Source organism: Podarcis erhardii (assembly GCF_964252035.2).
Source record: "Podarcis erhardii genome assembly, chromosome: 1".
Taxonomy (NCBI): domain Eukaryota; kingdom Metazoa; phylum Chordata; class Lepidosauria; order Squamata; family Lacertidae; genus Podarcis; species Podarcis erhardii.
Genome location: NC_138497.1, coordinates 21,017,237 through 21,127,380, shown reverse-complemented (window position 1 = coordinate 21,127,380; position 110,144 = coordinate 21,017,237). Strand labels below are relative to the sequence as shown.

The window sequence follows — 110,144 nt, the reverse complement described above, 5'->3', positions numbered from 1 at the left end:
TGACTTGCATGGATGTCCCATGAGTTCTAGTCAGCGTTCGAAACTGCCATTGTTCCAAGGTGCATTTTGCGCCTATGATTTTGGATTTGAAACTGTAGTGTTGAAGAAAAGGGGGAGCTTTTTCTGCCTCCCCACCTACAGCTACTCTCTGAAGACTGGAGAAGAGACCCTCTTAAAAATATTAGGGGGGTGGGCAGGGAAAGGACCAGACCATGTGGAAAATGAACATAACATTTATCTGCAGTTCATGCATTTTCAGCTTTGTATTCTAGTTATATAAAAAAGCACGCCTCGACATTACGTTGTTGCGCCTATAACCTAGGCTCACAGCATAAAAATTTAAAAAGCAGCAAAAAACCATAAAAAAAATACAAACCCATAACCCCACCCCAGCCCATTTTTAAAAGGACACCCTTGCCTTTTCTCTAAACTGAAAATTACTGTTGTTGAAGCCTGTGGGAACAAAAGAGCCAGTTCCATTTTGGCGACATCCTTTTGGGGCCCTAAATGAAAACACTTCTCCCCCATCCCCACAAGGTAATTTTAAATATTTCTTCCAGCCTTTGAGATTGGATGGAGATAGAAACTCTCCTTCTATCTGGGATGTCCTCTCCCACTTACTTTGGGAAGCTTGAAAGCCAGATCTTAGTGCAACAGTGCTTTCCATATATGTGATTCCCACCAAGCGGCATTCAGGTATACTACCACGGAGATAGAAAATTGTTATTGTGGCTAATAACTATGAATTTTGGTTGATCTTAATAAAGGGGTCATAACATTTACTCTGGCTTTCTGTTTTTTCCTAATGAAGCAGCATAGCTACCTACAATGTGTGTGTGCATTCCATTCTTACAAACGCCCTTCATTATATGAAGGTACGTTGACATGCTTAATAATAAATTTTATTTGTACCCCGCCCTCCCCGGCCGGGGCCGGGCTCAGAGCGGCTAACATCATATAAATATCATAGTACCGTATACATAAAAACAGGCATCAATTAAAATACATCTTGAAATAAATTCAGACAAATTAAAATCTGGACAAACGGCAGTTATCAGGTTAAGATTCAGAGCAGTTCATACTTGCCAGGACCAACCGTTTTCACTGATCATATAAGGACCTGTGAACAGGCTGTGAGGCCTCCTTCATGCTTGTTCTTATACAAAGGGAAAAGGTCAGACTGCACCCTGGCCAAAGGGCTGTCGGAACAGCTCCGTCTTGCAGGCCCCCCAGAAAGATATCAAATCCTGCTGGGCCCTAGTCTCTCGTGGGAGAGTGTTCCACCAGGCTGGGGCCACGGCCGAAAAGGTCCTGGCTCTGGTTAAGGCCAGTCTAATTTCCCTGGGGCCCGGGATCTTCAGTGTGTTATTGTTTGCAAATCTTAAGCATGCTTATTCAAATACAGGTTATTACTGCATACCAGGGGGTTGGACTAGCTGACACTTGGGAGTCACTTCCAATTCTACAATTCTAAGAATCTGGATCCCATTATAGTCAATGGGGCAGACTCCCAAGCAAATGCACACAGGACAGTACCCATAATTTTACCTACTCAGCCCCTAAGGGACCAGTACCCTGATTCTAATTATATTTACTTGCAAAGCAGAGTCTCTTCTCTTCAAAGCCTTATGGTGCAAGCCCCTCTCTGTACAAATTTTAAACTGCAGCCAAACCCACTTAAAAGTGACAGGTCAAGGCAGGAGCTTAATCACTCCTTTCTTTTTTGTCTGAAATTCTACTGTAAAATGGAGTGCCCCTATCTTATGAGCATCAATAATTTCCTAGTATCCTGAATTCCACCTATGCCTAATCAATTGTTAAGTGGGTCAAAGTGATTTTGTTTCAGATTGCGAGCTGTATATGTGGCATGTGGCATCTATCCTTGTAGATTTGTTTTGTTTTTGAAGCTTAAAGCAGAAAAGGAATTTACATAATGAAACAGACCAGAACAGACTCCAGCAAATACTCAGCATTGGGGAAACAAAACATAATGACGGAAGCAAGAACTTAATAAAAAGACACTTGGGACACACTTGGGAGTGTGTTTTATTTGTGTAGGTCCCCTCCACAATTTAGAACCCCAGCAGAAGTCTGCAGAAAAAATGTTTAGATTTGGGGAAGGGGCTCTGTCAGTGGCAACTTAGAAGATACGTGGACTAAAGATCATTTGAGGGGCTTGAAAAGGATTTGACAGCTGCTTCCAACTACCATACGATATACTGTGTAGTTAGCGTTCCCTTCCTTCGGTTCATGAGATGAGTGTCAAGTCTCATCTTCAGCTGTCCTGAGGCCTCTAAAATTCCAGTGTCTCATCCAAGGGAACATAAATGCCTTAGAACTCCAGAGTGGAAAAAAAAAATCTTAGATTCCATACGCCCATATTTCTGTTAAAAGAGCCACATGTAAACATTAAAATCTCAATTACTCAGTGGCAAGATTTGCTTCCTAGTAAAGGCAAGAATGATACTGTTAAATTGTGCATTTATATGTTTCTCATTATTTGATATCAACCAATGGCTTACATAGGAAATGGTAAGGGGCTAGCAATGTGCTTGTTGCAGTGGAAAGCTTCTAAGATAACTTTATTTTCTATTAAAGAGCCATTTGAAGTACATCGTCCAATCTCCTTTTTAAAAACCCATGCAGTTTTAAAGGATTATAGTACCATTTAGCATTTATATGATGTTTACAATGTTCAGAGCACTTCATATATGTTATTGCAGTAATCTTGTTTGGGTAAAGGAGAGGTTATAAAAGAGCCAGCTTTGTATATACCGGTAGACAGACGGAAGAACAAGAATAATCACTTGGGGAAGGGCCATCATAGCTTCATGGCAGATCACATACCTTGCCCACAAAGGGTCTTTGTTTTACTCCCCAGCACCTTCAGGTAGGGCTGAGGAAGACTCCTGCCTGACACCTGAGCCACTGCCAGCCAGTATAGCAAGCCAGAGGTGGGGAACCTTTGGACCAGGGGATGCTGCATCACTTCCATCAGCTCCAGCCAGCATGGCCAATGGTCAGGGATGGTGGGAGTTGTAGCCTAGCAGGATCTGGAGGGTCAAAGGTTCCCCATGCCTGAGATCAGGGAGATCTGTGGCCCTCCACTTGTTTTACCTACAACTGTCATCATCCCTGACCACTGGCCATGCTGGCTGGGACTAGGGGGCTTTGAAACTAAACCAGGGACTCAGCTATACAGCTGCAAGTGTGTTGTAAAACGCAATATACAAATGTGACACTAGATGGCAACAGTGAGCTATGTCAAATTCAATAAAGTTTTCAAAACTTTTTTTTAAAGCATTTTCACAGCTTTTTTAATATGTGTGTAGTTTCCACCCAGATCTGGAGACCCCCAGTTCCTCACCCTTGGTGTAGACAATGGTGAGCTGGATGAACAAGTGGTCTCACTCGGTATAGGGCAGTTTCCTGCAGTCCTAAGAACAAGGATTAGGTAAAGGCTATGAATAACCACTGTTTTCATGTTGCTAAACAGTTTTGGTTTCATTACCTCTCCTTCCCTATCTGAGCAGAATGCTGGTTATTTAAGAATGTGTGTTCTGCAAATCAAAAAGAAGGGACATATTCTAGGAAAGGGTATATTGTATTGTATTGTATATTGATTGTATTGTATTGTATTGTATTACTGGTATTTATTTATTTATTTTATTTATTCAATTTATATACCACCCTTCATCATAAGATCTCAGGACAGTTCACAGAATAAAATACAGCATAAAACAAGTAAATAATTAAAAACAAAACAGCCACTATTGAGATGGCCCATTCGCGTCTTGCCACCCTCTGAACCTCACATGGAGGTGCACACAAATAAGGGCCTCAGCTGATGTACAGGATGGTTTATACGGGGAAAGGCCTGCACATTGTTCAACCTACCAAGTAGAATTCAGCCCACCATGAGGTCAAACTCCTGTTGCTAATGGTTGGGGCTGCAAAAATGGAGGTGTGCCGAAGGGACAGGTAGGTCTCAAATTATGGCTGGTGGATTGTGCTAGCCTTGGTGGGTCACGTGTAAGGTAAAGGTAAAGGGACCCATGACCATTAGGTCCAGTCATGGCCGACTCTGGGGTTGTGGCGCTCATCTCGCTTTATTGGCCGAGGGAGCCGGTGTACAGCTTCCAGGTCATGTGGCCAGCATGACTAAGCCGCTTGTGGCAAACCAGAGCAGCGCACGGAAACGCCATTTACCTTCCCGCCGAAGCGGTACCTCTTTATCCACTTGCACTTTGACATGCTTTCGAACTGCTAGGTTGGCAGGAGCAGGGACCGAGCAACGGGAGCTCACCCCGTCGCGGGGATTTGAACCGCCAACCTTCTGATCGGCAAGTCCTAGGCTCTGTGGTTTAACCCACAGCGCCACCCGTGTCCCTCTGGGTCACGTGTAACTCACACTTAATGAGGGAAGATGGGGAAAAGTAACCAGGCTCATGGACCTCAGAGGAAGCTCCTGCTGTCCCACAAGAATCGTGCAGCCTGCCTGAAAGCTGATGCCCTCCACATGCTGTGGGAGTACAACTCCCACCATCCATTGACCATGTTGGACGGGGCTGATGGATGTTCTTCCAATACGGGAACATTGGAAGACTCCAAAGTCCCCATGCAAATTTGCTGTAATCAGTGCTGCACCAGAAAGGAGCCTCTTGTGTTCCCTGCATCTGAGTCACAGATGTATCAACCGTTCTGTTTGCAGATAAGATGCTGGAAGACTTTATTTTATTTTTGCATTCATCTAGCATTTTGAGCTGTACCAGGTGGGACTGCCAAAGCCATACTTCGTCCGTTTCCGAAATTACACCCGCTTCTTCAGCGCAGCTCGGGTACTAATCGCTAAAGCTGTAAAGTATCTGTGGTTCATTCCAGGGGCATCGTTCTGCTTTCCGTGGCTGGAAGAAGAATTATGTCCTGTGAGGAGACCGAAGGAAGGGGAGCAGCTGTTCTGCTGTACGCCGTGGGAGCTGGTCAGAACATGTGAGGCCGTGCGTCTGCTTAGGTCAGGCAAATTTTGAATTCTTCAGTGTATTTTTAAAGTAAAATATAGCAGCAAGGTGGGAAGAGTGGGGGAACTCACACAAACCCCAAGACTAACCCAGGCAAGTGCTTTGCAGGCTACCATCAAAGGAGGTGGTTTATCATGATGTGCAGGAAGTTCAGATAAAGGCCAACCTGGAGGATTTATAGACCCATGATAAAAGACGTGATAGGGAGATAAGGATTCTTTAAGGGTGCTCCTCTATTCCTCCTGCCTCATTGCAGAAGGAAGCGGGTTTGAAGAGGCCCTGGACAGAGACTACCTCCTCCATCCCGGTGCTTTAACCAAGTGAGAGTGGGTGACATCAGCATCACCTGGTTGCTGACTCTAAACTGCCATTTTAATTTTCCGCTATACAGTGGTACCTTGGTTCTCGAACTTAATCCGTTCTGGGAGGTTGTTTGACTCCCGAAACCGTTCGAAAACCAAGGCGTGGCTTCCGATTGGCTGCAGGAGCTTCCTGCACTCAAGCAGAAGCAGCAGGCTTCCAAAAAACGTTCGAAAACCAGAACACTTACTTCCGTGTTTTCGGTGTTTCGGAGCCGATTTGTTTGACAACTAAGCTGTTCGAGAACCAAGGTACCACTGTACCGGTTTTTTGCCTTAGGAAGGTTTGATGTGGTAGGCTTTGCCAGAACACAGGGCACGTTTCTCAGCCTGAAAAACAATTTAGTTCAGAACAGGTAAATTCACTATTACAGCAGGGATCGTGTTAGAAAACTACAGGGATGGAAAACTTCTGTGTTTCTTACGGAATCTAATATAATACTTTAGGCGCCAAGCAAAAATGTTCCTCTTCAACCAGTCCTTTGGCTAATTAACATCCTATACCCTTTTAAATGTGTTGTGGGAGGGAGGGGGTTATTGGTTTGGTTCTTTCTTGTTTTTGTTATGTATTTTGTTTTTATCTTGTGAGCTACCCTGAGATCTATGGATCTACTACTACTACTAAGTGTGGCCTCATTATTTCCCCAATGGAGGCTTATCACTAGGCTGTGATTTTTCTGGGGATACTCAAGAGTATGCAGACCCCCACCTCCCCCCCCATGTTAAAAGTATGGCACTTATTGTAGAAACTTCATGTCAATCAATCAAACTTCAAGCAAGCAAGCAAGCAAGCACTGAGTAGGCGTGACTAGAATCAGGGGTGGTTGGGGCCTAGACTATTCTCTGTCTCTCTTTCTTTCTCTCTCTCCACATACACTTATGGGGAGTGGATTGTTCATTTTTACAGACATGATTCTTCACCCCATCATCACAATACATACATAAATTTATTTGTATGCCACCTTTCCATAGTTAAATCCATGCTCAAGGCAACTTACAACATGAACGGGGGGGGGGAGGGGGGGAATCACATAATTACAAACATAGTAAAAGTAGTCATAAACAATAAATAAAATGCCAAAAGTAGACAACGAAATTGTACCATTACCACATAAATCATAATAAGATCTAAAATAAAAATACAAAAAAATTAATGTCAATAACTGCAACAACAACCCCCTCCCTTAAACATTGCCCCCAGCCCAAGAGTGTGTTCAGCAGCCTCAGCTTTTGTAGCTGGAGTCAGTCCTCTCAGATCAGGTGGGAAAGGCCAGCAAGGCAGGGAGCAGGTCTTCCAGGACACAGCCAAGATCTCAACCACACTCCCTCCCAGCTCACCTAACAGTTGGGGGAAAATTGGAGGTAGGACACCCCCATTGGCCACACTAAAGGCCTCTGAAGACCATGTGATTACCATCTGTAAACTGGGAATTTTTAATTATGTAAAATGATTGGAGGTGTGTGCACTTATATCTCAAACGTGGAAGAGAGAAGGCTCTCTCTAAGGTACAGGCTCTTTGGTTCATTAATTTTAAGTGGGCTTGTTCTGGCTTGCAGGCTCAATTTGGCAGTGACGCTGAATTCTGAGTGTAACGCAGCAACTAGGTGCAGGTTGCTTTTTGTATATCTTGTTCTTGTCCTTCTCTCATTCTCTTGTAGCTTTTGCAAAAGGTCAGTGCCTCCCACTTTGTAACGTTGGTTTTTACAATGCCAGCCTGAATTTACGGGCCCTAGATGTCCGCTTCAGGAACCCCTTCCCGAAAAAGAAGAGTAAAATCAATTCTAGCATTGAGCTGCATCGAAAAGTCTGTAAAAGATTAAAAGGTCGCAGAACATTAACCAAATACAGCGGGAGCCTTATCCCCTGAAAGAACGTGCCGTGCCTCTTGTTAGCGTGGGCTGATTAGAGAGGGAAATAAAATCAAAGAAAAGGGCATCTAATGTCTACGAGGAATCAATGACAGGACAACTTTGTGTGCAGAAGGTAAGGAACGTAGCAAGCGGCCTTAAAAGCAGGTGAGAAAATCTAGCCCAGTATACCCTGCTCTGACTCACACAGCAATGCTGCTGACTCCAAACCCTTCATATTGCGTGATCAATCAATCCTTCCTTCGCCCAATGTCTGCACATTGAGCATGGACAGGTATGCAGCACAGATGGGACTCCACGTGACAGAGGTGCCTGCAGAATTAGGAGCGCTGGATGCTGTCTTAGGTTGAGTCAAACCATTGTTCCATCTAGTTGAGTATCATCTACATTGGGGCACCCAATGGGGTGCCTGCCCTCCAGGTGTCACTAGACTGCTGGTCAAGAGTGATGGAGGTTGAGTGTCCAACAAGATCTTGATGCCCTTATGTTGGCTACCCCTAGTCTACACTGACTGCCAAAGGCTCTGTAGTGTTTCAGGCAAGGTTTTCCCCCAACCCAACTTGAAGATGTTAGGAACTGAACCCAGGATCTTTACAATGCACTTTACAATGCACTGAACTAAGGCCCTTCTCCAAGGAACCACTAGGCATCATCAACTGCTCATTTGGAAGGTTCCAAATGTCTACCTGTTAGGGGAAGGACTGAGCCAGCCATCTGACAGTAGGGCAGGGGCAGGCTTTGGTCATTTTTCATAATATGGTGCCCTGTGTGAGCCCAAAATTTGGTGCCCCCATATTTTCAAGTATGGATCTTCTCAATTTTGTGCCCTCTCGGCTCAGTGCCCTGTGCAGGAGCACAGCTTGCACCTCCCTAAATCCAGGGCTGTATATGGGGTAGAGCAGTGATAATAATAATAATAATTTATTATTTATACCCCACCCATCTGGCTGAGTTTCCCCAGCCACTCTGGGCAGCTTCCAATCAAGTGTTAAAAACAATACAGCATTAAATATTAAAAACTTCCCTAAACAGGGCTGCCTTCAGATGTATTTTAAAGAGAAGATAGCTGCTTATTTCCTTCACATCTGAAGGGAGGGTGTTCCACAGGGCAGGCGCCACTACCGAGAAGGCCCTCTGTCTGGTTCCCTGTAACCTCACTTCTCGCAATGAGGGAACCGCCAGAAGGCCCTCGGTGCTGGATCTCAGTGTCTGGGCTGAACGATGGGGGTGGAGACGCTCCTTCAGGTATACAGGACCGAGGCCGTTTAGGGCTTTAAAGGTCAGCACCAACACTTTGAATTGTGCTGGGAAACATACTGGGAGCCAATGCAGATCTCTCAGGACCAGTGTTATGTGGTCCCAGCAGCCACTCCCAGTCACCAGTCTAGCTGCCGCAGTGATTCCTAAACTTGGGTCTCCACTTTTGGACTACAATTCCCATCATTCCTGACCACTCGTCTTCCTAGCTAGGGATGATGGGAGTTTTAGTCCAAAAACAGCTGGAGACTCAAATTTGGGAAACACCGGTAGAGCCAGTTGCACATTTTCCTCCTCGCTCTAAGCGTGAATCCCACTGTACAGTCTGTATTGTTATAAATTTGTGGGGAGGATCCCCCTCTCCCCAAAAACCCCTAATAAATGAATGAATGTCGGGATCTAGCTAATATTTGGAATATTTAAGAGAAGGTTCCAGGCCATTGCAGAATACAGGCTAAGCTTCCTTTTCAAGCCAGGGCCTCACCTGGGATAGAGACATTATCATGACAAAAGGTGTTAATGACCAACACCACAGAGAAATCCTTGGACCCTGGCAGACTGTGCTGCAGGAAAAATGTGGCTCTAAAAAACAAGGCTTGGGATAGCAGGGGAGGAGTTGCTTGCCAGAAGGGTATGCTGAGAACAAGAAAGAACAACAAAGGTCAGAACCATCCTGGCAGGTAGTGAGAGAGGGAAGGGGTGCCTGTCTGCCAGTAACTTCTGCACTCCCCCCACCTACACTCAGTTTGCATATATGTGAATAAACCACATATCTTAAAAGTCACTAACTTTTCTGCCGCACCTTCATTTCCCCAAAGGAACACAGACCTTTGGGCATTGCTTGGCAAAACTTGGCGTTGCTTGTAACATTGTAAAGGGAGGGAGTTTCTCTTGCACAGCTCCCAAGATGTTTGTCCATTTGGGTATTTCAGTTTGGTAACTCTATAAGCCACAGATGTCACAAGACAGCATAATGAAACAGTAACCTTACTACTCGATTGTGGGGATAGAATAGAATTTTGCTCCACATGGACAGGATAAGTTTTCAAGATTAGAATGTGAGGGAGAAGGCAGGTGCTAGCCTGACACGTTTTCTACGTAAGGGATTTATTTTTGCTGAAGTAGTACAGTACACACAGACTGCTTTCACCTGCTGCTTATGAGAACAAGACCTAGCAGGAAATAAGCACTCTGAGGGGCCAATTTTATCACACTGTTAATTAGAAGGATGTGAAGAGGACATGATGATAAAGCTAGCTTGTAAAGGAACCTAATGGCTGGTATAATAGTTGGATTTTTAAAAATAAACTGTTCTGCATTGGTGATCTGAATCTTAATGCCATTAGCCTTTACCATGAAAATAAATTCTGAGCACCTTTGGCTATTTGCTGAGCTGCTGTGATGTCATGGAGGGTTAATGAACACTAGCTGGTTCTATGGAATAGAATGCTGAAAATGGTGAGGCTGTTGAGTGGGAAATGGGAGGCTAGATTGGGGTGGGATGGAGGGAAAGAAAGTCTATTGTTGTTGAGAGAAGATGCACGGACATGGGGAGGGTGTCTGAAACGGACATATTAAATTTGGTGTCGCTGGACTGATTTTTGGCGGCAAGTCTGCAATGTATCAAATGTCAGGATGGAAATTAATAGACCAGCTGCTATGAGCCAGATTTGGCCTGTGGGGTCTTCCAGTCCTATCAATCAGACCGGAACTGAAGCATGCCGATGAAGAGCTTGTGGGGTACGGAGATCATAGAGATGACCAAAGCTGGGAATTCCTCTAAGAAGCAACTTTCCCCCTATGAGAAGGAGAAATTGCAGGAACCCTTTCCTTCATGATTGACCCAATAAGTGTGACTTCCATACAAGGAAAAGTCGAATCAAAAGACCAGAGCCTAGGGCTTGCCGATCAGAAGGTCAGCGGTTCGAATCCCCACGACGGGGTGAGCTCCCGTTGCTCGGTCCCTGCTCCTGCCAACCTAGCAGTTCGAAAGCATGTCAAAGTGCAAGTAGATAAATAGGTACCACTCCGGAGGGAAGGTAAACAGCATTTCCGTGTGCTGCTCTGGTTCGCCAGAAGCGGCTTAGTCATGCTGGCCACATGACCCGGAAGCTGTACGCCAGCTCTCTCAGCCAATCAAGCGAGATGAGAGCCGCAACCCCAGAGTCGGCCACGACTGGGCCTAATGGTCAGGGGTCCCTTTACCTTTACCTTTTACCAGCCCTCTTCAGGAACATTTATGGAAACATAGGAAGTGGGGACACATGTACAGTGGGGCTGTGCCTTTGGCCCAGTTTCACGTCACACCTCTTTCACTGTCCCCTTGGTGTATTTGCAGCAAACTTCTTCCCGGCACAAAGTGAGAATGCTGAGTTTCCAGGTTGTCACTCATTCAGGCAGCCTCCATGCAGGGGAAGGTGGCCCAATAGGGCAAACAGGGCACTGCCCTGCCATGATCAGTCTGTCCTCAGGCAGCCCCAACCTCCTTACTGAAAACCTGTCCTAGGGCTGGCACTGGCTGTCAGCTTTTGACACCTTCTTCGGGTTGCCTTTACAGAATTCAGCAGGGAGGGATGGGGACCAAAGAAGAATTTGGTGGCTCCACCTATCATTGGCTTTGGCTCCGCCTACTTTTATCCTTCCTGCCTTCCTCCCCACAGACTTCCAGACACCTGAGGCGCCCATGCCACAGATGTTCACCATAAACATGCATAAGTGCCGGAGGAATTGCACAACTGCACAGTCCTGCTCCACCCATGTTCCACTGATCATCCCTGGAGAGGCTGGCGAGTGCTTCTTAAGGACGCTGTGGCTTAAAATATGCAATTCTTCCCAATATTGTTATTTGTATAGTGCCAGTACCAGCATGCATGGCACTTTACAAAGTGTAAGAGGACAAGCCCTCTGCCTCAAGGAACTTACAATCTACAATTCAACCCATGGGAGACAACAGAAGACAGGTGAGGGAAAGGTGTAGCCTGTGTTTATTTTTGTTAAACGTATTATTCTTAGTTGCAGAAGGGCAGTGGTTCCCAAACATCTCCCTGCCCCAAGACCATTTCATAATTGCGGAGGGTCTTGGTGGACCACTCAACGATTTCTCTGCCTGTTTAGGAATCGTGATATGCTGTGTATGCTTTTTGAGTTTCCCTCTGCTCCTTGTCAAGTGTCTTGTCAGCCTCTTTCCCCAACTTGGGATCTATCTCTATCCTGTACAAGCCAAAGTTTATTCATCTGGGGAAGAAAAAAGCCTCCTCCTTCTTTCACTTCCACAAACCACATGAATGAAACTCCTGGACCACACACTGTGGAAAGCCCTGTGGTTGCATGCAGGGACTAAGAAAGGGTTAGGGGTCCTGATATTTGTAGGACTCCAGCTCCCAGCAGCCCCAATCATCCTGAAAAATGGTCAAGAAATATGGGAATTGTAGTCCAGCAAATATCTGAAGGAAAATTGGCTCCCCAACCATGGATTAAGATGTTGCTTGGAAGCCATAGTACCTGTCTGCCTCTTCTCAAATCTTTTCTAGTGCCCTGAGACCTCTGGGTATAGGGCAGTATATAAACTCTAATAATAATAATAATAATAATAATAACAACAACAACAACCAAATTATTTCAGCTTGTGACAAAAACGGTACAAAAAGCTGTTCTGACTTCCTAAATACGCAGAGGTTAACATAGATTTTGAAGAGGAAAGTAGGCAAACAAACCAATTTAGTACAGAAAATCCATCTATTTATTTGAAAATCAGAGGCATTAGAAAATAAAGTTTCAAGCTGTTCACTATTGCACTCTCCTTTTAAGATAACTACAGATCAGTGGTTGGGGCGGGGGCAACCCACGTCCCCTTTGCTGTTTGTTCCAACTATACATAAAACATTTTATTTATTTATTCTTAAAAAAATACTTTTGGAGACTAAGTGCAAACATTCAGTGTATAGAAGTGACCGGGAAAACATACCAGGAGTACATAATGTGCTTGCTTATTTCTGTGCTTTTAAAAACAAATCCTTCTGTCTTAGTAACACCATGTTCAGATTGTCCCCGCTCAAAAAATATGCCAACGCACCACAGAACAAAACCTGAATAAGCCAAAGGTTGCCAGTAGTTTGTAAAGAGTTCAAATCGCAGCACAATCCTTTGCATATTTACTCAGAAGATCTGTCAAGGATTTCTACCACAAAAAAATGTGTAGAGGACTGCAGCCTAAATAAATGAACTACACTATGCACCCCAGAAAAAAAATATTGGTGCGCAGTAGTGTAAGTTCATAAAGGAAGTTTTGTTGCTTTGTGTGTTTATTACATTTATATCCCATCTTTCCTCCAAGGAGCTCAAGGCAACATACACGATTGCTGCCCCACTTTATCCTCACAACAACCCTGCGAAGTAGGTTTGGCCGACTTAAGGTCATCCTGTGAGCTTCGCGTCTGAGTGGGGATTTGAACCTGCAACTCCCCGGTCCTAGGTATGAGTGCTGAGCCACTACATCACATTGGTTTGCTCCAATTCATTTACAAACTCTGGTTAAGCGCCTTCAGGATCTTCTTTTCCTTTTTTAAAAAATAAGGCTCTCTATTTTTCTCTACAACCCTGAGGACTAGAATATTGGAATACAGTATATATTTAAACGAAAGTTCTGGGTTTCAGGATTTCACCTCTGGAAATGCGAGCTTCTTCCTTTGGTGCTTTAAGTGAAGAATTTTAGTTATTTAAATACTTGGCTGAATGTGGCCCATTTCTTAAACAGTTCAGCAGTGGAACAGACTGCCAAGGGAGAGTGTGGCACAGAAAGGTTGGTAGGCATGTGTTGAAGATCCCTCGGGTGCAGGAGATGCTGCCTTTGGAAGGGTCTTGTGTGTCTTCACGTTAACGCAGGTGTGGGGAGCTGGATCTGGATTGGCAAGCTACATCCTTACCTCCCCTGCCCCCTGCAGGATAACTCAGCAAGTACCGTATTTTTTGCTCCATAAGACACACTTTTTTCCTCCTAAAAAGTAAGGGGGGAAGTCTGTGCGTCTTATGGAGCGAATGTGTGGTCCCTGGAGGCAAATTGCCCAGGGGCGAAAAGCAGATTGTGTTTTTGTTGTTTTTTTAGAAAGAGGAAAGGGGGTGTTGAAATGAAGCCGCTGAGCAGCTCATTAGCAAGCAGTTGGGAGGGAGATAAGGCCACCAGAGATAAAGGAGGCTGCCTGGGAGTGGGGAGGTAAAGACAGCAAACTTGCAAGGAGAGGAGACAGGAATACTAAAACAAGCAATGAGGAGAGAAACTAGAAGAAAAGGAGGAGCAAAAAACTGCTCCTGCTAAGGAAAAGACGCTCAGGCAAACAAGAGGGAAGGGGGTGTTGAAAGGAAACGACTGAGCAGCTGAATGGCAAGAGATCAGGAGGGAGATAAGGGAGGGGGGAGGTAAAAGCACATGGATCCTCAGGATTTTTGCATTGGGTCACCCCAAATTCATCATCAGATCACATAGCATGTCCATGGCTACAGCCTGCACACAAAAAACCCGCACCCACTGTTTTGTGGGGCCGCAATGGCGTAAAAACGTTGGTTACAAAAAAGGATCCACATGGATCCTCAGGATTTTTGCATTGGGCTACCCCAAACTCACTGTCAAATCACATATCATGTCTGTGGCTACAGCATGAACCACAAAAATCATACATCCACTGTTTGATTCAGAATATTTTTTTTCTTGTTTTCCTCCTCTAAAAACTAGGTGCGTCTTATGTCATGAAAAATACGGTAAGTGTGGCCGCCCAAGTGTCCATCACTCAACATCAGAATGACATCAAGTGACCCCTTTTCCTTTGCCTGTATGGTCTGAAATCAAGCTGCGCCAGAAAAGGCACAGAGCTTTGCAGATGCTAAGGACCACCTGATTGCCAGTGCTTGCAAACTCCTGTGCCTTTGCTGGGATCACTGGCTGTGCCTCTGCAAGCCCAACAATCAGCTGTTCGGTGGCGGAGAGCCATCAGGTCTCTCATGCCGCTTAGGGGACGGAATTTGACTAGACGGCACTAGATGGTTTTAGCTGCCCTTGTTGCACGATTGGGCCTGCAGTCCTAATCAGAGTTACTTGGGAGCAAGCCCCACCGAGTGAAAATGATAAGGATTGCGCTGTTAATGGGCAGGAGGGCTGCAGCTGCAACAGGGCAGTTATGTGCTACAAAAGCTAAGAAATGGGATTTCTTAGCCTCCTACAACAGCACCCTCCAAATTACACTGAGCTACAGGAAAACTGAGTAGGCAGACAACACACCACTGTTTGCTTCTCTCGCAGCATTCTCCCCTTCCCGTAAATTCAGCTGGGTTTCTCGGCACTGTTCAAGAGACAAATTCTGTTTTGCTAACCCGCATGATCTATCAACTGCAGCAGCTGCAGACTGTGTCTGGTTTAATCTGAGCGCTCTGCCGCTTGAATGGCTAGTTGGTAAGCACTAGGGTGGAAAGGAAGAAATAATAATACAGTCATCCTTGCAGCCCTTTTGTTTTCCTGGCAGAGGAATTATTTTGGAAGAATATCAGTAGCATCAAGCAGCAAGAGAAACACTTTTCTGAGGTATCGTGCTGCTCGTCACAGATGAATTGACTTTTTTAGAAAACAAAAATGCAGCTATGACACATTTGGGGAAATTCAGCAGGATTGCCTCCAAATGATTTCTCCCAGTGATCGGGATGCTTGCCAAAATGGCCGTGCACAATTCAAAACAGCCAAAATCGTGTCACACGGAGAAGGTCCTCTTCCTGCCACGTTAATCTGACACAGAAATAAGACCCCAGAGGTTTGGCCGCTGTTACATGCAGACGGCAGCAGAGGCAATAGTAGTGGAGTTAATGCGGCTGAGCAAAGCCCAGCAGAACCGCCATTTGGGTCAATTCAGGGACATCAAAGAGGCTTGAATAATTTGAAATTGCGACAAGGTGAGCTTGGGATGTCAACAGGCTGGATGGCCTTTTAAAACCTTCCCCAGGGCAAGCTGAATTGACAGTATTATTTCTAACTGCAGACAGGAGACATCATTTCTACGTGCTCCTTGTCTCTAGCAACAGACAGGACGCCACAAAGAAAGGCTGTTGATTCTTTGGAACTTTTATATCTATCTATCAATTTATCTATACAGGAGAGCTTTTAAAAATGGTATTTTCCCCACCTGCAGTCTGAGGTGGTACAGGCCATTCTACTCCCGCATTCTGCTAATCCAGGGAGTGTGGTAACAATCTTCTCATTGCATGAACTGAGCCTACATTCAATCGGCTTCCCAAAGAGGTGCAACAGACTCTACCCTCTGTATTCAGAACATGTCAAGCCTGCTGGATCAGGCCAATGGCCCACCCAGCCCAGCATCCTGATCTCACAGTGGTCAACCGGATGCCTCAATGGGAAGCCTGCAAACTGGACATGAGCACACTGCCCAGCTGTGATTCCCAGTAGCAGGGATTCAGGGGAGGTAGAGGAGCATTATCAACATGGAAGCACCTAGTCATTGATAGGCTTGTCCTCCATGAATTTGCCAAATCCTCTTTTAAAGCCATCCATGCTGGTAGCCATCACTGCCTCCTGTGGCAGCAGGTTCCTTCATGCTCCGTTTCTGAGCTCTCCAAAAGGATCTGCTTAGCTGCTTTTGGAAACCAAATGGTGGACAAAATGGATATAGGTCTGATCCAGCTTCTTATGTCCTTATTCCCACCCACTGGGACATTATGAGTTTTATCTGGGAAACCTAACCATTATTGAAACCCCATTGTTCATGCTTGTTGACATCCCAACTCTGGTTCACATTCGTTGACATCTCAACACACGGAGCAAATTCTGGTTGTGCGAAGGTAGAGGAAGAAGCATGTACAAGACACACACTGGAATCCACTATATAATAATGCCAGCCATTGACACTGCAGCTCTGGTGCTACGTGATTATGCTGAGAGAACCATGGACTGAGCATTTTACAGATTCTACTATGGCAACCAGAGGCTAACAACTTTCCTACCTTGGTAAATAAAACACAGTCTCTCACCTCATTTCTGTATATGGCTCATCTTCTCTCCTGCCCACCCTCATGACACTGATACAGTTCTAAATAAAAACATTTCTTCTGTACATTTCCACTAAAAATTATAAACAGGGTCCCTCCTTCATTTTTATCTAGAGCAAGGCTGAGGGGAGCCTGTGGCCCTCTAGGAGTTGCTGGACTACAACTCCCATCATGCCTTGCCACTGTCTGATGGGAACTGGAGTTTTTGCAATGTAAGCAGGCATACATTTATATTCCACTCCATGTCCATAGCATGCCGCGCCGGTTCCGTACCACTGCAGTTCAACTTCCATCAAAAGTCACATTGTTCATCTTGTTCTTCACTGTGGTAAAATTTTACATAATTATGTAATTAATCCCTGGTGCACCTGAAGCAGCAAAACCAGAAGCCTTCATCTGCCCCGCCTGCAATAAAACATGTCTCTCCTGTATCCATCTCTACAGCCACAGCAAGCGCTGTAACTCTCCAATGGTTTGACTTCACCTCCAAAGGCGCACTCCTCCATTGTCTCCCAAACAGACAGATGCCAACGACTGTGATACTATACCACATCATTCATTTAAATACAAAGGACACTGGATAAAAAGGAAACAATGCAAAGGTTGTGTGTGACATCAATTAAGTATTGTTTGAGGACTAAAAAAACAACAGTGAAGACCTGAAGAGCCACAGGTTCCCCGTTCCTGACCTAAATCACTGTCTGACATTCCTTCACAATCCCATATACATTAACCTAAAAATTGGTTAAATTCTGGTCTTGAGTCATATCACATACTTCTTAAAAAAGTTCTCTGGAGCTATTCCAGATTCTTCTAGCATAGACTATATAGTGCAATCCGATACATGTCTACTCAGAAGTAAGTCCAATGAATTCAGTAGTGGGTACCGGACTGCAGCCTTAGATTGGCTCTAGCTGCACGTGTTAGATAATAAAATAATTACATCTTGCTTCAGTTTATGGAGGAAGGACAACTTTCTTCAATCAAAAATTTCTACTGAAAAGGCAACACAAAAAATACACACATATATATTTTTGGCAGATTTCATGGCTGTAGATAAAATCCGAAGTATAAGAATGATTCTTTTTGAAGACTAGAACTCTCTAAATCTAGGATCTTTTCCCTAAGAGATTATTCATTTTATTTAACATCCTATAAAGCAAGGCACAGACATACAAAAATTGCAAGTATTAATTAATTATCCCAATGACTTCATTCTCTCTCTCGATATATATAATCTCTACCTACCTATCTATATAAATATATACCATATGTACACAAAGTCAGGTGAGCTGAATCTTCATAATGTAACAAGCCACCTGAGTAAAAGAACGAGCTCTGAATTCAGGGGAGGGGTGTGTGGAGTCCTGTACTTTGGCTAACATTTCTACCTCCTGAAGAAACGCATTTAGGGGCACATCAAACAAAGAACATCAAGCCGCTATCTTTTATTATTCTGGCTCACTCACAGGGATCAAAGGGGGCTGCTAACCAGCTGTGGAAGGAGCAATAAGCAGTAGACCAGCACCCAGAGGAAAACAATGAAGTAAAACAGCTCAGGCTGGTCTGTCCGCGGAGAGGGTGTAGGCCCGCTGGCCTGGTCAGAAGAGTCTTTCTTTTCAAGGTCTTTTCTCTTCCTGCAAAGGAATAAGAAGAAAGATAGTCACTGGAGGCCTGTCTCAGAGTATCTTGTCTGCAGGTGGGCAGCTACTGCAGAGAGGGAGCCTTGTGGAATTCCAACGATGATCCACCAGGCCAGAAGCAGCTCACTGGGATGGGGACATTATGCTAGCTTCCTAGCAGGTGGGTCACTGTTGCCTACCAGGAGAGAGAGAGGCAAGGCAGCAGGGAGACAGGCGTGGTGCAAACACATCATCAGAGTCAATCCAGTCTTCCTGCCAATGGAAGGACCTCCTTACCACTTTCCCTCCCACTAAGCAGCAGCGACTCACATGCCAGGCTCCACCCCATCCACTAAGCCACTTCTACTCCGGACACCTTCAATACTATCCTTCCTGGTCCAAGGAAAAGAAAATCCTGATTATTGGAGCTTTCAGTAGCTAGTTTCATTGGTTTAATGCATCACAGCATTTGGTTTGCTTCACTTCATTTGGCCTGTGGATAGTTTAGAGCCTGCTGAATTAGTTAGTTGCTGTTATCTATTTTTTAGCCCACAATGGCAGATTTTTTAATTAATTCGGCTGGCTATTCTCTATTAGGATAATCATTTTTAAAAATAATGGAAATTTCGTTACGTCACGTTGAAATGCCATTTGGCAGGAAAAGGTGGCCCACAGATCTTTCAAAAAATGCAACATTGATGGTATCTAACACCATGGAAACTTTCAAAAATGTATAAAAATGTGTCAAGTAATTGTTCTCCAATGCGGAGACTCAGGAACATTCTACCATATGTGGTGGATACGTAGAAAAATACAGGTATTCTGGGAGAGTATACATGCAGAGCTGCAAAAAATGCTAAAGATCTCTTTCAATAAAAAAACCAGAGGCCTACCTCCTGGGAATAACAGATTTGGATATTCCACAAAAGAGGAAGTGTATCTTTTTATATGCGACGGCGGCAGCAAGAGTTTTGATAGCAGCAAAATGGAAGAGTAATGAAATCCCCTCTATACAAGATTGGATCCAAAAGCTGACAGAATATGCCGAATTAGATGGTTTATCAGAAAAAATAAAGAATAAATCAAAACAGGAATTTGTTTCTAAATGGGAGGTTTTTAAAGAATATCTGAAAAATAAATATAGTAGTTTAAATTCTGTTGCAGCATTCAAGGAACTTCAGTAATAGTTGCTAGGTAGATAGAAGAAATTAGATTTATTGAGAATAAGTTTAATTATCAAAAAAATGCGTATTGGCAATAAGTAATATGAATTTGAAATTTGGAATAGACGGGAAGTTGGGTCTTTAGTGTTAAGACCAATAGATGTTTTATTGTTTGCCAAGAAAATTATGTGTCTATGGTTATTTTTGTAATTTGTGTGTAATTTGGTATTTGTGTTTTTTTGTGTGTTTTTTCTTTCTTGTTGTATAAATAATTTTTTTTTAAAAAAAAGAGACAGTTTTTTTAATGCTTGGGCCATAGGCCATTCGCATAGAAGATAAATACAGTGGTACCTCTGGTTACATACTTAATTCGTTCCGGAGGTCCGTTCTTAACCTGAAACTGTTCTTAACCTGAAGCACCACTTTAGCTAATGGGGCCTCCCGCTGCTGCCGCACTATTTCTGTTCTCATCCTGAAGCAAAGTTCTTAACCTGAAGTACTAGTTCTAGGTTAGCGGAGTCTGTAACCTGAAGCATATGTAACCTGAAGCGTATGTAACCTGAGGTACCACTGTAAATGCAATATAAAACAATACAAAATACTGCGTAAAATCACGTTACTGCCTGGAATCATACATAAAACCTATATCTTTGAAATACTGCATAAGTCACATCTAACATATTAAGAACTTACATATTTAATACAGACAAAATCATTAATCATTATCCCCAAAGCAATCGAATGCAATCTCCTTAATAACACTTGCCCGGATTTTCAACGCTGCTAGGGCAAAAAGATTGTAGGGGTTACCCTACAATCGGTGTTTGACAGGAAGTAGAAAATCTTTTCTGGAATGGGTCTTTCAAGTGTAAAATAAATAAACATGCAGGTGCAGCAGTGGGTAGTAAAAATGCAAAGTCAGAATTACCAATCATTACATAGCACTGGAACACGTGGTAATTTATGGAGGAAGAAGCAAAAAGACAGACTGCTGCTCTGATTGGCATTAATCTAAATTAAGTCTTGGTGTCTGTGTGCATGTGCAGGGAGGCAACATGGAGTTGGGAAAAGAAAGCTTAACAAGGAATAAATAACAACCAGGACATACCGTATTTTTCGCTCTATAAGACGCACCTTTTCCCTCCTAAAAAGTAAGGGGAAATGTGTGTGCGTCTTATGTAGTGAATGCAGGCTGCACAGCTATCCCAGAAGCCAGAACAGCGAGAGGGATCTCTGCGCAGCGCTCCCTCTCGCTGTTCTAGCTTCTGGCTTAGCCGCGCGCAGCCTCTTCAGGGCAGCGGGGAGTTGCGCTTCCTTTAAAGAGCTGCACGGAGCGTGACGGGCTGCTCTTCTCCCTCCTCAGGGAAAAGCCTGCAAGCGCCGCACACACACTCCACACGGTTCTGCTCAGCACTCCCTTTAAAGAATTTTTTTTTCTTGCATTCCCCCTCTAAAAACTAGGTGTGTCTTATGGTCAGGTGCATCTTATGGAGCGAAAAATACGGTAGTCCTCAGGCTCCACTGCAGGTGTGGGGAACCTCCAGCCCATAGGCCAAATCAGGCCAAGCAGGGTCCTAATTTGGCTCATGAGGCCACGCCCACCTGCCCCATACCTAATGGCAATTAACATAAGGTGTATGGCAGGTAAAGACACACAGTTCCACTTGCAGCTCTTGACTGTAGCTTATCCTTTGCAAAACCGAGGCTTGCAGTCAAAGCTGGTGTCTGTCTTCACCCTGAGGCTCAACTTATGAAAGAAGGCTAAGTGCCCACCTGGAAGAGGAGCTAGCAATTTCACTTGTAGCCATGCTCTTTGGAACATCAGTGCTGCCAAGTTCCTGGAAAATAATCAAATCCAAATTGTCACAACAATCTAATTAAATAGCCTGGACTGTAAAAGATATAACAGGTGTATTTACAGTATTTATATCCCACACTGTAATAAAAGTCTTCTGGACAACTTACAATCAAGGGGAAATGGTAAAATTAAAAAAAAATGAAAACCATGAAATCTAAACACAGCAATAAGCCAGCAGCAGAGAACAAAACAAGAAATGAAACACACCGCAGTACCCAAACTTTCACAGATCTTAAGACCCTAAATGGGTTAAGTATTTGGGATTGTTGTAAGCTGTTACGGAGCTCAAATCTTTTGCCATTAAATCAGTAACTGATCATTTGAACAGGTAGGTAGCCATGTTGGTCTGCCATAGTCGAAACAAAATAAAAAAATTCCTTCCAGTAGCACCTTAGAGACCAACTTAGTTTGTTCTTGGTATGAGCTTTCGTGTGCATGCAGTTCCTCAGATACACTGAAACAGAAGTCACCAGACCCTTCTATATAGTGAGAGGATGGGGAGGGGTATTACTAAAAATAGCTTTATCATGTTTTATCATCTCACCCCTTGCTTTTTCCTGTAAGACCAATTGCAGTCATTAACAGTCATCAACAGGCTCATCACAGCTATCTGCCAATCACCCAATCCCACCACCCTTCTGAGTAATACCCCTCCCCACCCTCTCCCTATATAGAAGGGTCTGGTGACTTCTGTTTCAGTGTATCTGAGGAACTGCATGCACACGAAAGCTCATACCAAGAACAAACTAAGTTGGTCTCTAAGGTGCTACTGGAAGGAATTTTTTTATTTTGTTTTGATCATTTGAATGTGGTGACTTGTAGTAGTTTTCAGGACTGTAAAAAGGCTTTATTTTTTCAGATAAGAAGATTTGGCAAAACGAAATGGAATGATATCGTACTCCTGGATAAAAGGATTAAACCGGAAGATTAAACATTTTCAAAAATGCAAGACGCTTTGTTTTTTTTTTTTTTTTTAAATATTTTTATTAATTTCACAGAATAAAAAAGAACAAAAAATAAAATACAAAAGTTTCATAAAACATATTTCTTTTACAGGATCTTTTGGACTTCCCCACATCTTCCCGAATCTGCATTATTTATAATACCAATTTCAGCATTTTGTTATCTTATTTCATCACTTATTGTATCTTTCATTTTGTCATATTACCCATTTCAATATATTTGTAACCCAATATTCATAATATGAAGTCTTCAACTATATTGTTATCTTATTTCATTACTTATTGTATCTTTCAATTCATTTTTATATCTTTCAATTCATTACTTATTGTACCTTTCAATTTCATGTTACCAAAATCAAAGTTATTGTAACCATAGTCTTATATGTTATAGTTAAAACATAATGCAATAAAATTTTTTCCTTAATTTCACCTCTCTTTTCTTGTACCTTAGTTTTCATTTCACCTAATTACCATTGCTGGGGCTAGTATTTCCTAAAAAGTGCATTTTCTTAACATTCATAGAGCTTATAGTATTTTTGCAAGTAATCCTTAAATTTTTTCCAGTCCTCTTCCATTTTTTCTTCTCCCAAGTCTCGGATTCTGCCAGTCATTTCCGCCAGTTCCATATATTCCATCAACTGCGTCTGCCATTCCTCCAGTGTGGGTAAATCTTGTGTCTTCCAACACTTTGCGATGAGAATTCTTGCTGCTGTTGTAGCATACATAAAAAAAATTCTGTCCTTCTTTACCACATTCTGGTCTACAATGCCCAGAAGGAAGGCCTCCGGTTTCTTAGGCAAGGTATATCTAAATACCTTTTTTAATTCATTATAGATCATTTCCCAAAAGGCCTTCACTTTCGGACATGTCCACCAGAGATGAAAGAACGTCCCTTCCGCCTCTTTACACTTCCAACATTTATTATCAGACAGGTGATATATCTTAGCAAGCTTGACTGGGGTCATGTACCACCGGTATATCATTTTCATAATATTTTCTTTCAGGGCACTACATGCCGTGAATTTCAATCCGGTGGTCCATAACTTTTCCCAGTCCTCAAACATTATATTATGTCCAATATCCTGTGCCCACTTTATCATGGCGGATTTGACTGTCTCATCCTGTGTATTCCATTTAAGCAGCAAGTTATACATTCTTGAAAGTAATTTGTCTTTAGGTTCTAACAATTCTGTCTCTAATTTCGATTTTTCCACCTGGAACCCAACCTTTTTGTCTGTTTTAAAAATTTCCCAAATTTGGGCATAATGCAACCAGTCTCGCACCTTGCTTTTTACATTTTCAAAACTCTGCAGCTTCCAATTGTCACCATCTTTTTCTATTAATTCCCAATATTTTGGCCAATAGGCCTCCATGTTAAGTCTCTTACGTGCCTTGGCCTCTACCGGTGAAAGCCACCTTGGTGTTTTGCTCTCCAATAAGTCTTTATATTTTGTCCAGACCATAAAGATTGCTCTTCTAACAATATGGTTTTTGAACATTTTATGAACTTTAACCTTGTCATACCACAAATACGCATGCCACCCAAAAGCGTTATCGAACCCTTCCAGATCTAGGACATCGGTGTTCTCTAACAAAAACCAGTCTTTCAACCAGCAGAAGGCTGCAGATTCATAATATAACCTCAAGTCTGGCAGGGCAAATCCCCCCCTTTCTTTCGCATCTGTTAGTATTTTAAACTTAATTCCAAAAATGCAAGACGCTTTGGAGAGGAGACCCCAGTAGTCACCACCACACCTCATTTGAGAGGAAGACTTGGGGAATGTGCTTCAATGATCATCTTAGTGTACAGGCAGCCAGCCTGCTGTTTTAACGGCACTGACAAGGGGAAGGCATATTGAAAAGCAAGAGTGTAACGCCACAAATCCCATGGCAGAACATGCTGAAAGAACCTAAAACATGGGGAAGGGTCATAGCTCTGTGGTAGAGCATCTGCTTTGCATGAGAAGGTCCCTGGTTCATCTCTAGGTAGGGCTGGGAGGTGGGCAATTGGCTTGATCCAGCAGATCTCCTCCTGCGATCTTATCTTAACAACAACAGGTCTGCTAAATGCATGGTGAGAGCAGACACATATCAATACTGGAGCACAGTAAGCAGTTCAGTTCAAGACAGATCTCAACTCAGGGTGACAGAAAATAGATCCCCCACATACAGAAAGATTAAAAGCCACTGACTGTCTAACTGCTGGCTAACCAGAATTATTTAAAGCCATGTTGTACTAGTTTGCTTTTGAATGCTTATGCAAAAGAGAGAGACGTGCATATATTTACCTTACTGGTCGACTCTTCTAAATATCTTTGGGAAACGACATTGGGATCGCTGTGGCTGACCCTGAAAAGGTTAAATGAAGAGAAGCTTGATTGGAAAGACAGCCCAGCTCTAAAACTTTTGCAAGGTGTGCACTGGCTAGACATTCTTCTCCACCCCAGTTTCAAGATATGCATAACACCGTATCGTCCAAAGAAATTTATCTCCTGCGAGGTCCAAGTTCTCAAACTCCTCTGCAACCAGCATTCCCATTTACTACAATACCAGCCTAAATTCATATGCAACACTGTAGAGAAACCATAGTTCTGGGAGAGAAAGTGACCAGACTCCCAAGTTTGCATCTAGGGATGAAGCATGAACTTGCTGTTGTCCACACCCTTTCTCTCCAGAATGAGCAGAGCTTATGGAGAAGAGGACAAGGCAGTGAGGGTTAAGGGATGAAAGGAGGAACGTCCAAAATAGTTTCCTGGGGGTTATAGAGCAGGATAAGGAAATGGTGTTGAGGTGGCCCAGTGAACTTGCTAGGTAGGACAAACATTCTTGGAAGCAAATAAATGGGGAGAATAGGTGGGGAGAATACCATATTGGCTTGAATAGAACCCACATTCCTCCCCCCCCCCCAATTCTGACCGTGAAAAGTGCTGCTTATATTCGCAACATTATGGTATGTAGCCAGGAGTGTGGGGCAAACAGCACCAGGAGCGTGGTGAAGTGGCGCCTGCCCTGCGCATACTTCCCCATCTGCATCCAAGGCCAGGAAGGGAGAGAGCAAGGAAGGGAGCAGCTTATATTTGGGTACTTTTTTCTTTCCCTCCTCCTATTTTAAAGGTGCAGCTTATATTTGGGTGAATACAGTAGACATAATTTCATCATCATCATCATCATCATCATCATCATTATTTATTACTTCTACCCCACCCATCTGGCTAGGTTTCCCCAGCCACTTTGGGCGGCTTCCAACAGATTAAAAATACATATAAAACAATATCACTTGAATGCATAAAGCTTGCTCGAGACTCCCCATTGTGCTAACAAGGTTTAACCAGTTTGGTTCATTGTACTGAATGATGATTCTGGAAGAACAGGATCAGAATCCTATATTCAGCTGTGAGTCCCCCACAAAGTCTCTTCTCTCTCTCTCCCTCCCTCTCCACATGCACAACTCATCTAAAAGTAAAGGTAAATGTCCATGAGGTCCTGTTGTGGCCGACTCTGGGGATGTGGCGCTCATCTCGCTTTATTGGCCGAGGGAGCCGGCGTACAGCTTCTGGGTCATGTGGCCAGCATGACTAAGCCGCTTCTGGTGAACCAGAGCAGCACACGGAAACGTCGTTTACCTTCCTGCCGGAGCGGTACCTATTTATTTACTGCTAGGTTGGCAGGAGCAGGGACCGAGCAACGGGAGCTCACCCCGTCGTGGGGATGCCGACCTTCTGATCGGCAAGTCCTAGGCTCTGTGGTTTAACCCACAGTGCCACCCGCGTCCCACAACTCATCTAGACAACATTTAGTAGCCTCCCACTGAGTGCTACTGCAGAGATGGGTCAAGGCCCATAGCTCAGTATCTGCTTTGCACACAGAAAAGTCCTAGGTTCAAACCTCACATGTCCAGATAGGGTTGGGAATGGCCCTTGTCTGAAACCCTGGAGAGCTGCTGCCAGTCAGTGCTCATCCAACTGTTCCATCTGCGCAAGTATTTCAGTTTGCCAGATGAAACGAGACCCCCTTTTCTCCACCTGTGTGCTGATCTGGGGGTTCCCCTGACCCTCCAGAGCCAATTTTAGGGGCGGGCAGGTGGGTGGGGGAACCGACTTGCTCCTTCTGCTTGGAGATCAGTCATCTTTAAGAACCGAAGCATGTTTGTGCTAAATTCTTCCACTGAAGCCAATGGGGCTTAAACACACTTTGGCACTTATGGGAGCTGATCACCCAGCAGGTCGCAGAAGTGCTTAGATTTTGGCTGCACCTCGCCCTTCCCAAATGCATCCGGCTGCCTGGACTTTTCCTCCCCTGCCTGTGCTATGGCTGTCCAGGACTGCAGCCAAGAAGGCCAGCAAAATATGAGACGTGGCAGGCAAATAAGCTTTGCCTGGAAACCAGACAAGAAAAAGTGGCAAGACGGGTTTTGTGTTTAGGAACCAAAGAAGCAAACGGAAAGCACCTCGAAAGCCCCTGATGGTCCGTGGATTCTTCCTCTAGCTTATCTAGTAGCCGGGTGGAGCCAGCTTTCGGACTTGGGTTGTTTTCTCCTTGAAAAATTGACTTGTTCTTCCTTTTCTCTTTCTTTTTGCTCCTTTCTTCTGGCAGTTTTCTTTCTTCAGCCGCAGTATCAAACTGGTTTACCACTATCTGTTAAAAATTAAAATGATGATAATTCAGGTTTTTAAAAAGCAAGAGTTTTGTACAAGTTTATCAAGATCTGCCTATTTAATCTTTGAAGCTCCTTTTTTCTTCTTTATATTGGCAAACTACATTCACTTGCTTGTTTAGCTAGCAAGCTAACTAGACACAGACATGCTTAGACAGAGGGATTTCTATTTTGCCCACTAAAATAGAGGTGCCCAAAGTGGCAGGAAGCTGGCAAACATCATCAAAATAAAATAGCTACAGAGGTGGGTAGCTGGGTGGAGGGAAGGATTTCTGCCCGTCTCCCGAGCACTACAAAATAAGGTGGCTAATAAGCAACAATCAAACGAAAAGTCACTGAAAATACAAAAGGCAGCGATCTTAACACTGAGATACCCATGTAGAAGCCTAGACCAACTAGAAGAACTCTGTACAACAAACAACTTAAAATCTCATTGGAAAAAGAAATCTTCAGGTGGCAATGGAAAAATTGTGAAGTACAAAGCCATTTATTCTTCTGGGGCAGATAATTTCACATACTGGGTTCCACAACTCATATGGTGCCAGATGTTGCTGTACTCCAACTCTCAATATTGCTATGCATTGGCTAGGCTAGCTGAGGCTGCTGGGAATTGGAGTCTGACAGCATCTGAGGGCTGCCATGTTGACGACCTCTGTCTCAGAGGGTGTTTTAGTGTGCCAGAATGCAAGTAGGGCTCGACCGATACCAAAACAACAAGCTGAACGAAGTGGGGTTATGTGTGGACAGAACATGTTGTCCATCCTTAAGTTGATCTTCTCATTTTGACAACTGTTTCCTAAACAAGTAAATGTATACAGTGTCACTGCCTAATGATGCCTGGGGCACTTTCAAGAAAAGCGAAGGAGAAATGTAACCAACCAAGTATCCAGGTTCGGGGCTGCTTCACACATCATGGTTTGCATCGAGGCTAATTTAGTTGAACTTTAGCCTCCTTGAAATCAACAGGGCAAATTAATTCTGACTGATGTTCCACTGATGTCAAAGCGAATGAAGTGCAACTAAGTTAGTCTGGATCCAACCTTATGTTTGGTGTTTAGGTGTACACCTCAAAATGTAAAGTGCAACTGTGAAAGATAGGTGTTTGAAACCAAGGGCACCGTAGAGGCAAACCCACAAGAAAAGGCAGGATTGGCTACAGCTCCCTGTTGAGAGTACACTTGCATGGTAAATCTGGGCTTGTGTTATTTGTGAAATGACCCTTGGGATTTTCTAACGCCCAACAAAACGCAAGCACATCTATGAACACAGCTGCAGGATCAGTACGTACAGTGGGAGACTTGCCACTTGAAGAAGATCTCACTTCCCCAAACAGAGCTAACCTCTTAGGACAATACATCAAGCCAAACAGAAGCGAGTCCAAATTAAACTCTCATTTTAGGCTGATATTACACCTTATTCTAATGGCTACCAAATTGGGTCATAGGGCTGTATCCAACTAAGTCCTACCCGGAGTGGAGTCATTGAAATCAATGGACCTAAGTTAGTCACGACCACTGATTTTAATGGGTCTACTTTGAGTAGGATTTAGTTGGACACAACCCATAGTATACCACATGAAAATACTGCATTGCTCCAGACGCTCACAATCTAAACTGAAGTACCATCCTGCAGTACCATCTACTACTCCTGCCAAGAAGTCACATTGGTAGAAGACAAGTTCCCTGACTCTCATGGGAGCAGCAACCACCCAATATGGTTAGTGTGTGTTTGACCAGTCAATGGGCCTGATCCCAGATATTTAAATATAAGCATTTAAGTCAGGGGTGGGGAGCCTGGGGCTCTCCAGATGTTGCCAGACTACAACTCCCATCAGCCCCAACCAATGGCAATAATTGGGACTGATGGGAGTCCCAACACCACCTGGAAGGTCACAGGTTCTCCATCTCTGCATTTAAAGACTACTTCCAGGTGCAACACCAGGGGGATAAACCCAAGCAGTTACTAGTCACCAGAGCCCTCAGGAAAGGAACTATGGTGTAAGCTTCTCTATAGTAATTTAGATGGCATCCAGTGCAAGGGAAGAATTCGGGACAAGAAAACAAGTAAATGAAAAAACCAACCGTACCACAGGGACATCTGAGTGAGCAGAATCCACGCTGTTTGCTTTGAGTATCATATTCTTCCCTTCTGCAGCAGCCTTGTTAAGGGAAGCCTTGGTGTGACCACGGGCATCTTTTTTCTGCTTCTCCGGGCTTTTATCATCCAAGGGTGTTGGTGCTGCATTACTCGTGTGTAGGCCTGCCTTTGAAATATCCTTCTCCGCGTTTTGGTCAAGCAACTCTTTCTCCGCCAAACAGTTTACTAAAAGCTCGGCGCAGATCTTGTTGTTTTCCGAGAGGGTGGGGTCTGCGCCGGGTGTAGCAAAAGCATCCAAGACGTCCGATATGGGAACGTCATAATGGGGGTAATAGAAGAGGTCATGGGGGATTATGGAGATTTTGGAAGGGTTTGCCATCATTTCACCCACCGAGCTGTCTTCATGAGTAATATCTAGGCTCTTGGGAGTGTTTCTAACTGGAGAAAAACGTTCCAATGGGTAACATTCTTCTGAATTATCGTTGAAATCAGGTCCACCAGTTTCCTGGTGAGTAGCATGTCCTTCCCTTGTGGAAGAAGACTGCATTGCATGGTCATATTTTTCTGGGAGCTTAGATATTTCCTTGTTCAACAATTCTAATATATATTTCTTTGTGCTATCTTGCTCATCAGCAGCTGGAATTGGATGTTCAAGTTCCGTTGTCAGATGTTCCGGTACGTTTTCGGGTAGAGGGGATGAGCAAGCCTTTCCATCAGGTGAGTCTTTAGTTTCAATGGCTGGCTTGTTCTTGCTGAATTCTTCGGAGTCGACTCCCGAAGAGTCAGCAGGTTCAACAGAATGTTTGTGATACGGAGGTGAACTTGGCGGAAGAAGGTCATCGCTCTGGGTTGGTAAATCGGACATACTCAGCTGATCCCCTTCAGACCCGTTTACATTATTGGCAAGAATGTCGGCAGCAGAATTGGACTGATAATCAACAGGCTCTGTTATTGGCAGTGAGCTCGGCCTCTGAGGTTCTTCTGTGGAAGTCTCTGAATGATCTGATAGTTGCTGCTGCAGATTGTCATTAATCTCCTCATTTGCCATATGAAAACTTGGGTTCTCTGGATTAAGGGGCGAACCAGGAATATAGATTTTGGGAGGTGAAGACTGGCTTCTGTCCAGGTGACCGGTATAGGTGTGCTTCCCACTCTCATTCAAAATCAAAACCTTCCCTTGATTTTCTTCCCCTGGTGTCTCTTTGATGTGGAAAGGAGATTCAGCTGCAAAGTCCTTGTCTGGATCTGAAAAATCTTCCTATACAACATTAAATAAATCATCATCACCATCATCATCATTTGATAAATACAGTGGTACCTTGGGTTAAGTACTTAATTTGTTCCAGAGGTCCGTTCTTAACCTGAATCTGTTCTTAACCTGAAGCACCACTTTAGCTAATGGGGACTCCCACTGCTGCTGTGCTGCCGGAGCACGATTTCTGTTCTCATCCTGAAGCAAAGTTCTTAACCTGAAGCACTATTACTGGGTTAGCGGAGTCTGTAAGCTGAAGCGAATGTAACCTGAAGCCTATGTAACCTGAGGTACCACTGTAATATTTATTTTTGCAAGGTAGTTGTCGAAACAATTAAGCCACGCTTCCACCAGCCCACCAAAGACTTGCTATCATCATAGGAAACAGTAAGACATCTCTGCCTGAATTGCTGTGTGCTTCCCAACTGTAAGGAGGCAAACCAAGAGCAGTGACTCACATGCAGAGATGCAATGGCTGGTCTCCTTTGAGGGCAGAGGGCGTTTCTGCTGTGTCTCTGCAATAGTCAGAAGTGACCAAGCCACCTTATGCAGAGATGCATTGGGCGGCCTACCTTGAGTTATGGGAGTGTTTAGTTGATGAACATCTAATGATATACCTGCAGCCCTCTCAACTTCCAGGTTTCTCAGGTGCAGTTCAGGAACTGCTCATGCAGAGTCAAGATCCCAACAGTGTCTCTTTGATTCTTGCCATTTCCAATCTAGGGGGTGGGGAGACAAGAGGAAAGCCACCCACATTTGCTGCCCACTGTCCATATTGTTGGGAATTGGGTTGACCTAGTGAAGTAAATGCAACTGAATTGAAGTAAAGTAAAGTAAAGGAGACCAGGTGAGGGAAACAATCACCCAACTTCCTCCTAACTGTGGAGGAGGTGCTTATCGATGAGAGTGACCTAACTACACTTACAGGAAAGAAGCATTCAAAGAGCGAAGTGAAGGAACATACGTACCCCTTCCAGCTCTGGGAAATGTTCCAAAAACTGTGCCACATAGGTCACAATGGACTGATCGTCGGGCGACTCAACCATGATGTCTGGGGAGACACACATATTGTCTCGTGATGAATCTAAATTTATTTCCTTTTACTTATTGATTTCATTAAAAAAATATATGACACTGGAAAAAATTCAGAGTGATTTACAAACAAAGATAAAACAATGTAATGATCACAAGGCCCCACTGATCAGCCTGTAAATCCCAAAAGCCTGCAGAAGACATTTAGGTATGAACAAATTACCTTCTGGCTCCAGAAGTCTTGGAATACCTAGGTGGTTATGTGCTGTAGTGAATGCATCCTCTAAATTCTCCCGGGGTGATTTCTCCAAAGCTTGCTTCATATCTACCAAGCTCGAATCTATGGCTTTGATTACCGCCAAGAAAGCCAGGCCACTTCGCCAACTGCTGGTAAAGTCCTGAACGGCAACCCCATACCTGGAGGTGAGAGTACCAAGGAGAGAGGTGGTATGAAAATCCATACAGGGAGATTGGCATGTTCAAGACTCTCGTAACAACAGAAAATTATTCCAGTGCAAAGGCTTCCTAGCTTTAGGGGAATGCATCATACTCTAAGCATTCACAAGAGGGAGTTTTTGTAGACAAGGTGCCTTTTCCTCCATCATGGGGTGAGAGAGATCCAGCTGCTTAGCCCTGCTGCCTGCCCTCAGAGGACTACAGTGGGAGCTTTTGCCTGGCAAATGGTAACTGTCAGCAAAGGAATGTAGGAAGCTGACCAAAGCAGACCATTGGTCTATCTAGCTCAATACAGTCTACACCAGGAGTAGGGAACCTCCAGCCAAATTTGGCTTGGCATGCATCCCAGTTTGGCCGTGAGGTTGTCCCTGCCACCCACCCAAAACCACACTCGCGTGCCCCACACGTGACGTCACCTATACATGTGGAGCAGATAAAAGATGCATCTGGAGCAGGTGAGCTGAACCACAGAATCGATCCCTATAGAAAGCAGGGCTGAAGTCACCTCGCATCAACAGCTTTCACAAGCAAATTCCCTGCGGGGAGCTTGATCATGCAGCCAAGCCCTATACTTAGTACTGCCAAAGCCCCATGCGCATCACTTTCCAAGCATCCAACAACCCGTTTACCACTGCGCATTTGGGAAGCGCAGCATGAGAAACTTTGACAGGTGGACAGGACAGCGCACCTGTCGGTCACCTGATGCCATTGATGATTTCACAGGTGGGTTGTCCCACCTGTGGTGGGGACGGGGGGGATCTGACCCACCAGGCCGAATAGGTTCCCTACCCCTGGTCTATTGATATCTATTGATATTGATGCTGCATTTTAAGTTTTTATTTTATGCTGTTTTATGCTGTTTTTAAGTCGTATTTTAATCAATGTTTTATATTTCCTGTTAGCCACCCTGAGCCCGGTTTTTAAACCAAGAAGGGTGGGGTATAAATAAAACTTTATCATCATCATCATCATCATCATCATTATTACATTAGCTGGGAGATGGCCTTGTGCCTCATGTCAGCTAATGAAAGGGCCAGCCATGAGCACATCTTTATACTTGGGATCGCCCCAAGGCAACGTACGCTGCAAAGAAGAGTCGGAATAGGGTCTTATTACTGACACAAAACACAGAACTGTGAAACAGGAAGGACAGGAAAAACCCAGCTGCATAGCCCAAGCTCTTCCTTGGCTGATACAGGCAAAATTACAGAGCCTGTTTTATTGCTTGCCCTCAAATCCACTTTGAATGCATCCAATCCATTTTATCACACAGATAACTAATGGAAATCTTCTTCCATCTGATTGGCAGTGGGATTTGCGGCGACTTTTAAGGGGGGGGGGGAGAGAAGTTGGCTTACTTTCTTGTTTTCCTTTGGACCCAGTTCAAAAGGGTCTTGATTGCTTTTCGCTGATCCTTCACCGAGACAGACATACTTCTCTCGACATTAGGCGTGTTGGGATGAGAGGTGTCTGAATCAGGGCCACTGGGTCCCGACGACAGGCTGGAAGACGAGGAGTTCCTATTGAGGTTGCCTGTGAGTTCTTTAATCTGTTGCAGGGGGTGGGGGGAAGGCAGCAGCCAGGGTCAGAAAAACAGAGCAGAGAATCCATCATTCTGTCATGCTGCCTCGAGGACAAGCAAGCCTATTCATTTCTTCAGGCAAGCAGCCGCTTCCAAACTTCACAAACAGCCCTGTCATGCCGGCTAGCCCTGCGCGAAAGGCAGCGTTGACTTGGGGCCCGGTTTCATGCTATCTGAAAGAGCACTTGCCCCTCGGCGAGACACATGGCAAGACTCGAGCCAGCAGCCTCGGCCGCTGCATTCCAGACACAGGGAGTAAAAATGCATAGCAACTTCTAAATCAGGGATGTGGCTGGACTTTAGCTCCCATCAGCTTTGCCCATTGGCCATACTGGCTGGGGGGAGTTGGGAGTCCCACAGTATCAGGTGTGCCACAGGTCCCCCACCCCCCAATTCCTGCTCTAAAGGCAAGGATCCTGTAATGGAATGAATATGGCCCACATGTCTTAAGGTCGTATATCGTGTCATTGTCCTGCTTGCAAGATTCCCCTAAGCTCCTCTGGGTTGGTTACTGCAGTTAACAGGAGTGCTAAGATGGGCCTTTGATTTGATCCTGCAGGGCTCTTCTTATGTTCTGGTATAGCAACAAGAACCACAAGAAGAAAGGTCACATCCGTACCGCACATTTTAAGCACTCTTATGCTATTTCAACAGTCAGGGGTTCCCTCAAAGAGTCCTGGGAACCGCAGTTTGCTAAAGCTGCAGAGAGTTGCTAGGAGACCGCTCACACAGCTAACATTCACCAAAGTGACTGCTTTGAAAGGTGCTTGGAAGTCCTGACTTTGGGACTTCAAAGCACCTTGCTCATGGCATCACTGTGATGTCATGGGTGCAGCCTTGCTCACCAGTCAAATGCGGCCCATGAGGCTGACCCTGAGAGGATCTCGCCCATGGAGCCAAAAATGTCCCTTGCTCCTTGTATAGACAAAATGGATTTCCCCATAAACTATGGAAGACACAGAATGCTAGAATGCAAAGGGGCAATTCTCTCAGTGGAGAGAGATCAAATGGCGAGAAGAAAAGTACAACAGAGTTTTCAGGAACATATAGGCAGCTGGGGGATGCGGCACAGACTGGGGCAAATGAACCATATAGTGCTGGAGAGAAGAGCGAATTCTTGCTTCTCAGTCATTTGATCTTGTGGTGCCAGAAGACCCCCATCAGCAAAACCAGTATTAGGAATTCCTTTGCATGAGATAACAGAAAAATCCAGAGTCATTTTGGGTGAGTGCAGACATCACATCCTGATCTCTTAAGGACAGTTAAAGAGTTCAGTCATAGACATGACTTATGCTGTCTTAATAGCTCAGTTGGTAAAGCTTAATCTCAGGGTTGTGGTTTCAAGCCCCATGTCAGGCAAAAGATTCCTGCATTTCAGGGGGTTGGACTAGATGATCCTAGTGGTCCCTTCGAACTCTACAATTCTATTACTTAGGTTATATATGAGCACATAGGGCAGGAGTGGAGACCCTGTGGTTCTCCAGAGGTAGTTGGACTCCTCAGCCAGCATGGCCAGTGGTCAAGGATGATGGGAGATATGAGTCCAGCAACATCTCGAGCTTCTCCGATTTAAGGGGCAGAGTTGGGGGTAGGAGAGCTGTTCTGCTGGGTTTGCTGACTTGGGAGGATCTGCTTTCCTGTTTTTGAAAACTTGGCTCACTTTTAAAGAAACAGGCTGGATCAATCTAGAGGCGGCTACAATGACACAACTGGCAGTAAGCATGATTGTCCTTTGTTTAGTAAATAGTAGCTGCCAGGGGGGTCAATTGAATTTGGATTGGGACCCTGGTGGCAGCAAAGGGTAAATTCCCTTCTCTCCACCTATCACCAGCTGCAGTCCTAATCTGGACACACACACACATACACACACACTGGCCCATGAGTGTGGTTGCTATTTAACTGAACAAAGAACAATCACAAAAGCTACCAGCTGTGCGATTATCATCATGTCTACTTTGGCCCTTTGTTAAGCAGTGTCGGAAATTTTTGGATGGGAATTGTGTGGCTAAGAGGGTGACATAAGAGACGCTCATGATGCCAGTTGGATTTGGCCTTCTTGTGGGGGAAGGGGAAATAAAAGATTTTAAGTGTTCAAGCTGGATTTTGTTTAGTTGACTGACTGCATCCTCTAGTATATTTGGGGATGATGAATTCCAGGTGCCCAAGAAAATATATCAATACGACCACCACCACCATGTTTTCATCAGTTCCATTTGGGAGGATACTGGAATCTAGAGTGTAAGAAGTGCCCTGCTGGATCAGACCAGAGGCCCATCTTGTTCAGCATCCTGTCTTCTCAGTGGCCAACCAGATGCCTGTGGGAAGTCCACAAACACGACATGAGCACAACAGCACTCTCTCCACTTGTGATTCCTCTTCCTCTAACCTGAATCTGAAATTTGGATTCTTCACCTGAAACTCTCTATGAGCTTCCAGATTCCCTAGAAGGGGATGGTGGGCTTTACACGGAGGAGAGGGCATTGCTAGGCCCTCAAAAGGCTTGAGGCACAGGGCCATGATGCAAATTTGAATAACAATGACATACGTTAATTTATAAGTATAGGTGCAAAGGGAGACAGACTTTCAGAGGGAAGGGGAAGGTTGGCCATCAAAGGTAACCCTGAGAAGTGGAATGCCAACAAGATTTTCTAGGCCAAGTACTGCATGTGGATTGTGCCCTCCACCTTGCCTGATATTAAAACTGAAACAAGTGTCTCTGGGCAAATGAGGTTGGCAGATGAATAGGGCTTCACTAGTACTGTGCTTTTATATTGTACCTGTTTGCACCAACAATGCTGTATGGAGACGTCATAGTTTTTGAAGGAAGCTCAGGACCATGTCAATGCTTTTCATAGAACCATAGACTCTTATGAGTTGGAAGGGACCCCAAGGATCATCTAGTTCAACTCTCTGCAATTCAGGAATCTCAGCTAAAGCATCCATGACAGATGGATATCTGTTTAAAAACCTCCAATGTGTCTATTTTAAATGGTTTGGGCACTCGTCGTTTGATCTCTGGCCTTTTAAGCAGAGAAACTATTCCAGGAGTTTTCAGAAATCAATGCGACACTTTAAAAGTTTTAAAAATACTAGGAGGAACTTGGCACACTTTGATGGGCTCTCCCATAGGCCATCAAGGTCTAGTTTAGGAATTAACCAGTCTCCTGAAATGGCCCATAGATGTCAGTGTCCTTCCTTAAATTCTGAAGGCTCTCAAAAGGTGATATCCAGATCCCAAGGCACATGAAACAAGGTGCTTGCTTGTGGTCGTTCTATAGAGCATCATAATCCAACAGTCCACACCTTCTCTGAGTAACAGGGAAGTGGTTCAACTTAATGGTGTAACGTTGGAAAATGTCGACCACTTTTCCTACCCGAGCAGTTATCTTTCCACAAGGGTCAACACTGATGCCAAAATCCAGCATCGCCTGAGCTCTGCAAGCTCAACTGAAGCAACAAGTGTTTGAGGACAAGGACGTTCACAGAGAAACCAAAATGGTCATTTACAAAGCCATTGTACTACCAACTTTACTGTACGTTTGCAAACCATGGACCACTTATAAACATTATCTCCAACTCCTTGAAAGATTCCATCAACAATGTCTCTGGAAAAAATTACACATCTCTTGGGAAGACAGGCGAACAAATGTCAGTGTACGGGAAGAAGCAAAGATCACCAGTGTCGAAGCAATGATTCTTCAACCTCAACTTTGTTGGACTGGTCATGTTGTTTGGATGCCTGATTACCATCTTCTAAAACAACTACTCTATTCCCAACTCAAGAATCGAAAGTGAAATACTGGTGAACTACAAAAGAGGTTTAAAGATGTTCTCAGGGCAAATCTCTTAAAATGTAGCATAAGCACTGATAACTGGGAAACACTGGCCTGCAAGCGCTCCAATTGGAGAACAGCCTTTACAAAAGGTGTCATGGACTTTGAAGAAGCACAAACTCAGGACACAAGGGACAAACAAGCGAAGAGGAAGGCACGCTTGGCAAACCCTCACCGTGATCAACTCCCACCTGGAAACCTATGTCCCCACTGTGGAAGGACGTGTGGATCCAGAATTGGCCTCCACAGTCACTTACAGACTCACTGTTAAGACTGTTTTCATGGAAGACAATCTTACTTGGCTATGAGTGATCGCCAAAGAAGCAGCAGCAATACAATAAAAGAACAAGAAGTGGAATGATTTTGTGAAAGGGTATATAGGATTGTATCCAATGATGGTTTTGAAAGTTCTGTTTCACTGCACAAATTAGACTGCCCAGGTTTTTCAGATTATCCTTGCGTACTACCCTCAAGAGTAGCGTTAGAGGAGGACAGTGGGAATCAAATGGCTTGGTAAAAATGGGGTGCCATGCCTTGCACAACGAGGGCATTTTCTAATAAAGAGCCACCTGCAACCCAATCTAAAAACATCTCCTGGAGATAATAACAACAAGGAATTCAGCATGGTGCTAAAAGCCAGAGATCAGGGTTACCACCTAATAATTTTTTGTAATATTATTATACAATGACAAATATTATTGTAGCCTAATAATCAGCCTCCTTTGGGGATTAAAATGATTTAATCCTGAAATCAGGGTTGTTATCGTTATTAGGGCGACACAGGATTTCATTTTTTGCAACTTCCCAACAAAGCAGTCATAAAGACAGCTGTCTGCTATGAATCACTCCATGCATTTTCCTTTCCCTTTTTTATTATTTGCTTCTGGAATTGAATCTCATTATTAGTCAGGTGCTCCTTGAATTTGACAGCTACCATGTAAGTGACTTTGAAAAATCCCAGAATTGTTCATAATCTACAGGGGTTCTCGCTTTAACCAATTTTACTGTCTGCCCCCAGCTCACTCCCTACACTAATCAGTAGTAAAAGAAAATATCGACATGTTTGGATATGAGCCTACAGCACCATCCTAACCTCCCAGGTAGTAGTGCTGGGGAGGGTGGCTAGAATTCGGTGGAAGTAGCCCTCTGCCTAGGGACGCAGGTGGCGCTGTGGGTTAAACCACAGAGCCTAGGACATGCCGATCAGAAGGTTGGCGGTTCGAATCCCCGCAACGGGGTGAGCTCCTGTTGCTCGGTCCCAGCTCCTGCCAACCTAGCAGTTCGAAGGCACGTCAAAGTGCAAGTAGATAAATAGGTACCGCTCCGGCAGGAAGGTAAACAGCATTTCCGTATGCTGCTCTGGTTCGCCAGAAGCGGCTTAGTCATGCTGGCCACATGACCCGGAAGCTGTACGCCGGCTCCCTCAGCCAATGAGCGCCACAACCCCAGAGTCGGTCACGACTGGACCTAATGGTCAGGGGTCCCTTTACCTTTTACTAGCCCTCTGCCTGGCTCTGCCAACAGGGGGCAGCATCACAGAGTAGGGCTAGGCAATATATCGATTTATTGTCCCAAATTGATTTGAAGTCCACATTGTCGTATTGGATTCATAACTATTGACCTGGAAATATATCGCCAATCGTGTGTGTGTGTGTGTGTGTGTGTGTGTGTGTGAGAGAGAGAGAGAGAGAGAGAGAGAGAGAGAGAGAGATGCAAAAATCACAATGTGGGGAAAACCGTAAAGCCAGCCGGTGCTTCTATTAATCCTGGCAGTGCCTGTTAACTCTGCCAACAAAGCTCTCCCCTGCCTCAGGCAGGGGGCAGCGAATCACAAGATCAGGCGATGGCAGAAACCATGGTGAGGGGGAAACCATGCCCCTAGATAGCTCCATCCTTACTTCAGACATCGTGATATATCAGTATATCGCAATGTTTAGCTGGTGATATATCACAACGCTGAAAACCTGATTATCGCCCAACCCTACCGCAAAGGATCTTGCAAAGGGTGGGCAAGATATGGTAGCCAACGGGGGACCCTGAAATGGGACATGGCAGGCTTAGGGTGGGCGCAGAACCGTGCTGCCTATGGATCTACTGGATCCTAAGCTAAGCGCTTCCTGGAGAGGAGCCTAATTTGGGTGTAAAGCTGCTGTAGAGGGAAAAAAGTGTGTTTGTGTGTAATGGCTGCAGACTCAATGAAGGACCCTCCATATTGCACCTCCCTCAAAATTTGCCCACGGAAGGAGAAGTGGGTGTGGGTGGGTAGGTAGAGGGCTAGCCCATTGTCTGCTCTTATCCATAATTAAAGAGATTGAACTAGGTTACATCTGCACCAGACTTTTGAGAATGGTCAAGTTCACTGGCTGCATTCAATTCTTGGCATTTCAAGGCTCCCAGAGCGTTGAAATCCGTATCAGATTCCATCTTAGTACATGAAAGCAGTGCATATTAAAGGGCTTTAAAGCCTCGTTTCAGGACTCAGGTCTTAAGACCCATGTTGCTAAAAATGCACAAAGCAGCATTCAAGTGTTTTCAGCACAAAAATAGAAAACAAGATCTTCTGATCTGGGTTCTGGCCAGCAGCCACATGCACACAAGGCAGGCTGGACTCAAGTACTTTGAGGCAGAAATCCATTTGCAAGGGCAATGAAGTGGACTGCAAGGTGGGGGGAGGAAAGTGCAATGACGCCCAGGTGTTTCATCTATTTCGGTTTATCCAGGTTTGTTCATACATTTTACAGAGTCTTTAATGCAAGAAAAACGAAGACCCGACACAAAGCAAGGTACATGGGAGAAACAAATCTGTTTCATTCCTAGCCTTTAGACATAACAAATCTGTATTCTGATGAAAGGTTTAACGGAAAAGCCAACATGTAACAACATTACATTACCATTTGCTCCTTACCTGAAAAAACAGGATTATGTTCCATATCAGGCCAAGGACCATGGAAGAGTTTCCATCTGCTATTTCAGCTGCATCAATGCTAACCAGCTTCACCTACAGAAAAGGGGGTTGCAGGTTTAAAAACACGTTTAAAAACAGGTAGACAAATGCACTCAAGTGCAGTTTCAATTACAGAATGCACATGTGTCACATCTAAAGGCCAGGGAACAGGGAGTTGCATTTTGCACTCATACTGGGCGAGGTTTTGGCTTGCAGTGTATAAAGCTGGATTGCTTGCTTCTACATATATCTAGTTCACGTGATATGGTTGCAAGACAGCGGCTCACTGAAGGGAGGACCATTTTCTTTATGGGGGAGAGAGGGAGAAAGAAAGAAAGAAAGAAAGAAAGAAAGAAAGAAAGAAAGAAAGAAAGAAAGAGTGAAGCCACATGGCTGCTATGCACTCATGTAACTAGTTTGACCCTCAGTTGCATTATTCTTAATGCCCTTGTGATGAAGTATTTACTTGATTATATTATGCATATTTGCAGCTACATAATCTGCTGTCATTGTTCTGCTGAAGTCAGATTTATCAGGTCCATCTTGGCAGACAGCCTGCTGACGTGCAGCATGTGGTTCGGGGAGGGGCAGGCATGGGTAGGCAACCTATGGCCCAGGGGCCAGATCCAGTCCAATTGCCTTCTAAATCCAGCCCACGAACGGTCCGGAAATCAGCACGTTTTTACATGAGTAGAATGTGTGCTTTTATTTAAAATGCATCTCTGGGTTATTTGTGGGGCATAGGAATTCATTCATTTCCTCCCCCCCCCCCAAAAAAAAATATTCCGGCCCCCCACAAGGTCTGAGGGACAGTGGACCGGCCCCCTGCTGGAAAAGTTTGCTGACCCCTGCTCTAAGGTGCCATCTGAGCTTTTGGGGTGATGGGAAAGGGGAACAGAATGCCACTCTAATACTAACTGGGCAGAGAAACACCTCTCCACTATCTTGGGAGGCTCAGCTATCACTACAGATGCCTTCTCCATTTTTAAATGCTTGTTGAGCACGATCTGGGGAAGGGCCCTAGATCTGTGGCAGAACATCTGCTTTGCATTCAGAAGGTTGCAGGTTCAATCCCCGGCATCTTCAGGTAGGGCTGCCTGAAACCCTTGAAGCCCTGCTGTCGGTCAGTGCAGACAATATTGAGCTAGATGGACCAGTGGTCTCTGTATAAAGGCAGCTTCCTACATTCCTATCAAGTTACCAAGGATTCTGGGTTTGAAGCCATGGCAGGACCCAGAGTTCCCACAGAGAGGTTTAATCCATATGACAAGGACCAGCTTATGTTTCTCCTTCAAACAACACACTCTCTTCTCTTGCTCATTCATTGCAAGCAGGATGGCAGAGTAGAAAAGAGAGAAATCCCCAGGCTGCCCATGACAGCGTTAAACCCTTGCGTTGCAATACAGGGCCTCAGACCTTTCTGAAACGCTGACAGTAAGAATATTGAGCCTCTCCCCACCTGTCACAATTCCTCTCGAGTTCTGCATTAACTACACACCACGGCTGTCCCTTCCCACCTCTTTCATGGTGGCTTAATATTTAAACTGCTGGCTCTCCATTGCCAAGGGTATGGAAACAACATTTCCCTGCCCTGCCCTGACTTCTAAAATTTGGTTAAACCGGCTTGAGATCAAGAGGGAAACCTTTTAACCTGCGGCTCAACTGCAACAATGGTTCAGTCCCAGTAAGATGTCACCAATGTCATATCATTCCTCAGAGGGAAGGTCACAAAGGCAGCACATGGGCTGGAGCAGGATTAGGCAACATGGTGCCTTCAGATGTTCCGGCCTACAAATCTTGCCAGCTGGAGTCAACATGGCCAATGGTGAGAGATGACGAGAGTCAACAACCTGGGGAGGGCACCATGTTTGATGCTCATGGATAAATTTTAGGCTGGGGTTTTTTTTGGGGGGGGGGTTTGCGTGCCCAGGCACAGGAGCCAGACCTCAGACCAAGGAAAACACATGACAACATATTTTGGAATTAAAATGGCCACAATTTTATTGAATTTCAAATGTAGGAAGCCTTGGCTTAGGCACTGGGTGTATATCCCTCTAAGCCCCCAGCTGGGAGTCTGAGGCAAGACAGGGAATATGGGGACACTGCAAAACATGCTTTTACACAGCTGGCCCCCTCCCTGCACTGCTGAGGGAAGCTCTATGGCCCACTGCTGAGCGCTTGTGGTCAGAGACTCCCCTCAGGACCCTTCTAACAGGGAACCCAGATATCGCCACCCCAGAAAGGGGTGAGTCACCGCAACATCCCTTCCTCGATTGTTGGACTAAAGGATTCTGCCCAAGGCCTAAAACTGCCACCCAAGACCGCGAAATTGCCACCTCGCCGCCAAGACTACCTACATCTGAAAGCCACACCTCATGTCCTCACCAACCATTCCTCAAGGCCCTGCTTCACATCCCACAACCAGTGTTCATTTCCCAATGGTGCACGTCATCAGCTCTAAACAATTCCAGCTTGTACGTTTTAATGTCTGGATGTTTAATCACTTGGCCCCCAATACACAAGAGTCACATTGCAAATAGCCCTGTTCATTTTAACTTGTGCCCTGGGCCACAAACCTCACCCACCGCCAGAGCCGGTGAGCGGTTATTTAAGCACATCTCTATCCCACTGAAGCACTCACAGTTTGCAAAGTATAAAGTAAAGGTAAAGGGACCCCTGACCATTAGGTCCAGTCGTGACTGACTCTGGGGTTGCAGCTCTCATCTCGCTTTATTGGCTGAGGGAGCAGGCATACAGCTTCCAGGTCATGTGGCCAGCATGACTAAGCCGCTTCTGGCGAACCAGAGCAGTGCACAGAAACGCCGTTTACCTTCCTGCCGGAGCAGTACCTATTTATCTACTTGCACTTTTTGGCGTGCTTTCGAACTGCTAGTTTGGCAGGAGCAGGGACCGAGCAACGGGAGCTCAATGCGTTGTGGGGATTCGAACCACTGACCTTCTGATCGGCGAGTCCTAGGCTCTGTGGTTTAACCCACAGCGCCACCCGCGTCCCTTTTTTTTGCAAAGTATATAACCACCCATACCTTTGTTTGGTTCTTGCTGCAACATCCACAAGAGGTGGATCACTCTTATTCCCATGCTGAAGATGGCCAATTATAGTGGGGAATTTGGGGCCCATCTCTTCCAGTCCCAAGCCTGACTTCTCATTTTTTTCCTGAAGTTTTCCAATATTTCATACATACATTTCAATACATAATAAAAACTCCCCCCCAAAAAACTTCCCAGCCCCATTCCCATGGTGTTTCTGTTTCTTTCCCCCTGCTGCACTGCCTTTTATCTCTTAAACCTTAACAAGAATACCATAACCTCTAATCCCTTCTGTTGCTCATAGTTCAAATCGTGCTCACGTGTTCATCATATAATAATATTTCTTTAAATTAATCCAAAAGGGTTTCCATTCTTCCACAAAACCTTTGTCGTTAGACCAAGCCTGACTTTTCTTATCTACTGCCCAAGGTGGGTCCTGTGTGGGAATTTAAAATTGCCTATAAATGGGAAGCTGGTTAGACACAGCTGTTGCAAGTCCTTGGATTCGAGACCTGGTGGCCCTGGTTTCACCACCATACATGAATAACTCTTCTACATCCTTTCCAACTAAGCATGACTTACAAGAATGAGATTGTGAAGACCCTTAGAAGGGGCTGGACACAAGAGACCAAATCAATCCATCTGGCCTCCGAAAAATTCAGTGTGTGCCTAAAGGAGTGTTTCACCTTACATAAGCTTTTAAAGCAAGGCAAGGCACTTACTATGACATACCAAGGCCCCTGGCAACAGGGCTAGCATGAGTGTGTGAAGTGTGATGTCAGCAGCACATGCAGAATCCAGTGATAATGGAGAAAAGCAACAACGGCCTAACAGAGATGCTGCTGTGAGGCTGGGTGGTGATTTATAGGGCCACAGCTAAGCGACAGAGCATCTGCTTTGCGGGTCCAATCCCCGACACCTTCTGCTTGTCAGTGTAGACGAGGGACAGCCAATGTGTCTTCCAGAACTTGTTAGATCACAACTCCCATCATCTCTGGCCATTTGGCTGGGGATGATGGGAGCTGTAGTCCAAAAACATACGGAAAGCACTATGTTGGCTATCACAATGCTGAGCTAGCTGGGCCAACTACCAGACTTGGTATACGCAGTGGTGATGTTTAACTGCTTGAGGTGAAACAGGAAGAGCCACCCTGTCACTCCTGCCACCACCACCGCCATCAGCACTGATTTCAGGCAGGATCATGCTGATTTCAGGCGAGATCTCACCCAAATTGGCACCAATGGTAGAGGTGCTTATTTGCTGATGCGGTTCTCATGGCTGCCAATTCCTGACTTGCTTTACATTGCTGCCCATTGCCCAGACTTGACAGGGAACTTTATCCATCTCCTCACCATCACATAAGACTCCAAAGTGAGTCTTGCTTAGGTGAAAGGCCATAGTTCAGTGGTAGGGTGCATGCTTTCATGCAGAAGGTTGTAGGTTCAATCCTTGGCTTCTCCAGTTGGTGCTGGGAGATAACCCAATCCCGGGCAGCTTTTGACAATGCTGAGTGAGATGGACCAATCTTCTGATTCAGTATAAGACAGCTTTCTACATCCCTCCTTCTGCACTTGATGCAAAGGCAGCCTGCATAGCAACACTAGTGTGGGGTGGCATCCCCCCCACATCGTTACACAACCCCAGACCTTGCAGAATTCTAGAGTAACCGTTTCCATCTTTCTTTGAAGAAAGCTCAAATGATCTCTTGCTATAAATTGGGCAGAGAAATATAGAACATGTGATGCTGAAATCATTTTTTGGGGGGGAAGGGAAAGTCAGATGACTCAAATCACTAACCTTCAGAGCAACTTGAGCCCAGCTGCTTAAAGGTTGCTGAACCCAGTCATTTCTTTTATTTTCTTTTAATATTGGCCTCTTGATCCTTTAATCCAGTTGAACATTACGACATTAAAATAATAATTTGTGTTGAGAGGAACCCCTCCTTGTGCATACTGTATGGAGCCTTTCAGACGCAACTTTAAACAAAACATAATTCCTTCAGCTTACACATTCCTCCTTTTGGAGAGAGAGAGATTGCACTGGGAGAAGTGAAAAACAATTCAGCAGCTTTCGAATTACTTACATTGCTGTCCTCCAAAAACTTGAGGGCTTTTGCGATATTGTTCAGTCGAAAAATACGATGGGTTGAGGGCTTGTATTCATGCAGCTAAAAAAAGGAGGGAAGTAAGCCAATTAGTGCTTTTTAAAGTGCATTATTGAAGGGGGAAATGCTGTGGCATCCACTTTGCATGCAAAAGGTCCCAGTTTCAAACCCACTGCCTGAAACCCTGGAAAGCCATTGCCAGACAGCGCAGGCTCTACTGAGCTAATTCTGAGCACATCTACCAGGAGGTAAACACCAGTAAGACAAGCTGGAACGTTTGCAGAGGAGAGCGACTGAGATTATCAAAGGTCTGGAAACCAAGCCTTACGAGGAATGCTTGCGGAGGTTGGGTATGTTTAGCCTGGAAAATTGGGAGGATATAAGATAGCCATCTTGTCAAATGGAAGATGGAGCAAGCTTGTTTTCTCCTGCTCTGGAGGGTAGGACTCAAACCAATGGCTTCAAGTTACAAGAAAGGAGATTCTGACTTCAGGAAGAACCTTCTGACAGCAAGAGCTGTTCAACAGTGGAACAGGCTCTCTCAGAAGATGATGGCGACTTTCCTTCCTTGGAGGTTTTTAAGCAGAGGTTGTCTGGCCACCTGTCATGAATGCTTCAGTTGAGATTCTTGCATTGCAGGGGGTTGAACTAGATGACCCTCAGGGTCCCTTCCATCTCTGAAATTCTATGATTCTATGACTGCAGTTATAATATAATTGCCAACACTGGCTGCGTCCATGTACAGTGGTACCTCGGGTTACATACACTTCAGGTTACATACACTTCAGGTTACACACTCTGCTAACCCAGAAATAGTGCTTCAGGTTAAGAACTTTGCTTCAGGATAAGAACAGAAATTGGGCTCCGGCAGCGTGGCAGCAGCAGGAGGCCCCATTAGCTAAAGTGGTACTTCAGGTTAAGAACAGTTTCAGGTTAAGAACGGACCTCCGGAACGAATTAAGTACTTAACCTGAGGTACCACTGTACTTTCTATGAACCACATGCAACTAGGATATACAGACTGGCTGCAGCTGCCCACCTCAAGATATATTTCTGATGTGGTCCTTGGGTGTTGAAAAGGCTCAATTTTATCACAAATGCTGGGAAAGCAGTAACTGTGAGTGTTCAGCTCTGCCTGGACCTCAGAATGGAGGTATCTCTTCAGAGGATGAGCAGAGAAACTTGACTCACCCACCACCCGCAAACCTCACACTGTCATTGGCCATGAAGAGCCATTGGATCCAGACCTCATTCCTTCCACAAGACTGGCATCCCCCTGCACCAACTGCCTGGGCTAGGTCAGTGACCCACCATTTCTGCCCTAGCCCCATAGGAGCAGGACAGCCGGGCTGGAGCAACCACCAAAGAGGCCAGCTAGTTGAACACAAGGCCGCACAGAAAGAAAGGGAAGCCACAGGGGACACTTGTCCAGATCAGGGCCTGGCTAAGAGCCATGTCAGACAGAGGCTGTTAACGAAGGTTTACACCTACCAGATTTTGCCCTGAGAGAACTTCCAGCAGAGCCATCAAAATTTTGCCATCTTTAACATCAACCAACAAATCTTTCACTTCCAGAGGGGGGCTGCACTGTGAAGAAAGAAAAGGGTACAGGATTGAGAAAGGTGACCTTTGGCTCTGTCACAGGGCGAGCTAAACAGTAAATCACACACTTCAAAATTGGAGTCAACTCGTTATTTGCAAACATTGTCTTCATAGACTCAGCGGAGTGTCAGACCTAAAGAGCACAGAAGCTCATTCCCTGTAGGTCTTACTCCATGAAATCAGTTCTGAGACTGAAGGTCCCCCCCCTCCCCACGGTTGTCTATGTCTCCACTGCTTCAGGACAAGCAATCAGAGACTATACCTGCATGCCTGTTTTTGCTCCTCCCATTTCATGCTTCTTCTGGTTCTGGGAGTCATGGGGAAAGTGGAGATACCCGTGACTCTTCACCAGCATGACTCATCTCTGCCTCTTCACCTCTCTCCTTTCACTAGCCTGATGAAGCTTCTGATTCTGAACTTCTCTCTGCCACAAACTCTCCCTGTTCACTAAGCCCTGTCACCTCTTCAGCTTCCAACACCTCCACCTCCCAGTCTTCTCCCTCTGACCACTCATCATCGTTCCACCACCAATCCCCAGGCTCTGAGTTTTCTTCCTTTGGGGGTTTCCCAGCTGGCTCCTCCCACCACTTCTCTGTGTCCAACCAGTCCATGATAGGCACTCAGTTGGAAAGGACCTCAATGGCCATCCAGACCACCTGCAAATGTATCAACAGATAATAAATATTTAAGGAATAATATGAACCCCTATCCTTTCTCATCCACTTTTCAATAACTGCAATTTTAAAAAATGATTATTGGTTTGTTATTGCTGTTGTTATTTATCTGCCCTTCATCCTAAGGTCCCAGGGCAGGTTACAACAATTAAAACATTATATTCAAAACAGTTTTAAACAACTTAAAATCACAGAGATAAGGTGGGTCCCAAAAATATACATCCAAAATGCCAAAAGCCAAGATAGAAAGGTGTGTCTATAATATTTGAATGGGCTAATTTGTTCAGCAGGCTTACCTTTTCCAAATGTAGGTTTATCCAACGGGTAAAAGTCCTTTTCTGCACATTTTCCCTTTCCACTAGAAAGGAAAGATATAAAGAAACTCAGGTTTATTAAAAAGGGAAAGCGCCTATTTAACAAAGTGAATCTGCTTAGGAGAAGCAAGGTTTGGCTTCCAGTGCAACTGTGGACTTATATGTTATGCAATCTACCAAAATAACATTAAGGACACTTGCCGAAAGAACACCAGAGGATGCTCCCAGCATCATCGGGCCACATTTGATTCACACGTCTCTCGCTGCTTGCCCCTTTTCTATTGCAGAACTCCCAATACGAACCATTTCAATCTGCATGGCTCACAGAGGCTCCATAAATGTAATACAGTTTCCAAAAACCCAATTAAACATGTTCTTTTTGCACCTATCCTTGTGAAAAGCAGCAGTCAAAAAGGAAGAAAGAAAAATCTGTCCAAGTCTTAAGATGTCTGCTCACATACATATGGTTTACTGAATCTGTGTTGGCTTTTTCTGGGCATCCAGAGAGCAGTAACAGGATTATAAATCTCATAATTACATACAACACACGGCTAGGCCTGTTCACCAATCTACGGCACCATGCCAGAAAGAAGTCATGTTTGCTAGAACTCAGTAATATAAACAGTAAAAAAAGAGAGAGAGAACAGTCTGGTTTCAGTTTTAACCTTCCAGAGTTCCAGGCTCAATAAAGACAACAGGAACTCAAGAGGAGAAATGATCACCAGGCAGCTGACTTCGAAACTAGGCTTAACTCTTACTCTCAACTCAAGTTTGAAGCAGAACACCGAGACCAGTCGTTGCTCGTTCTCCCTGTGCACTCGGCACTCCAGAACCCCTTCAGCATTTGTGTGTAAAGACGTGACAATGGCTCATTGGCATTCTAGAGCCCCGGCGCACCCAGGTCATGTTCCCATGGGATGCCTCTGCAAGATGATGGAAACTGAGTCAGCAGCAAAAGTTAACTCAGTCTGAGATTCATAGAGTTGGAAGGGACCCTGAGGTCCCCCTTGAAATGAAGGAATATGCAGCTGTCCCATACGGAGATTGAACCTGCAACCACGGAGTTATCAACACCAGGCTCTAACCCACTGAGCTTTGCATGCAGGTGCTGCAACTCAGATTAACTAGTTAACAAAAATCAGAGCAGGGTAGCGAGGAAATGAACAGTATGGGGCAGGAAAGGGTTGTATTGGGGCTACCCTTGAGGTTGGCTTGGAGGCTGCAGTCAGTGCAGAACACAGTAGCTAGATTGCTTCTAGGAGCAAACTACTGCCAGCATATAATATCTGTTATATGTTATTAAAAAAATCCTTCCTACACACACAAACACACACACCCTAGATCACTGGATCAGTTTTGAATAAAATACGATTGCATCTTGCGTGCAAATAATTTGTGCTCTCTGTTCCTGTTTTTGAAAATGCAAATAAAAATAAAACAACAACAACTTTTGCAATTTCAACCTTAAGCCCTTGAAAGCTGGCCAGTTGAATTTATGGACATGCATGAACAACATAGAACAAGGGAACCCAGTGGGGGTGGAGGGAAGTCAGGGGATTCTAGTAGTCCCAGGTTTTGGATTCAATGTGGATTGTCTATAGAGTTGTTGTAAGGTTTTGATGTATGGTTTTTCTTTTTCATGTGATGTTCAATTGTTGTAAAATTAATAAAAATATTATTTTTTTTTTAAAAAAGAAAGCCGTCCAGTTGAAATCCCATAAATTAATTGCATGCAAAGCAGAAAGCTTAAGAGCTCCTTTTGCACTAGGTTTTTCTGGTGCAGAAAGAGCTTATAAGCTATCTGCCTTTCTTCATAGAATCATAGAATCATAGAATCATAGAGTTGGAAGAGACCACAAGGGCCATCGAGTCCAACCCCCTGCCAAGCAGGAAACGCCATCAGAGTACTCCTGACATATGGTCGTCAAGCCTCTGCTTAAAGACCGCCAAAGAAGGAGACTCCACCACACTCCTCGGCAGCAAATTCCACTGTCGAACAGCTCTCACTGTCAGGAAGTTCCTCCTAATGTTTAGGTGGAATCTTTTTTCTTGTAGTTTGGAACCATTGCTCCGTGTCTGCTTCTCTGGAGCAGCAGAAAACAACCTTTCTCCCTCCTCTATGTGACATCCTTTTATATATTTGAACATGGCTATCATATCACCCCTTAACCTCCTCTTTTCCAGGCTAAACATACCCAGCTCCTTTAGCCGTTCCTCATAAGGCATCGTTTCCAGGCCTTTGACCATTTTGGTTGCCCTTCTCTGGACACGTTCCGGTTTGTCAGTGTCCTTCTTGAACTGTGGTGCCCAGAACTGGACACAGTACTCCAGGTGAGGTCTGACCAGAGCAGAATACAGTGGCACTATTACTTCCCTTGATCTAGATGCTATACTCCTATTGATGCAGCCCAGAATTGCATTGGCTTTTTTAGCTGCCGCGTCACACTGTTGGCTCATGTCAAGTTTGTGGTCAACCAAGACTCCTAGATCCTTTTCACATGTACTGCTCTCAAGCCAGGTGTCACCCATCTTGTATTTGTGCCTCTCATTTTTTTTGCCCAAGTGCAATACTTTACATTTCTCCCTATTAAAATTCATCTTGTTTGTTTTGGCCCAGTTCTCTAATCTGTCAAGGTCGTTTTGAAGTGTGATCCTGTCCTCTGGGGTGTTAGCCACCCCTCCCAGTTTGGTGTCATCTGCAAATTTGATCAGGATGCCCTTGAGTCCATCATCCAAGTCGTTGATAAAGATGTTGAATAAGACCAGGCCCAAGACAGAACCCTGTGGCACCCCACTAGTCACTCTTCTCCAGGATGAAGAGGAACCATTGATGAGCACCCTTTGGGTTCGGTCAGTCAGCCAGTTACAAATCCACTGAGTGGTAGCATAGTCAAGACCGCATTTTACCAGCTTCTTTACAAGAATATCATGGGGCACCTTGTCAAATGCCTTGCTGAAATCAAGGTAGGCTACATCCACTGCGTTCCCTTCATCTACCAGGCTTGTAATTCTGTCAAAAAACGAGATCAGGTTAGTCTGACATGACTTATTTTTCAGAAATCCATGCTGACTATTGGTGATCACAGCATTCCTTTCTAGGTGCTCACAGACTGTTTGCTTAATGATCTGCTCCAGAATCTTCCCTGGTATTGATGTCAGACTGACTGGGCGGTAATTATTTGGGTCCTCTCTTTTCCCCTTTTTGAAAATAGGGACAACATTTGTCCTCCTCAGTCTGCCGGGACTTCGCCTGTTCTCCAGGAATTCTCAAAGATGAGTGCCAGTGGTTCTGAGATCACATCTGCCAGTTCTTTTAATACTCTTGGATGTAGTTCATCTGGCCCTGGAGACTTGAATACATCTAAACTAGCCAAGTATTCCTGTACTATCTCCTTAGTTATTCTGGGCTGTGTTTCCTCTGCTGAATCATTTGCTCCAAATTCTTCAGGTCGGGCATTGTTTTCTTTATCGGAGAAGACTGAGGCAAAGAAGGCATTGAGGAGTTCAGCCCTTTCTGTATCCCCTGTTTGCATTTCACCATCTTCTCCTCTGAGCGACCCCACTGTTTCTTTGTTCTTCCTTATGCTACGAACATACCCATAAAAGCCTTTTTTGTTGCTTTTAACCTCTCTAGCAAGCCTGAGTTCATTCTGTGCTTTAGCTTTTCTGACTCTGTGTCTACACGTGCTGGCTATTTGTTTGAATTCCTCTTTGGTGGTTTCCCCCCTTTTCCATTTTTTGTACACATCCTTTTTTAATCTTAACTCAGTTAAAAGTTCTTTAGATAGCCACCCTGGCTTCTTTAGGCACCTTCCATGTTTCCGTCTCATTGGTATTGCCTGAAGTCGTGTTTTTACTATCTCCCTCTTAACAAACTCCCAGCCATCATGAACTCCCTTTCCTTTTAGTATTACAGTCCATGGGATCTCACCCAGCACTTCCCTAAGTTTTATGAAGTCGGCTTTCTTAAAGTCAAGAAATTGAGTCCTAGTATGCTTGGCTGCTCCTTTCCGCTGTATAGTAAACTTCAGAAGAGCATGATCACTCGCGCCTAATGATCCTTCCACTTCTACCCCACTAACCAGGTCATCGACATTGGTTAGGACCAGATCTAAAATGGCTGTTCCTCTTGTTGCTTCTCCCACTTTCTGGACAATGAAGTTGTCTGCAAGGCCAGTGAGGAATCTGTTTGACCTTATGCTCTTGGCTGAGTTTGACATCCAGCAAATATCCGGGTAATTGAAGTCCCCCATTACTACTATTTCCCTTCCTTTTGCATGCTTGGCCATCTGTTCCAGGAAGGCATCATCTATGTCCTCCGTTTGGCTTGGGGATCTATAGTAAACTCCCACAATGAGGTCCCTGTTATTCTTCTCTCCCTTAATTTTGACCCAAATGCTCTCACTTTGGCTTTGAGGTTCTAAATCTTGGATCTCTTCACAGGTATACACATCCCTGACATATAACGCCACTCCTCCTCCTTTCTTGTCTGGTCTGTTTCTCTGAAATAGATTGTATCCCTCCATTATTACATTCCAGTCGTGGGACTTATCCCACCAGGTTTCAGTGATGCCTATTATGTCATATTTAGTTTGCTGTACCAAGAGCTCAAGCTCATCTTGTTTATTACCCATGCTTTGCGCATTAGTGTACAGACATTGAAGTCCATTAATCATTCCCCCGTGTCTCTTATTTAAGGATTTTTTCCTCCCATCACTAGGTCTGCGTGCTGTTTGCTCCATTCGGTCTATGACATTTGGACTCCTACCTTCAGGAGCACTGTCTCCCTCCCCCACATTAGTCAGTTTAAAGCCCTCCTGATGAGGTTTCTGAGATTTTTGGCAAAAACATTCCGCCCAACCGTTGTGAGGTGCAGCCCATCGCTTGCCAGAAGTCCATCTTCAAGAAACTGCTGTCCGTGATCTAAGAATCCAAACCGTTCCTGTTTACACCATTTTCGAAGCCAGCTGTTCACTTCCACTATTTTTCTCTCTCTCCCCGGGCCACGTCGTTCAACTGGGAGGACAGATGAGATGACAATTTGTGCATTTAATTGCTTCAATTTCCTGCCCAGAGCCTCATAGTCTCTTTTGATCTTCTGGAGGCTATTGCTTGCAGTGTCATTGGTTCCCACATGAACCAAGAGGAAGGGGTATTTGTCAGTGGGTTTTATGATTCCTTGCAGTCGTTCAGTTACATCTTGGATCTTAGCCCCGGGGAGACAGCACACTTCCCGAGACATCTTGTCAGGCCCACAGATCACTGCTTCTGTTCCCCTCAGTAGGGAATCCCCTATCACCACTACACGCCTCCTCTTAGGTTTGGTCAGGGTTCTTCCGTGAGCTGTCCGTTCCAAGGTCGCCTGCACGTTCCCTGAGGACTGACTTTGCTTCTCGTCTTCATATACCTGATCGACTGTAATGAGGGAGAGATCCTCAAACGGAGTCTGCTCTTCGTCTTCCATGCTAGGGGAGAGGACCTCAAAGCGATTGTGTATTTCTAAACAATCAGAGCGAACCCCGGGCTTCCTACTTCTTTGAGTCACGTTTCTCCATATATCTGGCTCCTGTGTTGGTGAACTAGCCTCCTTCTCAGGGGAGTCCCCTGTCTCCTCCTTGGTGGAGATGGTGTGCTCTGTTGCTTCCAAGAAGAGCTCCAGCTCTCTAATTCTTTGGAGCGTAGCTACACGTTCCTCCAGTTGCTGGACTTTGTCTTTTAAGAGGGCAATCAACATGCAATTGCTGCAGGTAAAGCTACCTGCAACCTTTGGCAAGATGGCAAACATTGTGCAGGAACCGCAGGCGACTGCAGCTGTTCCCTCACTCTCCATCTTGAGAATGTGTCGTTGGGGGTGGCTACAGCGGTCCTCCATCATAAGAAGCGTGCAGACAGGACAAATAACTCCCCACCCAAAAAACCCTAGGTCTCCCCTGACAAACGTTTGAGACTAGCTCCCCTAAATCTAAAGATGGATTAAACTACGCGTGCCGCTAGGCGAGCGCCGCTGCCCTGCAAGCTCTGATAAGCTCCTCCCACAGCTAATCACCTACCTCAACAGAAACCCTGCCCCCTCTGACCTTTGCACTGGGAGAACAGCTAATCAGCCACAAAGAAACACACACAGGAGGAAACCCTTTTTCTTACCAGACTCTGGGACGCTCTCACAAGGATATTCAGGGATCATGAGCTCTTGCAAAAGCATTCTGGAGCCCAGGAAGCAAGGCTTAAAAGCTGCCCATCTTGCTTAGAAGGCAAGGATGGTTTGTGTGGAAAGAGAAGCAGCAAGGTGGCAAATGAATTTTACAAGCAATGTGGACAAGATGACTAAAGCATGCAAAACCAGGCTCTGGCACATTGAGTGGACAAGACCAATAGTGGGACCAATGGTCAAGAAGGCGGTTTCTGCACATGCTGTAGAGGGAAGTGAGGGGCAGATGGGGCTCATCAACCTGGGAAGGTAGCCCATCTAGGAGAAGGAAAACTCTGATCCTAAACCTCTGCTGCCTTGCAGGATACCTTTGGGAGAAGAAAAGGCTAAGGAGTAAATGCTACAGAAATTTGGAGTCCCTAAGACTAAGATCATTTTTTTTTATTTTTTTTATAATAATTTTTATTCAGTTTTTAAAACACATAATTAAAAAACAAACACATCACAAAATACAAACAAACATAAACAAATCAAACATAAATAAATTCATAATCTTATTTTCTTGTAACTTCTTTCAATCGACTTCCCCTTACCTCCCTTTCGCTGCATCCTTATTTTAAAATTTTTTAGCAACCCTTTAGTCAATTTATCCATTTAGTTCCCTTCATTAAATTCCCATAAATTTGTTAATTACAGCTGTAGTTCTCTGCTTCTTACCCCTTGACATCTTAACACTCCTCAATTTTACAACAGTTTTTAAGATATATTTTAAATTTCTTCCAGTCTTCTTCCACTGCCTCTTTCCCCTGGTCACGAATTCTGCCGGTCATCTCTGCCAGTCCCATGAAGTCAATCACCTTTGTCTGCCATTCTTCAAGAGTAGGTAGTTCTTGCATCTTCCAATACTTTGCCAGAAGAATTCTTGCTGCAGTAGTAGCATACATAAAGAAAGTCCTATCCTTCTTTGGCACCAATTGGCCAACCATGCCCAGGAGAAAAGCCTCTGGTTTCTTAGTAAATGTCCATTTAAGGACTTTCTTAATTTCATTATAGATCATTTCCCAGAATGCTTTCACCCTCAGGCAGGTCCACCATAGGTGATAAAAGGTACCTTCATTCTCATTACATTTCCAACATTTATTATTGGGCAAATGGTAAATTCTTGCAAGCTTGACTGGGGTCATGTACCACCTGTAGATCATTTTCATTATATTTTCTTTTAAGGCATTACATGCCGTAAACTTAACACCAGTGGTCCATAACTGTTCCCAGTCAGCAAACATAATGTCATGACCGATATCCTGTGCCCATTTAATCATAGCTGATTTCACCGTTTCCTCCTGTGTATTCCATTTAAGCAGCAAATTATACATTCTTGACAGATTCTTAGTATTGGGTTCTAACAGTTCCGTTTCTAACTTTGACCTCTCCTTCTGAAATCCTATTTTCCTGTCCTCTTTAAATGTCTCATTTATCTGATAGTAATGCAGCCAATCTCGAACTTTGGACTTTAGTTTTTCATAACTCTGAAGCTTTACCCTTTCACCTTCATATTCTAAGATTTCACAATATTTTGGCCATTTAGAATCCATATTAAGTTTTTTCACCCCCTTGGCTTCCATTGGTGACAACCACCTGGGAGTTTTAGTTTCCAGTAAATCTTTGTATCTGCTCCAAACATTATATAATGCTTTTCTAACAGTATGGTTTTTAAAACCTTTGTACACCATTGCCTTGTTATACCATAAGTATGCATGCCAACCAAAACAATTATCATATCCTTCCAAATCTAAGATGTCTGTGTTCTCAAGAAGTAGCCAGTCTTTCAGCCAGCAGAAAGCTGCTGCTTCGTAGTATAATCTTAAGTCCGGCAGGGCAAATCCCCCTCTATCCTTTGCATCAGTTAAAATCTTAAACTTAATTCTGGGCTTTTTGCCCTGCCAGACAAATTTTGATATATCTTTCTGCCACCTCTTGAAACAATCCATCTTGTCCAGAATTTGTAAGTTCTGAAACAAAAAAAGCATTCTAGGCAATACATTCATCTTAATAGTAGCAATTTGACCTAACAAGGACAATTTCAACCTTGACCATGTTTCTAAATCTTTCTTTACTTCTGACCAACATTTTTCATAATTGTCTTTAAATAAATTCAGATTCTTAGATGTTAAATTTACCCCCAGGTATTTCACTTTTTTCGTTATTTCCAAACCTGTTTCACTCTGAAACCTCTCTCTTTCTTCCATTGTTAAATTTTTCTCCAAAACCTTTGTTTTCTGTTTATTCAATTTAAATCCTGCTACTTGACCAAATATTTCAATTAATTCCAACACTCTTTTGGTACTAATGTCTGGCTGTTGTAAAGTCAAAACTAGGTCATCTGCAAATGCTCTTAGTTTATAATGTCTGACTCCGACCTGAACTCCTTTAACCAACTGGTCCTTTCTAATCATATTTAACAAAACCTCCAGGACTGATATACCCTAAGACTAAGATCATTGCCACTGGGCCCATCACCTCCTGGCAAATAGAAGAGGAAGAAATGGAGGCAGTGAGAGATTTTACTTTCTTGGGCTCCATGATCACTGCAGATGGTGACAGCAGTCATGAAATTAAAAGACGCCTGCTTCTTGGGAGAAAAGCAATGACAAACCTAGACAGCATCTTAAAAAGCAGAGACATCACCTTGCCAACAAAGGGCCATATAGTTAAAGCTATGGTTTTCCCAGTAGTGATGTATGGAAGTGAGAGCTGGACCATAAAGAAGGCTGATCGCCCAAGAATGGATGCTTTTGAATTCTGGTGCTGGAGGAGACTCTTGAGAGTCCCATGGACTGCAAGAAGATCAAACCTCTCTATTCTGAAGGAAATCAGCCCTGAGTGCTCACTGGAAGGACAGATCCTGAAGCTGAGGCTCCAGTACTTTAGCCACCTCATGAGAAGAGAAGACTCCCTGGAAAAGACCCTGATGTTGGAAAAGAATGAGGGCACAAGGAGAAGGAGACAACAGAGGACGAGATGGTTGGACAGTGTTCTTGAAGCTACCAGCCTGAGTTTGACCAAACTGTGGGAGGCAGTGGGAGACAGGAGTGCCTAGCTCTGTCCATGGGGTTACGAAGAGTCGGACACGACTAAACGACAACAAGACAGTTGGATATCACCTTGTATGCCTCTTTCCGGCAATTCCTTCAGTCAAGCTGGTGCCAAACATATTGCTCTGCTTTCTTTTGGACCACACACTGCCCAGGCTTGCGTCCCAGGGAGGTCACTTCGGTGCTGCTAACACAGCCGTTGCGACTTCACCCCCGGAGGCACACTCCATTGTCTCTCAACAATGTGCATCCAGCTATCAAACTGCAATACAGTGGTACCTCAGGTTACATACACTTCAGGTTACATACGCTTCAGGTTACAGACTCCGCTAACCCAGAAATATTACCTCGGGTTAAGAACTTTGCTTTAGGATGAGAACAGAAATCGTGCTCCGGCGGCACGGCAGCAGCAGGAGCCCCCATTAGATAAAGTTAAGAACAGGTTAAGAACAGTTTCAGGTTAAGAACGGACCTCCAGAACGAATTAAATTCCTAACCTGAGGTACCACTGTAGTAGGAGGAAGGCTAGGCAGGAAGAGGGCAGGAGAGACTGGGAGTCCCTTTTATATTACAGTTGTTTCTGCCCTTCAACAGCTTTAAAATATATACTTGTCACAACCAACACGAAATTAACAATGGCTCAGTTCGTTTGAGGCTCTTCTCAAGGTTGTGATGTGACTAAAACATACTAAATTCAGCCAGTGCGATCCAAATCCTTGGAGATAGTGGAAAGACCGTGAAAGCAAACAGAATTAGAGAGGACAGAGTATTAATTGTTCTGAAAAAGGCTGTGCAATAGTTACTAGCTTTATGGGAACATTACTGAGGCTAAGCAGAATCATCTCTGGCTCAAGTCAAAACTTCTGGAGCTCACCAGATGAATCCACACCTTCTTCCAGAGTGGACTTGCATCTGGCCAAGCCATTAAGGGTGTGCAACAGCACACATTTAAGGGAGATTTGTTTAACCAGATCATGCAGCTTGGCACGTTTGGCCTTGGAATTCAAAACGAAGCAGGGCAAAGGCTAATAGAGTTCTGCCAAGAGAACAAGCTGGTCATCACAAACACTCTTTTCCAACAACACAAGAGACGACTCTACACATGGGCATCACCAGATGGGCAGCATCGAAATCAGATTGATTATATTCTCTGCAGCCAACAAAGGTCCGTATAGTTAAAGCCATGGTTTTCCCAGTAGTGATGTATGGAAGTGAGAGCTGGACCATAAAGAAGGCTGATCGCCGAAGAATTGATGCTTTTGAATTCTGGTGCTGGAGGAGACTCTTGAGAGTCCCATGGACTGCAAGAAGATCAAACCTCTCCATTCCGAAGGAAATCAGCCCTGAGTGCTCACTGGAAGGACAGATCCTGAAGCTGAGGCTCCAGTACCTTGGCCACCTCATGAGAAGAGAAGACTCTTTGGAAAAGACCCTGATGTTGGGAAAGATTGAGGGCACAAGGAGAAGGGGACGACAGAGGACGAGATGGTTGGACAGTGTTATCGAAGCTACAAACATGAGTTTGACCAAACTGCGGGAGGCAGTGGAAGACAGGAGTGCCTGGCATGCTCTGGTCCATGGGGTCACGAAGAGTCGGACACGACTAAACGACTAAACAACAACAACTAAAGCTGATCCATCTGTTCTTTAGGAGGGCAGTAGAGTTCTAGATTTTATCTTTCTTTCTTTTTAGTTGAGGGAAATGCAACAACTTTTTCTGCTGTTTGAAAGACCAGCATCCACCATTTTGTACTACCCAAGGGATCTGAGAGGGGGCGGGGAATTTGCTTCTTCAATTGAGTAGTACTTTAAACAAAAACAACAAAAAGGCCTCATGAGTTTGCATTGGATTTGGCTACCACTTAATAAAATGATGTTAGTTACTAAAAATAGCCCCTCTTGTTTTACTGGATTAGAACAGTAAAGCCTAATTTAATTAAAAAATAACTTCACCCTGTGTTCTTTTATTCCTGGAGTTTGCCAAGCTTTAAATTGCTCAAGTTATGAGTTTACCTACTCCGATTTTCAAATCATTCGTAGTGGCAAAATTGCACAGATATTCTCTTTCTTCTCTCCCCCTCCCTTTATTTCAAGATTCTGTGGAAATTTCATTTGGTGGGTAGAAAAGTAGAAAACACTCCACTGGGAGGACTAGACGGTGCTGGATTTTGATGGGATCCAGCAGGCTCCTTCTTATATTATGGGATGGGATGTGGGAAAGAGACTGAGTTAAAGAAGGGTTAAAATCCCTTCACATCTACTCTGATCCCAGCAAATAATTACACAAATACCTCGCTGAAGTTTGCATTTTAAAAACGTGCACCCCAGCATTTCTTTCAGCTCTTTGTCAAAGGTATTTTCCAGAATTGTTGAACTGTCAGTGTTTTTCTTTTTTTAAGTATTTCACACACCTGTTATTCTCCATTCTCCTATCATATCTCAACAGAATCTCTTCTCATTCAGACAAACTGGTGTCAGAAAAGCTGGTTGCACACTTTACGAACTACTGTCAGCAATCCCATCCACTCCCACTTCCTTAAAAATCCAGATGTCGTTCCATTTCAGTTTTATTTTTGGCCACTGTGAGCACGCCGCATATTTTAAAATCTATTCCTATCTTCGAAAAACAGAGTTTATGCTATAATTTTCTCTGGCAATGGGTTATACAGCCATTCTTGATGGGATTATCTTCTATCTTGTTAATTATGGTGAAAAGCACCCTGGAATTCTGAAATATGAAGTTACAGCGCAATGGGTAATTATACCAGATTACATAATGAAACATACACTTACTGCTATTTCATCCATGGCCAATACTACTCTGTAAGATTCACAAAGGACCAGCCCTACCATTGGGTAGGATGAAGCATACCACCTCAACCCCACCTTCCTTTTTTAATGAACTTTTTGGTCTTTCCCAGTCTACATCTATATCAGAATTGTTTTTATTTTTTATTTTATCACTTGCTGTTTGCCAACTTGTGCTCCTCTGGGAAGAAGGGCAGGATATAAGTTAAAGAAATGAATGGCAGGCTTGGGGATGCTATTAAAAGGGCATTTTGTCATTTAGTTAATTTCACTGTTTTACCACCAGAGTTCCAGCAACTGGTATTCAGAAGCATTGCTGCCTCGCAACCGTGGGCACAGAACATAATCATCGTGTCTTGCTAGCAACCACAATAGAATCATAGAATTGTAGAGTTGGAAGGGACCCCCAGAGTCATCTAGTCCAACCCCCTGCAATGCAGGAATCCCAGCAAAGGGATCCCTGACCATTAGGTCCATTCATGGCCAACTCTGGGGTTGTGGTGCTCAACTCATTTTATTGGCCGAGGGAGCCGGCGTACAGCTTCCGGGTCATTTGACCGGCATGACTGAGCTGCTTCTGGCGAAACAGAGCAGCGTACGGAAACGCTGTTTACCTTCCCACCGGAGCGGTACCTATTTATCTACTTGTACTTTGACGTGCTTTTGAACTGCTAGGTTGGCAGGAGCAGGGACCGAGCAACGGGAGCTCTCCCCGTCACAGGGATTCAAACTGCCGACCTTCTGACCGGCAAGTTCTAGGCTCTGTGGTTTAACCCACAGCGCCACCCACGTCCCAATCTCAGCTAAAGCATCCATAATACATGGCCATCCAACCTCTGCTTTAAAAACTCTAAGGAAGGAAAGACCACCGCCTCTCAAGAGAGACCATTTCACTGTTGAACAACCCTCTCCTCCATAGAAAAGGATCCTTACTTCAGATCATTGCCCTCAAGCTCATGGTTTGCTGTACACAGAATAAATACGTTTCATGGGACAGGGTGGAGCTCAGCAGCCCTTCGCCTCCACATAACTGCTTACATGCCGCGAACACCCATACAAGGCTCTGTTCAGATCTCAAACTATCATCTGCTTGTAGAGCGTTGTGTTTATACAAAAACATATGGCAAACAGTTTGAAAGTCCTGCTAACTTAGTTTGTGAGAACATGGGCAAGGCTGCACGAGGCTGAACCGGTTTTGCACCTTAGGAGGAGGAGATGAAAGACTTGAGTGTGTGTGTGTGTGCGTGTCGTTGTTTGTTTCAATTCACCATGTCTTCATTTGCTTCACCCTTGATAGGAAAGTCAGAACTGGAGCAAAACGTTCTGTCCATGATGGAAAGGAGAACTTAACATTTGTCCCAGGAGACATGTGAAATTCCATGTCCCCTGCCAGGGAAAGGAATCATTGTTCATAAAATGTATTTCTAAACTGAAGTTGCTATTACTATTTGGTTTAGAATACAAATTGTCCTGTAACTGTAAACTGTACAGGCTAGGGCAAAATCCCATATCATCTTGGCTTTAAGTTACAAGAAAGGAGACTCCCACTAAACATATGAAAAAAACTTTCTGAGAGTAAGAGCTCTTTGATCATGGAACAGTCTCCCTTGGGGGGTTGTGGACTCTCCTTCCTTGGAGGTTTTTAAGCGGAGGATGGATTCCCATCTGTCATAGAAGCTTTAGCTGAGATTCCTGCATTGCAGGGGGTTGGACTAGATGACCCTTAGGGTCCCTTCCAACTCTACAAATCTATGATTCCATGCTAATCAATGTCTTATGCAGACCGTTTTGACTCACCAATTCCACTACCATATTCGTTGCAGAATTTAGCTTTACAGAAATCAGTTCTCTGTCTGACGGGCTGAAAGAGGACAATTCTCTATTTGAGGGAGCCCTGTATCTGAAAGGCTATCCAGTCCTAGTTCAGTTTAAAAATAAAGAACCCTAAGAGAAGCAATCAAGAAGGGCCTGGAAATTACCACCAGACTAGGCAGAACGCACTACATCTCTTTTCAGCCTTCCTCACTATGGAAAGTTGTAAAAAGGTAAAGGGACCCCTGACCGCTTCTGGCGAACCAGAGCAGCGCACAGAAACGCCATTTACCTTCCTGCCGGAGCTGTACTTATTTATCTACTTGCACTTTGACGTGCTTTCGAACTGCTAGGCTGGCAGGAGCAGGGACCGAGCAACGGGAGCTCACCCCGTCACGGGGATTTGAACCGCCAACCTTCTGATCGGCAAGCCCTAGGCTCTGTGGTTTAGACCACAGAGCCACTTCTGTACTTCTAATTCACATTATAGTAAATCTTTCTAAATTTGCACCTATGCAGATACAAATCAGCACATGTACATTTTATGCAAACCATTCCCCCATTTAGTCCTCTTTTGGATTGATCGGTTTCCTCTCTTTCATTTAATATTATTTTTTAGGATGATCCTTCCTTCCCCTTAGATGCATGCTGTACTTTGGTGGGCAGCCACACTGATCAATTTATCTGTGTCCCCAAGACTATAAACACGACTGGGCTAATAAGGAGGTAGCCACTGGGGTACCATCCAGATGTTGCCATACCCATCACCCCTGACTATGGGTCATACTGGCTGGGGCTGGTGGGAATTGTGGGACAATTCTATGATCCTACGAACATATGGGAAGCACCACATTGGCTACCCTTGACCTAGTACTAAAAACTGATGTTTATCAGCAGGGGAAAAACAAAAATCAAGTCAGGTTTTACAGTTTCATTGACTGATAATATGGGGATACAATCAACTGTTAGTTATCTTCTGTGCAAGCCCCACTGAAAAGGGCATCTGTGGTCACTGGAGCTTGCTTAATGAAGGAAGTTGGAGCAATGATGATTGCCACAGGCCGGAAAACTGATTTGGACTTCACTATGGTCATTTGGTGCACTCGTATCTGGACATTAGCCCTATTGGGAAAAATGACTTACGCAGTTCGTAAAGCCTGTAGGCACTCTAGGAAGGCCTCATTTTAAACAACATGGATTGTCTTTTTCTCAGTTATCAACGAATTGACAGAGGGGAGGAAGTCCTCATGAACTAACGGGTTTCTGGAGACATTTCTCCATCAACTAGACCAGTGGTTCTCAATTGGCTAAGAACTGAGGACCACCTTGTTTTTCAAAAGTCAAACCATGGACTCGCTACTTTTGAAAAATTTTATTATCTCTTTGGCAGTTTTTGTTAGGTGAATGACGCCACAGCCCCCCTAAGTGGGTGATGCAGATCCCCTGGGGTTGGCGGACTACCAATTGGGAACCACCAGACTAGACAATTACTGTCAGATCCAGGATATTTCTCCTCCATTTTCCTCCCCCTTAAACTTTTTTTCTGCTCCTACTCAGACAAGAGTACCTGTACTGTTCGTTCACTTTATTGAGAAATCAATAATATACGTTGCTGTTTTTAAAAGAAGCTAGCACATGATTGCAGTTTCCCATAGCAGAAATCTGCCTTTCAGATAGATAGATAGATAGATAGATAGATAGATATTTTTTCTAGAAAAAGAAGTACCAGATCTCACCATGAACATCTCCCTTGTTCTCTTGTAATGGCAATGGCGCCCACCTGAAAGGTGCCATAACTGAGTTCCAGTGAGTTCCGGCTGAAAAAAAAGTCCTGGATATACAGCTATATGGCAATCAACCTAAATGGGATATGGTCAAAATAGACTACAAGGACAGCACAGTTTTCTGGCCTTAGCTGAATAAAAATTCAATGCAAGGAAGGCAGGGGGAACGGCAACTGTGCACATGACAGCAGGAGGGAGAGGGAGTTGTCATGGCCCACTAAGAACCTGCACCACCCTTAAAGAGGTCAGATGGTCAAGTCTGCACTGGGTCTAACAGTTTGTGGGTTTCAATATTTGAGTTCATTTGGCCATTAGCCCATGCTGAAGGTCACAGGTCCACTGAAAATGCCTGGAATTTCCCAACGATAATTTAGCTTCCCTGCTAGCTACAAAATAAGGTAACCCTTTGACAACATTCTGACTACGCCAGGCTTCAGCAATGTCTAAGTAGTATTTGAACAGCCATTTCCTGAAAACGGATCCCCACTTGTATCACAAACAAATCATTTACAGCACTTATCTCCTTGAGCTTTTTACATTCTGGAACTTGAGCCCATGTGAAACGCGCAAAGAATTTTTCACAGTGAGCCCTTGTCATATATTTTTTTTACAATATAGTGAACAGGACAATATGTATTTGGCCCCCCAAAAATTGAATCAAGGATGGGAGGAGTAGTCTAAAAATATTTGGAGGGCACCAGGTTCAGGAAAACTGGTATCAAGATGTGTTATATAACCCACTGAGCACCACAATTATTAGGCATCGACACCAGCATGCGCATTGGGCTTCATTTTTCTCATCGCCCATCAACAAAAGATTTTGCTACTGGCCTCAGAGAGGGAAGGAGGAAGACGGCTTTGCAAAATGAGTTATCAACCCACAAAAATGTTTATGAGGCCTAGATATATCCATGACTCATTTGTAGGCTAAAGGAAGGAGAATCAGCTCTTGTAAAGCTTCCCTGCCCAGTTGCTGGATGCTGTTGCAAGTGGCTACTTCAAACACTAGGTCAGGATTCTTCCTTCTTGCCTTTTTAAAAGTACATACACATTCCACCTTAAAGGCTTCAAAGTGTTCCAGGCGGCCTACCGTAACCGTAGCAATGCAAACAACACCAAAACTGGGTTAAGGATCTTAAATAGCAACCCTTAAAATCCAAGGACAACCTGGAGCCTCCTCAAATCCCTGCCCATTGGCCATGCTGGTCAGGGCTGGCAGGAGGGATGTGTGTATTGATGATATGCAATGTCCAGACTCTTTATATTTAAAAGAACTTTACATTCATAAGCATATAACTGAGGAGAATCGATTTACAATCCCATGCTTATTCACTTTGTTCCTTATAGAGAGTTCTTCCTATTAACTTATAGGGATCTTCCTCTTTGTCTATTTCACTTCAGACAGTTCACAGTAACAGACACTGTCCTCATCACTATCCAGAGAAGCCTCTCTCAGCAGCCATTCTCCTCTCACACAGAGATAGAAGAACAGAAAACAGTTAAAAAATGACAGTTACTGGAATAACAGTCACAACAGAATGGAATGCCTCTCATGTGACTCACAGTCAGCCAATCACATGAGAGAGCTACTGCCAAAGGAAAAAACCCATGCTAAAAATACACAGCAATTTGAAATAAGCAAACATTCCCATTTCAGGAAATTAAACCATTATCAGCCCAGCTATATGATTGCCAGGACAATGGGAGTTGTAGTCCCAAACATCTGGAGGGCACCACGCTGGCAAAAGCTGTTTTAGGTCCTATTTCTGTGCAATAAAACAAAAACCGCTTTCCTGCTAAGCGGCATTCAAACTGGAGGCAGATAAGGCAACTGCTCACCTCCTGCGCCTCTTGGATAGACATCAGAGGAGCCATAATAAAATATCATAGAATCATAGAGTTGGAAGAGACCACAAGGGCCATCGAGTCCAACCCCCTGCCAAGCAGGAAACACCATCAGAGCACTCCTGACATATGGTTGTCAAGCCTCTGCTTAAAGACCTCCAAAGAAGGAGACTCCACCACACTCCTTGGCAGCAAATTCCACTGTCGAACAGCTCTTACTGTCAGGAAGTTCTTCCTAATGTTTAGGTGGAATCTTCTTTCTTGTAGTTTGGAGCCATTGCTCCGTGTCCGCTTCTCTGGAGCAGCAGAAAACAACCTTTCTCCCTCCTCTATGTGACATCCTTTTATGTATTTGAACATGGCTATCATATCACCCCTTAACCTCCTCTTCTCCAGGCTAAACATGCCCAGCTCCCTTAGCCGTTCCTCATAAGGCATCGTTTCCAGGCCTTTGACCATTTTGGTTGCCCTCCTCTGGACACGTTCCAGTTTGTCAGTGTCCTTCTTGAACTGTGGTGCCCAGAACTGGACACAGTACTCCAGGTGAGGTCTGACCAGAGCAGAATACAGTGGCACTATTATTTCCCTTGATCTAGATGCAATACTCCTATTGATGCAGCCCAGAATTGCATTGGCTTTTTTAGCTGCCACGTCACACTGTTGGCTCATGTCAAGTTTGTGGTCAACCAAGACTCCTAGATCCCTTTCACATATCCAAGCCCTTCAATCTGTGACACTGATGTGAACTTAGGATTCCCCATGAGGGGCTCAAGAATCATGTTGCCAGGCAGCAGCGGATCACCATGTGGCCTAAATGTTTGATAACGAGATTTTGGTCCCTATACAGACTCATTAAAAGGATGTATCACATGGCACCACAGTCTCTGAGCAGATCCTACATGATGGTATGAAGCCTCTGTTCACTTCCTTATCCATGCCTCAAACATTTCATGCATTAATGTAGCTGGTTTAGCATACAAACAAATTTTAAAACAGTATTTCTCGGAATAGCCAAGCTCCTACGACACAACTCTTTAGATGCATCAACCTAAGAATGCAAGTGAGACGCCCACAGAGTTCTGTCCCTGTTATGTACTGAGTTGAATAGGATCCAAAAGGCAGCAGTCTGATTGGTCCTAGAACAATAGGGCCTAGAATGCAGCAGTCTGATTGGTCCACAGGAGCCACCCAATCCAGCTCCAGGTGGAAGTGAATCCGCAACCTGATTGGCCTACAGAAGAATCCCGGAATTAGCCAATCACGTGGGGCCCATTGTGTATATAAAGCAGACATTCTGGGGGAACTTCTATTCCTCCTCACCACTATGAGCTGAATAAAGAGCATGAAATCCACTCTCGACTCCGAGTATATTTCAGTCCCTAATGCATCCGGGATTAGCCAGGCTACCTATAGGCATCACTCTTTTCGCAGAAGGAATCTGGTCCACTCCCCTTCCCTATGACTTGAAACATAAGGAAAGAAAGCCCTGCTGTTGTTGGCATCTGAAGAGACAATGGAGTGCGCCTCTGGGATTGGAGCCAAACTGCTGCATCAGTGACCTTCCTGGGGCGCAAGCCTGGGCAGTGTGTAGTATGAGGGTTCTGGGATGCTCTCGGCCTTGCTGATGGGGTCCAAAAGAAAGCAGAGCAATACGTTTGGCAACAGCTTGGCTGCAGGAGTTGCCAGAAAGGTGCCATCCAACCACCTTAGGGACTCCCCTCCAGATTTCAGTAGCATCTACTGTATTTTTCGCTCCATAAGGCGCACTGGACCGTAAGGCGCACCTAGTTTTTAGAGGAGGAAACCAAGAAGAAGAAGAAATCCATAAGACGCACACACATTTCCCCTTACTTTTTAGGAGGGAAAAAGTGTGTCTTATGGAGCGAAAAATACAGTACTCCTTAGCCTTTTCTTCTCCCAAAGGTATCCTGCAAGGCAGCACAGGTTCAGGATGAGAGTTTTCTGTCTCCTAGATGGGCTACCTTCTGAGGTCGACAAGCACCATCTGCCCTTCACTTCCCTCTAAAGCAGGCATAGGCAAACTCAGCCCTCCAGATGTTTTGAGACTACAATTCCCATCATCCCTGACTACTGGTCCTGTTAGCTAGGGATGATGGGAGTTGTAGTCCCAAAACATCTGGAGGGCCGAGTTTGCCTATGCCTGCTCTACAGCTTGTGCAGAAACCGCCTTCTTGACCAGTGGACCCACTATTGGTCTCGTCCACTCGTTCACATACAGGGAAAGTTCTTAACTCACCGAGAGTTTGAGACCCATTGGCTACCCTCACTTGGTTTAGCCGGCTAGTCAAAGTCAGTCCACAGGTGAGAACTGAGTGCAGGGTGGGGACCAAAGGTAGGGACAGTACCTCAGAAGGAGGACAATGTTTCCCCCACTAGAGGCACTACCCCTCCCCTAACACCCCATATACCTCAAAGTATCTGTTTAATCAGGGGGTGGAAGCGTCGAGCATTGCTGTATTACTTAAACCAGGAACCTGTGGTCCTCCAGCTGTTAGAGGACTACAACTCCCATCAGCCCCAGCCAGCACAGTCAATAGTGAGGGATGATGGGTGTTGGAGTCTAGCTCCTATGGACCCAAATCAATGTCTTGGTGGGAGGTACCTGGGAGCCCCACGTAAGTTGCTCTGAGCTTTCCAAGCTACAGCAGAAGTGCAGGCATAAATCATGGCCATCTCCACCATTCCAAAAGGATCATGTCTGTATACAACCCACATGCTAGCAGAAGCCTCATAACATTACCGCTGCCAGGACGCGAACAGCTGCTCTCGGAGTCAGCCTTTGGCAGCTTTCGCATGTTTAGATTGGCCCATCCCTCAAAGCTCCTTCACTGCTCAGGAAATGTATGTTACCTTTTAACACAGCAAACACTGATTAAGAAAGAGGGGGCCGCAAGTTCAGAAAAACCGAGTGTGTTACGCTTTGGAGCCATTCCTGATGAGTGCAAAAAGAAAAGAAAAGAAAAACTGCTCTCCACATATGCACTTAATTGTTCTCACAAGGACTGCAAGTGCAGGTAGCACTTGCACAAGTGCTTTCAAATGCTTCACAGATTAGCGTCAGGGGGAGCAGAGGGCATCGTGCAGAAGTCTGGAATCATCTCAAGGAAAACAAAGAAAAAGAATTAACGCCAATCCTTCAGGATTTAAGTGTTTTCTCAATTCTCTTTTCAGGGCTCACTCCTTTTTTCTTTTCTTTTTTTTAAGGGAACACCTCCTTAGCCCTGCAATGCCAAAACAATTGTTGACATCTGTCTGTATCCGGAGACAATGGAGGAGTGGACCTTTGTGGGTGAGGTCCACTTGTTGGAAGATTGCAGCACTCGCTGTGGCTGTAGACACCGAATGCCACAGAATTGCAACAGGTCGTTTCACGCATTTCCCAATCTATGAGGTTTTAAAGTGCACATCCAGAAATGCACAGTGCAAATGTCCACAACAGAAGCACATTGATCAGGGAACCGTGATTGGCTACAATGATCCGCAGCGTACAGATGAGTGGAAAACCTGCGATTGCCTTTGTGCAATGTGTGAGCTGTTCCTAAGAATCCAATCAATGGGACTGGATTCAGAGAGCCATAATGTACACCGATATCCTTTGGGGCCTGGCTCAAGCTGTAAAATGCTCAAACATGCTCTTGATATCAATTAGGTGAAAAGAAAAAAATGTGGCCAACTCAGTGTCAGAAGCGGAGTGAAACTTTAGTATTATTATTCCTGTGTTGGGGTTCAGTGTGAGTGAAGACTACTACCCTGTGCAAAAATTAGCCTGTTCAGTCAAGTCTTAAGTTACAAGTGTGTGCAGCCCATGCATTTTCCAGTAATATGAACAGATAAACTAAACACAGCCAGATCCAAGATTTAACTCTGATCTCTGGAACACTTCCTGAGATTTCAAGTAATCTAGCCTGACAACCTTTCTCAACTTGAAATTAGACCTGCCCAGATCAATCAGGTCCTGCCTTTTGTTCTTTCTAGCTTGCTTATGGAAAAGTCAATATATGCAGAGAGTTCCTACCCATAGCAAACCCAAAACCCTTTTGCTGAAGAAGGGACTGCTGGCAAGCTGACAGCATTACATAGCGAAGCCTTGCTTGCTGAGACTTCTCATTCGGATCACAAGGTATGAATTACAGCTAGAGAAAATCAAGTTGTTCAGGATGAAATTGCCTTCACAGGAAAGTCTGGGTCCAGTATATTCCAAACCAATTTATATCACAGATGATTTTTTATTTTTTTGGTGGTATGCCTAGAAGAAAAAAGGCCTGGTCCAACAGGGCAGGATTTGAACCCGAGCTACATTAGCATTCAGATTCCATCCAGCTGTAACCCCGTCAGATGGAACCAATTTTAAAACAAAAACTGGTATCCGCTCTTTTGAAAGATGATGCCAAATATGTAGTATGACTCATTCTTTCAGCAAGAACTACAAATGGACAGCCCATTTTTGAGAGTGGCCTCCATGCATATGACCCAGGAACAGTGTCAGAAACTGACATATTCTTAGGAGGGTCCCTTCTCCAGCCTTCAGAAAATAGCTGGAAGTGGGGAGGCAGAAAAAGGTCCTCCTTTCCTTCCACTCTGCAGTTTTAATCCAAAATCTTAGGTGCAGTATAGTGCCCAGAGCTCAGAAACTGCTTGTGCTAATGAAATTCCCTGTCGCAAAGTGTGCCTTAGAACAATGGGAGTTTTGAACACAGCCTGTGAATATGCAGGAAGCGTCCTTTGCATGAACCAGAACCTACATGTGGGCACAGTGTGTACAGTAACTTAAGACGAACCTGCTGGACCAGACCCCTGACCCATCTACTCCAGATGTTCTTGGGCTACAGATCCCATCAACCCTAGTCTGCACATCTAACGGCTATGGATTGTGGGAGTTGAACATTGAGAGGGCACTATGTTACCTATACTCTCAGCCAATGCCTCTTATTACAACTAACAGATTGGAGAAAAATAATTGAGAGAGAGAGAGAGAGAGAGAGAACCTGATGATTGTTCAAACTAAAATTACTTTCCATCATGTTTTATTTAGGCCTGCATTATTGTATAGGGATGAGCAATCCAAGCATGTGTGACCTGCAGATGTAACTTGTGTTTATCTTCTATGAAATGGGTTTGAAAAGCAGCAGCAGCAGCTTAGAATCCACAATCAACCATAACAAACATAATTTGATCACATGGAAGTCCTGAGCACCCATTTGGAAAATTGAATTTGGAATGGGAGAAGAAGAATGCAAGATAGATACCAGCCTTGTGATATGAATGAATGCTGTTGAATCTGATTCACCACAGAGGTTAAGATGACCTGGTCCTCCCACTCGCCAATGTAGCTTGTTGAGTCATGATCCAAGCTGTCCCCAATAGCTGTGCACTGCAACTTGGCTGAACCTCTGAAATTCTGGACCCGTGAATATGTGGCTAGGTGGCTATCTGGGAATGCGCTATATTGAAGCAGCGTCTCCACTCCCATCGTCCAGCCCAGACACTGATTTCCAGTACAGAGGTCCTTCTGGCAGTTCCCTCACTGTGAGAAGTGAAGTTACAGGGAACCAGGCAGAGGGCCTTCTCGGTAGTGGCACCCGCCCTGTGGAAAGCCCTCCTACCAGATGACAAAGAGATGACCAATTACCTGACTTTTCAAAGACATCAGAAGACAGCTCTGTATCAGGAAGTTTTTTTATGTTCAATGTTTAGTTGTGTTTTTATATTATCTTGGAAGCTACCCAGAGTGGCTTGTGCAACCCAGTCAGATAGGCAGGGTATTATTATTATTAAACCAGGTCCCTGCAGCCACTGAGACTGAACCCTCTGCTCATTAGCTGATGCGTGGAGGGTTCCATCCTGCTGGTACTGCTTCTCCAGCACGTTCCCTTCATGAAACACACTGCTGAAGCAGATCCTTCTTTCTTACTCCATACAGTCATACCTTGTTTTGCAGCCGGGATCAGTTCTGGAGCCCCGGCTAGCCGAAAAGGATGCAGGGCAAAGCGCCCCATCTGTGCATGCACACAGAACAGTTTCCGCTTCTGCACATGTGGCAAACCTGGAAGTAATCCATTCCGGCACTTCCAGGTTTGCCGCGGACGTTCACTAGAATGGACACTAGACAAGACAAACGTTCGCGGAAGTATTACTGTAGTTAATACCATTTCCCTTTCCACTGTATGTGTCTCTCCTTGTATACTGGGACAAGTGGACTGTTTTAAGAGTAAGCTACAATCAAGCAATGTAGTCGAGATCACAGTGCTGGAAGGGTCCCAAGGCTCATCTAGTCCAACCGCCTGAGAAATAGACATTCCGTTGTGGCGAACATAACTTAGGCTTAAGGTGCCATTTGGCACCTAGTTTATATGCATATTAATTTCTAACACTGGAACAAACACAGGTGACCTTCCAAGACAACCAAATATGCAAAACAGAGTTGGGTTTGGGTGTTAGTTAGTCGCACTTCAGTACTATGCGGATGGCGCTGTGGTACATAATCTACAGGGGTTCTGGCTTTAACCAATTTTACTGTCTGCCCCCTGCTCACTCCCTGCATTAATCAGTAGTAAGAGAAAATATTGACATGTTTGGATATGAGCCTAGAGCACAATCCTAACCTCCCAAGTAGTAGTGCTGGGGAGGGTGGCTAGAATTCAGTGGAAGTAGCCTTCTGCCTAGGGATGCGGGTGGCGCTGAGGGTTAAACCACAGAGCCTAGGACTTGCCAAACAGAAGGTTGGCGGTTCAAATCCCCATAACAGGGTGAGCTCCTGTTGCTCTGTCCCAGCTCCTGCTAACCTAGCAGTTTGAAAGCACACCAGTGCAAGCAGATAAATTGGTACCACTGCAGCAGGAAGGTAAATGGTGTTTTCATGCGCTCTGGTTTCCATCATGGTGTTCCGTTGTGCCAGAAGCGGTTTAGCTGGCCGCATGACCTGGAAAGCTGTCTGTGGACAAATGCCCAGCTCCCTTGGCCTGAAAGCGAGAAGAGTGCCACACCCCATAGTCGCATTTGACTGGACTTAACCATCCAGGGGTCCTTTACCTGTTTTTAAGTCCTATGGGAACTAAGTTGCATCTAATTTAAAGCTGCATCCAAACCACCGTCTGTGGTTTGCCCTACAATAGAACTTGGGCTTACCTTAAATCCTCGCTGCTTTACCCCCACCCGGTTCCCTCAAGCCTACTATTAATTTTTAACATGCTACATTTTTCTATTTTATGAGCCAGTTTCAGAGGGATCATTTCAGCGCAGTGGTTCCTGCCTCTGTGCAAAGGAAGCTGGATTAAATAAGCTTTGAGTCTGCTTCTAGACCGATGGATACCACGAGGTGCATCCAGATGTAGACAAGAGTGTGCACTCTAAGTGGTTAAGAAAGGATTGCACTGTCAGAGGAAGTTCACCCTTGTTGAAACCAAAGCGACACAGCATTCTTCTCTCTCACCGCCTCAATAACCAGCCTCTTTCGGTTTGCTCCTTTAAGTAGCTTCTCTGTTACTGCCTAAAGCTGTGATAAGAGCAGCCATCAGTGTTTGAGACACACACACTGTCCTCTGTCCAAAGCCGCAGTCAAAGTCATATTTGTGCTCCAAATTGCTTGGGTGCTGCTTGCTTGTAGCCCAGCTCCTCTCCCTAATCTCTCTGCTAATTATCAAATCTGTTGCAAGAACCTGATATACTACCAAAAACAAAATAAAAATAAATCACTGTGCATCTACCCACATTCCCCTTGGGGCTTAATTTGAGGCAGAGCTCTAAACTGAGTTTAACACTAGCATAAAGACCTGCGGAAAATACAGAGGACGGTTGAACTTGTCAGAAAGCAATCTATGAAACTGCCTTATACTACTGCATCAGGCTGCCCATTCTACCCAGTCCAGCCTTTCCCTATCTGATAGAATCATAGAATTGTAGAGGTGGAAGGGACCCCAAGAATCATCAGCTCCTACCCCTGCAATACAGGAATCTCAACTATGGCATCCATCCTCTGCTTAAAAACCTCCAAGGAAGGAGAGTCCACCATCTTCCAAGGGAGCCCGTTCTACTGTTGAACAGCTCTTACTGTCAGAAAGTTCTTCCTGATATTTGGTCGGAATCTCCCTCCAGAGCAGGAAAAAACAAGCTTGCTCCATCTTCCATGTGGCAGACCTTGAGATATTGGAGGACAGCTATCATATCTCTTTTTTACCAGGCTAAACATACCCAACTCCCTCAACCATTCCTCATAAGGCTTGGTTTCCAGACCCTTGATCATCTTGGTCTCCCTCCTCTGCACATATTCCAGCTTGTCAATATCCTTAAATTGTGGTGCCCAGAAATGGACACAGTAGACAGTATTCTAAGCATGGTCTGACCAAGGCATAATAGAGTAGTACTATTACAGTGGTACCTCGGGTTAAGAACTTAATTTGTTCTGGAGGTCCATTCTTAACCTGAAACTGTTCTTAACCTGAAGCACCACTTTAAGCTAATGGGGCCTCCTGCTGCTGCCACGCCGCTGCTGCACAATTTCTTTTCTCATCCTGAAGCAAAGTTCTTAACCCGAGGTACTATTTCTGGGTTAGCGGAGTCTGTAACCTGAAACATCTGTAACCCGAGGTACCACTGTACTTCCCCTGATCTGGACACTATACAGTGGTGCCCCGCAAGACGAATGCCTCGCAAGACGAAAAACCCGCTAGACGAAAGGGTTTTCCGTTTTGGAGGTGCTTCGCAAAACGAATTTCCTATGGGCTTGCTTCGCAAGACGAAAATGTCTTGCGAGTTTTTCTGACTTTTTTTTCCTTCCCCCCCCTTTTTCTAAGCCGCTAAGCCGCTTATCTGCTTATCCGCTAAGCCGCTAAAAGCCGCTAAGCCGCTAAAAGCCGCTAAGCCGCTAATAGCGCTAATCCGCTAAGCCGTCAATGGGCTTGCTTCGCAAGACGAAAAAACCGCTAGACGAAGAGAATCGCGGAACAGATTCTTTTCGTCTTGCGAGGCACCACTGTACAGTCATACCTCGTGTTGCATTTGCTTCAGGTTGAGCGTTTTCAGGTTGCGTCCCGCGGCGACCTGGAAGTACCGGAAAGGGTTACTTCCGGGTTTCACCGCTCGTGCATGCGCAGACGTTCAAAATGACGTCAGTGCATGCACAGAAGCAGCAAATCTGCACATGTTGTGATCCCGTTCACAACCAGAGGTACCACTGAACTACTGTTGATGCAACCTAGAATAGCGTTAGCTTTTTTTTTGCTGGTGCATCATCACACTGTTGAGTCATGTTAAACTTGTGGTCTACTAACACCCCTAGATCCTTTCCACATGTACTACTGGCAAGCCAGGTGTCCCTCATCTTATATTAGTACAGCTAGTTCTTCCTGCCTAAGTGCAGAACCTTAAATTTGTCCCTATTGAAGTTTGTTTCGTTAGCTTGGGCCCAGTTCCCCAATCTGTTGAGGTCATCTTGAATGCCCTCCAACTTGTTGTGGATTGCAACTCCCAACATCTCCGAACCAGTTGACCAAGCTGCCTGGGGCTGATGCAAGTTGGAGTCCCACAACATCTAGAGGACACCAGGTTGAGGAAGGCCAGCACAGCACAGTGCTCTCGAATCTGACCGCCTGCAGCTCTCCCTGAAACCTTTTAACTGGAGATACCAGGAAATGAACTTAGAATTTTCTTCATCTAAAGCACGTACTCTAGTAGGGTGTGTGTGGCCTGTAGAAAGTCTCAAGGGCCACCCAGAGAGCTCCAAAGAGCAGCATTTGGTCCCCAGCACCGAGGTTCCCAATCCCGGCTCCAAGGCATCACTTCTTTTGGAATAGCCTGTATTTTACACTTGAAATAGGCTTCCTCAACATCTAGAGGGCACCAGGTTGGGGGAAAACTGCTCTAAATAGTAATTCCTATCTGTTCCTCAAATTAAACCAAGGACAGGCTGAAATTACCCATCAATTATAGTCTCACCTCCAGGGAATGATTTGTGCTCCATGGGAAGCCTTGAAGCTACACAGCTAAAAGCAGCTGCCTCTTGGTTTAGCAACGGCAGACAAAACGTGCAGATACCCTTAAATTATACATTGAAACACAGGATTTTAAAGTCCACCACGGTGCACACATTTCATGCATTATTCCTTGACAGCCACATTTTTTAAAAAGACGCTACAGCTGATATTTTTAGACGGCTTCGCTGCTCTCCAGTATAGTAAAGACGAATAGCAAAGTTTGGGCTTTAATAATATATGGGGAAGGCGCAGCTGATGGTTTTGTATATTTTGCACACTGCTACGGGCTTTTCAAAGATGTGCGATGGGACAGAGCGTGGCCTTAAGGTATTATGCTCTGCCGGACAATTTTCTCTCTGCCAGGCCTTGGTCTGCTATTTTTAAAGGTTGTGAAGAGATTCCTTCCTTTATTTATTTTTTCAACATTGTTAGATATGGACAATTGACACAGGGTTGTGTTAATTACAAATGAGGCACATGTTGGTAAGCAGAAGACCTAACCAAATGCCTTATACCGAGTCAAGACAATTGGTCCAGCTAACTCTGGGTTGTTTACAGCACTGACTGGCCGCAGCTCTCTGGAGTTCCAGGCAAGGGGCCTTTCCCAGCCACTACCTGCAGAGGCCGAGCATTGAACCTTGGACATGCAGAGGAGATGCTCTGCCACTGAGCTACACCTCTAAACAGTTTGCGCCATCCTTGCACCTGCACAAAGACACAGTACTGATGGCAATTCATCTACAGTGGTACCTCGGGTTAAGTACTTAATTCGTTCCGGAGGTCCGTACTTAACCTGAAACTGTTCTTAACCTGAAGCACCACTTTAGCTAATGGGGCCTCCTGCTGCTGCCGCAGTGCCGGAGCACGATTTCTGTTCTCATCCTGAAGCAAAGTTCTTAACCCGAGGTAATATTTCTGGGTTAGCGGAGTATGCAACCTGAAGCGTATGTAACCTGAGGTACCACTGTACTGTTCATCTGTGCTGCCAGGGGGTAGCTGCTTATTTGCTTATTTATTTGCCGCCTATCTGACTGGGTTACTCCAGCCCCTCTGGGCAGCTTCCAACAAATTAAACCACAATTGGACATCAAACATTAAAAACTTCCTTATACAGGACTGCTTTCATATGTCTTCTAAAAGGCAGATACAGTGGTACCTCGGATTACATACGCATCAGGTTACATATGCTTCAGGTTACAGACTCCGCTAACCCAGAAATAGTGCTTCAGGTTAAGAACTTTGCTTCAGGATGAGAACAGAAATTGCGCTCTGGCGGCGCGGCAGCAGCAGGAGGCCCCATTAGCTAAAGTGTAGCTTCAGGTTAATAACAATTTCAGGTTAAGTACGGACCTCTGGAACAAATTAAGTACTTAACCCGAGGTACCACTGTAGTTGTTTATTTCCTTGACATCTGATGGGAGGGTGTTCCACCGGGCAGGTGCCACTCCGAGAAGGCCCTCTGCCTGGTTCCATGTAACTTCACTTCTCGCAGTGAGAGAACCGCCAGAAGGCCCTCAGTGTTCAGGCTGAGTGATGAGGGTGGAGACGCTCCTTCAGGTACACAGAGCCAAAGCTTGTATACAAGGCCAAAGCCCCTCCATACCTTAAGGAACACCTCTCTTCTCCATACGAACCAACCAGGACCCTGCACTTGCCACGCGAGGCCCTTCTCTGTGTCCCCCCTCCCCAAGAGGTTCAGATGGTAGCAACATGAGAACGGGCCCTTTCTGTGATGGCTCCCCATTGATGAAATGCTCTTCCCAGATAGGTTTGCCTGGCGCCATCATTACATGTCTGTAGGCAGCCATGTGAAAACATTCCTCTTTACGCAGGCCATTATATGATCTATGGCCTGTTCAATGTGCTGGGCTGGGGGGAGTTTGTTATTATAATTATTATTGTGCTGTATATTACTAGGCTCTGATGCTCTGTATTACTTTTTTATCATTACATTGCGTCCATTATGTTCAGCTCTCCTGGATCTTTGGATAAAGGGAGGTACAGAAATTGAATGAATGAATGAATGAATGAATGAATGAATAACAAGAGGAGGCTGGAAACCTGAAGCACAGGTTGCAGGCACATCACTGCAAGCATGCAGTCACCTGGACCTTAACCCCAGCAGCCTACACCAGAATTCCTGTTATTACGCAGCTCACATTCTACAGGTGTTGGGAGTACATTTCTCCATAGGTTTTGGAGCAGAGCCCTGATTAAAATGTTAGCAAGTCAGCTTTTTCCAGGACAATATTAATTGTTCACCCCCCCCCTCCTTCCCCCAATGTCATCTATGTCGGATTATATTGAAGCCTGCCCTAAATTCTTGAAACAGGTCAGAAAAAAGTCTAAAAATAAATACAGGACACATTAGCCTGCCAACTTCATTCAGTTGGTCTTATGCTGGTGACCATAGTTAGCTAAATTAATGTATACAGAAAAAGGGAAAGCAGGGGGCGAGGGGGAGGGGGAGGGGAGGAAGCTGCTTCATCGTTCCTCCATTGATTACAAAAGCTGGTTGTATCTGCGCTTGTTTCGGTGCAACCCAGAGCCAGCGATGCTTTAGGTCTTCAGTTTCACCTAAATTCTGCATGCATGCAAAATTAATATAGTAGGATTGCATCTCACACAGATTTTACTTACTCACATCTTTACATGCTTTGCAAATTCTTTTTTTAAAGTGTGTGGGGGGGGCAAAGTAGGAGCAGACCATCAGCGAAAAGAGCTTTTAAGCTCTCTGCCTTGCTTTCCAGGCTTTGGAGGCCTTTGCGCGATCTCGCAGGACCGTTCAAGTTCTCGCGACGTCATGCGAACCTTTCCAGGGCTCAGTAAGCTCTTCACCTCCCTTGCCTGTGGGCAGGGGTCACTTAGCTTTGGGAAAGTAGGTAAAAGTAAAGGGACCCTTGACCATTAGGCCCAGTCATGGCCGACTCTGGGGTTGCGGCGCTCATCTCGCTTTATTGGCCGAAGGAGCCGATGTACAGCTTCCAGGTCATGTGGCCAGCATGACTAAGCCGCTTCTGGAGAACCAGAGCAGCACACAGAAACGCCGTTTATCTTCCCGCCAGAGTGGTACCTATTTATCTACTTGCACTTTGACGTGCTTTCAAACTGCTAGGTTGGTAGGAGCAGGAACCGAGCAACAGGAGCTCACCCCGTCGTGGGGATTCAAACTGCCGACCTTTTGAACGGCAAGTCCTAGGCTCTGTGGCTTAACCCACAGCGCCACCCGCATCCTTTGGAAAAGTAGGAAAGGTCTTACGCAGACAGTTGTGGGAGAGCTCAGATAGTATGAGACTCTTAATCTCAGGGTTAAGAGTTCGTGGCCAATGTTGGGTGAAAGACTCCTGCATTGTAGGGGGTTGGACTAGATGACCCTCATGGCCCCCACCAACTCTACAATTCTATGATATTTGACTTTATGTACTTCCCGCCCCACACCTCACCCTGGAACGTAACCCCCATGCCATATGTGATCCTACTGTAATAATTATATACAAATGTCAGGGTAAGAGGTGCTGAAAACAGTTTTAGGATTCCTCAGGTTGATAAAACAAAGTTAGCAATAATCAGAATGTAGGTTTCCTTTTTTTAAAAAAAATGGTGGCACTTCTGCTCTCCAGATCATCTCCATAATATTTTTAAATGTGACATATTCAAGTTTTGCTCCTCCACAGCATGCTTTCTGAGACCAAAATGCCCAATGCCTAATTGACATCAGGACAGAACTAATACACAAGGTAAATAAACGCTTTCCAGAAATGGAAAGAGTTACAACATTTTTAAAAAACCATTCTAAATTCTAAAGTTTGGTTCTGTGGGAGGGAGAAAAAGAAGAAAAAAACACAGCTCCCTTCCAAACCTGAAGGCATCTAAGGTAGCAATCTGCTGTACCCAGACATAATTTGTTTAATTATGTGCCTTTGCTTTTGATCCGAACATCCATTATTATGGATGAGATATTATTTTTATCTGCATGCGTTCCAAGTGTATCTTATGCATAAGCCTCCTCTGGTGAGAGCTTGCTTTGAGGATAGGATTGCTTGTGACCTCAAATTGCATTAATCAATTTGGATGGATGCAATAGCATCCTCCTTCTTTTGCACAAGGGCATAGGAATAGCTGCGCTGAATCAGGTCAAAGACCCATCTAAGTCCAGCATCCTGTTCCCACAGCGGCCAACCAGACACCTGTGGGAAGCCCATAAGCAGTACCTGAGCACCATAACACTTTCCCACTTGTGATTTCCAGCAACTGATAGCGAGAGGCACACCACCTGTGATAATGCCAGATGTGTTGTTCTTTTACCACATTCCATTCTGGAAAATTTCCACTTTGTGCTTCTCTACAGAGACAACTGATAGAACTCATTGGCTTGGCGTCTATGGATTATCACAAGAATTTCCATACTAAGCTATATAATGGCTCTGGAAACTCACAAAGAGCACATGGCGGAAACACAGGAAGCTGCCTTATACTGAGTCAGACCAATTGTTCCATCTAACTCAGAATGACTGGCAGGGCTTCATGTAGGTGTAACCCTACCTGGAGAACCCAGCGGTTGAATTTTGGACATTTGCATGCAAGGCAGGTGCTCTACAACCGAGCTGCAGCCCTTCCATAATGGTGATGGCTATGACGTCCCTGGAGTCCCACATAAGACCATGGCCTGCAGAAATGCCTGGGTAAATGACAGTAACCGTCATGGACTGGCTGGGTGCAGACGAGTGGTGGGAGGCACCAGATGGGGAACCCCAAAGGGAATCCCCAGGGCAAGAAGGTTCAGGGCCAGGGGATTGGTGGTGGGATGACGACGACGAATGGTCAGAGGGAGAAGAGGGAGCAGGCTGGGAGGAGGAGGTGGTGTCGGAAGCTGAAGAAGCAACAGGGTTTAGTGAGCAGGAAGAGGCTGGGCCAGAGAGCAGTCCAGAATCAGAGGCAGGAAAGGAGACAGAGATTAGGCAGGCTGCTGAAGAATCCAGGGAGTCTCCCCCTCCTGCTGCAACGGGCAGCTCCCCTCCTAGAACATGCAGAGAAATTAAGAGAGGAGACCAAAGAGAGGCTAGACCAAGGGTCAGTAAACTTACCGCGCCTCGGGCCGGTGTCTCCAGTGCCGATCGTGCGGTGAACCTGAGGGCGGTGGAGCGCATGCCCATACGCGGGCACACACGCTACTTCTGGCACACTTCCGGGTCAGAGGAGCGCCGAAAATAGCTTGTGCACATGTGCACGGGCCTCCTCCGACCGGAAATAACGCTTGCACATGCACAAATAATGCTTGCGCATGCGCACAAGGTATTTCCGGTGCTCCTCCGACCAAGAAGTGGGGAGCCATGCAGCGCAGCACTGGTAAGAGCGGTTGGCGGCAGCAGGGGTCATTGCGGGCCAGATAAACGAGTCCCTCGGGCCTTATCTGGCCCACAGGCCTTAATTTGGGGACCCCTGGACTGGACGAAGGAGCCTCGGGTTGCTTGGAAAGGACCTGGGAGAGGAAGCATCTTAGAAAGTGCTGGGATGGTGGGAACCTTCCGTCCTCGCAACTGCTCCATTGGGGAGGTGTTGCTGGAATCACCAGACCTGGACTGTTTTGTTTCTTTGAGTAAAGAAACTTCATTGGCATCAGGTGCTTTATTGTTTTAATGCTGATGTACTTCTGACTCCAGCTTCTTCACAAAAACTAACTAGGTGTTGCGACACCATTGCAGCTGTCCATTCTTTCTAGGTTTTTTAAATAACAATGCATACTAAAGCAGGAGTAGCGACCATCCTGTGCTTCAGATGTTCTTGGACTACAGTTCCCATAATTCCTGACCACTGACCATGCTAGCTGGGGCTGATGGAAGTTACTAGTAACCTATGGAGGGTAACCACACTGGCTGACCCTATGCTACAGGATCAGGATTTCAAGGAATGTTATGCCAATAATGCGCTTGCTAGCAGACCAGGTACATCATGTGCCCGTTCCTAGTAGCAATCCAGATCAAAGGAGCCCCTTTTTTGTCTCCAAATTATATGCATCTATTAGATTTCTGGCTGCTTTTGATCCTTTTGACAAAGGCATAATGTTTCAAGTTAATAAGGCCAGAATGCAACATTTCAAACACAGAGACACACAAAAGCACACAATGGTTGCCACAGGAGAAAATTAAGCCTACCGAGCAAAAACCTTCTCTGACCTTGGCATGGGCACAAGAGAATAGTTACTTTTAGAACCTGTATCAAACTTGTCAAAATGAAAATGGAACAAAAACTACTTTCCCAACCTTCCAACTTTGCGTACCTACAAAAATTAAAGCTACTTTCAAGAACTGGGAAGAAATGAAGAAGTTTGCAGAGTTACTTGAGTATTAAAAGATTTCTGCCACAAGGGTCTCTTTCCTTAATAGGATTTAGGACCCAGCATTCATTCATTCATTCATTCATTCATTCATTTAAAGCTGGCTGTCAAGATGGAATAATAATAATAATAATAATAATAATAATAATAATAATAAATAATAAAAAATATTAAAATACAATACAGTGGTGCCCCGCAAGACAAATGCCTCGCAAGACGAAAAACTCGCTAGACGAAAGAGTTTTCCGTCTTTTGAGTCGTTCCGCAAGACGAATTTCCCTATGGGCTTGCTTCGCAAGACGAAACGTCTTGCGAGTTCTTGCGAGTTCTTTTCCTTTTTCTTAAAGCCGCTAAGCCGTTAATAGCCGCTAAGCCGCTAATAGCCGTGCTTCGCAAGACGAAAAAACCGCTAGACGAAGAGACTCGTGGAATGGATTAATTTCGTCTTGCGAGGCACCACTGTAGTCTGTTAAACATTGAAAGCTTCCCTAAACAGGGCTGCCTTCAGATGTCTTCTAAAAATCTGGTAGTTGTTTTTCTCTTTGACATCTGGTGGGAGGGTGTTCCACAGGGCAGGTGCCACTACCGAGAAGGCCCTCTGCCTGGTTCCCTGTAACTTGGCTTCTTGCAGCAAGGGAACCGCCAGAAGGCCCTCAGCGCTGGACCTCAGTGTCTGGGCAGAATGATGGGGGTGGAGATGCTCCTTCAGGTATACAGGACCGAGGCTGTTTGGGACTTTAAAGGTCAGCACCAACACTTTGAATTGTGCTCGGAGCCAATGTAGGTCTTTCAAGACTGGTGTTATGTGGTCTCGGCGGCCGCTCCCAGTCACCAGTCTAGCTGCCGCATTCTGGATTAGTTGTAATTTCCGGGTCACCTTCAAAGGTAGCCCCACGTAGAGCACATTGCAGTAGTCCAAGCGGGAGATAACTAGAGCATGCACCACTCTGGCGAGACAGTCCGCGGGCAGAAAGGGTCTCAGCCAGCATACCAGATGGAACTGGTAAACAGCTGCCCTCGACACAGAATTGACCTGTGCCTCCATGGACAGCTGTGAGTCCAAAATGACTCCCAGGCTGCACACTTGGTCCTTCAGGGGCACAGTTACCCCATTCAGAACCAGGGAGTCTTCCACACCTGCCCGCCTCCTGTCCCCGCAAAACAGTACTTCTGTCTTGTCAGTATTCAACTTCAATCTGCTAGCCGCCATCCATCCTCCAGCCGCCTCCAGACACTCACACAGGACCTTCACTGCCTTCACTGGTTGATTTGAAAGAGAGGTAGAGCTGGGTATCATCCGCATACTGATGAACACCCAGCCCAAACCTCCTTATGATCTCTCCCAGCGGCTGCATGTAGATGTTGAAAAGCATGGGAGAGAGGACAGAACCCTGAGGCACCCCACAAGTGAGAGCCCAGGGGTCTGAACACTCATCCCTCCCCCACCACATTCTGAAAACAGCCCAGGAGGAAGGAGCGGAACCACTGTATAACAGTGCCCCCAGCTCCCCAGTGGTCTAGTTGGATGTTATGGTCGGTGGTGTCAAAAGCCACTGAGAGATCCAGCAGAACTAGGATCTTTGTACAGCTCCTACCCTTCTCTTCCATATGTACCGTATTTCAAAATCAGTCTGGCCTCATTAGTTGTATTATTATTGGCAATATCCCCTCAGGTATTGCATTTCTGAATAGGCACGTCAAGACTGGACATCTCCAGGGCGGTTTCCCCCCCCACAGGTGTATTCCAGAGCATGTCACTGATGCAACAGAATTTTGTTAGTGGTTCTGAAATGCTTCCCTAATGTTACAGCAAGCCCAAAACTTACGTTCCAGGGATCTCACCTAAAGCCAAAATCTTGGAAAGTCAAAACACCTCGGGTTCAATGGCAGGTGGGATTGCCAAAGTCATTTTTCTCAGAACCCTGACCCTTTCCCAATCCCTTTTATTGGGGGGGGGCACACACATAAAGCTGTGTGCACATGAGTTAATTGCACATTAAGTTGTGGGCTTACTGCATTGTCTTCTGTAGGGGTACTCTTGCATTGCAGCACAAGAAAAGTGGGACCCTCCAGCCTGGAACATTTGTGGTACACAAAGTTACAGGGTTTAAGCAGGAATCCAAGGGACATGCGCTTATTGCAAGCAAGTCAATTCAGTCCATCCCAAAACTTTTGCAGATGCAAATGTTATTGAAAGCTCAGTTGTGAAGTCTAGAGGGGCCCCTAATCATACCATCAATTTAGGAAGAGACAGAGACAGAAAGCACCTCCAAATACTAAATTCCCACTTGCCTTTTAAGTCTGACTGATTACTGTTTCTGCACGGACAGTTCCCGACTGCAAAGCTGCAAGTCCTATCTGTTTGGAGAAATAAATCCTCCCCAAGCCCTTCTTCAGCAGACAGTCTCTAGCTGTTGGTTTGTGGGGAAAAGTTGCTTGATTTAAAAGTGAAGACGCGTGGCCTTAAAACTGCAGATTCCGGCGAGGAGATGTAGTTCAGCTGCTTGCTAGGAAACACACCAGCAATTATGATCGAGTACAGCCCCCTCCCCTGCAATTCCCATTGTTAAGACTCACCCGCCTCTACTGAATTTAGCTGAAAAAGAGGGATTAAATAATAGAGAAGGAGCTGTATTAAAAGAAGTTCAGTCAGTCCTCCGGTTTAGCTGGTAAGGATGAGGCTAACAATGGCTATCGACCACAATGTTCTCCCTTCACTGTGGGAGGCAGTGTGCCTCTGAATACCAGTTGCCGTGGATTGCAAGTAGGGAGTGTGCAGGAATTTTCTTTTTTTTTTTTTTTTTATAAATATTTATTAAGGTTTTTTTTTTAAAAATATAAATGCACACATAAAACAATCTTACTTTTATAACAACAAATTCTTCACTTCTTTGGACTCCCTCACGTCCCCCTCTCCCATTTACATCATTAAAAAAAAAATTTTTCCAAACAAATTATCAACTTGTTTACAATCTCATGTCCACACATTCCAATATGATTTAACACTTTTTCCAATAAAATTTTTATATTTTCTTTAATCTCACTTATCATCAAATTTAAATCTAGTTTAGTGGTGGCCAGTTTTTTATAATCTAGCATCCTTCTTAACATTCAAACAAATTACAATGTTTTTGTAGATACATCTTGAATTTCTCCCAGTCTTCCTCCATCTTTTCTTCTCCCAGGTCTCGGATTCTGCCAGTCATCTCGGCCAGTTGCATATAGTCCATCAGCTGCATCTGCCACTCTTCCAGTGTGGGTAAATCTTGAGTTTTCCAATTTTTTGCGATGAGAATCCTTGCTGCCGTTGTTGCATACATGAAAAATGTTCGATCCTTCTTTAACACCTTCTGGCCGACAATACCCAGAAGGAAGGCCTCTGGTTTCTTAGTGAAGGTATACTTAAATACCTTTTTCAGCTCATTGTATATCATTTCCCAGAAGGCCTTCACCTTAGGGCATGTCCACCAGAGGTGGAAGAATGTTCCTTCATTTTCTTTACATTTCCAACATTTATTGTCAGACGAATGGTATATTTTGGCAAGTTTAACTGGGGTCATGTACCATCTATATATCATTTTCATAACATTTTCCTTCAGAGCATTACATGCAGTGAAGTTCAACCCAGTGGTCCACAACCTTTCCCAGTCCTCAAACATAATGTTATGCCCAATATCCTGTGCCCATTTTATCATAGCCGATTTAACCATTTCGTCTTGTGTGTTCCATTTTAGCAGCAAGTTATACATTCTAGATAGTACCTTGGTTTTGGGTTCTAACAATTCTGTATCTAACTTCGATTTCTCCACCTGGAACCCTAACTTTTTATCATTTTTAAAAACTTCTTTAATCTGAGCATAATGTAACCAGTCTCGCACCTTATCCTTCATTTTCTCCAAACTCTGCAATTTCCAATTGTCTCCATCTTTTTCTAATAATTCCCAATATTTTGGCCATTTGGCCTCCATATTGGGTCTTTTTCGGGCCTTAGCCTCCAGAGGTGAGAGCCACCTTGGAGTTTTGTTTTCCAATAAGTCTTTATATTTCGTCCAGACATTGAACAGTGCTTTCCTGACAATATGGTTCTTAAAGGCCTTATTGATCTTAACTTTGTCATACCATAAGTATGCATGCCAACCAAAAGCATTGTTAAAACCTTCCAAATCCAGCACGTCAGTGTCTTCGAGAAGTAGCCAATCTTTTAGCCAGCAGAAAGCTGCGGCTTCATAGTACAACTTTAAGTCTGGCAGGGCAAAGCCACCTCTTTCTTTCGCATCTGTTAATATCTTAAACTTAATTCTGGGCTTTTTGCCCTGCCAGACAAATTTAGATATATCTTTCTGCCACTTCCGGAAGCACTCCGTTTTGTCCACAATCTGTAATGTTTGAAACAAAAACAACATTTTTGGCAATACATTCATCTTAGTAGCAGCAATTCGGCCTAACAAAGAAAGCTTCAATTTTGTCCAACTATCCAAGTCTCTCTTAATTTCTGACCAACATTTTTCATAATTGTCCTTAAATAGACTCAGGTTTTTTGCTGTTATGTTTACCCCTAGGTATTTTACTTTTTTAACCATAGTTAGTTCTGTTTCTCTCTGAAACCTTTCCGACTCTGTATCTGTCAAATTTTTTCCCAACACTTTAGTTTTCTGTTTATTTAATTTAAATCCTGCCACCCGACCAAAATCCTGTATCAGTTGTAATACTCTTTTCGTACTAGATTCTGGCTCCTGCAGAGTCAAAACTAGGTCATCTGCAAAAGCTTTCAATTTGTATTGTTTCGCTCCGACCTGAATCCCTTCCACCAACCGGTCCCCTCTGATCAAGTTCAAGAGCACCTCCAGAACCGAAATGAATAACAAAGGGGAAATCGGGCAGCCTTGTCGTGTTCCTTTTTCAATTTTGAACTCTTCTGTAACCACATTGTTAACTATCAGTTTGGCCTTTTGTTCTGAATATATTGCGTCAATCCCATTCTCAAACCCCCGTCCCACTCCCATTTCATTCAAATTTCCCTTCATAAATTTCCAAGAAATATTGTCAAAGGCCTTCTCCGCATCTATGAAAATTAACACTGCTTTTGTATTTATGTCTGTTTGCAAAAGTTCCAAAACGTCAATAATGTTCCTAGTATTTGCAAACATATGTCTACCTGGGAGAAAGCCTGCCTGGTCTTTATGAATTACTTCATTAAGCACTCTTTTGAATCTACTTGCCAAAATGTCTGCAAATATTTTGTAATCCACATTCAAAAGGGAGATGGGACGATAGTTTTTGAGTTGTGTCTTTTCAGCTTCAGATTTTGGTATCAATGTGATAAAGGCTTCCTTCCACGATTCCGGCGCCTTCTTCCCTTCCATAATTTCATTACAGACCTCCATCATTGGTTGGGTCAGATAGTCTTTTAATGTCTTGTAATACTTGGAGGTCAAACCGTCTGGCCCTGGAGGTTTGCCCAGTTGCATGTTCTGAATAGCTTGTTCAATCTCTTGTTGTGTTATTTTGTTGTTCAGGATTAATCTGTTTTTTTGTGACAACTTTGTTAATCCATTTCTTTCCAGAAATTGTTTAATCTCAACCTCATCTTGCGGCCCTTGAGTGTATAATTTTTTAAAGTATCTCTGGAAGCACTTTCTAATTTCCATGGGGTTCTGGATATTTCTTCCTTCAATTTCTAGGTTTGTAACTGTATTTAATTTCTGTCTCTTCTTCAACTGCCAAGCTAGCAGTTTTCCACATTTATTTGCCGATTCAAAAGTTTTTTGTTTCATTAATTTAATCTTCCATTCTATTTCTTGGTTTATCAATTTAGAATATTGGGCTTGATATAGTTTAATTTCTCTCAGAATCGGCTGTGACTTCGGGTTTGATCTTAATTTCTTCTCCAATTCTTTAATTTTCTGCAAAATCTTATCTTTCCTTTCATTTTGTGTTCTTTTCTTTACAGTGTTCTGTTGTATCAAGAACCCCCTCATCACAGCTTTGCTTGCGTCCCAGATAGTTCTTTTTTCCACCGTAGTGTTCATATTTATTTCAAAATAATCCTTCAAGGTTTTTTGGGCCTTCTTGACAATCTCCTGATCTCTAAACAAGCTATCATTCATCTTCCATCTAAAGGAGCCGGTTGGCAATAGTGTCATATCCATCTTCAGCGCATTATGGTCGGAGCAGGTCTTTGGGCAGATTTCCACTTTTCTGACCTTGGGTGCCAGACCTCTAGATATCCATATTTGGTCGATTCTTGTCCAAGTCAGTTGGGCTTCAGAGAAGAATGTTCCCTCTCTTCCCAGGGGGTTCTTAGTTCTCCAAATATCAATCCAGTCCATATTGTCAGCCATTTCAAAAAAGGTCTTTGGTAGTCTGCCGTCTTTTGTAACGTTTTGATTTTGTGACTTATCCATGTTTGTCGATACGACCCCATTCATATCTCCCATCATAATGATGTTGTTGTAGTCCAGATAGTCCAGCATAGTCTCATGCAACTTCTTGTAAAATTCCGATTTCCCGTCATTTGGTGCGTAGATTCCTAATATCAGAATCTTTTCTCCTTGATGTTGTATCTCAATTCCTAATATTCTTCCATGTTCATCTTTGAATAAGAATTTAGGTGACAGGCTCTCTTTTGCATATATCACCACTCCTCGCTTCTTTACTCTGTCCGAAGATATAAATTCTTGGCCAAGTCTTTTGTTTATTAACACCTTTCTATGGAGCCTAGTCACGTGTGTTTCTTGTAAGCAGATAATATCCAATTGTTCTTTTTTTAGTATATGAAAAATTTTCCTCCTTTTTTCCGGGATATTGCAGCCATTAATGTTCCAACTCAAAAGTTGCAGAGACATCCTGAATAAATCTGGTTATTTTTCAAGGGGAGGTATCTTGTTCAGAGAATCTTCAGAGTCCAAGGGTGCAGATGCCTCTGGTGTTTCAGGCCCTGGAAGTTGGTCAATTCCTTTGTGAAGGTCCTCTCCGTATACGTTCAGAAATTTATCTCTGTCTTCCGATGTTCTGATTTTGATCTTCTTCCCTCTAAAGGTAAAAGATAGTCCTTGAGGAAATTCCCACCTAAAGATGATTGAATTCTTCCTTAGTAGTCTTGTCAACTCCAAATAGTCAGATCTAAGATCTAGCAGTTGTTTAGGAATATCCTTGTAGATCTCAATTCTTTTGTCCAAAATGTCCAGTGACTTTCCGTAGTGTAGGCCCAAAATCTTATCCCTTTCCTCCTTTGACCTCAATATTATCAAACAGTCTCTGGGCTTCTCTTTCTTTAGAAGTCTTCCGAGCCTAAAAGCTGAAACAATTTTAAAGTCCTTTTCCTCTAAACTCCAAAATTTGGAGAATTCTTTAGTCAGAAACTCAGCTAGGTTGCCTTCTTCCACTTCTGGTATTGCTCTTATCCTTAAATTGCTCTCCCTGTTCCGCAGTTCAAGCATGGACAAATAGGTCTGATGTTCGCCTACTTGCTTGCAGAGTGGTCTTACCTCTTGTTCTAAATTTTCAAGTTTTTGGCTGGTATCTTCAGCCAATTTCCGATTTTCCCCTGCAGCCTCCTTCAATTCTCCGATTGCTTGAGTATTCTGTGCGACTTGTCCAGATAATTTATTTAAACATTCTATGTTCTGCTCAATTTTATATGTTTGCTCATCAGCTTTCTTGTCCAAAGATTCTACTTTCTTATCCAAAGATTCTAATTTTTCAAAAATTTTCTCTAAAATAGTAGTGCTTGCCCCTGAGGCCATATCTTCCAGTTGTAATTCCTCAGTTTCTCCCTCCCCTGCCCGTGGCAGAGAAACAGTTTCGACCTCAGAGGGCAAAGTAGGCACAGATGATCTACGTGCCTGTGAGGCTGCGGTTAAAGTTGTCAAAGTTGTTTGTTTAGTTCTTCCTCTCCTTCTTGTACCACTCATTCCAAAGTTATCTAAAATTCAAGGTCAAGCTGAGTTGTTCCCATGAGAAAGCCCCGGCACAGATGGTCACAGTCAATAAGGGGCCGGGAAAAAGAAAGTAAAGTAAAAGTCACTGTTATAAGTCCCAAATCCTCTAGGGGGAGTTTAAAATATTTCAGGGAAGAAATCAATTTCAGTTAAAATAAAGTCAAATTTCTAAGTCCAAGAACCTTCAATAAAAAGATTTTTCAGCAGAGTTAAGGTTTAGTACAACAACAGTATTTCTGATGGTGTAAGCTGGTAATCCAAATGCTTCAAAGTAACAAGTTCAGACTCTCTCAGATTGTTTCAAAGTTCAGATTCAAAGTATCCAAGCTGCAAACTGCAAGCTGACAGCTCAGTTTCTCAGGCAGTTCCAGCGCCTGGGGTTTTTAGTTAAAATGTAGCTCCAAAGGGAGAAAGATTAAAATATAACTAAAATTCATAAGAGTCCAGCACATGAGGTTATTTATTCCACTTAAAATAAAGTTCAATGGGTGCTCAGATCAAATAGTTTAAAAGGTCTCTCTTTGCCTCCACTCCTCCACGCTCTTTGCGTTCAAGTTCAATGGGAGCGGAAGACGGACTTCCTGTTTTTCGTCAATCCGCTTTCAGCCAAATTTAATGTTTTAAAGTCCCGAATTACATACAGTCAGTTGTTTACTCACGGGTTGTTGTTTTTAAAGCATAAATTTCAGGAAGAAAGGTCAGCGCTCACTGGCAACAGCTACGCGGCTTCACTCCGCCGATTGCGGAACGACCCACAGCGCCGCAGCCTCCTCCGCGATCCGGAGCCCCTTACGAGGCTCCCTCAACGTTTCGGTGGCCGCTTCTGGCGCCCGCCGGGTCCCGGGACCGCAGGCTTCTGCTGCCTGCGGTTTTCCGTTTTTGGGTCTCCGCTGCGCCGTAGCGGACGACCCTTTCTCGTGCGGAGCTTCCCTTCCCGTTAGGAAAGGGCAGCCATTACCCTTCGCGCCGCCTCCGGAAGTGTGCAGGAATTTTCTTATCGTCTTAACTCACTGTAAATTTCGACAACCTCAAACATGGATTATATTAAAGCACCAGGTTCACAACTAGTTTACACACACACACACACACACACACACACGTATTTTTCTGTGTATAAGACAAGGGTTTTTTAATTAAAAAATTATGTAAGAAATTGGTGGTCATCTTATACACAGATATTGTCAGCATTGGTCTGGTGGGTGAACGATTTTCGGCAACCCTCCCCCAAAAGGCTTAACAACTCTTGGCAATCTCCCCCATTTTCTAAATTTGGAGTCCCCCAAAACAGGGGGCGTCTTGTACACGGGGCGTGTTATACACGGAAAATACAGTATATGCCACAGTTCACGGTGAAATGTGCAAATTACACTCACTGCCAGAGTCAATATTTCCCTTTCAGAGTGTTTCCAAAACTCTAATTCTATTGAGCTGCGTGTGTTTTTAGCACAACCCTTGTAAGGCTGGCAGTGGGAGCTTCCTCCTTGTACAGTTTACAGATCAGAAGTATGCAAATCTCATTCCTTGGTTGGGAAGTTTACTAAATGTTCTAGAGCTTCATGATGTAGCTTTGCACCCTGCAGATCTTGTCAAATTCATTTATTTTAATTACCATTCCTGCTCTGAGTGATAATGCTCCAGAGATGTTACTGACAGTATAAATAGCTCACGGTATTAATGAAAGACATTCGGCTGGACCATTAAAAATGAAATAAATGAAGGCGAAGATTCTAGGCTACTCTTGGGGTCATGCTACATGCTGGTATTAAGTAGGGAGCTCCAGCCTAACATGTAGTATGGCCACCACAGCCTTTATATCCCTGATCAGCAACTGGTCTACCAGGATGGCTGCTGCTTTGGCTGCTGCTATTATGTTTTTATATGCACTGGTAGCCACTCGGATGGGTGGGGTATAAATATAATAATGATGGTGATGATGATGATGAAGGCTTAAGCTAAGCAGGACTGAATTTGGTCACTGTCTATGGTTGACTACCTTGGAATGACATGCATGCCACCTCAGGTACCACTATGGAAGAAAGGCAAAACATAAATGGAAGAAAATACTGTACTTTTCTGTCTATAAGACGCCCCCATGGATAAGACGCCCCCAATTTTGGGGGACTCAAAATTCAGAAAATGGGGGCGGGGGAGAGATGGCTCTGCTTTTTTGCAGAGGATTGCCCCGAGTTTTACAGCTTTTGGGGAGGGGGAATTGCCAAAAATCACTCACACCCAGCATTGATGCTGACAATCACCGGCAGCCAGCAATCACCTACTTGCCACAGTGACAGCCAATCGCAAACAGACCCTTCCCCAGCAAAAAATATTTTACCCGACTGAGAAAAGCTGTCCTTTGGCAATCACGTGCGTCCCAGAACAGCAGCCACCAATCGCGGCAGCCAATCCACAGCAGTGTTTGATGCAGAAACCAATCACCAACCCCATTAGAGAAGCAGCAGCCAATCCAGAGCAGCCCTTCTAGCAGCCAACAATCGTTGGTGACAAGCTCCTGCTTGCAGCTGCAGCCAATCACCCATCCACCCCATTCACTATCCATGTATAAGACGAGGCACGTTTTTGAACATAATTTTAGAGTAAAAAAAATCTTGTCTTATAAAAGTCATACCTCATGTTACGTTTGCTTCATGTTACGTTTTTTCAGGTTGTGTCCCGCGACGACCCGGAAGTACCAGAAAGGGTTACTTTCGGGTTTCGCCATTCGCGCATGCGCACAAGTGCTAAATCGTGCCTCGCACATGCGCACAAGCGCCAAATCGCGCAGCACACCTGCGCAGATACGGCACTTCAGGTTGCGGGCTTTTCATGTTGTGAACAGGCCTCCGGAACAGATCCCGTTCGCAACCAAAGGTACCACTGTACAGTGGTACCTCGGGTTACAGACGCTTCAGGTTACATACGCTTCAGGTTACAGACTCCGCTAACCCAGAAATATTGCTTCAGGTTAAGAACTTTGCTTCAGGATGAGAACAGAAATTATGCAGCAGCAGTGGGAGGCCCCATTAGCTAAAGTGGTACCTCAGGTTAAGAACAGTTTCAGGTTAAGAACGGACCTCCAGAACAAATTAAGTTCTTAACCCGAGGTACCACTGTACATGGAAATGTACGATACATGCAGGGGGCTCAACCCATTGCCTCCAAAGTTGGCCTCTCAGCCATGTTCTGCTGCCACAGATGTCGTTTTCTCTCGGTACCTTATGTCCCAAGTTGGCACCTGGAAGGAGGGAGCAACCAACATCTGTCGTGGGACCATGTCTGCCCACCCCTTCAGGACAACAGCATCCCACCTTTTCCTATGCGAGTTCTCAGACAGCTTAAGTACTCCATCTGAAACAGAAGCTGCTCCTGCAGATTTAAGCACCGTCTGCGTCTAATGTCTCGCTCAGTTGGCAGGAAGGCAGCACCATGGTAAAAAACAGAGTTTGGAAGAGAAGACAACGAACAGAATATCATCATTTTTGCATGGATGAAGTCCCAGGTGCCAGTGCCTGTTTCAAAGCTGATGTTTTCCCTCCTCCACTTATTCCAAGGATGAAGAGTGGCAGCTTCCTTCAGTTAACAGATGTCTCTGGAAATGCTATAAACGAGCCCAGATAAACTGCGGAGACGGTATAATTTCAAGGCAGGAACAGGGAACCTGTAGTTCCCTCAGCCTAATTTCACGCAAAATTCTGCAAGTAAGTTAGTTCAGATCAGAGGGGGAGTTGGAAGAGGGGATCTAAAACAGGCTGGTTTACATGTTGCAAGGAACACTAAGCTGTCTCTACACATGTACAAGTGTTTGTGCTCACTTGATGACTCAACTCTTGTGTACACAGGCATACAGCCTCTTTATATTCAGTGCTTCTTTTTCAGCGGGTACTTAAGGCTACGCAGTACTGGCACCTCTTTTTGTTGTTAAAAAGCGTGGCACTTACTTTAACAATTTCATGGCGAGTACCGGCACCTATTTTTCTAGGTAAAAAGCACCATTTATACTCATTGAACTTTCCACGTGAATAACTGCACAGTCATACCTCAGGTTACAGACGCTTCAAGTTGTGTTTCTTTGGGTTACGGAGTGCCAAAACCTGGAAGTACCGAATGGTCACGCATGCGCAGAAGCGCTAAATCGTGCATGCGCAGAAGCACCAAATCGCAACCTGCATGTGCGCAGACGCGCCACTGCAGGTTGTGAACGCTGCTGGTTGTGAACGTGCATCCCATATGGATCACATTCACAACCTGAGTGTCCACTGTACAGCTCAATTACTTGGTACACAGACTGTATACACTTGCTGAATGAGAAAGATGGAAGAATGGGGGGGGGGAGAGAGAGCGAGAGCGCACAATGTAATGCCCCCCCCCCAAGTGTTAGAAGCTGAGATATATATAAGCTAGGAGCTAAATGGCACCTTAAACCTAGGTTATGGGCGCAACTACGGAATGTCTAGGCACGCTTTTTTAAATAACAAGAATACAAAGCTGAAAATGAATGAACTGCAGCTAAAATATTATGTTCATTTTTCACCAGGCCTAGTCCTTCCCCTGCCCACCTACCCACCCTAATATTCTTAAGAGGATCTCTTCTCCAGTCTTCAGAGAGCAGCTGGAAGTGGGAAGGCAGAAAAAGGTCCTCCCTTCCTTCCACTGTGCAGTTTTAATCTGAAATCGTAGGCGCAGTATTGTGCCCAGAGCTCAGAAACTGCCCGCAATTCCCCGTCACAAAATGAACTTAGAACAATGGGAGTTTTGAACACTGAGCCCACCACACACACACCTAAGCCATTCTGGTGTCTGAGGCAGATAATCTCACAAGGGGTATCTCCCCCCCCCCCCCCCGTTAACAATCATAACACAACAGAGTACTATCCTGATGAATAGTTAACATTATGCTGCCTGAGGCAAACGCCTCATTCTATCTGATAGTAGGGCCAGACCTGTGAAACCTTTCCTTATGCATGCCTTTCAAGTCCTCACTAAACCAGAGACCTGTGGGAGACTAGCAGTGAAGAGACCACATAAGGTGTGTGCTTTGTCAATTAATTGCTAGCCAACCTCTCATCCTAAAAGGCCATTAGAATGCCATCAATTTGGCCATCTAGATCCTGTATCAAGCGATCCCCGAGAGAAAGAGCAAGCCGCTTGATCCACCTTTGCTGTTATCATTAACAGGTTGTAAATTGCCAAGCATCGTGATTAATAATGTGCCTATGTTTTCTAAGGACTTTACAGAAATTTGAAGCACTTATTTGGTGCATTTCATTTTCATCATTGGGCGGGGCGGGGAGGTTCAGATTTTCTGCCTCTGACACCAAAATGGCTTGGGCATCTCAAGACAAGGAGTGTCTGAACTAACAGAGTTCTGATATCCATGAAGCTGAGGTCAGGGGATCTGTCCTTTTTCAAAGAAAAAGGCACTACAGTGCCATAAAAATATACAGTGGTACCTTGGTTTTCAAACATAATCCGTTCCAGAAGACGGTTCAAGTTCTGAAATGTTTGAAAACTGAAAACTCAACAGCCAACAGCTAGGCCTCAGGATCTTGCACTCAGTGGAAGCCGTGTGACATGTTCGACTTCCGAGGCGTGTTTGAAAACCGAAGTGTTTATTTCTGGGTTTACACCAGAGTTCGAAAACCAAATCAACAGAGACATTAAAAAACCGAGGTATCACTGTAAAGCAAATTATGAATTCTATAGCTTACAGAATGGAAGCATGATGACCTAGTAATTATAAAGATGCATATGCCATACAGATAAATAATTCTTTGGCTGTAACAACAATCTAAGGCTATAGGAGCCTCCTTTATACAGAGTCAAGTCTACCGGTCCATTTGGTATAAACCCTTTGACTTTGACCAGCAGTGGATTTACAGGGATTCAGACAGGAGACATTCCCAACCCTACTTTATAGCCAGGGATAGATAGCTCAGTTGGCAGAGCATGAGACTCTTAATCTCAGGGTCATGGGTTTGAGCCCCACGTTGGGCAAAAGATTCCTGCACTGCAGGGGTTGGGCTAGATGATCCTTATGGGTCCCTTCCAATGTTCGGGCTCTATTTGGAGATGCTAGGATTGAAACTGGGACCTTCTGCATGCAAAGCACTTGCTCTGCCAATGAACTGTGCTCCTTTTCACTAAAGGATTCAGAACAGGATAATGTTTATGCAAAGAAATTCCACGTAACTCCATAAATTTCAACGTGCATCTTTTTGTCAGTGGCTTTCACCCTGCTCACAAACTTAGATTCAAACATTTCGAGTAAGCTTTCTAAACATAACCTCTCACATTCTATTTGGGAACAAGCAAGATGTGATTTTTTTCAACTTGGTCAAAAAGAATTCCCTGAGTTTGAGAAGTTCTCGCTCAAGGTCATAAAAGGACTTTAGGCCTATGTTAGACTATCATATTCACAACAGGGGTTTTTATTATTATTATTTATTTTAAAAATTAGCAGCTCTGCTGGTGAACACACTTTGGCAGCCGAAATTGCCTTTGGCACCATAGCAAATGGAGCTTTAAAGCCCTGCCCTCTCTAAAAATCAATTTAAAAATTCCCCCTGGACTTCAGAGTAAGAGCAAGGCAAACACTCTGTGCCACTTCAAAAACCTCACTGGTGCATTCAGATCATACATCACATTGGGTGGAAAAACAGATTGGATTTTTAACTGGATGACTGCTGCACCAGGTCCATTACATCAGACGTTGCAGCCTGTTGCCTATGAGAATATAATATACTTGACTAGTTAGTCCCTGTCATCCCAAAGCAATAACTCGGCTATAGTCAATCACTGCTTATCTTCTAGAATTGCATTTTTCATATTTTTGTCAGGCTCCAATAAGTCCCTGAACAGATTTTACCAATGATGCACAGGGGGAAAAACAAGAGACAAAAAACACCAGTAAATTTGCCTTAAAAGACAACCAGCTGTATCTGATGTTAATCATACCCAGAGTAGACCCATTGGAAAATGGACTTGAAATTAGATCCATTAATTGGGGTGGGTCTACTCTAGATAGAAGTTAGTTGGCTAAAACTCTCAGCTATGGAGAAGATGCAACAGAATTCTCATACAGCATTTTATCCTTTTATTTATATCATTTGTCTATATATTGCATTGTATCCTGCCCAGGTATCTAGAAGAATGGTGGGTTATAAATACTTTTAACAGTTAAATAAACATACAGACAAGAACCAGGTGCCAACCCTTAATTCAAACACACCTATAAAGTCCCATGAGTCCTGGGACAAGTAATGTAATGTACAGTAAAATGCAAACAAAAGCTTGCTTGGATGCAGAAAGGTATCTCTGTTTGCTTCTACAGTTGTATTATATAGACACTCAAGTGTTCTCATTTTCCTGCTACTTGGACAGTCTACTCCTGCGCATTGAACTGGTCCTCTGCACTGGAGTTTGCCAGATGTACATGCTTGGCTTGGAAAGCCATCCACCCATCCTATTGGGAACTGGGAGCCCATTGGGACAGCCATTTGGGCCCACGGCAGCTGCTTGAATTCCTGTGCGTGTTGGATCCCTGTACGTGGTTAGCTGGTTAGGTGTTGTTGCTGCTGCCTCCAGGCACAGGGAGATTAAATGCTTTGCATTCCACCACAAAGCTTTGAAAGAAAGAAAAAGAAAAAGACATTTAAGGGTGGTGAGCAGAGCAAAGTCCACTTCATGGTGGCAAATACAGATGCAGCAAAATTTCTGTTAGGTTTTGTATGTAGTTGTTTGCAGCTGCATGTAGTTGGTTTATACCGCTTTTAGTATTTGCTGGTTGCATTTTGTACTTTTTCTATGCTTACCCGAGGGGCTGGTAGATGAACATTATAGACATGAAACAAATATGTAAGCAAATAGGAAGTTCTCCGCTTACACAGTGGAATGATTTCAACCAACATAGCAACTGAAGAAAACTTTATAAAAGGTTATACTGCAAAGGTATTGTCTATTTTTCTTTTTAAAAAACATTTTAAATAATAATAATAATAATAATAATAATAATAATAATACAGATAAATGTTAGTGATGCCATGTTAACAATGCTTATTATTTTTTTACACAATTGGAGACAGTGTTAATATTTACATTACAACAATTTAGGTATGCTCTCAATTACATACAGGAGATGTTCTATAACAGGAGATGTCGCAGGGAGTGCTACTGAATGAGCCAAGAAACTGGGCAGAAAGCTGAAGGAATGGCTGGGTAGTTTATTAGGTGGAGCAAAAAAGCTTTGCACACAGAATAGGAATGTGAAAACAGCAGTGGGGGGGGAACTACTAAAGAAAAAAAAAGAAAGTACCGTATTTTTCGCCCTATAGGATGCATCCAAAAATGAAGGGGAAATGTGGGTGCGTCCTATGGGGCGAATACAGGCTTTCGCTGAAGCCTGGAGAGTGAGAGGCTCTCGCTCTCCAGGCTTCAGGAAGCTCTGCACAACCCTCCGGAGCCTGGCGCCAAGCCGTGCCGGCCTCCGGAGGGTCACGCAGAGCTGCCTGTCCTCCCGGGGTCTGCGCAGCTCTGCGCGACCCTCCGGAGCCCAGCGCCAAGCCGCGCCGGGCTCCGGAGGGTTGCGCAGAGCTGCCTGCATTTCGAAGCTTCGAACAGCTGTCCGCAAGCCTGGGGAGACCGGCGCGGCTCCCTAGACTTGCGGATAGCAGGCTGTTCTGGGGGCTGGGGTTGGGGGAAGCTCAGGCTTCCCCCGCGCCAGCCCCGTGCCTGGGGGGAAATAATTTTTTTTCTTTCTCCCCCCCCCCAAAAAAACTAGGTGCGTCCTATAGGGCGGTGCGTCCTATGGGGCGAAAAATACGGTATGTGTTAATGTACAAATTGGCCATCAGTATTAAGACATGAAAGGAATTGTAACGCTAGGAAACTGGAGAAAATTTAGCACATGGTGGTTGATGATAACCAATAGTAGTCCAACTCAAAAGCAGACCCATCAAAATCAATAGACTTAAGTGACTCAAGACCATTAATTTCAGTGGGTGTACTCCGAGAATGGCTTAATTAGATATTACCCTTTGGGGGGAAAACTTTCAAAAGAGAAGGTGCACAAAAATATTTATTTAGTTACTGAAGTACATTTCTGCAGTTCACTATAATGAAAACCATAAAACACAGACACAAGGAATCTAAAACTAACCGTGCAATATAAAACCTACGACAGAGAAAACAGCAGCACAAAAGGTATAAAGAATAGTAAAACACTTTTCTAATGGCCCTGGAGGAGTAAAAAGATCTTCATCTGGCACCAGGAAGACCACAGCATGAGTGCTAGGCGGGACTCTCTATAACAACCATAAAAGCATAATATTTGTTTCAACATTATAGCCCTTCTTTCCTACATTTTATTTGACAAATGATAAACACCATGTATGTACTCTTTAATATATGTGTGAATGCGTGATCTACAGTGTTAGTCAGATGGACCCACTGAAGTCAAAGGATTTAGCTTGTCAATTTCAGTGTGGATCTATTCCACTGAAGGAGCATCTCCACCCCCATTGTTCAGCCCAGACCCTGAGGTCCAGCTCCGAGGGTCTTCTGGCAGTTCCCTCACTGCGAGAAGTGAGGTTACAGGGAACCAGGCAGAGGGCCTTCTTGGTAGTAGTGCCTGCCCTGTGGAATGCCCTCCCATCAGATGTCAAAGAAATAAACAACTATCTGACTTTTAGAAGACATCTGAAGGAAGTCCTATTTAGGGAAATTTTTGATGTTTGATGTTTTATTGTGGTTTTAATATTCTGTTGGAAGCCGCCTTTTAAGTGTTGTTAAAAATGTTTCCTTTTAAATTCTACGGCAGTGGTCAGGAAACCTCGAAAGGAGCAACGATGAACTTGAAACGCATGTAGCCTGAACCTCACAACCTTCCTGGCACATATTGAGATATATGTGTGTTTATGTTTGTGTACACACTCTCTCTCTCTCTCTCTCTCTTACAGACTAGGCTGCAGGGGTGCCATCTCACCCTCAAGATTGTGGGTGCCCTCCACCACAACACAGGCGTGCTACGTCACATGCACATACATGTACATAGCACATGCCACATCACACGCACGACGTGCAGGCGTGTGCATGTGACATTTCATGTCCGCCTTGCAGTGGTGGCAGCGGCTGCTCTTCCTACTCCTCTCCGTAGCCAGCGAGGCACCCTTTTCCACAGGAGGAGCTCAGACTCAGGAAAAGAGTGCCTCGCTGGCTGGCTGCGGAGAGCAGAGCTGAACTGCTTCTCTCTCAGAGGCAGCGCTGCTGCTGCCTGCCAGCTTTTCTTATTGACTTTGTGGGTGCCTGGCCCCCACAATTACATTATTGTGGGTGCCCAAGCACCCACGGCCCCCTGGAGTTGGCTCGATTCTCATTTGTGACTTTAACTACTGCACTTTTCAACAAACACTATAAAAAGGTGATGGCTCAGTCCTACGCAAACAGTGCAATCCTATGTACGTTTGCTGAGGAATAAGTCCGACCACTGTACTTAATAGAGCTTGTTCTCAGGTAAGTACAGTGGTACCTCAGGTTAAGTACTTAATTTGTTCCAGAGGTCCGTTCTTAACCTGAAACTGTTCTTAACCTGAAGACCACTTTAGCTAATGGGGCCTTCTGCTGCTGCCGCGCCGCTGGAGCACGATTTCTGTTCTCATCCTGAAGCAAAGTTCTTAACCTGAAGCACTATTTCTGGGTTAGCGGAGTCTGTAACCTGAAGCGTATGTAACCTGAAGCGTATGTAACCCGAGGTACCACTGTATGCATAAGATTACAGTTTCAAGTCACTTGCTCATGCGCAACACGATCCAAACTGAGTCCCACTGAGTGCAATGGAACTTGCTTCTCAGCCAAGTGTGCTTAGGGTTGGTATTAGTAGAAAACAAGTCTGTTATAAAACAGAAACCACGTCGCTTCCCATCAACTGCAGCAATTTTCTCTGCATGCTTTCCTGTCGTATTAAGAACATTTGCTCCCTGCTCCTAATGATAATGGCATGTAATCCCAAACCTATTATTTTAATACAAGGTACAGCTATGCTTCAGCTTAACATCAACTGTTGATTAAAAAGATGGGGATAGGCTACATTAAGCAAATTGTTTTCCCATCCCTGTATAACCACAGCTCTTCTTTTGCTGTTACTTGAGTTGGCACAGCCCCTGCCAACTCAGGCTTACTGGAGAGGAGCAAACATAAACTTTGCTGGACATATCTCATCCATACGGAATGAAAGCTAATGAAAGTCAATACAGCTTTGCTATTGCATTAGCCGATCTATAGGCATTGCAGATAGAACAATCCATGTACCATTTCTCCTTTAATTTGCTCTAGCGAGGTTCTATTGCAAGGTTTCCATCGCCAGTAACGTTCTGGTCTATTCTGACAGAGTGCTGTAAACCAAGCTGGTTTTCCCAGTGAAATTTTTTTCCTAGCACAGTATACACCTTTGCAGTTGATCCTAAAACTACCACTATAAACCTACTGCTGGACTCCCCTTTAGACCAGCACTGCCAGAATAAAATTCCAACCCAGGGAAGTAGGACCTAGGGCCCTCCAGACACTGCTAGACTAAGTCCCATCTTCCCTGTCCACTGGCTGCTGCAAGTAGCAGCTCAAAGCATCTCAACACTTCTAAATGAGTTCCACTCTCTCAAAATCATGGCTTAAGATCATTCAATTATGGCCAGACTCAACAACAACAACTATTTCTATACTGCCCTTCATCTGAGGGTCACAGGGCGGTTTACGATATTAAAACACAAAAATGCACAGCATAAAAGCAAAGATCTGAAAATAAAGTTCCAAATCAAAGGTTAAACTTCACTTTCAAAGTGAACTAAAAGAGCCCCCAAACCCTGCAAAGATCACAGGCTCTCAAGTTGCTTTGTCTACCTCACAATATTTGACCTTTAAAGAAAAAGAAGAAGAAGAAGAATCAAGATTGTTACAAATACTGGCCTTTGAATAACAGATTGTCAAGAAAGTGCCTGGGAGAAATACTCTAAAATTACTTCTTCAGGGATGGCTGTGTCAGGTACCTAGAACAGAGATTTTGAGGAGGAGCATCAAAGCCAAACTGCATCTTACACATGCCTCTAAGCGTTCATGGAAGTCACATTTAAGTGTATTTCTGTTAGCAACCAGTTCCTCCTAGTTCCTACTGATCTTAAGAGGAAGACTAGCAGCCCATTGCATCTGGGCCAGTAGCCCATCTAATTCTTCATCAACCGGCAATAGCTCTCCAGGTTTTTCAGAGAGGACTCTTTCCCAGTCCTCCCTGGAGATGCTGGCAGCTGAAGTTGGAACCTTCTGGAGGAAAAGCATGTGCTACAGTCCTTCAGCCTTGAATGATGAAAGCACGCAAATTATTGCTTTTAAAACTCAAACCTAAACATGTCAACTCAGGCCTAAGCCCATGCGAGGATTACAACTGTAAAGAAATTCAGGCAAAGCTGGCGTGGCGCAGAACTGGTGGCTGGGTAAACAGAAAACTCTGGCGAGAATGGGCACTTAAGAAACATAAGTTCAATGGTAACACTCGAGAGAGATACATACTGGAAGGACCATTTCCTTCCAGTAGCAGCATGGACTCTGTGTCCAGTCCTTTGCAGAAATACTACTGCAGAACAACCTTGACCCAGAAACGTCTGAATTCCCAACTGTGAAGGAATAAGCCTTATTTGATGTTCTACCACAGATCTGGAACGCTGCGCAAGAGACTCTCTACACCCCCCCCCAAAAAAAGTGACCTAAGAGGAAGAGTGCAGTGGCAAATGCCTGTAATCCTGGAAGCAGAGGCTGGTGGATTGCTTGAGCTCAGGAGCTCAGGGCTGCTGTGGGCTATGCCAATCAGGTGTCCGCACTAAGTTCAGCATCAATAGTGAGCTCCAAAGGATGCCATTTCTGAAAGTTACCCATTGCCAAGAGTAAAAGCCATCCTAACGATGTCACATTCTTGGGGGGGGGGGTTTGACCAGGTACCACAGATATCCCATGAATAACATGGATATCCCATGAATAACAGCATAGACAGCGCTTCCTGTTGCCATGTTGGTTCTAGATCAAAAGCTTGGCAACCCGTGGCCTTAGGCCTCATTTCATGCAGCCCATGGCCCAGTTTCAAAATGCCTCTGCAATTGATCAGGACCGCTGGCGAGAGTGATTTGTCCCTCCCTTGGCAACCTACTGGCCAGGTATGACGAAGAAGACAGAGAGAGAGAGAGAGAGAGACAAAGAGAGAGAGAGAGAGAGAGAGAGAGAGAGAGAGAGATGGGTGGCAGAGAGAAAGAGGAGTGACCTGTCCAATTTGTCCTCTAGCCCCAACCGCTGCTGGCTTTGGCTCCTGATTATTACCCTCAAAGGAATAGACTGATTTCACAAAGTTAAGTTAAGTTAAGCTAAGCAGATATATAAGATTGAATGTTTAATTATTAAGATACAAAAATACAATCTCAATAATAAAGTTATAAAATAATAACAAGGAAGTCACACATGGAAGACACAGGGCAAGAAATAAGAAATGGATAAATGTTGGTACATAATGAAATGTGAAAATGTGAATTTACGAATATAATGTATATGTATCATTATGTAAAGATTTCACATATGTATTGCAACATTAATAATAAATAAATAAAAGGAATTTGCTCCCAGAGAAAAAGGCTGCCTAGCTATCCTCTAGATCAGTGGTTCCCCACCTCTTTTGGCCATGCCCCACCTAAGCATCTCTAAAATCCTGATGTCCCCCCCCCCCCCCCCCGGTGACATATAATTCTTATTATTCAAAAAGTGGACTCCTATTCACGTGGAGGAAACCTAAAAAGCCATTCACTGTTAATAACTTATTACTGAATTACCCCCCCCCCCTTAAAAATCAAATTGCCCCCCTGTGGGGCATGTGCCCCATGTTGGGAACCACAGCTTTAGATGATACTGTGGGTCTTCTGTCAGGTACGATTTTAATGGGCTTTTCCACTTACCCAATGAAAGCTTAATTTTTTTAAGCTACCTGATGTGGAGGAGGAAGCAAGGGCAGATTATAGGAAACAGTCCATTACAATTTCCCAGGAAATTTTCACTGCCCTTGCTTAACCATGCTCTAAATTATATACTTAGCACATTTATTCCCTTAATCCGCTGAAAATGTGAGTATTTGTGATAGGCTTTAGAAGCTGTGGAGAAAGAAAGGACAGTGCAAGGATATCTATGAAATCAGAGTATCCAGCCTTATGAGTCCATTAGATCAGGACTAGGTTAGATGTAGGCCTTGCCCTGTCTAGCTTTCTTTTTCTTTCTTTTTCACTAAAATCTTCATGGTCTATCAATGTACAATGCAAGAATGCACACCCAGAATCTACTGCCATCTATACAAAATACCATCAATATGACTGGCATTTCAGGAAGTATAAGTGGAGGGAGAGAAGAGATGAAGGCAGCAGCACTGTATACTGTATATTGCTTCACTTGCACACACTTAAACTTAGTTGCCGAGGTGCATGGGGAGGTTATGGAATGGCTAATCAGTGCTATGTGCTCCTGAGAGTACATTATTGCTGAAAAAAGTGCCTTGCTTGCTCAGACCAGGGCCCATCAAGTCCAGCATGCTTTGCAAGAATCCCAGCAGGCCTTGGGGGCCTAGAAATTGGCCCAGTGGTTTCCCAGTGAACCATGATATACCGTCACATTACCATATTTACTCAAATGTAATGCACACCTTTTCTGGCTAAATTACATTATGAAAATTAGGTTACGAATTAGCTCTGATGCCCCATTTACATTCGCCAGCGAATACTTTTTTGGTTTCAAGGTTCTGAAAATGGAGGTGCGCGTTAGATTCGACGGTGCATTAGATTCACGTAAATACAGTATATCCCATTTTTAGGTTCTCTGCAATGCTGATTGCTTCAACTTTTCCTAAAGTTAAAGACCAAAGCTAACGCACATAACCGCTTCTCCTTCTGCGCACAGAAGCAAAAAATTAGCAGCAAAAGCAGAATGATACCATCAACAAGTCACCTAAAATTACATCTTTGGCCTCCTCCGATTCCCCAGTCCTGCATACACAAGCACCCCCCCACCACCAATTCCTCTTCGTGCCCCAGCGTCAGCTATTTTATCCTTAAGTTTACACACATTAAGATAAACACCCATATACTTTCTTTTTATTTTTTGGTCTCCCAGGCACAGCGGATCAAAGCAGCCAGCGAATGGGAAGCTGTGCTCATATGCACAGGCGGAATTAAGACGCGGGAGTTGGGGGGGGGGGAGGGAGAGAAGGAAGGAACCGGAGTTTAAAATCCCCAAATCGAATCCATCTGGAAGCCAAAGCCGGAGGGGAGCGCGCTCTTCGGGTGCGGACGCGCACGCCGCACGCGCGCGCACAAACTCGAAACACGGAGGGGCAGGATTGGGGTGCGGGGTGGGGGTCACAAATATAAACATCTAGGTATTTTATTTGTTTGCTTTTACCTTGGAGATTTTGGACTCTGATGTCGCTGATCTGTCCGATCAGCTCCTCCCGCTGAAACCAGTCCCATTCGTTCCCAGCCATGAAGGAGCGAGGCAGAAGTGGCGATGGAAACGCCGCGGCTGCAAAAGCGGGGGTACCCCTCTCCGTGAGATCTCTCTCTCTCCCCCTTCTCCGAAAGCGCACTCGGGCGGAGGCAGGATGGGGGGAGAGAGGGAGAGCAAAACGAGGAAGAGAAGGAGGAGAGAGAGAGAGAAGAGAGAGAAGAGAGCGCAACCGGCAGGGGAGCGATGGGAGGGAGCAGGAACTGCTTGGCCAGAAGAGTTTGGGGGGGGGGTGGAGGGTGGGTCCGAAAAAAAAACACCAGACCTCACATTTACGCACAGGAAAAGGGCAGTACGCGGAGGACAGGGATGCAGAAGGTATAGGGAGGGGGCTGGCTGGAGAGGGACCCGGAGCCTCTTCTGGACGGGAAGGAAAGCCCCGCGCTCTCCCCAACTCTTCCCACCCCCTTCCCGGTGGGTTCAAGTTTTTAAAGGACGGAGGTGAAGCCTGAGGATTCTCGGTTGCATGTTGTGATGTTTCGCACAGAGGCGACGCAGCCGCTGGTTTGAGTGAGGAAAGAGCCGCCGCGCAGAAATGCGCACACAAACACCACCTGGTTAATGTTTACTGGAGAGCAAGACGCGTAACGCTGGCGCCGGCCACCCATTCACACGCCTCTCTCTCTAGGCCAACGTCAGCCTCGCCTCCTCTGCTCTCTTTTTTTTCTGGCCAAGAGGATAAAAAAACAATCGCCATCTGATTAATCATTTTTTTCCAATTGCCAATTGGTGGGTGGGTGGGAGGGAGGAAGGAAGGAAGGAAGGAAGGAGAAGGGGGGGGGGTCTCCAAATCTCTGGGGAAAGCAAGCAGATATTCTGGTTAGCGCGACCGTCCCCTCTGCCGGTAGCAAGAGCAGCAGCAGCCCCCGTTTGCAAAATGAAGACATGAGACCAAGCTCTGCATTCCTGCTTGGGGATTTCAAACCGTGAGTGTGGCGGAGAGGAAAAGAAAGCAGCGCGGGGGGGGGGGGGCGGGAGGGAGGAGATCCGTATCACCCGAGCAGAAAAAAAGGGAGGAGAGAGAGAGAGCGCAGGAGGGACGGGAGGAGGAGCAAAACCCTCCAACCTGTAGGTTCCGGGGGCATCCAGGACTCAAGGAAAAATAATGCAAATATTTTTAAATGCCCAAAAGAAGAATTTGGGCAGACTGGTTAATTTCTACGAGGGTTTCTTCCGGTCCTACCGTCTGCCAGTAACAAGCTGCAACAGGAGAGAGAGAGAGAGAGAGCTCTTTTCTTCAGGTTCTTGTATAGTTTCTCGCCCCCAACCATCTCATTATCACTGGATGGGTTCCAGATGCGATACTCGATAAATAGCTTTGTGGTCTAGCATAGGGCACGTGCTCAGCCGATTTCATGTTTCACGTGGGAGCAGGTTGGAAAAATTATTTACGCAGGGATCGAATGGCCCTAATTTGGGAGGCGACTCGCACATTTAGAGCGCTTCTGAACCGGAGGGTCTCTCCGGATGATGGCCTTGTTATTTTAAGGAGTGCAAAACCAGTGCTTTTTCTCCCGGGGTACTCAAGGGTACGTAGTACCGGGCTTTTGAAGAAAAGCACTGTGCACAACTCTCTTGAATTTATTGCAGGCAATCCAAATGCCTTTCTTCCGGATAGCAACAAGGAAATGGTGTTTCTTTACCAGGATTCAAAAGTGCAATTTGGCCAGTTTGCAAAATTTTCCCTACTAGCACCGGTAATGCTGTTGGGAGAGCTTGGGAAGATGGTCCTAGGTGCCCGTAAACATCACGGAGGGCAAGGGACACATTCTGCTCCCCCTCTTGCTTGTTTAATGTTGCCAGATCTCTGGATCTGATCCAAAGTTTTCAGGTTTGGACCTCCTTTTCTATGTCATCAAGGAGCTAAACCTCTGGAGGACTGGAAGAACAAGGATAGCCAAGTATTTGTGTGAGACAATGCACACCGTGGTGGGTATTGGGAGATGACAGAAGCAGGTACCTTGGTGAGCTGAGATCAGCCTCAGCTGGAGGCACAATAGCAGGGTGAGCATGTATCTTACTTTACAGAATGGCTTTCTATTTGAAAAACTGTCGGAGGACAAACCTCTTCTACAAGATGCCCTCAATCTGAAGGGCTGTTCAGTCCAAGGGACCCCAAAAAGGGAGAACAAAGGGGTCCTTAAGGTTGCCCACTAATGGTTAGAAGTTCCACAGCAGGCACACAAGTCACATGGTCATAGACTGTGTCTGTATTTAAAATATTTGCATCTTTACATATCAGCTAGCATATGCAAGTAGATAAATAGGTACCACTCTGGCAGGAAGGTAAACGGCGTTTCCATGCGCTGCTCTGGTTCGCCAGAAGCAACTTAGTCATGCTGGCCACATGACCCAGAAGCTGTCTGCGGACAAAAGCCGGCTCCCTCGGCCTATAGTGCGAGATGAGCGTGCAACCCCAGAGTTGTCCACGACTGGACCTAACAGTCAGGGGTACCTTTAGCTTTAGCATATGCAAAATTTATGCAAATACATTTCTTTTTTTGGCCAGGCATTTCTTCTTTTTAAAAAATGTGTAAGGGGCTCTGTACCCTATAGTGAGTTCCTACTTTGTTCAGCCTTTCTCTGTTTCTTCTCTGCCTTTGTCATGTCAGAGGTGACTGGGAGTTGGTTCAACATCATAAGCCGTCTCCCCCTATTCAGAGAAACACAGCACTCAATGTGTCTTGCGTGCAACAAACTATGGCTTAGTGCCATTATACTGTCAAGCTCCAAAAACTGATTTTACCCCACTGGCCAGCTAATTTTTCTACTGGGGCATCTAATTCCTTCACCCCTTAAAAAAGCATCGTGAACTTTGGGAGGAAGCAGAAGCTGATGGTAAAAATCCTCAAAATGACCTGTTTCGTTTTTGCTGCCAGAAATGCATACAAACTAGCTGGCCGGCCAAGTGATTCTCCCGCAATAGACACAATGAAAAAGCTCTGTGTGGGTGGGTAGGATATCAGAGCCTCTGCTAATTATGATGTGGAGAAAGCACTGCTCTCCTGATGCAACTGCCTTCTTTAAGCAAATATGGAGGAGGTTATCCCATAGAGAAATTACGACACGCCCCCTCCCCCCCAAAAAAAATTCCTGAGCTGTTAAATAAGTAATGGCCACTAGTAATTGAAATAAATATTTAATTATGCACCTTATAGCTTTTCTATCTTGCCTGGGTGCTTAATACATGGGCAAGTGCAATAAAGATACGTGCGGCACGATCCTCCGCATGCATGTTGACTCGGATGTAAAACCCACTGAGATTAGCATGGATCGCTGTAGCTCGCTGGTAGAGCCTCTGCTTTGTATTGCAAATGCTCCTGAGTTCAGTGGCATCTCCAGGCAAGGCTGGCGAAAGGTCAGTGAGCCTTGGCTGAAAGTATTATAGCTGCTATCATGGTTCAGATAACATGCTGAATCACATATTAGCACTTTCCCTCATACAGGGCTCTCTCGGCAATCTCGGGACACATGGTTAGTATTCTATAGATCCATAGATGGTTGTGATTCCAAATGGATCTCTGTTCTGTGAACGTGGCATGTTTTAGCCAGAACTCAAAGTTTCCATAACTGGTCTAGCAACTTTTAGTATCAGTAGTAACAATCAGATAGGGGGGACGGGGTAGGTTCAGGTATCAGCATCATACCCATAAAGCAAAGTATAAAACAAACAACAGTTGTGGGTGCCAGCCAGTTGCGACGTGCGTCGGCTCACATATACCTCTTCCATTATAAAAAACATGTATTGATTTGCATGCATAAGCACACAGGAAACTACCTGTGCCAGGCTATTGGACCCTTTCAGTTCTGTTTGCACTCACTGGTAGTGGCTCTTCACGGTGGCAGTCAAGGGACGTTCAGAGCCCTACCTTGCGATTAAACTTGGGACCTTTTGCATTCAAAATAGATGCTCTACTAGTGAGCTACATCCCTTCCCCTTATTCAAAATTAAAATGTCATTTAATTAATTTATACTCTGTGTACTCATTCGTACTTGATTCGTTTCACTGGTTTGGGTATCATCCAAAAGAGGAGGAAAATCATAGATCCATTCAAGAAGGCATTTGGTGGGAATCTCCCACAGATATGGAACACATTCCAGAAGAACAGACACATTCGCAGCAAAAGCAACACAGTCCTCTTGCGCCTTAATCAGCCATAGTTATACATCCACTTATCTAGGAATAAACCCTACTTAGCAAAATGGATTTTATTATTATTATTCATTATGTGGCCATCACCCCAAGGTCCCAGGGCAGGGTACAACAATTTAAAATACAGCTTTAAAACAACAAACAATTGCAAAATGAGAGTGCGTCCTAAGAACATACTTCTCAGGCTTCAAAGGGGTAAAGAGGTGCACATACGTTTATAGGATTGTGCTAATATATTTATTGTGGCATGCACTTTCACAGACTAGCTTCTTCTGTGTATTAAAGTATTTAGATAACTTTGGCCACAATGCTAAGCGTGCTAAAGGTGTAACAGATTCTATTGAAATTGATGGATCATACTTCAACGTACCATATTTAGGGTTGGCATGAAGTATAAGTCCACAAGCCTATACACCCAAGTACTTCTCATTCACATACGTTGATGTTTATTCCTTATCTCTCTCTTCTGACCAACAAGCATCTTGCGTACAGTTGGTTACACTTTGCTCTCACAACCATCCTGTGAACTGGATTGTCAGTTCTCACCCCCCCCCCATGGTGCTAATAAAAAAGATCTAATAAACAAGTCAGGATTCAGCCACTACATCTTTCACTCTTTTCCTCCATCAGTCAGTGCCGGCCCTACCATTAAACAGTGGTTACCTCAGGCGGCAAAAGATGGAGGGCAGTGGCAGTAGCCTGCTTATCATTTCTCTAGAACCCTCAACTTTTTGTCCCCTTTTCTGGAGTAGAGAACTGTTTCAGCACAGGACCTTTTCAGTAGTGGAATTTTTATTTATAGAATATGAACCCACATGAAGTCCCTACGGCTCCTTCATTGGTGACTTTTAAAAAGACTGCCAGTATTTCAACCTGCTCTTTATTACATATGTATTAACTGCTGTGTTTTCAATGATGTTTTTGTACTGCTGATTT

General features: G+C 44.6%; 1 protein-coding gene across 3 annotated transcripts; it reads right to left on the bottom strand.

Annotated features, from left to right (window-relative positions):
• Positions 1-17,976: 17,976 nt before the first annotated feature.
• On the bottom strand, positions 17,977-105,179 carry CLMN (calmin). 3 transcript variants are annotated; one of them, XM_081859804.1, is made up of 13 exons: positions 104,953-105,179; positions 47,724-47,785; positions 46,643-46,738; positions 45,131-45,214; positions 39,960-40,052; positions 32,998-33,188; positions 31,407-31,600; positions 31,120-31,202; positions 28,889-30,157; positions 26,596-26,783; positions 24,437-24,497; positions 21,102-21,166; positions 17,977-18,180 (listed from the first exon to the last, which is right to left on the bottom strand). In XM_081859804.1, the coding sequence occupies exons 1-13, from the start codon at positions 105,032-105,034 to the stop codon at positions 18,018-18,020; spliced, it is 2,631 nt and encodes an 876-aa protein (XP_081715930.1). In that variant the 5' UTR covers positions 105,035-105,179; the 3' UTR covers positions 17,977-18,017. The 3 variants fall into 3 exon arrangements, with proteins under 3 accessions (XP_081715930.1, XP_081715931.1, XP_081715932.1); XM_081859805.1 differs by lacking the exon at positions 104,953-105,179 and adding an exon at positions 48,500-48,595; XM_081859806.1 differs by lacking the exons at positions 45,131-45,214; positions 46,643-46,738; positions 47,724-47,785; positions 104,953-105,179 and adding an exon at positions 43,629-43,781.
• Between the last annotated feature and the right edge of the window lie 4,965 nt (positions 105,180-110,144).

What these genes read in the sequence shown, in the direction of transcription:
- CLMN (XM_081859804.1), bottom strand. Translation starts at nt 105,034, where the DNA reads ATGGCTGGGAACGAATGGGACTGGTTTCAGCGGGAGGAGCTGATCGGA. An exon ending in ACATAATCCTGTTTTTTCAG is followed by an intron (nt 33,189 to 39,959) that starts GTAAGGAGCAAA and finishes CCCCTGCAACAG; the next exon opens with ATTAAAGAACTCACAGGCAA. An exon ending in CTCACTCAGATGTCCCTGTG is followed by an intron (nt 26,784 to 28,888) that starts GTACGGTTGGTT and finishes AATTTTTAACAG; the next exon opens with ATAGTGGTAAACCAGTTTGA.